Consider the following 144,179-nt stretch of genomic DNA (forward strand, 5'->3'; position numbering starts at 1 on the left):
AACGGAAGAAATTGTCGCTCTTCTCACGGGCCTGGGGCTTCCGAGGCTGCTTTCCCGCTCTTATTTGCAACGTTACGGTTTAGCCAAATAAGTATACTATCAGTGTCGCGCTTTATGCTACGAGGGTAAATGTGGGCAAGAATTTTGTGAGATGACTACCTGCTCTTTGAATTAGTAATTACTATCTTTAACTGGCCAGTTTATTTTTATATTGAAGCAATAACTTTTCAGAGAGATGACGGTAGATGCCTTTGCGCACCCGTTTTCTAAACGAAGTGCTACGCACTCCAAAACGCACTGTTGCTTTGATTCGAAATCCTGTGAGTGATCTTGTTCCTCCACAGTTCACTCTATAGAGAATTGACAGGTGCTTCCACTAGTACTGCAGTTCAGAAAGAGCTCTTGTCCAGTGCAGTCCGCTGTCCGATACTGCCTGATCTTCACCGACATTGTCCAATTTCAATCTGTTCATCTGGATACGTGTGATTTGCGGTACGATCATAATTAAGTCTAGCACTCCTACCCGTTTCGTCATCCATATGTATGTTTTTCGGAATCTCCTAAGAATTTCCAACACACCTCTCCTCATAGCTCCCAGAACGCCTTCAACTTTTGAATAATATTTGATTGAAAAGTCCGTGTCTCGCTGCTGTAGTCAAAACCGTAAAACACAATTTTTCAAAGCTTTCCGCTTCAGACACACAGTAAACTTAGTTTCGGACCATATTTAATTTTTCAACTACAGAACTGGACATTTTTACTCTTTTGTTTATTTCTTTTGCTTTCCATCCAGAGGTCCTCTTCAACTGTCGTGAACATAAAATCTCGTCAACATTTTCTGGTACTTCGTTACCTCAATCTCATTGATTTTCAGCCTTAGCCTCAAAACTGCACTGTTAAAATCTGAGATGTGAGTGTTAGAAAACACACACACACACACACACACACACACACACACACACACACACACACACACACAATGAGACAGACAGAGAGAGACAGAGAGAGATCCGAAAAGCTCACTGTCCACTGCACAAAAGTACCCTCAAAGTACTATAACTTAACAGCCGCAATAAGAATAGTCCCAAACATTTGCTAAATAAACCAGATGAATTAGGATAACATTTCGACGATATTCTCTCAATTTTTAATTTTTGCACTTAGTGAGTACTCTTTTGCCGTTCTTTTAGAAATTTTAGTATCCATAAAAATCAGTTTTCCCTTTGCGTTGCATTGTCACTTATACATTCTGCAGTAACATCGTTCACGGGTTTTTGTCGTGGCACGGCAGTATAAACAGACGCCCTTACTTCCAGACGAAAGTTAACAGTAGCCGATATTTTATGACGATGAGAATTTATGATAAATGCTGGCGTGAAGAAGTCAACTCCGCTGTATTTTAAGGCCCTCCACATACCTGCAGCAACTTTAAGTCGCTGGTAGGTCAGTCATTCTAGGCTGACAAGCCTCTAAACATCGATCACCTTTGCCCCAGCTGGCATAAACATCGAAAGTTGACACCATGGAAACCACACAACTTTTTGGTACCTGTCTTTGCTGTAGCCAACGATACGAGTGACACCCGGCACCATTCATCTTCGCCCCAGCCACTATCGATTTTATTTTCGTCACCGTGGTGACCACACAACAACGTATGTCACACGTCTTTGCTTATGATACCTAAACAAGCGACGTAAATCACGCTTTTCCATATTAATTTTCTTCTGTATTGGAGAATATAAAAGAACTATTCATCAACGTTTTTTAATACTTTTCAAATTATTTTTTCTGTGAGCTTTTTTTATGCTTTACTTGAAGGATATTGGAGAGATATCCATGCTCTGTTACGTTGTTTACTGAACTGTATATTTTATGTATACGCATATCGTTTCGAGCAGTTAATTATTTCCAAGAGAAATTGAGCTGAGGACGCCAGAATAACCGAAAAACGTTCCTATATAAAATAGATCATCAGATAATCCAAATCCTGATCTGTTTGTATTTGTTAAGAGAGAGAGAGAGAGAGAGAGAGAGAGAGAGAGAGAGAGAGAGAAATAACATTATTTGTTGGTTTGAAACACTGCGCAGCAACACTTTAATTCTTGACAAAGCGTATTTTACAAACGCATTTTCCTCATATGGCATCACTGTCTATCCATGATGTTGGATCCTCCACACCAAAAAACTCGCAATCCAATCGCGGCATACGACATTTTATTGCTGGCATAGAGTCCTTCGTTAGGTCCCAGCAGGATCAACTCAGTCTCACTTTTGTTGGTCTTCTGAGGCGACCAACAAGTAACGTAAGCACCATGTATTTTGGAATTCTTGGACTAAGAGTTCACACTCCCAAGGCAGTGAAAAGTACCTGTAAAATAACCTACGACAAAAGGTTTAGCGTTGTCTGCATATTTGCGAGATTGTTTGAGCTTAGAATCAAAGGAAGCCGGAAATGAAAGAATAAATCCTAGCAAAATAAAAAAGTAATTTTACATTAAAATAAAAAGGAAAATAACAGGTACAGTAAAAGCAGTTTCTTTGAAACTGAACGTCTTTGCAAAGTTGTGATATCTGCTGCGGGGTTACATTCAGTATTGTACTGGACTGCTCAGTGCATCTGAACTTTCGTCCTGAGGTCATCTAGCTGTGAGGTGGGTTTCTGCGCCTAAGCACTGTAAGTATCAGCTGGTCTCAGCTGGCTCAGTTGAGGTCACGTCAGCAAATATCACACGTTGTTCCAGTCGACTGAGTCCTCTGTCATCGACAAAGGTGTTCACAAGGTGGGTGCTGTGTGCTCGTGCGTTATCTTCTTGAAAGACGACACATTGCCAAAATGCTGGCTGTAGAGCTGAACGGTGCGTTGAAGGGTCCTGCCCGGATACTACACAGCTCTCAGATTATCCTGAATAGCTATCAGATGCGTCCGAAATCCTACATGAATGAACCCATCCCCTGCTGAACAGTGGGGACCGTATGCCTCAAAATCCACCAGTAACCCCCCCCCCCCCTACCCCCCCACCCCCCACCCTCATCACCACCGAACCTTTAAAGACTCGAACTCCCGTATATAAAACATTTTTCAGCGCCTAATGACTTCACAAATCAGCTAATGTGTTGTTCTTCCGGCACTCCATACGTGAATGGAACGGAAAGAGGCCCAAATAATTGGTACAATGGGAAGTAACCTCTGCTATGCACATAGCAGTTGTTTGCAGATTATGTATGTAGATGCATACGCAGATTTATTAGTAACATCCTAAACTGACATTCCTGCAAGAAACTAGATCACTTTTACCAGCGAGTTTAGGCGGATATCTTCGTGAAATATTAAACTGAGACGAGTTAAATTCAAATTAATACATCGAGAAACCGCTACCGTACCTAACGAATAATATTATCTCATTTTAGTTTCTCTCTCGTCTGGGAAACACTACAAGAAATGGATTTCCATATTTTGAAGAGATTAATTATGTCCTTATTTGTTAAACAAAAGATCACATTTTAATTTAATTTTCCTTATCTTCGGGCTCTGTAATAGCATTAAAATAGCCACTCCCTTTTGGCCTTAAACTATATCATTCTTCTCAAAAGAATTTATTTGTTTGCTCCAGCACCTTCATATGTTTGCAACGTGAATCTCTCACTCACCTCTCCTTTTTGCAACTGACTCTCCTTCGACAGGTGTTCCAGTGTCTATCTTGCGTTTCCCACCTCTTATAGGAATCCTCGGTTAAATGTACTACGCTTGAGTCCTTTTCAAACGGGCCACCGCTATGTCTTACTAAACTATTTTCCCAGCCTAGACTCCACTTTACATTTTTCCTCATACAAAGTAGCGGTCTGGTGATCCAAACAGCCCGCGATAGATTTGTAAAGATACTCTCCGCATACGGCGACATGTTCGTTCGTCGTGAGAAAGAAGTGAAAATACGCTGCCCACTGTTTGTTTCAGAGTATTCTTGATGATCGAAGACTGCGCGGAACATTTCTTTGTCCATTCGTCCTAACTGATTACAACTACCGCACACTATATTCGTGGCGACTCCGCCACAAATTTCTGCGGCAAGATTTCTGAGCATTATCGTCGGAGGAATTCCTTTCAGCGACTCATATACAAAGCACGTTTCGACGACGTATGCAGAGTCGCGGAACCATAGTGTGTTGTGAGAGTATCAATACTAACATCACACTGCCAAATGTGGGTACAACTAATTACATTGTTAACGGTGGAAGACTTGCACGGCTCAAAATAAATTTGAAAATGCGAAGTAGGCAATGACAGTTTCTCACTAAACCAATAAGTTGCGTGCAACGTTTTTCTCTTTAAATTTCTTTGGCAATTTATTATCCTATGGATTGTTTATTTCACAGTCATTAATATTATTAATAAAACCGTCGCCAGCTAACCCTCCGATACCTATAAGTGCGTACCACATCCGAAGGAAATATTGTGAACTATCAATTACGTAACTCCGAATGATTCCCACTACACTGCGTGTCACAGGATGTACTTAAATATACGAGGTGCATTCAAGTTCTAAGGCCTCCGATTTTTTTTTCTCCGGACTGGAAAGAGATAGAAACATGCGAATTGTTTTGAAATGAGGCTGCGTTCATTGTCAATACGTCCCAGAGGTGGCAGCACCGTACGGCAGATGGAATTTTACTACCAGCGGCGAGAATGAGAACTGTTTTAAATACTTAAAATGGCGACGTTTTCCTTACTTGAACAGCGCGCAATCATTCGTTTTCTGAATCTGCGTGGTGTGAAACCAATTGAAATTCATTGACAGTTGAAGGAGACATGTGGTGATGGAGTTATGGATGTGTCGAAAGTGCGTTCATGGGTGCGACAGTTTAATGAAGGCAGAACATCGTGTGACAACAAACCGAAACAAACTCGGGCTCGCACAAGCCGGTCTGACGACAGGATCGAGAAAGTGGTGAGAATTGTTTTGGGGGATCGCTGAATGACTGTTGAACAGATCGCCTCCAGAGTTGGCATTTCTGTGGGTTCTGTGCACACAATCCTGCATGACGACCTGAAAATGCGAAAAGTGTCATCCAGGTGGGTGCCACGAATGCTGACAGACGACCACATGGCTGCCCGCGTGGCATGCTGCCAAGCAATGTTGACGTGCAATGACAGCATGAATGGAACTTTCTTTTCGTTGGTTGTGACAATGGATGAGACGTGGATGCCATTTTTCAATCCAGAAACAAAGCGCCAGTCAGCTCAATGGAAGCACACAGATTCACCGCTACCAAAAAAATTTCGGGTAACCGCCAGTGCTGAAAAAATTATGGTGTCCATGTTCTGGGACAGCGAGGGCGTTATCCTTACCCAGTGCGTTCCAAAGGGCACTACGGTAACAGGTGCATCCTACGAAAATGTTTTGGAGAACAAATTCCTTCCTGCACTGCAACAAAAACGTCTGGGAAGGGCATGTGCTGTTTCACCAAGACAACGCACCCGCACATCGAGCTAACATTACGCAACAGTTTCTTCGTGATAACAACTTTGAAGTGATTCCTCATGCTCCCTGCTCACCTGACCTGGCTCCTAGTGACTTTTGGCTTTTTCCAACAATGAAAGACACTCTCCGTGGCCGCACATTGACCAGCCATGCTGCTATTGCCTCAGCGATTTTCCAGTGGTCAAAACAGACTCCTAAAGAAGCCTTCGCCGCTGCCATGGAATCATGGCGTCAGCGTTGTGAAAAATGTGTACGTCTGCAGGACGATTACGTCGAGAAGTAACGCCAGTTTCTTCGATTTCGGGTGAGTAGTTCAAATGGTTCAAATGGCTCTGAGCACTATGGGACATAACATCTATGGTCATCAGTCCCCTAGAACATAGAACTACTTAAACCTAACTAACCTAAGGACATCACACAACACCCAGTCAACACGAGGCAGAGAAAAGGTGAGTAGTTAATTAGAAAAAAAAATCGGAGGCCTTAGAACTTGAATGCACCTCGTACAACACCTGTATTTGCTTTCGCTGATGTACAGTGACTGCTCTGAATGATCTTCGTAATGCTTGTATAGCACAACCCTTGAAAACTGACGGACTTGGTTTAGAGTCGAAGAACTCACCAAACAGCACGGTTGTGAAAACGTACACTATCTGGCCGTCTGGTGGGATACGTCAGTACAGGAGGTGTCCATCTTTCACCTTTACGGCTGCTGGAATTTCGCTGAGGACACTTTCAGTGAGGTCTGAATGTCTGTGGAGGAATGGCAGCCCCATTTTTGCTCAAGAGCCGAGAGGAGGTAGTGAAGTTGGGCGCTGGGGTCTGAAGCGGACTTTCTGACTCATCCAAAAGGTGTTTCATTGGGTTTAAGTCGGGAATCTAGGTAGGCAAGTCCATTTCAGGTATGTTAATGTTCAAAAACCATTGCCTCACAGATGCTGCTTTATGACAGAGAGCATTGTCAAACTTATACAGAGTGGTCCATTGATCGTGATCGGGACAAATATCTCACGAAATAAGCGTCAAATGAAAAAACTAGAGAACGAAACTTGTCTAGCTTGAAGGGGGAAACCAGATGGCGCTGTGGTTGGCCCGCTAGATGGCGCTGCCATGGGTCAAACGGATATCAACTGCGTTTTTTTAAAAATAGGAACTCCTATTTTTTATTACATATTCGTGTAGTATGTAAAGAAATATAAATGTTTTAGTTCGACCACCTTTGTCGCTTTGTGATAGATGGCGCTGTAATAGTCACAAACATATGGCTCACAATTTTAGACGTACAGTTGGTAACAGGTAGGTTTTTTTAAATTAAAACAGAGAACATAGGTACGGTTGAACATTTTATTTCGGTTGTTCCAACGTAATACATATACCTTTGTGAACTTATCATTTCTGAGAACGCATGCTGTTACAGCATGATTACCTCTAAATACCACATTAATGTAATAAATGCTCAAAATTATGTCCGTCAACCTCAATGCGTTTGGCAATACGCATAACGACATTGCTCTCAACAGCGAGTAGTTCGCCTTCCGTAATGTTCGCACATGCATTGACAATGCTCTGACGCATGTTGTCAGGCGTTGTCGGTGGATCACGATAGTAAATATCCTTCATCTTTCCCCACAGAAAGAAATCCGGGGACGTCAGATCCGGTGATCGTATGGGCCATGGTATGGTGCTTCGACGACCAATGCACCTGGCATGAAATATGCTATTCAGTACCGTTTCAACCGCACGCGAGCTATGTGCCGGACATCCATCATGTTGGAAGTACATCGCCATTCTGTCATGCAGTGGAACATCTTGTAGTAACATCGGTAGGACAATTCGTAGGAAATCAGCGTACATTGCATCATTTGGATTGCCACCGATAAAATGGGGCCGGCCGGCGCAGCCGAGCGGTTCTAGGCGCTACAGTCTGGAACCACGCGTCCGCTACGGTCGCACGTTCGAATCCTGCCTCGGGCATGGATGTGTGATGTCCTTAGGTTAGTTAGGTTTAAGTAGTTCTAAGTTGTAGGGGACTGATGACCTCAGAAATTAAGTCCCATAGTGCTCAGAGCCATTTGAACCATTTTTTTGATAAAATGGGGCCAATTATCCTTCCTCCCATAATGCGCACCATACATTAACCCGTCAAGGTCGCTGATGGTCCACTCGTCGCAGCCATCGTGAATTTTCCGTGCATATTATGCCGGTTTACGTTACCGCTGTTGGTGAATGACGCTTCGTCGCTAAATAGAACGCTTGCAAAAAATCTGTCATCGTCCCGTAATTTCTCTTGTGCCCAGTGGCAGAAGTGTACACGACGTTCAAAGTTGTCGCCATTCAATCCCTCATCCATAGAAATATGGTACGGGTGCAATCTTTGTTGATGTAGCATTCTCAACACCGACGTTTTTGAGATTCCCGATTCCCGCGCAATTTGCCTGCTACTGATGTGCTGATTAGCCGCGACAGTAGCTAAAACACCCACTTGGGCATGATCATTTGTTGCAGGTCGTGGGTGACGTTTCACATGTTGCTGAACACTTCCTGTTTCCTTAAATAACGTAACTATCCGGCGAACGGCCCGAACGCTTGTATGATGTCGTCCAGGATACCGAGCAGCATACATAGCACACGCCCGTTGGGCATTTTGATCACAATAGCCATACATAAACACGATATCGACCTTTTCTGCAATTGGTAAGCGGTCCATTTTAACACGAATATTGTATCAGGAAGCAAATACCGTCCGCACTGGCGGAATGTTACGTGATACCACGTACTTATACGTTTGTGACTATTACAGCGCCATCTGTCACAAAGCGGAAAAGTGGTCCAACTACAACATTCATGTTTCTGTACATACTACACGAATATGTAATAAAAAATGGGGGTTCCTATTTTTAAAAAAACGCAGTTGATATCCGTTTGACCTATGGCAACTGGTTCCCCCTTCAAACTAGATGAGTTTTGTTCTTTATAGTTTTTTCATTTTATCTTATTTCGTGAGATATTTGGCCCGGTCACTATCAATGGACTACCCTGTATAAGTAATCATCCGTACTTCACTTTTGCCGCTACGCACTATAGCAGGCAACGTTCTTCAGCCGTTCGCTAAATCCAAACTCTCACTACGAATTGTCATTGCACTAGCTGGACTGGTGGTAGCAGTTTGGAACTCATGGGTGATTCCTGTCGCTGATTTCCTGTGATTTCTTTACAACCACCCTCAGCAGTACTCGACGGTTCCTGTTCATCAATGCCTGAGGTCCACCTGGTCTTCTTTTAGCTGTAGCTGATTCTTTGCGTTAACATTTCACATTCGTATTACCAACAGTTGACTTAGGCAGCTTTAGAAGAGCTGAAATGTCCCTAATGGAGCTGTTATTCATGTAACACTCAGTGACTAGTCACCGTTCGAAATCACTGTGCTCTGCTGACCGACCTTCCTTGCCTTTACTGCTTCCCTACTGGCAACACAAGACTACGCGCCTGCTTTTATACCGTCGGGTCCGCATCTCGCGACGGCTAGTTTTCACAGGCGTTTCCCGATGCTATTGATTAGGTGGTGTACGGCGTTACCTGGACAACATAGCTGGTGCCATGTCTTCATTTCCTCAGCTGTGTGACTTGGACTCTAACCCAAGTATGGATTATACCGTACAAACATTTTCAAATGGATTCACAGCCGACACAGTGCAGTAATGAAAACAAAATAATGTTTTAAGCCATACAGTGGCAAGTATTGTGATAGAATGTTGTCATTCGGACGATTTGTGTTTGACTGCCTTTGCAACTAAAATACGTAACTTCGGTTGCGAAGGAACAGGGAAGCAAATGTTGCTAGCTAGTTCGCTTAGCTGTTCGCGGAACACGGGGAATTTCTCGCGTAGGGCTATTGATTCGTTTCTTTTTCTTTTTTGTCAACTGCTTTGCATGTTTTGGTAGCAGATACACAAAGAAAGAAGTAGGAACAGGGCAACACGCCGTACTTAATCACGACGTACTTACAGAATGTAGAATCTTGCCACTGAATAAACTTGTTCTCTCTCTCTGTCTCTCTCTCTCCCTCCCTCCCTCTCACCCTCCCTCCCTCTCTCTCTCATACACACACACACACACACACACACACACACACACACACACACACACACACACACAGAGAGAGAGAGAGAGAGAGAGAGAGAGAGAGAGAGATACACTAAATTTTGTCAAATGCAGAAATATTGTTGGTACACTGATCAGTCACTTATATTTTTTTAACACAAGTACCTGTTCTGATGGTCATGTCGCTATTTTCCAGTGGATTAAGACACTTGCACATCGTTTAATTTGGTTCTGACAATGTGATATCTTAAACTACCTCAATAACACAATATTTTTCACATCAATGTATCTGCCTGTGACGTTGATACACTGTTAGTCATGTGAAGATGACGATAGTTTTACATCATTCAATTTGCTTCTGACTTTGTCACATCTTAGTCTGTCTCAAAATGGTGATACTTTTACATCAATGACTTTGCTTTTGACGTAGCCACATCTTAATCTGCTTGAAGGTAACGATACTTTTACATAGTTGAACTTGCTTGTGACATTGTCACGTTTTAATCCACCTAAACATTGATGGTATTGCCACCGAACCGCGTAATGGTGGTAAAAATAAAAATTAAAGAGACTAAAGGAGTGTACCAATAATTGTTTGTATCTTATGTAATCAGTCACAGCCGTTAACAAGCACCTGTTATGGGTGACAATTTACGAACAAATATGCATGTGACCAAAATTTAAGTCATATCGCGCATTAGGTGCGACACTATTCACGAATGATTAGGAGTGCAGAACTGTGCACGAACTCCGACTTTCTGAATTCTGTATGATGTGCAGTACCAACTTTCTCCAGTATGAGCCTGTAAACATATTAGCATTGGGCTGGATATGACTTTTTTATACGTCTATCAAGAACCAACAGGCTTGAAGGACAAGGTGGCATCAACCATGCCCCACATATGTCAGATGGGCGCCGTATCAGTCAGACGCGCGGGCTCGATAAGCACTGGTACCCGCTGTTCCGCTAAAAAGTCTCGCACAGTTCTCGGCATGAATGAGCAGGCTTTATGTGGCTCAAGTATGGCGCGTGCAGTTTCTCGAACGAGGGACAGTAGCTCGGGCTCTAAAGCCTCGGAAATAGAGCTGCTGCTATTCAGATAACCCTCAGGTGTGCCAGAACCAGAAAGAAACAACGGGGTATGTTTAACGATAATCACCGTAAGAAGATTAGAAGACAACCTGCTTTGAATCACCATGTTTGTAGAGTAGAAATCAGCCAAAAATGGAACATTGGACATTTATTCAGGAAGACGAGAATTTTTAATAATTTACATAATTTTTATTTGGACGTTAATGACACACCGTCATGAAACACGTAATGACATATCCATGTTGTATATTAAATGAATTCGCAATTGCGAATATGGATAACCATCAGCTGTAGAATGGAAGGACGACAATAAAAATGACCGAGACCCGAACCCGGACTTACCGCTCATCGCGAGCGGTCACCTTACCATTTGGCTATCTGAACACGGCTCATGGCCAAACCCAAACATGTGTATGACGTCAACCAGTGGTCTGCAACCTATGACACATGAACCGCATATGAAAAGTTGGGTCTGGCCGTGAGTCGCGCTCGGACAACCGAATGGTAAGGCGGCCGCTCGCGATAAACGGGAGATCCGGGTTCGAGTCCCAGTCCGGCACAAATTTTCATTGTCCTCATACCATTGTACAGCTGATATTTGTCCCTATTCGCAGTTGTGACTACATTTAATATACACTCCTGGAAATTGAAATAAGAACACCGTGAATTCATTGTCCCAAGAAGGGGAAACTTTATTGGCACATTCCTGGGGTCAGATACATCACATGATCACACTGACAGAACCACAGGCACATAGACACAGGCAACAGAGCATGCACAATGTCGGCACTAGTACAGTGTATATCCACCTTTCGCAGCAATGCAGGCTGCTATTCTCCCATGGAGACGATCGTAGAGATGCTGGATGTAGTCCTGTGGAACGGCTTGCCATGCCATTTCCACCTGGCGCCTCAGTTGGACCAGCGTTCGTGCTGGACGTGCAGACCGCGTGAGACGACGCTTCATCCAGTCCCAAACATGCTCAATGGGGGACAGATCCGGAGATCTTGCTGGCCAGGGTAGTTGACTTACACCTTCCAGAGCACGTTGGGTGGCACGGGATACATGCGGACATGCATTGTCCTGTTGGACCAGCAAGTTCCCTTGCCGGTCTAGGAATGGTAGAACGATGGGTTCGATGACGGTTTGGATGTACCGTGCACTATTCAGTGTCCCCTCGACGATCACCAGTGGTGTACGGCCAGTGTAGGAGATCGCTCCCCACACCATGATGCCGGGTGTTGGCCCTGTGTGCCTCGGTCGTATGCAGTCCTGATTGTGGCGCTCACCTGCACGGCGCCAAACACGCATACGACCATCATTGGCACCAAGGCAGAAGCGACTCTCATCGCTGAAGACGACACGTCTCCATTCGTCCCTCCATTCACGCCTGTCGCGACACCACTGGAGGCGGGCTGCACGATGTTGGGGCGTGAGCGGAAGACGGCCTAACGGTGTGCGGGACCGTAGCCCAGCTTCATGGAGACGGTTGCGAATGGTCCTCGCCGATACCCCAGGAGCAACAGTGTCCCTAATTTGCTGGGAAGTGGCGGTGCGGTCCCCTACGGCACTGCGTAGGATCCTACGGTCTTGGCGTGCATCAGTGCGTCGCTGCGGTCCGGTCCCAGGTCGACGGGCACGTGCACCTTCCGCCGACCACTGGCGACAACATCGATGTACTGTGGAGACCTCACGCCCCACGTGTTGAGCAATTCGGCGGTACGTCCACTCGGCCTCCCGCATGCCCACTATACGCCCTCCCTCAAAGTCCGTCAACTGCACATACGGTTCACGTCCACGCTGTCGCGGCATGCTACCAGTGTTAAAGACTGAGATGGAGCTCCGTATGCCACGGCAAACTGGCTGACACTGACGGCGGCGGTGCACAAATGCTGCGCAGCTAGCGCCATTCGACGGCCAACGCCGCGGTTCCTGGTGTGTCCGCTGTGCCGTGCGTTTGATCATTGCTTGTACAGCCCTCTCGCAGTGTCCGGAGCAAGTATGGTGAGTCTGACACACCGGTGTCAATGTGTTCTTTTTTCCATTTCCAGGAGTGTATTTCATAACTGCTGTAGTCGCCGCAGTGCCTGTTCCTTTGGACATGGGTGCACGTTCAAAGTAGCTTTGACTATAATCCAGAATAACACAGGTATTGCAATATCGTTTTTATCCATGTTGTTGATAGTGTCGTGGTCTCTGTCCGAAGACTGGTTTCATGCTGCGGTCTACACTAGTCCATTCTCTGCAGGTCTCTTCTTCTTTTTGTTGCGCCATTGTCCCGCATCGACGGAGAATCGGCATGGTTATGAACGGATTTGTCGTGGTTGTTTTAAGGGGTAATCCGATGGCCTTCCTGTCGCCACCCCTTTACTCCCCCCCCCTTCCCCCCCGGGACACGGTACATACACCCCAACGGTCTGCGTGTAGTGTTATTCATTTGAAAGTGAGCGAAAGTGTTTCTAAGTGGATGCGAATCTTGCAACTGAGGCGGGACTTGGATCGCCAGCCCAGTAATCACCTCATGGGATGTGGGAAACCAGAAGTCGCTTCGTCTCTGCACAACTACTGCAATGCAATCTACATCCGTCTGAGCCCGCCTAATGTAGCCAGTCTCTCTTACAATAACCCCTTCTCCCCATCCAGACACTTCCCTTTACTATCAAACTCACTATCCTTTGATGCATAAGGGTGCGTGCTGTCAATCGTGCCTTTCTTTTAATATAGTTTTGCCATAAATATTTTTGTATGGGTATAAACTGAACTGACGAGTGAAAATTTGCACGAAGGCCGGGAGTCGAAGTCGGATCTCCTGTTTACTATGCAGGTGGGTAAGCCACTAAGCCACCTGGCACAGCGGTTCACTCAACTACACGGATTGCCCTGGCACGGCTGGGGCGGCAGTGAGAAGTTGGATCGAGGAGGGAGGCATGACAGGGTAATCCGTGCAGTTGGGTGAACCGCTGTGCCAGGTGGCTCAGTGGCTAACCTACCTGCCTAGTAAACAGGAGACCCGACTTCGATTCCCGGCCTTGGTACAAATTTTCACTCGCCGCTTCAGTCTACATACATAAAATCACATCTGTATGAGACCAATAAAGTCACTGAAATTGTGTCATTTCGTATGTTCAAATTTCTCTTCTCGATAATTCGTTTCATTACCTTCTCATTAGGTGCCCAGTTTATCTGTCTAAACTCCATCATTCACTGATAACACTACATTTCAAAAGATTCCTTCCTCTTTCTTACGCGATCTATTTATCGTTCACCTTCCTCTACCGCATGTACACCTCCGCGGCTACGTGGTCAGCTTAGATGGCTGCCATTGCGGAGGACCCCGGTGCGAATACCTGTAATGCCAAGCACTTTTCCTTGGCGGGCGGATTGGTATAGGGTTGCACTCAGCCTCGTGATACCACAATTGAGGAGTTATTTCATAGAGTAGCAGCGGCTACACTGTCTGGAAGGTCTGCATAACGGCCCGGAAAGCGCTGTGTTGACCACATGCACTTCTACACCGCATCTGCATGACGGATCAAGGCAGAGGATGACGCGGCGGCCGGTAGTCATGCGTTGAGCCTTCACGGCCTGGACGAGAAGCGTGTTTTTTTTTCCTCTCTTCCGTACAAAGGTGCATTCCACACAGCGCTGTGTTGACCACATGCACTTCTACACCGCATCTGCATGACGGATCAAGGCAGAGGATGACGCGGCGGCTGGTAGCCATGCGTTGAGCCTTCACGGCCTGGACGAGAAGCGTGTTTTTTTTCCTCTCTTCCGTACAAAGGTGCATTCCACACATCAAACATGTTCAAATGTGTGTGAAATCTTATCGTACTTAACTGCTAAGGTCATCAGTCCCTAAGCTTACACATTACTTAACCTAAAGTATCCTAAGGACAAACACACACACCCATGCCCGAGGGAGGACTCGAACCTCCGCCAGGACCAGCCGCGCAGTCTATGACTGCAGCGCCCTAGACCGCTCGGCTAATCCCGTGCGGCATCAAACATAATTTCCTAAAATTTAAATTTGTATTCTCTGGTAGCAAAACCATCTTTGCTGTCAGAAATGCCTTTCTTGCTACTGCTTGTGCATTTTATAACTTCTTTGCTTCGGCCATCGTCAGTTACTTTGCTACCGAAATAACAAAACACATGTCTCACCTTTAGTGTTGCATTCTGTAGCTTAATTGCCTCAGTATTAACTGATTTCATTCGACTACATTTTACTGCTCATGTCTTAATCATAGCAATTGCAGGTGCAGAGATTTTAACACTTTCGCTCTGTGTAGCAGTCTCGTTCCAGCAACAAATGTCGCTGACAACAAATGATTGGATGAAAGTGTTATATCCATAAATTATTGAACACATAATACAGAGTAACAAAAGAGGCAGAACGACGATTGTGGGTCATGGAGACTAAGATACTGAGATGGACAAATGGCATCCCTCGCCTGGATCACGTTTCGGATGACACTATCAGTAAACGTTTTGGGGTCGCACCGATCCAAAAGACATTGTGAAAAAGCCGTCTGTGATGGTTTGCAATACGCTTCGCGCAGAGGACGATATCACTGTAAAGACAGCATGTCATGGGAAAGAAAGCCAAGTGACAACGATGGGCCGACATTCCGCAGAACGACCTGAAAGCTATAAATTTTCATCCAGACATTGCCACCGTTCGAACAAAACGGAGACAGTGAATCCATTCAGCGAACCCTGTCACCAGGCGGGACAAACGCTAAAGAAAAAGGAAACAAAGAAACAAATATTGAACCCTGAAATTTCAGAATAACTGTAATAATAATACACCATGAATATTTACTTAATTTTACAGGTAAGGATTAGCGCTCGTGTTGAGTACCTTAGCCATGACCTCTTAGCGGGAACAGCCCTAGAATTAATTTAGAAAGCCACGGAAAATTTAAATGATGATAACGGCATGAGACCTGTATCATCTTTAATTGCTATGTTATTCATTATTTTCAGTTTAGCTACTTACAACACAATGAAACTGATCTGATACGCTCATAGTCGTACAAGAACAGCGTAGTCTATTATCCGATCAGAGCATAACATCTGGTCATATCTGGATAAGTAATAAGTCGTAAACGTCTAGAGCCTAACACGTTGTTTAAATACCTAGATGAATCACTATCGATACTAATGTAACTGAGCACCTCACATCAGTTGTTGGGAATTAGCACGCAGGATTCGCTTTAGGGAGGTCGCTGGTTGAAACTCTCATCCTGACATTCAGATTTTGGTTTTCCCGTAAATCAAATGTTTGGATGGCTCCTTTGGAAAGGACGCTCTCGATTTATTTCCTCCTACCTAAGCTCGTGCTCCAGCTCTAATGATCTAGTCATCGACTCTAAACTGTAAGTTTTTTTTCCTACAGTACTAAGGAAACAGAATGTAGGAACGGTTTTGCTATGGTTCTAAGAGTACTGTTCAGATGTTTGGATGCCGTATCAAAGACGCAAGGAGGAGACGACATTCCTTCAGTATGAGTAAGGTACTTCGGACTGAGTGCCATGACAAAAGTGTTACACCTAGTGCCCAAAAATACATGAGAGAAGATAAATCCGACTCCAAGAAGGACAAGTGCTGACAGTTGTGAATATTACCAAACTATCAATTTAATAAGTCATGCTTGCAAATTATTCACACGAATTATTTACAGAATAGTGGAGAGTCTCGTAGAAATTGATTACGCGGACGACCAGTTTGGGTTTCGGAAAAATGTAAGAACATGTGAGGAGGCAAAATGGCCCTACTTCTTGTCCTAGAAGATACGTTGAAGGAAAACAACCTTTATAGACTTAGACAATGTTGACTGGAATACACTCACAGAAATTCTGAAAGTAGTAGGAATAAAATTTAGGGAACGAAAAGTTATCTACAACTTGTAAACAACCAGACTGCGGTTATAAGAGTCGAAGAGCATCAAAAGGAAGCAGTAGTTGAGCAGGGAGTCTGATAGGATGGTAATCTACCCTCGATGTTACGAAATCTGTATGCTGAGAAAGCAAAAAAGGCAACTAAGTACAGATTTGGAACGTAAATTAAAGTTCAGAGAGAAGAAGTAATAACTTTGAGGTTTGCCGGTAACAGTGTAATTCTGTCAGAGACAGCAAAGGACTGGAAGAGCAGTTGGACAGAATGGAGAGTTTCATGAAATGAGGTTGTAAGATTAACATTAACAAAACTAAAACAAGGATAATGGAATGTAGTTGAATTTAAGTATGCGATGCTAGGGGAACTAGATTAACATTTAGCGTGCTACTCGCGTAATAACACGGTGGTTGAGGGAAATGAGAATGTGCGACGGATGTAACATTACGTCACGCCAGTTGCTATGATTTTCCGCGGTTTCGTAGGTACTTTTACGGCTCCCTAGCTCATCTGTGAGATCTGCAGGTTTCGTAGATGACATTAGCAATATTCACTTGAACAGTTCATTGTTTTTGAAACCTTTTTTATTGTCTCTTGCTTCGTAGGCATTAGATGACGTTAGAGTTCTCTCGGTTTCGTTCGTTTTGCGTGTTGTTCAATGAAGAGGAGAAACGTTTGGAGAAAATGATTCACAAATCGCTTGATGAGTCTACAGACGATGAAAGCGAAGTACTTGATGGTGATTCAGACCACACACCATCGAAAATTCTGTACTTCTTTGCTGCCTATGTTTGTATTACTATTTTCACAGATTATATTTTCATGAAGGACTCTCCTCCAAGTACATCAGGGAATGAATGTGGGCATTAAGAGTCCACTGAATGTGATGTTGGACTGTGTGTCTCCCCATTTTTCAATTTACGTCACAATGTAATGTATCTTTAGATGTAGACTGACAGTAAAAGAAATATAAATAGAAAGAACAAGTGTTCGCTGACATATCTGAATAATAGAATTCCTCTTCAAGATTGTTTCTGTGGTGAGTACTGTAAAACTGAAATTTTATCTGTGTGTTCAACATTTTATACCAGCAGTACGACAATATATGTTCTTAAAGAAAAAGACTTACAAACCGAGAAACGTTTTGAAATTCCATCTACATATTTCAGCCTGGAGCTCATTGACTGGAGTGCTGTCAACTTAAGGGATGAGTCCCGCTTCTGAGTCCCGACGACCAGTGAAGACGGGTCTGCGGTACAGCGACGACATTCTATGTCCCATTTTGCCATCCTGGGCTTATACTTCAGCAAGCTAAGGCCCGCCCGATAACGACGAGTGTTTATACTGTTTGTGTTCACGCTTGTCAAACCCCTCCTTTGGCAGCAAGGTTGCCGCATCTCTCCCCAACTGAGACCGCTTGCATCATTATGGGCAAGCACTCCAACCACCTCGTGATTTTGACGATCTAACCCGCTAGTTGGGCAGAATTTGGCACGATATCCCTCAGGAGGATACTAATAACTCTACCAGTCAATGCTAAATCGAATAACTACCTGCGTAAGGCTCAGAGGTGAACCAACGCGTTGCTGACTTGCTCAGTTGTGAAGGTCTTTCTCTCGAATGAATCATCCAATTTTTATGAAACTGTAATCATTTGCTTGTCCGTGCGTGTGCATCACACCTACCGATTTCCGACCCCTTCGGATAATTCCTTAGTGATGTGTCCTTTTTTTTCTCCTAGTGTATTTGAGGGAGACTGTGTAAGCAATTGTAGTGCCTCCGTTGTACTTCTCACTTAGGGCCTCGAGAATGAAGTGAGTGAGACAGGCGCGAATGCAGACGTACAGGCGGTCATGTCCACACCCAAAGGAAAGAGGACAGTGGATGGATTGCGTTGGTAAAAAGTACCAAAGTACGCTGCTTCATGCACACTTCAATGACTATATGTAGAATTGTAAATGACTATATAAGAATTAGGCGACACTTGGAGAGAAACATGGAGTCACCCAATTGTGGTTGTAAAACGAATATTTATTATTATTACTGTTATTGTTCCATGGCTGAAGACAGGGCGAATTGTTTGAGATCCGTCGCATTTTGAAGCTCATTTCTTTGCAGCCAAATACAGGGCGAGCTCAACGTGGGCCAGATGGGCTTCGCCATTTATCTTCAAATAATGGAACCCTCCTGAAAATATTGGTCGGAACTGGGGGATTGAAGCCATTTTTAGTACTATTCTGCGATAATATGTTGCAGACAAAAAATATGGAGGACTAAAGCTTGTGTTTCATTTTAGCTGTCTGAGAGAATTAGTTACGCTGAACACTGTTATTTATTGCAACACTTTTTCCTGCTACTGGTTAAATGCGGAAACTAAACAAAAACCTTTCAACGTAGTGTGCGACACCCCACACAGCGACTGTTCCGGCAGGAACGCCTCAATTACTCCACATTTTAATGTAAAGTGTACGATCCCACATGGTGGGTGGAAAGTGGAAACTGCCTCGCCACTCTACGCGCCTGCCATCTTCCGGTGGCCGCGTGGAACACTATACCGCGGCGCCTGCTGTTTACGAGGGAAAGGTCATGTCCACACGATGCCTCTTCCCTCATATGTACGGGAACAAAATCGAATGCACAAAAATTAGTAGAACGCATGTACAGTACGAAAGCGCGCTGTCGCGTCCACATATTGCCTCTTTACCCAAACTGTCGGCTATGCACCCGCTTATTTGTTCGGTAATTGTGCTGTGTTAGTTGTAGTGAACAAGTGCACACGAAGAAATCTACGGCATAACGGTAATTGTCTGCAAATTTCAGGAGGAGGTCACAGCGAGATTTTAAGTTTTCTGAATGGCAAAGTCAAAATGATTTATGTATGTATGTAAAAGATAATGTGTGCATTAGCTTATATGCTACATTAGCTATTTATTTCGCATTTCAAAACGCAGCGTTTTAGTGACTATTCCTGAAACTGACAAGTACTTAAGGAAGGCTCTTAACAGTTACACAGTATGAAGGTTAATTAACTTCCAGTACGTCATTTGTATTTCATTTTATAAAAAGTTGTTTACACAAATTCAATCAAACAGAATATATATTGGAGACTTTTTATCGAGTACTTGACGTCAAGGCACCATATCTCAACTTTTTATCCAAATAATCTTTAGAAACGATATTCCACATTACTTCTCTTCATCTGTAATTATCTAAAAACTCAGCGCGTTTTCTTTGCAACATTACTGCACATAAACCACTTCGCAGCAAAACCTCAACACACTACACAAAGAAACACAAATGGTCCCCCACCTGTCACTTGTCTCCTAAACAACGCAAGCGATTCCCACGTATGTCACAAAGCAATGCGCTTTTATGCACACCCTCAAATTCGAAGAAATTACGCATGCGTGCTTGCGCTGTTAGAAATGTATGCGCATGCGTAATGAACAGAAAAAAGACGTCGTACTGAATGAGTTCTGCTAATTGCTAACCGGTTCTTTACACTGAGAACAGCCTCTACGGATTGTCTAATGTCCGCGTCCTCCAACAGGAATGACGTGGGCAAAGCACTGATAATTATCAGAAGCAACTGCGGAAGATCATTATAGAGTCCTCTGATTTTAATGGATTTCCTTGTCCAGGCAAGTACGAGCAGTCTTTGCTACTTGCTGTAAGAAAGCGAATTGTTAAAACCGCTTACGCACCAACCTCGTAATTTTAATTTTTGACCGCAGCATTGAGATAGGCCACGGCTATGGGGAATTTCTTGTGGAAGAGAAATGCATCGGTCATGGAAGACGGTTCCCCGTCCACTAGGCTGCTCTTTGTACGGTCGGCCAAGCCGTTCTGGCTGCGGACACTCTACGGAAAGTGACTCTGACAGCAGAAGCGTAGTTACGTGTCCTTAGTAGGTGGTGTGAGGCAAGTTGGGAACGGAGCCATTACTGCAGGTGTCTGTCTGCCTGGCCGGCGACGCGAAGGCGAGGCGCCAAGCTGCAGTGGTCACCGTGCTCTCTGACTAGTAGAGGGCGCTTGTTGCGCAGCCCGGCTTGCAGCAGCCTCGAGAGCCGGAGCAGAGGAATCACTCTTCTTGGTAGACTATCAGATCCTTTTGGGGTTAAATAGTGACAAGACAAGCGCTCTTTGTAGTTCTTATAATATGTACAGGGTGGTCCATTGATAGTGACCGGGCCGAATATCTCACGAAATAAGCATGAAAAGAAAAAACTACGAAGAACGAAACTCGTCTAGCTTGAAGGGGGAAACCAGATGGCGCTATGGTTGGCCCGCTAGATGGCGCTGCCATAGGTCAAACGGATATCAACTGCGTTTTTTTTTTTAATAGGAACCCTTATTTTTATGACATATTCGTGTAGTACGTAAGGATATTTGCTATCGTGATCGACCGACAACGTCTGACAACATGCGTTAGCGCATTGTCAATGCATGTGCGAACATTACGGAAGGCGAACTACTCGCTGTTCAGAGGAATGTTGTTACACGTATTGACAAATGCACTGAGGTTGACAGACATCATGAGGTTGACAGACATCATTTTGAGCATTTATTGCATTAATGTGGTATTTAGAAGTAATAACGCTGTAACAGCATGCGTTCTCAGAAATGAGAAGTTCACAAAGGTACATGTATCACATTGGAACAACCGAAATAAAATGTTCAACTCTACCTTCATTCTGCATTTTAATTTAAAAAACCTACCTGTTACCAATTGTTCGTCTAAAATTGTGAGCCATATGTTTGTGACTATTACAGCGCCATCTATCACAAAGCGAAAAGAGTGGTCCAACTAAAACATTAATATATATGAAGACAGTAACTGTTCTCGAAAGAACATATACTGTAGATGACCGTGCAGCTTTTCCCTGGAACAAATGATGACTAACTGAAACCCTCAGCTGCCAACAGGTGTTGTTGATATACCTCGATGTGGACAGCTGAAAATGTGTGCCCCGACCGGGACTCGAACCCGGGATCTCCTCTCCGGACTGTTTGGTCCAATGTAGGATGCACTCTGTGGGAAGCAATACGTGGATGGTGGGGAGGTTACTGATGCAGCAAGAAGTTGGCTCCGATGTCTACCAGTATAGTGGTACCTTGCGGACATACAGGTCCTCCTAGTAATGTGGCTTATGGACGTCGCATTGAACGTAGATATGCTAAAAATAGGGTTTTGTAGCCAGAAGAGTGGGGAACAATATGATGCACTGGGGTTCTGGATAAAACAAACCTACTTTCAGAAAAAAATGTGTTGGATTACTTATTGAAAGCTCCTCGTAGAAGGTTTCAAACATCGAGCGCGGAGGGAAGCAGATGCCAGGGTCTGATATCAACAGCCTTCGATCTACTGCTGCAGGACGTTGAACAATTCCTTATGGGTCATACCGCTGACTTCAGAGATGGTCCCGACTTCTTAGTGGTAAACGTTTCTTGGCGACTTGTGTCTTGCGTTCGATTAGGCCCTGTTCACTCTGGGATGCGACTTCTTAGTCAGACCAGTTTTGGTGTTCTCATTAACGTCCTGATTCCTGGTTCGCGAATGGATCACGAATTAACTTCTCTTCTCCCAGTGCTTATTTTTCAGGAAATGCTCATACCAACGTTGGATGCATCCGCAGCTCGTGGTCCTGTGGCTAGCGTTGCTACCTCCGGATCACGGTGTCCCGGGTTCGATTCCCTGCCGGGTTGGAGATTTTCTCTGCCCGGGGACTGGGTGTCTGTGTTGTCCTCATCATTTCATCGTCATCCTCATCGTTGGTGACAGTGGCTAGATTGGACTGTGAAAAAAGAATTGGACTGTGAAAAAATCGGGAGTTTGTACGGGCGCTGATGACCGCGTAGTTGAGCGCCCCACAAATCATCCAGTGTCGGAGGAGTAGCTTTGTTTCTTGCTGGGTGCTTGATTGACCTTCAGATAACCGTAATATGATGATCCATGCAATGTTTCTCGTTATATTTCATTATAAAAGCCTTGGGGCCCAGTTCCTAGCGAGGATACACTTTCAGTACTTTTGCATCATGCACTTTCTCTGTATCCCAGACCCACGAGAGTTTTCTGTGTGGTATTTGCGATCTCATAAGGAGACCAATAATCATTTTGCTCTGTTTTATTAGTATGCCAATTTAACATAACTAGTTTGTCAATTAGAATCCCAGGAGAAACTTTAAATGACCAGAAGTAATATTACTTCATCGTTTCCTTCTTTAGGCAGTACATACTTCTGCCTCATCACTTGACTGTTTTTAACCGCAGCGCTCTTGCAGTTCTACGTACGTTTGGAATATCAGGTCAGTTTCACTACCACCCGCCCAGCACATAGTAAGATGTATGTAACGACATCTCTGGATGTTTCACTTATTATAATCTCTTCCTCATGTTTAACACACATTACATGTTTATCGACCCTGCTATGATATTCATAAGCAGTCCCTGTTCCCCCGAGTTAATACTTATTTTAGTGTGAATGCACCCGGATCGTGGTTCGCAATAGCCGAAGAACTGTGCTAGTTTCTCGACAGAGCAAATACCAATACTGGACGTTGCTTTCCATTAACTTGAGCACGTAACTACTTGCAGCCACTCCTCTGTTGAAAGAAATATAATATGCCTTCTAACATCGCTGTGTGGTATGGAAATTGATTGCAAAGAATGTATTGGTTTGAAGGCTCCTAACGTCATTAACCATGTAGTGCACATGCCCGCACGAGAGGGAAGTGTCAGCTGGAGTGGACTGCATGCATTTGCAGCCTCAGGACTGAATGACAACACCAAAGCAGCGACATTGACAGCTGTCCACTACAGTCGACAAGTGAACCACAGGGTTAAATTTACTGTCAGATGAAAAAAAGAGTATCAGTGCCCTCAGGGAAGGCCGGCCGATGTGGCCGAGCGGTTTTAGGCGCTTCAGTCTGGAACTGCGCTGCTGTTGCGGTCACATGTTCGAATCCTGCCTCGGGCATGGATGTGTGTGATGTCCTTAGGTTAGTTAGGTTTAAGTAGTTCTAAGTTCTAGCGGACTGATGACCTCAGAAGTTAAAACCCATAGTGCTCAGAGCCATTTGAACCATTTTTTTTACATTCCCCCAATATTTCAACGCACTTTGCTACAATCAAAACAAGTTTCATTATAAAAACAATAACTGCGAGGTAAATTCGCGAAACATGCATTAGACTGAAGACAAGACTTCGACGAGTATTTTATGCATATTTTGCACATACCGCTGCACGTGTGTGCATCCAGGGGCTCGCGATCAGGATCCAGTCCCTGATTACTTTCAGTCCTGCCCGGAAAAGAAACTTCTGGTTGAGAGTTGCAGAATTAAAGGTATTGCAAAACATCATAAGTAAAGAAATAGTGTTCACGACACGTAAATAACTGCAAACGTCTGAAGATGGAGTTAACATAAAATGAATGTACTCTCACAAACGCCTGTTTTCAGGCATAACTTGTTGGTGTAGCGTGTTAGAAAGGGGTGCCATTCATATGGAAGCATTACCCCACCAACATTAACGCCACAGATCCGGCAGTTCTGACTTTATGCGCTAGAGGCGCCGCAGTCGTGTCACTTGATCAGGCGGCGCGCGAGCGTGACAAGTGTCTGAATCTGGCCCGACGATCACCAAATGTTGCCCGTGCCTGTACTACTGCGTTCACTGAGTTTTGAAACTGACGCCTGAAGAGTAGGCACCCACGAGAACCTGACTGTCTCACAAGATGCCGCGTAATATGGCGCACACATAATTTTATTTTTTAATGGCGTTTAGGATGAAAGCCATGCGGCCTCGGTTTACACTTAAACAGAACCACATTCTCCCTCAAAACAGTCGCCATTGGCCGCTGTGCACCACCGTCCGTACAGCTGCTGAATGCACCGCTAAAGCATGTAGGCAAGAATGTCCCGGACGCCTTCTCCTGTGGAAGACACGAGCCCTTTGAACGAATGAAATCTACGCCCGCGTAGGAGTGCAGCCTTGCAGCGAACGAGACAGAAACCTGGTACGAGGTCAGGTGAGTACAGAGGGTGTGGCAAAATGGCAGTCTGTTGCCTTGCTAGTTCCCCTTGGACTAGCTGAGAGTGACGTGCAGGGGCATCGTCGCGTGGCAACATCCGTTTCTTCCACGCCAAATCCCAGGATGCTTACGACAATATGAGTCACGTAAACGGCCAAGGGACTCGTTGTAATGGGGTTTTGTTACCGTTACATCACCTGGAATGAATTCCATGAAAACTAACCCATTTGGAAAAAAAAAAGAAGAAGAAGTTTAACCATCACCGTGTCTTTTCACTTGTTTCGTCTCAGTTATCTCTGTCGTGACGATATCGGCGTTTTCCAAGTGGCATACTGTCGCTTCAGTTGCAGATCGTATAGGAAGCAGGTCCAGTTATGTTGCGGTTGAGAAACATCGCATTATCGTCAGGTCCACTGATCAGATTTTCAGAAATCGTCATGCGATGATCACTTTGGTCTTGCATCAGGACGTGTGAAACGACATGCTGGGTAACACATCAGAATTCTGTTGCCCGTACCAAGGGCTATCCTACAGTTGTTGCGAGAACTTAGATCTAGCGTTCGGGACCGCCTGGCATTCACCGACACAGCAAACTCTAACCACAACACTGAAGCTCAGTCCGTCGTCACTGTCCGTCGTCACTTGCTGCGCCATTTGAAATGTTTCGATACGTTTTTGCATCATTTCTGGCAGAACTTGATGTTCGTCCGTTGTTCCAACTGCGACTTACTTGAGTTCCGACACGCCCAGTCAATCCGAAGTCCCAACAACAGCCGAAGTTCTGTTTACAGTGCATACACTCAACTGTCTCCCGCTGGGACGAAAGACTGACGTAGTACCGTACCACGGCGCCACGTACACTATGTGATCAAAAGTATCCGGACACCTGGCTGGAAATGACTTACAAGTTCGTGGCGCCCTCCATCGGTAATGCTGGAATTGAACATGGTGTTGGCCCACACTTAGCGTTGATGAGAGCTTCCACAAGCATACGTTCAGTCAGGTGTTGGAAGACTTCTCGGGGAATGGCAGCCCATTCTTCACGGAGTGCTGCATTGAGGAGAGGTATCGATGTCGGTCCGTGAGGCCTGGAACGAAGTCGGCGTTCCAAATCGTCCCAAAGGTGTTCTATAGGATTCAGGTCAGGTCTCTGCGCAGACCAGTCGATTACAGGGATGTTATTGTCGTGTAACCACTCCGCCACAGGCCGTGCATTAAGACGGGTGCCCGATCATGTTGAAAGATGCAATCGCCATCCCCGAATTGCTCTTCAACAGTGGGAAGTAAGAGGGTGCTTAAAACATCAGTGTAGGCCTGCACTGTGATATTGCTACCCAAAACACAAGTGGTGCAAGCCCCTTCCATGAGAAACACGACCCTACTGTAAGATCCCCGCCTCCGAATTTTACTGTTGGCACTACACACGCTGGCAGACGACGTTCACCGGGCATTCGCCATACCCATACCCTGCCATAGGATCGCCACATCATCTGAAGGTGATTCGTCACTCCACACAACGTTTTTCCACTGTGGAATCGTCCAATGTTTACGCTCCTTACATCAAGCGAGGCGTCGTTTGGAATTTACCGACGCGATGTGTGGCTTATCAGCAGCTGCTCGACCATGAAATCCAAGTTTTCTCACCTCCCGCTTAACTGCCATAGTACTTGCTGTGGATCCTGGTGCAATTTGGAATTCATGTGTGATGGTCTGCATACATGCCTGCTTATTACACTTTACGAGGTTTCAATATAACTGTATGGTCTCAAGTTAGGGTCACCGTCTTATAATGAAATGATATTTTATTCAGCAAATCAACTATTAATCAATATATTTAAAAATTTCCTTAGTTAATTGTTTTTGTTCCCTAGAAGAAAATCCCAATCGAAATTCCTATAATATACTGGTATCCAAAGATTAAGGACGAAAGAATATTTCGCATGAGGTGTCATTGCCAAATGACATAGATCGATTAAACTTGGACCATACGTAGAAAGAACTGTCGCAGTAGGCCTAGTGAGACGAACAGAAATGAAATTTGTATTCAAAGACAGTAAGTACACTGAAGTCACCGTGAATCATGATGGTGCCCTGGACATTACAAAAGGCGGGACATGGTACATACTGATAGGTTGTGTGATCAGCACAGAATACGCTACAGCGTCCTCCCATGCTGGCCGCAAAGTTGGTAAGGAGTTTTTGTTGTAGAGCGTTCCATTCCTTTACCAGACTGTTGACAATTGTTGGATGGCCGTTCGTCCATGTGGACGTGCTGCAATACTACATATGCTCCATGGAATTTAAGCTGGGAAACAAGCAGGCCCGTGCTCGCCAAAAGAGGGCGTAAGGTATCCGTTGTATGCAGATAAGAGCGCTTTTCACTTTATTTCCAGTTTTTCTATTTCGCATACGTGATAGTGAAGTGAATGTATCGGCGCTGCTGGACGCACAGAGGTTAGGAGCGAGCGGTAGGTTCCCATGCTGGTTAGCCACAGGCAGTTCGCCGTCTGGCGCTATCAGAGCCAGCAGGATGAGCTGCCGATGCGGAAATCGCTCGTGACGTCACCAAAGAAGTGGTAGGAAAAGTAAATTTATTCTGGCACGAATCAAGTAATTGTTATTAACAAATATTTGTTAACAGAAGTTGCCTTTTGCCACTCAGACTTAAGGAGGAGTCGATCAGTGATAGATACTATTTTTCAATAATTTTACAGTGCCAAAAAACGTTGATATTAATAAATAAATGAATAACTTTGGCATAGCCAAAAATGTACGATTTATACCAACTATACCGATTGTATGCTATAGTCGGCAGTCTGCATTAGGATGCCTTTCGATCTAGTCATACAGTAGAACATGCTCTCGTAACGCTAATGGTTAGCTTATAATCAATGTGAATAATTTCATTTTACGGTGTTTCTTAAGTAAACACTCCACAATGGCATACGGTGTAAAAACTGTTTGCATAAAAACTGCTTCCCGCTGCATTACATAAGACATAGACAGTAGTACTACATTTTCAGAATCTGACGGCGCTGCTAGGGCTCTGCAACGTGGCATAAAATTATGAGAGCATTTCCATACAACAGCAAGAAAGAATTCATACGCGGCGGCGTACTAAGTCAGTTCAAGGACGGACTGGCTTAATTATCGCAAAACTCGGGTGGGAAAGCGTGGCCAATTATATTGTACCCCCTTATACCACCATCTACGAACTCGCTGGTTATGCTGAGACATTTCTGGAAGTTTAGTACGAGTGGAGGTGCAATGGAACGTCCAGAATCACAACGCAGACTTTGTCCGCTCGCATCCGTGAAGAGCAAGCGACCCCACTCCTCGTTTGTTAAGTCCCTGTGCTGTTGGCACCTTTGCAAAACGCGTCGCTGATTTGCAGGTGTCAACGCAACACAACACTCTGGTCGTCGGACGAAGAGACCACCCACATGCAGTCGCCGTGCCGTTGTAGAGCGTGAGAATGCGTGCCCAGCAGTCCTCTTAAATGTGGTTGCAATTGCACCCGCTGTTTAACGTGAGTCCCTTCTTGTCTGTTGCACAGTGCAGCGGTCACCTACTGCTGTGGCTGACCGCGGTCGACCACGTCCCCTCCTTCGGGCAGCAGTGTTGATGGTTCGGAACACTCCACGTGATCGTGTAACTATGCTGTGAGCGATATCAAACTCCTGAGCTACACTTCCACTTTCTTACAGTTGTCCGATGATTGTTCCTCGTGCGAATTCAGCTGAGTGTTCTTATGAAGAACACCACCACATTGCACCGTAACTACTCGCTGATTGACACACAGCGTCTTTTCCCGCTCCTTCAACGGCTCCGTATTGCGGGGCCAACAAATTTGTTAGTATAGTCACGCTGACCTCAAGCCAGGAGGCGCCCAACTTGCTGTACCGAGGTGTACTATAAAGACAGGCCGCGGGACCGTACGTCACGAGGGTAGGACTGAACTGGCTCGCTCGCTCAGCTCAGCTGACGAAATACGTTTCTAAACCTGTTAACTCGCAACTGGTTGTTATGTGCTAACGAGAACTACATCTTGTTCTCGAATATGCTTTTATGGTGCCTGTTACTAGTACTACAACAAAATACACAACGAGGCAGTATGCTGTAGTTTAAGATCTGTGCTCTACATAAATAGTATGACGGATTGTTTATAGCAGTTGTCCTCCTCTGCTTAACAGTCCTCAGTTCATACGAGATGTAGTGCGTCATGCAACCGATAACCATTTTGGCCTGGTTTTAACTTTATTGTACGTAAAGAACCCTAACAAATTATTAGTAGGCCATCGGACTTCCGATGGTTGTAGGACTAATAAAATATAGGACACCATAATAGCAGATTCCAGTATAAGATGCAATTCTCATTTTTACGGGAATACCCAATTACGAGTCAACAAATGCAGAAACGTAGTTTGTGTGCTGAACTGAGCGAGCGAGCTCCGACCTATCTTACAAGGGGACCCTCCATACTGTAAATCAGGGATTTTGGTGCGCTTCAAATATGTGGCAGAGGCACCTTACCCTGAGTACCTGGCTATCCGGTTTTTTAGCGACGGGCCTTGGTTTTTGGGAAAATCGATTCTGACGTTCATTGCGTGCTTTCTATACCTGTAATATTACACAAATTCCGAGCAAATCAGCGTAGCGCAGCGGTATAGGTTCATGGCTACCGCGCTGGCGGTACCGAGTTCGAAACCTGCTCCCAATATGTCTTTTTATGTATGGAAGAACCGTCCGGAAAATTTGGCACTAACGTTCAAAAACGAGTAGACGAATTAACTGGGAAGTACAGAAATGTAGTCGTGTCCTGCACGAAATCCGGGAAGTTCACGAAACAGGGGTACGAAGAATTTTTGCGTTCTGTAATTCTTCCGTACGTGGGACAGAACGAATGTTTCTACATTATCGATTCGGGGGGAGGGCAAACCGATTAAACTTTATACGATCGTCTATTCACTGATGAAAGGAAAGCGAGCACCTGCACCCTAAAAGTGGTCCCGCCAAAGCGCACTCCTTATTGCCAACCTTGCGGTGTTTATTTTTACCGACAGCTGAAGATCTTCACGAAAATTACTCAGAATGCTCCAACTTGATGAAAGACAATAGAGAGATCGCTTCTTGAGAAGATTCGATAAAATTACATTCGCTAATCCTACATCAATTCAGCGCACCTAATTTGGAAAGCATGATTAGATACGCATGGCTTGCATCGAAATTAGCGGATGAAAGAGAAATCTTTTTGAATGCAAAAGAATTGTGTTTCCCGGTATCACTCATGAAGAAACCGTGCGCCTGCAAGACGGTTCCTTTCACAAAATGCGCGTGGTGCTCCGAAAATTTGTGCTTCGGTTGTTTCTATGATAAGTATTACCCACAATATTGTTCTGGCACATCAAGCAATGTGGACGACGAAAAATAAGATTCTGTAATGTTCCATGACAGAAAAAATTAATAACTGACTATATCTTTATAATTTCACACACCTTACACTTTTTGTTGATATTCTTTGAAATAAAATTGAAAAACTCGGTCGATTTTGAAAAAAAAAAAAAAGGTCCACCAGCAGGATTCGAACACGATACCTCCAGCACGGTAGCCGTGAACCTTTACCGCTGCACTACGCTGACTTACTCGCCATATATGTAATGTTATGGGTATAGAAAGCACACAATGGACTTCAAAATCGATTTTCTCAAAAACAAAGGCCCATCGCTAAAAAACCGGATATCCAGGTACTCAGGTTAAGCGCCTCTACAACATATTTGAAGCACATCAAAATTCGTGATTTACGGAATGGAAGGTTCCCTTGTTAGTGACGTACGCGCCGCAGCCTGTCTTTATCGTGGGTTTCGTTCTGTACACGACTCGGAGTCCTCTTACAGCATGGTCCTGCACTTTCATGCATTGCCATCAAATAGTTAATATGTTACGTTACTTTATCTATCTCCACCTTAAGTTTTTGCAGAGCGGTGTAACTTCCTCAGTGTCACCTGATTTAAATCAATTAAATTCCATTACCTTTGTGTTACTTTTGTTGACGTTCATCTTATGACCTCATTTCAAGACACAATCAACTCCTTTCAGCTCGTCTTCTAAGTCCTTTGCTGTATCTGATGGAATTACAGTGTCATCAGAAAACCTCAATGTTTTATTTCTTCTCATTGACTTTAATTTAATTTCCAAATTTCTCCTTGGTTTTTCCTCTCTGCCTGCTCAATGTGCAGACTGAATAACATCTGGTATAGGCTACCAACCTGTCCCACTCCCTTCTTAACCACTGCTTCTCTTTTATGTCCTTCAACACTAATGACTGCAATCTGGTTTCTATACAAGTTGTAAATAGCCTTTCGCTGCCTATATTTTATTTCTAATACCTTCAGAATTTCAAAGGTTGTGTTAGAGTCAGTATTGTCAAAAGCTCTCTCGAAAGACAGAAGTTCTATAAACATACATTTGCTTTTCTTTAACCTATCTCCTAAGATAAGCCGTAGGGTCAGTGTTACCTCACGTTTTCCTACATTTTTCTGTACCTCTGTCGGCCTCTCTCATTCTTCTGCAAATAATTCGTGTAAGGATTTTTCAGCGAAAACTTACTAAACTAGGTCCCTTGTTGCTAGCTGGGCCGGCCTCGGTGGCCGAGCGGTTCTAAGCGCTTCAGTCTGGAACCGCTACGGTCGCAGGTTCGAATCCTGCCTCGGGCATGGATGTGTGTGATGTCCTTAGGTTAGTTAGGTTTAAGTAGTCCTAAGTCTAGGGGACTGATGGCCTCAGATGTTAAGTCCCATAGTGCTCAGAGACATTTGAACCATTTTTTGCAAGCTAGTTGTTGATCCACTGTTAGCCAGCTAGGGCTATAACAGCTTTACCAGAGCGCTGTTATGCGCCAGTTTTCGGTGTTCCTCCAGATGATTATCATTATTATTATTATTATTATTATTATTATTATGACTTACTAAACTGATATGTAACATTGGCACCTGTCAATGCCTGCCTTTATTGAAACCGGAATTATTGCTTTTTCTTGAAGTCTGAGGTTATTTCACTTTCCCATAAATTTGCGCACCTGGTGGAATAGTTCTGACATGGCTGGCTGGCTCTCCTAAGGATATCAGGAGTTCTGTGAAAATGTCGTCTACTCCAGGGATCCTTGATCCAACTTAGGTATCTCAGATCTCTGCCACATTCTTCTCGCAGTATCACATCTTCCCTCTCATCTTCATTTCATCCTCTTCCCTTTCTAGCTACCGCAAAGGATTTTAGGTGGTTGCTTCAGTACTCAGAGCAATAAAAATATCAGTGTGGCATATGACGACTGCCACTCTTCAGCGCTGATCTTGGTGACGTAGCGCCAACGAGGAAAGGTCTTGAGCACCGTGTGACGCTCCTACGTAAATATTACTGTACAGTCACGCACTCTGGAGCTCAGTCACACACTTACGAAAGTTCAAGTACCTCCTCGGAGACGAAACCGCAAGTTAGTAACAGTACAGTCAGTGTGTACTTTGTGATTGGGAGGTGAGTAGTCTGCGCCAAAATTACCATGGAAACATTCGTGAGTCGTTCGTCAGACGTAACGTACGCGTTACCAGAGTTAGCTGGCTATTGATACAGAACAGCTGTCGGAGCAAACGCAGGCGTATGCAGTACCGAAGGGTTCGTGCGTGAAATGCGGACTCTGTCTCACGCTGGTCTGTTAATGAACAAAATTTAAAAGAAGAAAGTGTAAGTCGAATCGCATGGCAGTGTTGTCCCTGCAGTTGCGATGTACAGCCATTCGAATTGGTGTTCCAGGACTCATTTGCACTCTTTATGGGTTTTCACGCCTAAATTGAAGACATTTCACATTGCGAACTCTTTCTTTCATCATCATCATCATCGTCTTTGTCGTATTCTCCACCCGTTTGTCAGCCATTACTGGATAAAGGCCTCCTCTAGACGTTTCCATGCAGTATAGTTCAAACACGTCTGTAGAGTTTAGCTGTTCGGTTATTACTTGGGCTAACCTGCCCTCAGTTACTAGAATGTTTCTTACTTGATTTGTACTACATGCACTAAACAAGGATCGAATGCGTAAAGAATTGTTATTTTATGAGTAACTGGAGGCACTGGGCGCGTAGCACATGAGTAGCAAACTTTATTATGTGTACTAGCGACCCACCCCGTCTTCGCCCTCGTAAGCCTGTGTGTGTCTACGGACGCACGACTTGTTTACAATACGAGTATACAGGGTGGTCCATTGACAGTGACCGGGCCAAATATCTCCCGAAATAAGCATCAAACGAAAAAACTACAAAGTACGAAACTCGTCTAGCTTGAAGGGGGAAACCAGATGGCACTATGGTTGGCCCGCTAGATGGCGCTGCCATAGGTCAGACGGATATCAACTGCGTTTTTTAAAAATTGGAATCCCCATTTTTATTGCATATTCGTGTAGTGCGTAAAGAAATATGAATATTTTAGTTGGACCACTTTTTTCGCTTTGTAATAGATGGCGCTGTAATAGTCACAAACGTATAAGTACGTGTATCACGTAACATTCCGCCAGTGCGAACGGCATTTGCTTCGTGATACATTACCCGTGTTAAAATGGACCGTTTACCAATTGCGGAAAAGGTCGATATCGTTTGATGTATAGCTATTGTGATCAAAATGACCAACGGGCGTGTGCTATGTATGCTGCTCGGTATCCTGGACGACATCACTCAAGTGTCCGGACCGTTCGCCGGATATTTACGTTGTTTAAGAAAACAGGACGTGTTCAGCAACATGTGAAACGTCAACCACGGCTTGCAACAATTGACGATGCCCAAGTAGGTGTTTTAGCTGCTGTCGCGGTTAATCTGCACATCAGTAGCAGACAAATTGCGCGAGAATCGGGAAACTCAAAAACGTCGGTGTTGAGAATGCTACATCAACATCGATTGCACCCGTACCATATTTCTATGCACCAGGAATTGCATGGCGACGACATTGAACGTCGTGTACAGTTCTGCCACTGGGCACAAGAGAAATTACGGGACGATGACAGATTTTTTGCACGCGTTCTATTTAGCGCCGAAGCGCCATTCACCAACAGCAGTAACGCAAACCGGTTATAATATGCACTATTGGGCAACGGAAAATCCACGATGGCTGCGACAAGTGGAACATCAGCGATCTTGGCGGGTTAATGTATGGTTCGGCATTATGGGAGGAGGGATAATTGGCCCCCATTTTATCGATGGCAATCTAAATGGTGCAATGTATGCTGATTTCGTACGTAATGTTCTACCGATGTTACTACAAGATGTTTCACTGCATGACAGAATGGCGATGTACTTCCAACATGATGGATGTCCGGCACATAGCTCGCTTGCGGTTGAAGCGCTAATGAATAGCATATTTCTTGACAAGTGGATTGCTCGTCAAAGCACCATGCCGTGGCCCGCACGTTCACCGGGGATTTCTTTCTGTGGGGAAAGTTGAAGGATATTTGCTATCGTGATCCACCGACAACGCCTGACAACATGCGTCAGCGCACTGTCAATGCATGTGCGAACATTACGGAAGGCGGACTTCTCGCTGTTGAGAGGAATGTCGTTACACGTATTGCCAAATGCATTAAGGTTGACGGACATCATTTTGAGCATTTATTGGATTAATGTGGTATTTACAGGTAATCGCGCTGTAACAGCAATCGTTCTCATAAATGATAAGTTCACAAAGGTACATGTATCGTATTGGAACAACCGAAATAAAATGTTCAAACGTGCCTACGTTTTGTATTTTAATTTAAAAAACCTACCTGTTACCTACTGTTCGTCTAAAATTGTGAATCATATGTTTGTGACTATTACAGCACCATCTATGACAATGCGAAAGAAGTGGTCCAACTAAAACATTCATATTTCTTTACGCATTACACGAATATGTAATAAAAATTGGGGATACCTATTTAAAAAAGCGCAGTTGATGTCCGTTTGACCCATGGCAGCGCCATCTAGCGGGCCAACCATAGCGCCATCTGGTTTTCCCCTTCAAGTTAGACTAGTTTCGTTCTTTGTACTTTTTCGTTTGACGCCTACTTCGTGAGATATTTGACCCGGTCACGATCAGTGGACCACCCTGTATAGTAATATACACAAACCTTCCTTGTCAACCAGTCTATCTGTTAATGAATAATCTCTATAGTTGCTTCTAAGATTAGTCCGAACATATAGACAGAACAACACGGCAGAGATTTTAATTTGTAGTACGTATAGATTCTGGACAGGCTTCGCTGCTCTCTGGTGTCGCGGCGGCTGTTGTTTTGCTACTTTTCCCACCAGATACCGCCTCCTCTCAGCTGGACAATTCGTAGCTCCCGTCATTGCTACGAGATGTCACTACAAACGATAAGTAAATATGGAAAGCATACAAAATTACACACTCGTCGTTTCTACAAACAACAGACTGTCTGTTAGTGAAAACCGTATCAAAATCTTTACATTATCTGTCTCTACATCTACATCCATACTCTGCAAACCACTGTGAAGTGCATGGAAGAGGATACTTTTCATTCTACAGTTACATTCACACATGGAGCGCGGACCTAACCTTGTCCTCACGATTCCTACCGGAGCGATATGTAAAGGGTGGAGGACTGTTTCTAGAGACATCTTTTAATGATGATTCTTGAAATTTTGTGAGTAGGCTTTCTCTCTATAGTTTACGCCTATCTTCAAGAACCTGCCGGTCTAGTTCTTTCAGCGTTTCTGTGACAGTCTCCCATTCGTGCTGCCCATCTCTGTACACATTGTGTATCTCCTGTCAGATCTATAGTAGTGCTCCCTCACATCTGAGCAATATTCTAGGATGGGTCGCACGAGTGATTTGTAAGCAATCTCCTATGTACACATTTCCCTAGGATTCCACCAGTACACCGAAGACTGCTTACAGCTTTACCCCCACGACTCAGCCTATGTGATGGTTCCATTTCATGTCTCTAGAGAAGTGTTAGATACTGGTATTCGTATGAGATCACCGATTCCAACTGTCACTCGTAGATACTGTAGTCACAGGATACTATGTTTTTTTTCGTTTTGTGAAGTGCTCAAATTTACAATTTTGAAATTTTGTAGCAAGTTCGAAATCTTTGCATCAGTTCGAAATCTTATCAAGATCCGACTGAATACTTCTGCAACTTTTTTCAGACCGTACTTAACTACAGATAACTGTAAGAAAAGACTTCGCCAGCTGAACTCGCATCCTGCTCGCCACACATGCAGACTTACATACTCAGTATGAGTTTTAGATAATGCGTAACATGTCATGGATTCCGGGTAGTAACAAGTGTACTCAGATCCACTTGTCGTGAAATCACAGAACTGTTTCGTCGTTCGCTGCGAAACAACCACGAGCTAACCCTACCCCCCTTGCTCAGACCGTGGGGACACCCTTTTTCTTTCTTTTTTATTCCGAGTAGCCCGTCTAGAGGGTACGACAAATCAACGTCGATTCTAGGGTGATCAGCTGAGATGTGGCGTCGTCTTTTCGCAGCGTTTCAATGAGTTTCGTTCTCATCATTTTCAGACAAAGTGTCGGGATCGTCAAGGCGTCGCATGTTATTGCATGGGAACATAACAGGGCTTTCCCCGTCTGACTTCAGCATGATATTGATGATGATTGAAAATGGCATGTTTTTATCGATCAGAATTATTACGTTTGTGCATGATTGTTATCTGTAACTTGCTGCATCCTGATTTGTCTGGCGAGGGTGGACAGGGGCGCTATATCTGAAGCGCCGGGATGTTGTGTACCTAACTGTTGAATGAGTAGGTGGGTAGAAATGGAAGCCTTCTCAAAGAGGTTTTCTGAGTTCCTTTCCATATTGATGTGTTCTGCTAATGCAGACTTGTTCTTTCCATACAGGTGTACTCTGCTGTTGCAGACTTGTATGTCTGCCCTAGTCGCACGTTTCTGATGCGTTCCGTAGGGAGCGGTGTGATGCATAACTATGTCTGTTCGACGTATTGCATCCTACATTCGCACTCAGTACGGTAAACGCCAACTTTCCGCAGTCCTAGCCGGTCTTTGGTCGCTCGAATAACATCTTTAATTTCCGCGTTGAGCGGAAAATGGTCTTTGTTTAATGTTTCCCCATTATTCTCGCAATGATACTTGTCGGTAGCTCTGCATGTGCCAAGAACGCCTTATACTCGTATTTTGCTGCTTCTTCCTCTGCGTGTCCTCCTTCCTCTTATTGGTCTGTAAGGCTGATGGGTACGATACTCATTGAAACGCTGCGAGAAGACGACGCCACCAATCGGCTGATCACCCGATAAGATTTTATCTTTGAAATACCACGAGAATGACTGCGATCACGTATAAATTAACATTGTTTGTGCTTCTCTGTTTTCAACTGCAAGATTATTTATGCCCACACTTCTTTCATTCTTCGAGAATGTAGCTCCCTCTGTTCTTGAGTCCACTTTCTTTCAATTCTTGATGTTTTGCTGTCCTGAAAGCTCACTTTTTCTGTCGTTTGTTTAAAACGTTTTCTGTTTCTCACTCTGCACATGTTGTCATCCACATTCTCGATATCTCTTCATACTTCTCTCAGCCATGTGATTTTGGATTAGTAACTGTTTAATAATTCAGACGGTTGATTAGTGATTCTGTCATTATTCATCCCGCATATGTTTCCACAGAATTTTGAACTCGCTTTTTCTCGTTAGATCTGTCAGATTCTCTGTATTATATACGTAATCTGTATACGGATATCAATAGGGCCATTGGTCCCACCCGTAAGAAGACTGCCCCACTTACGGAGATCTGTGGAACAGCCGTCACAGATTGTAATCGACAACTGCTGCGATGGATGGAACAATACCCCAACCTGTACTCTCATCCGGTGAACATCGGCCCAAAAGCAAGTGGAGAAATTTCTCAGTTTTCAACTTGAAACCAGTTGGACGCGGTGCCGACAAAAGAGGAGCTTGAGAGAGATACCGCACATCTTAAATGCGGGAAATGGCCTTGTGAAGACAACATCCACGCACAACTTGTCGAACCGTAAGCGCTCCAACTGATGCACTCAAACCGTTTGTTGTAACGTCATGTTGATGGTACTGTGCCGCAGGACATGCGCGATGCCGACATCATCACTCTATAAGAAAGTAGAGCCGATCGCGGTGATAGCAGTTGCTACCATCGAATTTAGCTGATTTTTTATCGTCGAAGAAGCGTTTGCCCTTGTGATGGCAGTCAGACTTGAGAATCTTATGTACCATCCGTCTCACTGTGGCTCTCGAGCTCTGCGGTCTTCTGTTGATATGATCTGCACACTCCTCTTAAATTCAGGCAAAATGCCACCAGCAGAAGATCCCGTTATTCATTGGTTTCATCGACCTAAATACGGCATCTGGCACAGTCAACAGAGAGGGGCTGTGTACTTTACTAGTGAAGACAGGCTGTCCTCCCTAAACTCCTGAAGATGACCAATGCTTTTGACGGCGATATATAGAATGCTGTCACATTTGCGAAGAGGCACATCAGGTCATTCTGTTGTGCGAAGAGGACTTCGCTAGGGCTGTGCAGCTGCTGGCCCCTGCCTCGTTTGTTGCATTCTTCTCGTTATCTCTCAAAGCTTCTTTCAGCGCAACCTGGGCATCCATCTACATACCTGGGCATACGGGAAAGGCTACAATATCTCGCTACTCAGATACAAACACTATCGTGAGCAACCTTTTATTCGCTTAAAATGTAGCATTCGTAGCACATTTTCAAGAAGGCCTTCAGAGAATTACGGACAAATTTGCTCTTGCGTACGAACTCTTCTGTGTATCTGTGAATGTAAAGAAGACTGCGGTTATGGCGAGAGTGTACGCGCATATGCCTGTCACAAGATTGGACGACTCCTTATTGAATGTAATTGAGAAATTCCGCTACCTCAGCTCGCTAGTGTCACAAGATTTTTGTCTGGACTACGAAATAGACGCGAAAACTGACAAAGCGGCGAATACCTTCGGGAAGCTCCCCGCAGGAGTATGGGTCAAGGAACAGTTATGGTGATCACAAAAATACTCGTCGCTCAACGTGTCTGCTGAGCACTCTACGTAGTCTAGGGGTCTCTACTGCTATATTTTCCTTCATGTTGCTTGATGTCCATTCTTCGGGACATTTAAAACAGTGTGGTTTAGGTATTGTGATCTTTTTATTTTAAACTTTTTAGGTGCGTTGCTGTTGTTTGTTCTTTATTATTACATATACTCATCTGGAAACGGACAAATATTTAAACACGATGTAACAGAAATAGATTGACACGTGGAACGTCTCACAGCATTATGATATCTGCTAACCGTATGCACCATAATAACTAGACCTAATATAAAGAATAGCACGAACGTTCATTTTGACTTCAAAGTCTAGGAGCTGCGCCAGTGAAATTAGACTACCAGAATGACCACTTTGAAAGGATAGTCTACTGCATTAGAGTCTTGTCTTCCTTATGATCTTCTTGTTAGGATACCGATGGTTTTTTTCTGCAAGGGCGTATTCAAAAACTAGCACAAACCATCCGCGAAAAATAAGTAACAATCATTATACTGTCTTCAAGTATGCAATCATTCCACCAAAATCTGGACAACTTCATCGTATCACTGATGAGAGCTTAAATCGTGATTCAGAATATAGCCTAGGTACAAACACAAATGTTGACGTCAACGGTGTAGTTTAATTGATAAGTCAGTGTATTGCGTTTTTGCTACACAGTTCACATCCATTACACTTGTAGAAATCCACGCAGATTCACACAAGACAACAAAGCAAAAATAACTTTTATTGTTATCGGAGCTTATACCATAATTAACTTCTTCCTACACATAATAAGATTTTCCAAAAACAGTATATTTACACATCCATTCAGACTGTTATAACTGGTGTTTTGTGTCAGATTCGAAACTCTTTGAAATTATATGACTTCCAACTTCTTCAAAAACTTTCTTCACAACGGTCCGTACATTGTCTCCTTCACCAGAACCTATGCCATTGAGAAAAGGCGCTTAGTATTCTTAAAAGCTTGACAGACTTGAAGGAAATAATGGGGGATGGTAATGAAGGGTTTTCGAACAATAATTTTCAAGAGAGGTACTGTTTCACAAGGAAAATGAAAGAAGATATTTTAACTTCCAAACTTTTTCAGCAGTCTTCGGTATTTAATATCAAATCCGCAGCCCAACAGCGCACTTTTTTGTGGGAACGATGCATAATGCCTTCGTTTTTTTACTACACGCAACTACTGATGCAATGTAAGGAAAATCGATGTAGTAGTCAGAAAGAAAGCATCCTGCGAGGTTAGGTTAATAGGTAAATAATAACAACAACAATAATAATAATAATAGTAATAATATAGGCAACTGCCCCTTATAATATTTGTTAATAATAATAATAACAATAAGTAATAATAATGACTCTCTACAAACTCCGAAAATTTTCGAAATTGCTCAGTCTCCGTAGCGGTGGGCGGCGACGTTCGAGCGTCGTAGCAGCATCCAGCCGGCAGTCGCTTAGCCAGTATGTGCTGCCGCCTGGTGGCAAGATCGGAATGAGTGTCGTGACGTCACTGTGACGTACCGCGGAGGCTCGCCCGCGTTGCGCAAGAGTTCCAAGTTCACGCCGGAGCGACCTCGATACTTAGTCGCTGAGTCACCAGCTCTCTGACGTCACGACTCTCCCTAGTTCGCGATTCCACCGCCACTGTTCGTGGAGGCGCTGCTGCTGCAGCCGTCGGCTGATTTTTGCGGTGGTTGGAAGAGAGTCGCTGACTTTTCGCACGTACTTCAGGCAGGCACAGCCCTGTCAATACCGGGCGGCCATCCAAGCGGATGCCGTGACAGTAGCGCAAGGGGCGTTTCTCATACAAAATTTTGATACATAAGTGTATACCTATTTTGGGTGGAATAACGAGTTGTGATCGCAAGTGAATATAGTTACATACGAAGTCTCTACATCCTAACTGCTGCATTTCGTTCTTCCTATGCAGCATTCTTCATATGTTTCTGCGACTACATCTTGGGCTTTTGTTTCTATTGTTGCCTGCAGTTCTACAATTTTCTCTGAATTTGTTCATAGCTAAGACATAGCCTGTACAAATAATCGATTGCCTACGTCAGAAATACAATACTGAAATATATTCTATTTGAATCATTCAGTTTCATATTTTGACGAGATTACAATTAAATTTAATTTCTTTAAAGGATTTTAAAATCGTATTTTTGAGCATTAAGCACATTTTGACCGCTAAAGACGTATTTTTTGTAGACTTCTGACTCGAAAGGCGAGAGGAAGACCAGTCACGAGTCTCTCTAAAGGACATCTTGACCTGTTATTCCGTATGAGAGACTGTTTTCATCCTTTATCCAGATTTGAGGCAATGCTCTACTCTGGGACTCACTACGTTTTCGTGTGGCGATTTAGTTTTGTCTCCACTCTTGAGCCTTGAAATGCTGTGTTTGCACCTGGAAGACTAAATTTTCCTTGATCCCGCCTAACGTACGTGGAACGATGAATACTGCCATCGTTCCTGGAATACACACAACAAATGAAGCGGTGTAAGGGAAAAGATTATTTGTATACGATCCCGCCTAACGTACGTGGAACGATGAATACTGCCATCGTTCCTGGAATACACACAACAAATGAAGCAGTGTAAGGGAAAAGATTATTTGTATACAGAGCTTTCATATTTCTGGGAATATATAACCTGCATCCCTTAGATTCAATACATTATGACGCTCGCAGAGCCTAGCGATGTAGCGTGAAACGGTAAAACATGTTCAGAATTAGATAAAGGTAATCCAGACATGAGGTATTGAATAGAATAGGGGAGAAGAGGAGTTTGTGGCACAACTTGACAAGAAGAAGGGACCGGTTGGTAGGGCATGTTCTGAAGCATCAAGGGATCACAAATTTAGCATTGGGGGGCAGCGTGGAGGGTAAAATCGTAGAGAGATGAATACACTAAGCAGATTCAGAAGGATGTAGGTTGCAGTAAGTACTGGGAGATGAAAAAACTTGCACAGGATAGAGTAGCCTGGAGAGCTGCATCAAACCAGTCTCAGGACTGAAGACCACAACAACAACAATCCAGACATCAGTAGATTGGTCACGTACTGGGATATCACATTGCGTCTACAATAGAGACTTAGTGGAGAACGCTTGTATCACTACGGCAGAACTTCAGAAATATAGAGAAGAAACAAAGTCTACGTAAAGACAGAAGAAGGATAATTGCACCTCCGTAAGATTTCCGGAAGAGCGACAAGGCAATGGAGAAACAGTGGTAAGGAAGCTCAGTGTAAAGTGGCAAATAACTTACTGAAGTGGTGCCGCTAGGCTCTGCTCCTGTAGCAGTGATGAAGATACTGTGAGGTAGGAGTAATTGAAACTTTCGAGAGTCGCCTAAGCGGGCGGGTGGATACTTCGTAGCCAGCGTCCGAGAATGCAGTTGGAAGGAAATTACATTCAGGATCTCGTAGCGCAGCCTTTGTGGAAGGAGTCAGCCAACAATTCATATTATGTTTACTCGTAACTCAATTCTACATACAGCTGAAAAGTACTGATCATTAACCTGAATCAGAGAAGGGAAACAGTCAAATAAATCAAAGAGAAACAAATACGAATATATATTGTATTGAGACAAGTTACACATTGGTGGACCTTCGCATTTTTCGTGGTTTCTGTGCCATATTTGTATATTATATACACCTAAATACTAATCGGGGACTAGTTTGTTATCTGATGTGAGTTATATCGATTTACCTTACAGTTTGACTTTTTGTAACGAAAAGTGTGTTAAATATGACAATGTGCGTTAGGTTTGAATTCCTAAGGGTCCAAACTGCAGAGGTCATCGGTCCCTAGACTTACACACTACTCTAACTTACGCTAAGACTAACACACACTCATGACCGAGGGAGGATTCAAATCTCTGGTGGGAGGAGCAGCGCAATCCGTGATATGGCGCCTCTAACCTCGCGACCACTCCGCGCTACTGTGCGTTAGGTATGGCGCGCGAACATAAGATATCAGGCAAAGCTACAAATCGATATTTTAGCGCGACATACATTTCGTTTTCACATTCGCTAACTTTGCAAAATCACAAACCATAATGTTACCTTCCAAACTAATCCATTTACCTCAGTCTACGTTATAAATCAGACTGTCACTATAAGCAAGATTTTCAAGCACGGAGGAATGAGGGCACTATCACAATTTACCCGAGATTCTTCGTAAAAAAAATTGCTTTTCTTTCCAGCGAAACAGCTTACTCATACCTAATTGAGTGTTATTGCAAAGATATGACTAGCTTTGGAAAGCAAAGGCCAAATACCTTTTTTTAAAAAAAAGAACGTTTTGGTTGCGGTGAACAAAAGTGATTATTTTGGAACGAAGTTTGTGATCTTTCTCTTCCACCTCAACTTGTTGTGTGGAACCTATGGGCTGATTCCGATTATTTGACATTTCAAATTTAAGGTCCAAAGTTGTGTAGTTGTTGTGACATGTACTGTCGGCAGGTAACACCAGAGCGTACGCCATCTGCGGTGATGGAAAATCTCTTTAAAGTCTACATCGTCATCAAAAATGACGAAAAAATCTGAAATTTACATATGGTACACATGTATAGTGTTTCTGTGGCTATCTAAAGCATGTTCTCATTTTTAATTTGGGTAAGAAGGTGAAATTTTCCCGTCCGGGAAACTGTTTCCTTGTCGTCGTGTCATATCTTTAAAACTCGATGTAATGCTTTTCTTCCTTTATTACCAGAGTACTTCATTCTGCAGTTGCAGTTTTCTCAATGTTCAACTCCTAACGAATATGAAATTTAAATTCTCTATGTATTACGAAAAAAACGTAAATATTCTGAAATTCACATGTGGTAGATATTTCTGTAGCGTCTCCGACAGTTTCAAAAATCTGTTCTTAGAAGCTTCAGGACCGAAGTTACGTCTTTTCTTGCAGTAGGCGAAATCGGTTTTGGGAAAGCTTCCCACTCGTCACCTAGCAGACGCAAATTTTTTGCGCGGAGCAATTGGCATCCCAATAGGAGCCAAGAATTCCAGGCTGCAGTTGATATTATCTGTGGCGGGCACTACCTGTCAAAGGCCAAATAGTTTAACCGTGTCGTGGTTAAGACTCATTTCACACGTATTTGGGAAATAAACAGGTCAAATACTGTTCCTTTGTAATAAATGTTACACCTTCACGATGAGATGGCCGATATTGAAAATGACTGTAATGGACACATGTGTTCCACGAACCACCCAAGGTCCATGCTTCCATTTCAGCCTAGGATTTTCAGAGTTAAATTTTTGTTTGTACATGAACTTTATCAGGAAGCTACATATGGAAAAAAGTATAATACCACTACACTAAAGCCGGTCGGTGTGGCCGTGCGGTTCTAAGCGCTTCAGTTTGGAACCGCGCGACCGCTACTGTCGCAGGTTCGAATACTGCCTCGGGCATGGATGTGTGTGACGTCCTTAGGTTAGTTAGGTTTAAGTAGTTCTAAGTTCTAGGGGACTGATGACCTCAGTAGTTAAGTCCCATAGTGCTCAGAGCCATTTGAACCATTTTTGACTACACTAAAGCAAAACATTTATTCTCATAACAATGAAAAATATGGAATACCACTTACAGGTTTACGACATAAAATTTGAAGATGACTTTGACGTATCACACCAATGTTTTTTGCCTTCTCTGAAGTATGCTAGAACATAAACATTGCACTTACTAAATGCTACATGCTAATCGGCAGAATTACTGCGGAATGTAAAAATGTTTCAAAAGAGAGCCCGTAACATGTAAGGAAACACGATTACTAATTTGAGATACTTTCAGAACAGAGAAGGTGCAGTTCCACTTTAAGTTTCGTAAGACAGACGCACTATGGCAGCCGTAAACACATACTACTTCGCATCATCGCTCACGTCTCTCTATGCATAGAGCCCATGGTCCCTAGTACTTTTATCGAAGATCCATAGCCTCGTTTAGGGTAAGGTTGCGTCTTGAGGAAACACAGCTTTTTCTCTTCTTTACTACCCGTATAGCTTTTGCTGAAGTTATAGCATCACCAGTGCTTTTTTAATTTTTTTTCTGTTAAATAACAGGAACATTGTTCTGCCTGTCTGTAGATAGATAATTTCGGTATTCAGGTAAAGTATTCCGAAATTTGAAAACAGATAAAATAGATGTCTCTTTTCAAATGTGTGAATACTTTTCTTGAAAACAGAAGTTCCGCATGTATAACTAGTGAAGAGCAGTTTTATTGTTATTTAATAGAAAGAAATTACAAAAGCACTGATGATACTGCAATGTAAGCGAAACATGTCGGAGTAGAAAATAAAAGAAAAAAAATTGTTTGCTCAAAGCGGAACCTATCCAAAAACAAATTTGTTTATAAGTAAACAAGGGCACAAGAGTGGGCTTGAACCTGAAGAAGGATACTGCTCAAGTTCTTCGCCAGAAAGCAGCACCAGTCAAATACGGGAAATAGACGTCCCAACGCTCAGAACCGTCATTACTGTAGTGAGGTGTATACGAGAGTGATTGACAGAGACTGCGACTGATTTTTTTTCCTATAGCTTCCGTGATGGTTTCCTATTTACAATGAATATTGGAATAGCCGTCGTTTTTATGTATAATGTCCGTCTTGTATAAGTAGGTTGATAGCAATACTCCATATTGTAAACGCTCTTTTCATTTCACATACCAAACAAAGGAACTGACCCGAGAGGGACGCTACGGCGCAATAAATTCTGTGCTCGTTTAGACCAAACAGCCATTGAAACTTAACGAAAAGCTGTAGAAAGCCGACGGTGAAGATGCTCAGCTAGGCGCAACAGTGTTCAGGTGTTTCAAGGACTTCAGAAAACGCCTACTTGTCTGTGTTTAGCAAGGTGGGCCTGCTGTTTCGGTTTCTGCTGTGTCTGAAATGAACATCCAGACAATTGCAGTGATTGTCTACGAGGATCGGCGAATAACAGTATCTACCGTCAGTGAAGTGTTGAGAACTTCATATGGCATGTCCTTTAGGATTAAGCGTGGTCTTCTTCGAGTGTCACGTGTCTGTGCCAGATGGCTGCCAATATCTGTTAACCCCCGAACAAGAGGCACCGCGAATGGAGAGAACGCGTTTCTGCAATCGATTATCATCGGTGAGGAGTAAGACGGCACCATTATGATTCTTAAGGAAAACGAGCCGCACAGTTAGGAAATCGCCAGGTTCTCAAGTACTAAAAAAGGCCAAAGTTGTTCCCTTTGCAGGGAAACTGATGGTCATTACATTTTTTGACCGTCGAGGAGTGATTTACCAGCATAGATCTCACGCTCACACTACTTTTACAGCAGCATACTACATGTCAGTATTAGCTAAAATGAGGAAACACATTACAGGGAAACGACCAGAACTTTGTAGGACTGGGTGGCGACTTCATCATGACAATGCGCGACCTCACGTCGCAAATAAAGTCATGCAGTTTGTGGCTCAATTCAACATCACCTGTGTACTGCATCCGCCTTATAGCCCCGATCATGCACCCTGTACCCTCTTTTTTTTCACATTACTGAAGGTAAATCTTCGTAGTGTTCGATTTGAGAACTCTGAAGCAGCGATCAAGAAAAGCGAGGCGATTTTCAAGGACCTGATGAAGAATGGCCTGGATCATGTGTTCGGAGACTGGCAGAGATGCTAGAAAAAGTACAGTTAAGTAGGAGGGGAGTACTTTGAAAAAGATCATTTAAATTTTGAACTGGACTAATAAACATATACATGAACATAGTAACTGTTCTCGAAAGAACAGATACCATTGATGACCGTGCAGTTTCTCTAGAATAAAGAGAAGCTGCCCGGTCAGGAATGGTACCTGTTCTTTCGAGAACAGATACTACCTTCATATCTATAGTTAAAGGCTACCCGGCCATTGGCCTTCGTCTGTGCGAATGCGCACAGGTTGCCCGAACTGTTACGGGAGTCGTCACCTTACTGTACGCGAGTAATGAGTGGATGGGTAAATATCTATTAGATTGTGTATAGCTGTGAATGTGGGTCTATTTGTGTGCAGCTGGGAATGTGGGTCTCACGGGAAGCGTGCAAGGGATAAGTCCCTGCAGTCGCACTATTCATCTGGGTCCTCGGTGGCTCAGATGGATAAAGCGTGTGCCATGTAAGCAGGAGATCCTGTGTTCGAGTCTCGGTCGGGGCACACATTTTCAGCTGTCCCCATCGACGTATATCAACAACACCTGTGGGCAGCTGAGGGTTTCAATTAATCATCATTTTTTTGGACTAATGAACATCTGTAAAAATATCGCGCTCAGTCTTTGTTATTCAGTCAAAAATGGTTCAAATGGCTCTGAGCACTATGGGACTTAACATCTGTGGTCATCAGTCCCCTAGAACATAGAACTACTTACAACTAACTAACCTAAGGACATCACACACATCCATGCCCGAGGCAGGATTCGAAACTGCGACCGTAGCAGCCGCGCGGTTCCGGACTGAGCGCCTAGAACCGCATGGCCACCGCAGTCGGCTGTTATTCAGTCCTCGTGTCTTCCATCAGTCACGAAATGGTTCAATATAACTGCAGTAACGATGTGTGGGTTAAGGATGGGGGAGGGGAGGGAGGAGGGATGCTGGTAGAAATGTTTCCTCTGCACACTAATACCGGGTGGTCAAAAAGTCAGTATAAATTTGAAAACTTAATAAACCACGGAATAATGTAGATAGAGAGGTAAAAATTGACACACATGCTTGGAATAACATGGGGTTTTATTAGGACAAAAAAAAGAAAGATCTCTTTTATGCGTCTTTTGGTGATGATCGTGTGCTCAGCCGCCACTTTCATCGTGCTTGGCCTCCCAGGTCCCCAGGCCTCAGTCCGTGCGATTATTGGCTTTGGGGTTACATGAAGTCGCAAGTGTATCGTGATCGACCGACATCTCTAGGGATGCTGAAAGACAACATCCGACGCCAATGCCTCACCATAACTTCGGACATGCTTTACAGTGCTGTTCACAACATTATTCCTCGACTACAGCTATTGTTGAGGAATGATGGTGGACATATTGAGCATTTCCTGTAAAGAACATCATCTCTGCTTTGTCTTACTTTGTAACGCTCATCATCATCATCATCATCATCTTGGACAGTTTCCAGCCACTGGCTGGGTCTGTCGGGAACACAAGCCTCTCCATCGTGTTCTGTCTTTCCGCCATTCCCCCTCTTCCACCTTCGTCCAGTTCTCTCCTCTTCTCGTCACACATTCCTTCACTCCCTTCACCCATCTATCTCTTGGTCTTCCTCTGGGCCTCTTCCCCTCCAGTTGCAGATCAAACATCCTCTTTGGAATTCTTCCCTCATCCATTCTCTTCATGTGTCCATACCACTGCAGTCTTGATTTTTCTATCCTGTCCTGTACTGGTTCCTCCTTTAGTCTTTCCCTCACACACACATTTCGCAATCTGTCTCGTCTTGTTACACCCAACCTGCTCCTCTGGAACTTCATTTCACTAGCCTGTATTCTACTTTTGTCGCTTTTGTGCATTACCCATGTCTCACTTCCGTATGCCAATATGGGGACAAAGTAGGTTCGGTATATAATTTCCTTGGATTTCTGTGGCACCTCCTTGCTCCAAATAAGCCCCCTAATGCATTTGTAGAACTGCCCTGCTTTTCTGCACCTTTCATTTATTTCCATTGCGTTTCCCCCCTTACTTTCAATCACGCTTCCCAGGTACTTGAAGTTCTCTACCAATTGTAGTTTTTCCCCTCCACAAGTTATATCCACATTTGGCCTATTCGTCTTCCTTGTTGTGACAATTATTTCACTTTTCTTTGCAGAGAAATGCATTCCATATTGTGCTGCCGTTGCCTCCCATGCATCTAACTGCTCTTGCACCTCCTTCTCGCAATTTCCGCATAACATCAGGTCATCAGCAAAAAGCACTGCTTTCATTTTATGATCTCCAATTGCATCTGACACTTGCTGTAGGATTTCATCCATAACAATAATAAACAATAAAGGCTAAAGTGCACTTCCCTGTCGCAGCCCATTTTCCAGCTTGAACCATGCAGTACGTTCCCTCCCCACTTTCACACAACTCTCACTTCCCTCATACATTTTTCTGACTTTTCGTGTTATCTCTTCATCTATCCCTTTTGCGTTCAGCACATCCCAGAGCTTGTCCCTACAGATACTGTCATACGCCTTCTCAATATCTAAAAAGGCCATGATTAAGTCCTTCCCGTACTCATAGTGCCTTTCCTGCAGTTGCCTTACCGCAAATATGAGGTCTGTTGTTGATCTTCCCGGTCTGAAACCATACTGCTCCTCTTGCAGTCTACTTTCAATACTGCTTCTTATTCTCTTCTCCAGGATCTTTTCATAGATTTTTCCACAGTGGCATAGCAGGGTGATTCCTCTGTAGTTCTCACATCTCCTTTTATCCCCTTTCTTGAAGATCGGGATATAATTCCTTTCTTCCAATCGTCAGGAATTCTGTTCTCCTTCCACACCACCCTCAGCACTCTGTATAGCCACTGGGTTCCTATTTCTCCTGCTGCTCGTATCATATCCACTGTTACTTCGTCCCAACCTGGTGCCTTGCCCCCTTTCATCCTCTTTATGGCTTCTTCCACTTCATTCCAAGTTAGATCATCAATTTCCCCACTATTATCATCGTCTGCTGCCTTAGGCTCTCCATCGCTGTTAGTTACCCGCTTGGCGGCATTCAACAGATCTTCAAAGTACTCCTTCCAAATCTTTTTGAGCTCATGCATTTCCTCCACAACTCTTCCATTATTATCCATGATCCTCAGGCACTCGCTTCTGTCGTTCCTCTTATTTCTTACCATGGTGTAAAGTACTTTTTTGTTCCCTTCACTGTCCTCTTCTAACATTCTTGTCCATTTTTCCATCCACTTCTTCTTCTCCGCCCTTACTATGGTCTGTGCCGCTTTGTTGCTTTCCTTATATTTTACCCTAGCTTCCTCTGTTCGGGTCTGGAACCATTCTCTGAAGGCTTTGTTCTTTCGAAGTACTGCCTCTTTACATATGTTGTTCCACCATGGGGTTTCCTTACTTCTCCTCTTTGTGCTAGTTCTTCCGCACACAATCTCAGCTGCCTCAACTAGGGCCCTCTTAAAATCTCCCCATTCTTCTTCCACTGTTCTCTGATCTTCCTTTGGCAGCTTCTTCCTGGTCAGTGTCTGGTACTGGGTCTTCCGTTCATCCTCTTTCAGTATCCATGTCTTCAACCTTTTCTCCTGTATATCTGTTGCCCTCCTATCTTTTTTCTCTTCAGGGTGGCTACCAACAGCCGATGGTCACTGTCTAAGGCCTCAGATGGAATGACCTTAACATCTGTGAGGCTGCTCATCATCTGCCTATCCACTAGTACATAGTCTACTACTGAAGTTTGGGACCAGTCCCCACTGTACCAAGTTATTTTGTGACTACTTCTCTTCTTGTACCAGGAATTTGCGATCGTCAGCCCATTCCTCTTGCAGAAATCCAGCAACAATTTTCCTTCTCTATTTCGGTTCCCCCAGCCCTCTGGTCCCATTATCTCCTCGAATCCTTTTTTGTCTGTGCCAACATGTGCATTGAGGTCCCCTATTATAATCTGATTACCTCCATTTAGCTGCTTTTGCATGTCATCTTCAAATTCCTCCTTCTCCTTTTTTGTACACCCCACCTGTGGGGCATATGCTTGGATGATTTCAATGCTTTTTCCTTTCACTCGTACTCTGGCTTTTATCATTCGATCATTGATACCTTCCACCTCCTCCTGCAGACCCTCTCTGACCACTATTGCCACTCCATTTCTTCCCCTCTCATTCTCTATCCAGTACAGTTTACATCCTTTACTTAGTGGTTTTTCACCAACTCCTCTCCACCTAGTCTCAGCAAGTCCCAAGATGTCCAATTTCCTCCTTTCCATCATTTCTACAATTTCTTCTAACTTCCCAGTTAAGAGTCCTTACGTTTAAGGTGCCCAGTCATAAACCATTTCGTAATCCTTTTCCATTGCTTGGTCGGTTTCCTTTAAATCCGTTCCGTGATCCGAGGCATGTTCCCTTTTTAAAAGCAGTTGATTTATCCACTACTGGCTTGCTAGGCCTATCGCAGCTTCACCAGAGCCCCGTTAGCCGTCACGTTTCAGGGTTCCCATAGAGCCTTCTCAGCTACCGTAGCGGTCCTGGGGCACACGAAGTCCCCGCTGTACATCGCCCCTATAGGCAGTCCCCTACTTTGTGCCGTTGCCCATCTCCCACGACTTGGACGAGGGGTTGGACTTTTGGGAGACACTTTGTAACGCTAATTATTGCTATTCTGATCAGATGAATCGCCATCTGTCGGACATTTTTTGAACGTTTGTATTTTTTGGTTCTAATAAAACCCCGTGTCATTCCAAGCATGTGTGTCAATTTGTACCTTTCTATCTACATTATTCCGTGATTTATTCAGTTTTCAAATTTATGCTGACTATTTGATCACCCGGTAGTATGTTCCTTCAGGCGAGAATGGGTAAGATCGGGTAGCCCCTTCTTCACCCCGCACCTCCCGTGTCTACGTGTGTCTCGGCGCATCGCGGACAGCCTGGAGAAAGCAGCTGGCGTCACCCCCAGGGACCAGCTGCAGACTGCATAGTTCCGCCCCCCCTGGGCTGGGCTCCCGCACTGAAGAACGGGGACTCTGCGGCGGCCGTGCGCCGTGTAAACACGCAGGGAGCCCGGCCCGCGTTGCGTCAGGTTGTGTAACTGTGTCACTGCCGGCCGCGGCCGGACCCCGGCAGATCTGATCGCTTTCTCCGGCCTCTGCCGCGCGCCCAGAGAAAGCTGTCCGCCGCCGCCGCCGCCGCCGTGTTTCGCCAGAGGCGCGCTGGCGCGGTCCACGGGTGGCCGTGGCCGCCTCCCCCCACTACGGGGCCTCCACTTTCCTCCCCCACTCCTCGTCCTCCCCCACCTTCTCCCTCCCACTCCATTTCTCCGGCTATCTCTCCCCCGCCCCCCACCCTCCCCCCTCCTACTCGGACTCCACCTGGACGCAGACTTTCCCCCCGGCACCCCGGCCGCTAACGCCAATAGATTCCTGCGCGTCCTGGCGCTGTTTCCTGGCGGATGTTCTTTCTGCACGCTCCCCGCGCCGGTTGCGCAACAGGAAATTCTCCGCTTTACGGTCGGACTTTGTAGCTACCAGTCGCGGAGGGCATTTGCGTTGACACTTGCGTCTGTACGACAGTAATTATCTCCTATACTTTAATACTCCATTCTCTTCTTTTTTTACGAATACATAAAGGTATAACGTAGCACACAGACAGACACTGAAAGGCGCCCACTGAGGTGACTGTCAAGGGATGCCTCCTAATATCCTGTCGGGACTCATTTTGCCCGACGCAGTGCAGCAACTCAACGTGGCATGGACTCAGCAAGTCTTTGGCAACTCTTTGGAAGTCCCCTGCAGGAATATTGAGGCACGCGGCCACTGCCGGCCGGGGTGGCCGTGCGGTTCTAGGCGCTTCAGGCTGGAACCGCGCGACCGCTACAGTCGCAGGTTCGAATCCTGCCTCGGCCATGGATGTGTGTGATGTCCTTAGGTTAGTTAGGTTTAAGTAGTTCTATGTTCTAGGGAACTGATGACCTCAGCTCTTAAGTCCCATAGTGCTCAGAGCCATCTGAACCACGCGGCCACTGTAGCTGTCCATAGTAGCGAAACTGTTGCCAGTGCAGTACTTAGTGCACGAACTGACCTCTCGATTACGTCTCCCAAGTGTTCGATGGAATTCATGGCTCTGAGCACTATGGGACTTGACATCTGAGGTCATCAGTGCCCTAGAACTTAGAACTACTTAACCTAACTAACCTAAGGACATAACACGCATCCATGTCCGAAGCAGGATTCGAACCTGCGACCGTGATATGATTTCAGTGATTATAAAAAACAAACACTCAAACACCGTCCGAACTCACCTTGAAGGTCTAACGGCCGCCATGTCATACTTGCGGATACGGAAGGGTATGAGGGCAGCACACCGCTCTCCTAGCCGTTGTCAAAGTTGATCGGTGTCGTTACTTCTGAGTCAAGTAGTTCGTCAATCAGCCTCTCAAGGGCTGAGTGCACCACGCTTGCCAACAGCACTCGGCAGACCCGGACAGTGACCCATCCAAGTGCTAGCCAAGCCCTACAGTGCTTAACTTCGGTAATCCAACGAGAAGCGGTGTTACCAGTGCGGCACCACGATTATAAAATCGGGTCAAATTTATTAAGAACTTCACAGTATGAGCCGACTTACCAATATTGTGTTGCTTCCACTCTAGCCTCGACGCATCGGTATCACGCTATCTGCCCCCTAACAGATTACTATTGATCACATTTGATCAGGTAGGCCACGTGACTGGTCGTATGTATATCTCAGATTTCGTTAATCATATTTTATTGACATTACCTTCCTTTTACGTACTTCAATAAAATCGTTCGAGTGCTTTGCACATGCCACTGCAGACTTGAAAAACTGCCTGATATATGGGGTGTCTCTCCTAAGAGTCGTCTGGCGGATTTCCTCTGGTGTTTCTGCAGACCTTTGCAGTTTAGTTTTTGCAGTACGTAACTGGAGTCAGTCTAAACAAATGCCGCCCGTCTCGTCTTTCATGTGCCTCCCATTGTCGACGGAAAGCGTCGGTTTGTTTCCCGTTACAAACAAAATATTTTTAAAGTGGAATTTTAAGTTTCCATTCGAATGAACGGCCTCAGATTAGTCTAATGTGATGTTTGTTTCATCGATATGTATCAACAGGAACAGTGAAACTTGAAGAGTAACGAGCACTGCCTTCGCCCGCGCTCAGTGCTACAGCCAAGCATCCTGCGCTACTGACCCGCTGCTGGATTGCTACTGTATGTTTTACTGTTACTGTTAATGCTTACCGCCAAAACGACTGTCGCACTAGACTAATCTGAGACCGCTCTTTCGAATGGGCACGTAAAATCCCGCTTTATATATTTTCGTTTGTTACTGGAAAGAAGCCGACGCTTTCCATCGACAATGGGCGGCGCATGGAAGACGTGATAAGCACTATTTGTGAGGCCTCATTCCAGCTACACAGTGAAAAAATGGAATTCCAAATATCCGTTGAAACACCAGAGAAAATCCGCCTGATGATTCTTAGGAGAGACAACCTGTATATCATCTACTGAAATATATATATATATATATATATATATATATATATATATATATATATATATAAAATAGAGGGAAACATTCCACGTGGGAAAAATTTATCAAAAAACAAAGATGATGTGACTTACCAAACGAAAGCGCTGGCAGGTCGAAAGACACAGAAGCAAACACAAACATACACACAAAATTCAAGCTTTCGTAACAAACTGTTGCCTCATCATGAAAGAGGGAAGGAGAGGGAAAGACGAAAGGATGTGGGTTTTAAGGGAGAGGGTAAGGAGTCATTCCAATCCCGGGAGCGGAAAGACTTACCTTAGGGGGAAAAAAGGACGGGTATACACTCGCACACACACATATCCATCCACACATATACAGACACAAGCAGATCTTTAAATATGTCTGCTTGTGTCTGAATATGTGTGGATGGATGTGTGTGTGTGCGAGTGTATACCCGCCCTTTTTTCCCCCTAAGGTAAGTCTTTCCGCTCCCGGGATTGGAATGACTCCTTACCCTCTCCCTTAAAACCCACATCCTTTCGTCTTTCCCTCTCCTTCCCTCTTTCCTGATGAGGCAACAGTTTGTTGTGAAAGCTTGAATTTTGTGTGTATGTTTGTGTGTCTTTCGACCTGCCAGCACTTTCGTTTGGGAAGTCACATCATCTTTGTTTTTTGATATATATATATATATATATATATATATATATATATATATATAGAGAGAGAGAGAGAGAGAGAGAGAGAGAGAGAGAGAGAGAGAGCGTTCAGGCTCACCCATTAGACCATCTTCTTCTGTGCGGATACACAAACAGTGCCCGAACTCACGGTAGCTCAGCGTGTTCGGTCAGACGGCTAGCTGCACTCTGTAAAAAAAAAAAAAAAAAAAAAAAAAAAGACTGAGTTAATGAATCAACGACGAACTGAAACGGGTGTCTTTCGACGTCCGCCCAGAGCAGATACAACGAACGAAAACGAACGAAATGAGATTAAAAAAAATAATAATAAAAAGAAAGATGGATAGAGCGTCTGCCATGTAAGCAGGAGATCCCGGGTTCGAGTCTCCGTCGGGGCACACATTTTCAACTGTCCCCGTTGACTTATATCAACGCCTGTATGTAGCTAGGGGTATTCATTTCATTGTAATTTCACTGATCTAAATGTCTCCGGCTGTTAATAACCAGAGTAATGCTGACCTATTTTCACGCTATATTGCTCGTCGGTAATTACTATTCTGCTTTTAAACTTCCTCCTAAGTTGCAATGAGAAGCCAACGAGAAGCGTCAATCGACATATTTGCCAAGTTTTGGACTAATTCTAGGAACTGCTGGAACTTCAATTCAGTACCACGTGCATCACTTCCATGCATTTCACTTTTAAGTACAAGCTGAGACACCGAAATTCTTCCTTTGCTACGCCATTTTGCTTACCTTGTCCAAAACAGTGTGTTCTCCATGTAAAATAATCCTCTCTAAATGCCGCGCGGGGTAGCCGCGTGGTCTAGGCTCCTTGTCACGGTTCGCGTGGCTCCCTCCGTCGGGGATTCGAGTCCTCGCTCTGGCATGGATGTGTGTGTGTTGTCCTTAGTGTAAGTTAGTTTAAGTTCGCTTAAGTAGTGCGTAAGCTTAGGGACCGATGACCTCAGCAGTTTGGTCCCATAAGACCTTAGCACAAATTTCCAAAATTTCCTCTCTAAATATCGTTGCTCTCGTTATCTCGTTTTCTGTTCCGTTCCTATTAAACGCTTGTTCACTGACACAAGCAAATGGTAGTGAGCGCTGGGGAGTTGTCTGTGGTTGCCCATTTGCCTGCGTCCGCCTCCAGAGGTGGCTTGTTCATGCGAACACGATTTCGCTCGTCCCGTGCGGGGGCCACGTGGCACGGCCGAATACTCGCCCGTTACTTCCTAGTAACCTCTTACAACCAGTGGTTCCAGGCATACATCAGTATGTGCAGTACCAGTTGAAATGTCACGGCATGACAAACCCATTTTCCGGAGACGGGACGTTAGCCCCCGTTCGATCTGACTCATGTGGCCTCTGACGTCGGTGGCGCACGTTCGCACTGTGTTTCACGATTGCCCTTCTTCCGACGACTCAACTGGCTGCGCCTGTCAGGAGAATGACCTTTGTCATCTCACAAGAGATGGCGCTTCTGCGTGTGCGCACATGTACGGCATATTTCGGGGGATCTTAACCTTTGGCGGGAAGGTAAACTGACTCAGCTACCGAAGTTACTTATTGCTGGTACACTGTTCCTCCGACTTTGGATTAGTTTGGGTCATCGTTGCTCGGTGTTACAGTTATCACATGCGCTAGAGCATGTCATCAGTCTTTGGCCTCCTTTAATGTTGTCCTCTGTTCCTTGTTATCTGTGCACGTCTACCTACCTACTATACCAAGCATCGTCAAGCACATGTTTTTGCATATCGTCCTTTCCTCCTGCGCTACAGTGTCACCACTCTCCTGATCTTTGCAACGTGTAACTCCAACTGGCTGCCGTTGTAGATGTGCCTTCCTTTGGTTAAGGTTGTTAATATACGAGGGGCATTCGGAAAGTAAGATCTGATCGCCCGCGAAATGGAAACCACTGTCAAACTCAAAAATGTTTTATTTGCAACCATTAGCTACAACTTCCAGCTACTTCTCCACATAGTTACCAGTCCGACGTAGACGTTTGTCGTAGAGTTGTACCAACTTTCCAATACCCTCGTTATAGAAGGCAGCCGCCAATGCTTTCCGCCAATTCTCTATGCTGGCCTACAGGTCTGTGCCAAAATGTTGTCTTCATAGCCAGCGGTTCATGTGAGCAGAGACGAAACTCAGAGAGACCTAATTACGGGCTGTATTGTGGATAATCAAACACTTCCACCTGAAAACGCTGCAGGAGCATCTTCATTGCCCCTGCAGAATGCAGCTGAAAATTGTCTTCAAGAAAGGAACGCATGACATTTATGTTATGTGGGCTGCATAGCTTCAGGCGAAATCTCTCACCAGATCCACGTACTTGGCGGGAGACACTGTTGTTTTAGACGTTTCTACGTGATCACTTTGCGCTCTGAACTGAAAAGAGCGATGTGAAGCGATCGACAGGAACACTAAAGACACTGCCCAACACGTCTGTGCAAAGTTCCATCAGATTTTCAGAGTTGTTTCCATTTCGTACCTAATGAGACCTTACTTCCTGAATACGCCTCGTACCTCGACACAGGACTGTGTGTCAGGACTCCTCTACGGTCTTCACCAAGAAGAGCCAGTCTCGACATTATATAAGTGATGTTAGTCATTGTCCACTGGAGCTAGAAAGGCAGAACCGGGCAAGTGGCCATTGAACTTTTTGCCACACACACGCTTCATAATCCAGTCAAATAGTGCAAAGTTTCCATAAATAAATGAACATAAATTGTCGCTAATCAGTATTTCCACCCTTTTTGCTACACCTGTTGCCTGACTCTATTTGGCCCTGTCAGAGACTGTTTTATTGCTGCGTGCAAGCGAGCCTGTCATAGCAGCGACTACTTTCGGTGGTAGAAGTTCCTCTTCCTGCCACATTTACATGTTTGATGCATTTGGTGAATACAACAAAAATAAATCAGTCAAACTTGGTAAATAAGTTTAAATTGTTAAAGCAGCAATGGTGAACACATGTGAAACAACTATAACAAGATACGTAACTTAAATACATTAATTTTTTTAAAGGACCTCATTGTTTATACTCATTGTTTTTGCAGTTAGAAAGACTGCAACGTGACTCTCATGACAGCATATTGTCTGGCAAGAAACACACACACACACACACACACACACACACAAACACGCACGCAATCGCAAACACAAACACAAACACACACGCACACAAAACCACTATACAAGGCTGCTTACTTTTTTCGCAACGTTTTTTTTTTTTCAAGTTCTCTAAAACATTTTTGTCTCCCCTGAACAGGAAAGGCAACTACAAAAAAAATCTACTTTTCACAGCTTTTGTGACCTAAGAAAAAAAAGAACTGCACCTCTTCAGGTGTTGGTGCCCACTATGCATACCGCAAAAAAATCTAACCTATTACAGAGAGCGGGGTAGGAAGCGAAGAGAGCGAGAGAAGAGAACACACAGGGGAATGATAACAATGAAAGGAGTTGTGTAGGGGCTGTTCTTTTTAATTCTTTTATTTTAGGTACCAGAATTCCAGTAGTCGCTCGCGCCTTCGGATGATGGAACATCTAGGTATGTCTTCTCGAACTTTTTATGGAGATTCCGTTTGTAATTCGATCAGATCATCATGTCGGCAAATAAGCATCAGCATCTCATGGTGGGTCATGAAAGGCACCCCATAGAAAACTGGAAAAGAACTTCTTGTGTCCAGGATTGCGAACAAGTTCACAGTGTCCGTAGTTAAGATACGTTCAATAACCCAGTCCCGATTTCTCGGGTAGCGGACCGTACGGTCGCATATCCAATTCATAGTGTTAGTATTCGTTGCGGGGTAATGAATCGCGTCCGGTAATAAAAGCGTGTGGGGAGCTGTCTGCCGGGTAAGGAGAGCCAACATACGTCGTGCGAGCCTTCAGCCGTCATACGGCGGACCGCTTGAGAATCGGTGGGCATCCGTATCGTCCACACCCCACAGCGGTGTGTCAGTCAGGCGGATTCGCAGCGAACGAGACTGGTTGACCTGTTTGCTATCGACGGTGATGTTCCAGGCGAATTGTACGCTGGTGTCGAGAAAGCCTGCACACATCGCTTTCCCCACACAACGCCATATGATCTGGAGATACTTGTGTTCGATGGTTTTAGAGGGACGATGCATTTGTAATGCTTCGTGTACACTCTTTGTCCACAGTATTCGTGGAAATAGTAAGGGGGAGGGCGGGGGAGGGCGGGGGAGGATGTCTGATACCATGACTGGGGCTGACAGACGTATTCCGAGCGCGCGCGTTCAACTGATCAGACTACGCCCGTCCCCGCCAGATGGCTCGCCGAGCAAGTAGGTCTCCGCGCATGCGCAGTGCGCAAGGTCCAGCGCTGACCTCGGCCTTGCTCAGTGCAGGAGCTGAGAGGCAGCAGGCAGGTCGTAGCGGTGGCGGTGAGCCGGTGCGCTAGCGCCTGGTTCGGACCCCGCCTGGTGCGTGCGGCAGGTGCCGTGACGGAAGTCAAACAAACTCCAGGGAATGTTAAAAGAATTCCAGAACAAGATTTCACCTGATGACTCGTCGAAAACCTAAATATGTTTGCTCCGCCGAAACTCCGTCTGAATTTTGCCCTACCACAATTTCAACGTATCTTCATGCTCGTAATTTATTAGACAAGTTGCCATTTTATGTACCAGCAAACAAGATACGTGATTTTTTCAGTTTATCGTAACACTCCCACCCGCTATACTAACAGACGGAATGTAACCGCTACCCATGATGATTACTTGTTCCGTTTCCTTCAGTAATCAGATATTCTCAACTCTAGCTCCTATGATATTCTCACTATGTTTCGTGACATCACTCTAAATAGTCTTCTTTTGATTCGTATGATCTGTGAAATTCGGTCTTCCCATATCGCCTGTCGTGTTTTGTCTGAAACTTTGTTTTCTTTAAGCACATGTTCTTTTCGCAGGGCCATACTTATATTCCTTCTGTACTTAAGTCGTTTAGATCTTCATTATCTAGATTCAAAAACCTATTTGTTGTATTACGCTCTCGACGGACCTCATGAAAACGTGTGGTAAAGAACGTGTCTGGGAAACCAAAAGATCGTAGGATGGAATCCCGCCGGTTGGTATTTTCTTCTTCTTCTTCTTCTTTCTGTTTTTAACCTATCCTTTATCTCTCAATGGCGTGTAGATTTTCCGGGAACGGCACGTGGTTCGGGTTCCACGTTCAGCTGTAGGTCTTCTTTCCCCAGTAGGTTTATCAGGGTAGATTTGAGACACGAAAGTTGCCCAAGTACGGTCCAATGGAAATACCTGCATTCAGGTCATTTGAACCACGCGAAATTATTATTATCTGAGTCAGCCAATCACGAGTTATGATTAATGAGTTCAGTTGTTTCGAAATTTGTCTCTGCTTTCGTTTTACTGTTTTATTAGTCCGTTGTTGGTGGAAATTCTAGATATGTCTAACTTTGACGCTTCCGGAACTATTTCGTTGTTTGGCACGATATAATCAAGCTAATTCCTCATTCCATCTACTCCGTTCCATTTATGTTCTGGTTTTTTTGTCTTACAGAATAAATTTAGAGCAGTAATGTTTTTCTAAGTGGTTTCTAGTTCCGTGGCGATCATATAATTTTTTGTGTCAAACACGAAACACTCTAAGCAAAGCTCTTCGTATTTCTCAGTCCTACCTGCATGAAACTGCGATTTAGCAGTACTGCTCGTATAACTTAACATGCATCCCGCTAGCTTGCAAGACAGGAACATTTGCCTGACCCGGATCGAATCTGATTCACCGGCCAGCATAAGTGTGGTTTTTGGGCAGTTCCCCACGTTTGTTTGGGGAATTGAGCTGACCTGGTCCCCAATCTCCGCCTCCGAAAATACAAGTACGACACACAAAAAGATAGAATATGATGACACACAAATTCATCCAGTGCTTCATTATGAGAGCACTTAGCGACTTGCACAAACTTTTAAGCTTAATTTCAAACATTTCGTAACTTTCTCACGTTTACCTGATTGAAGGCAAATGTTTACCATGTTAACTCATTTGTAAAGTAATCAGATGTTTGAAAGTGTTTTAGCCGGCCGCTGTGACCAAGCGGTTCTAGGCTCTACAATCCGGAAACGCGCTGCTGCTACGGCTGCAGGTTCGAATCCTGTCTCGGGCATGGATGTGTCTGATGTCCTTAGGTTACATGGGTTTAAGTAGTTCGAAGTTCTAGGGGACTGATGACCTCAGATGTTAAGTCCCATAGTGCTTAGAACCATTTGAACCATTTTTGAAAGTGTTTCATTAATGGCAGTTCGATTCGTTAAAGAATTGGGGGTGTACTAGTATAATGCTAACATAGAAATAACAGTACAATCATTTTAATTAATCCACTTTTAAAGACGTATTTTGTTTGTAAAATTTGCACTAGAACCCTCCATGCTTTCTGGTGCATTGACAGTATTGCTTCGTCTTTCTTCAGTTATTCTCCTTCCTCCAAAGTAAGAACCTACCACTCCCAATCAATATTTTGTGTGTGACATGGTAACGTAATTATTTTGTCCTATGACAGGCAATTTATTTTTCGGCAGTCCGAGATGTACTATTAGCGTTGTCGTCTGTAAGACAGCCGAACTACCCCAGACGGACGTTTCCAGGACCCAGTAATGCCATACGATCATTTCACTTCATTTTGTTTAATCCAGTTATAAATATTTCTGACATATCTCACCAATAATCGTTACCAGTATCGCCTCTGGTCGAAATTCGACGAATTCTGTCGACGTCATAAAAACACAACTGCACATAACGAGGCGAAAAACCGTACTTTGAGGCCACCGGACCTGCTGAGTGATAATAAAAATATAGTCTATTGTAGTGTGATACACTCCACGTAAAACTGTGTCTGAAGTTTTAGCCTCAGAAGTGACCCTAGCACATGCTTCATTGTAGCCACGAATATCACTAAAATAGTTTTTTGATTTCTCTGTAATTGTTCTATCATTTGAAGTGAGTCCTTGATACAATGCGTTGAAAAATCAGTTTTGCGTCAAGGGTGGCAAATTAACTGTTTCTTTATGACAACTGAATATGCTTGCCGTTGCGTCGCGTAAAGTAATGTCTGACGAGAAATGTTTCCATTACAAAATCTGTAAATTCATCAAACCGCAATTATAATCGAGGTGGCGCACTGGTTAGCACAAGGGACTCGCATTCGGGAGGACGACGGTTCACTCCCGCATCCGGCCATCCTGATTTAGGTTTCCCGTGATTTCCCTAAATCGCTTCAGGCAAATGCCAGGATGGTTCCTTTGAAAGGGCACGGCCGACTTCCTTCCCCATCCTTCCCTAATCCGATGAGACCGATGACCTCGCAGTTTGGTCTCCTCCCCCAAATCAACCCAACCCCGCTATTATAACTCTCTATATTATTTGGAATTACGTCCAATTCACATTTAAATGTATGTTTCACAACACTGATAGAATTATCATTATGAATGTCCATATTATTTCTGTTACTTTGTCTACACAAAAATTCTGTCTCTCAAGCTCTTTGTCTTTCAGTCCGACCCGTTAGTGTTCTTCTTTGAGGTATAGCCTAAACAAAAGTATTTTCCGGATAATAAGTGAACTAGCAGCTTTTCAAACATGAAAAAATTGGAAATTAGGAATTTACTTCAAATTTTGCGGTAACGGTGGCAAATGAACACAGACTTAGTACTGTTTACACTTAGACAAAAAACGGTACCAATAAACAACGTTAAGCGGCGCCAAACGGTCAATAATACTGGCAACATTTTCCGGATGTGCAATAATATTGACCGTCTAGGAGTGAGACTGTGAGATTGAGCAGTAGTGTTGAGAACATCAAAATCTTTGGAAATAGATTGCGTTGCCTTGAAATATTGTGGTGTGTGGGTTGGACTGTGAATATTCTTGACAGTATCTCGCTTGGTACATAGACCAAAGAGGTCAGATTGGGCTACGCTTTTTTTTTCTTTCTTTTTTTTCGTGTGTGGAAAATGATTTCAGGATAAGACGAAACAGCAATATTATTAAAAGTGAATCGAAGTGTATAAATTATTATCGGCATTGTTGTATGTTAGGGCCGATGAGTACAAAAACGGAAGTGTCAAGACTGATCACTTGCATGATTTGTTGCTTAGAAAACATAGGCAACGACCACAAAGGAAGATGTTTTTAAAAAAAATTATATAATGGAAAGTTACGGATAAAAATATGTATCTCTGTGTATACATAGCTTACCCGAATATTGTCCTTCAGTGCACCTGTTACTGCATGATACGTTTCCGTAAATATGTCTCAGATACTGTGAGGTGAAAACTGCAATTGTAAATTTAAAGTCTTCGGAAGAGTTGCCAGTAGCAAGGAATCGGAATCGTGGCGTAATAGATAAGCGCTGACTCGATGGAACTGCGTCTCTCATTGTAGTATTTTCCTGGGCGATGACTGTGTTATGAGCGTGGTACGTGGGAGACGGGGGAGGGGAGGGGGGGGGGGGGAAGCAAGGAGTTATGTATCGGGTTGTTGCCAATGTATGGGGAGAACCATTTCGAGTAATGTATCAAATGTTTCACCATCACCACACAAAAAATTTATTCGGGAATTAATCTTTTTTTTCGACCTCAATTCCCTCAACAAGTTTTTGTGACTGATTTTTGGCCCTCTTTGAAGCAGTTTTTACCCACCTTTTTTCTATTTGTTACACAGTAGAGCAATTTAATTATCACAGCAGCAGTATCTCTACATTCTAACATCCCAAACCACGGTAGTACCGCACAGTAATATCCATAGTGTAATTGACAGCATTATTGCGCTGTCAAGGGAAAAGTCAACAATATTTCACAATATCAGTGCGCAACATTATTGACTGTTTAGGGGCCGTATTAGGTATAGTCTGTGTTGCACCGGAAGGCTTCGTTGCTATGATATTTTGTTTTCCACTGCTGACAGCATCAACGCCCTACCAGTCGTAGCATTGTAGCTGGCCGGTACGCGTGTGTTGCTGCAAATGAGCTGTCTGCAACATTTAAACCCAAAGGTCTCTAGAATACGATTCCACGAAACTTTGGTGCTTTCATGTGTCATTTCTACCATAGCAGCTCATCAGTACGCGAGGTAGAAGTTCGTAGCAGCGTTAGGGACAAAGGAAAAGTCTGTCGTGTGTGTATGTCTGCTCCCTTTTACCTTTCTTGACGGCTACGTACACACATGATTTTCATGTGCAAATGCATGGCAAAGTGTCTTTCGCATCCAGGGGGAAGTTTAGCATCGCGCATACATGTCGTGTTCCTGATCCACAATTGATTGTTGTGTGGTTGAGCACTTTTATGGATATTGGAAGTGTGCAGAAAAAGAAATCAAGAGCTTCAAGAACCACCAGGACCCAAAAAACTCCGAGAAAGTAAGGCTGGCGATTCTGGATTCCCCCAAGTCATCTGCACGCAAACATGCAGCTGCTCCTGCAATTTCTGATCGCACAGTGAAATGAGTTCTTCATGAAGACTTCAAAAACACAAAATACAAACGGGCAGTGGTGTACACACTTAATCCACGCGACGTCTCTCGAAAAAATGCATGTGAAGCCGTGATCGAAAACCTGCCTCGTGATACACTCATGTTCTTCAGCGACGAGGCACATTCTCATTTTCTGGATGCGTCAATAAACAAAACATGCAGTATCCAAGTGGCACGAACGCCAGAGAACTTCATGAGCTGCCCCTGCATACAGAACGTGTGAGTGATGTGCTATATACAAAATTGGCATTATTAGCCCATGGTCACTGCTGAGCGTTGTGCCCAAATGATTAAGGAGTTTTTGTTTTTTTTTTTTTCCTTTCCGGACTTCAAGATACTGGTGTGTGTGAGGGGAGGTGGGGGGCGGGAGGGGAATGTCTGGTCCCAAAACAAGACGGCGCCACGTCTCACACGGCACGAACGTCAGTGACTCCCTTACGCCATCATTACTGCGACCGTTTCATCTTTTTGAGCGACAGATCTGGCCCCCTATGACATTTTCTTGTGTCGCAATCTTAAATCGTTGGCGTATATCAATCGTCCAGCGACCCTATGTGACCTGCGGAACAATATTCGTGCTGCTATTGCCAATATATACAAAGACATGCTGGACAAAGGGGACCGGAACTTTCGATTTCGACTCTCCAAACGCAATGAGTACAATGGAGGCACCTTCCAGATACTATTTTTAAAATAAAAATGAAATATAGCTTTAAATGTACAATACTGGCCATTAAAATTGCTACACCACGAAGATGACGTGCTACGACGCGAAATCTAACCGACAGAAAGAAGATGCTGTGTTATGCAAATGATTAGCTTTTCAGAGCATTCACACTAGGTTGGCGCCAGTGGCGACACCTACAACGTGCTGACATGAGGAAAGTTTGCAACCGATTTGTCACACACAAACAGCAGTTGACCGGCGTTGCCTGATGAAACGTTGTTGTGATGCCTCGTGTAAGGAGGACAAATGCGTACCATCACGTTTCCGACTTTGATAAAGATCGGATTGTAGCCTATCGCGATTGCGGTTTATCGTATGGCGACATTGCTGCTCGCGTTGGTCGAGATCCAATGACTGTTAACAGAATATGGAATCGGTGGGTTCAGGAGGGTAACACGGAACGCCGTGCTGGATCCTAACGGCCTCGTATCACTAGCAGTCGAGATGACAGGCATCTTATCCGAATGGCTGTAACGGATCATGCAGCCACGTCTCGATCCCTGAATCAACAGATGGGGACGTTTGCAAGACAACAACCATCTGCACGAACAGTTCGACGACGTTTGCAGCAGCATGGACTATCAGCTCGGAGACCATGGCTGCGGTTACCCTTGACGCTGCATCACAGACAGGAGCGCCTGCAATGGTGTACTGAACGACGAACCTGGGTGCACAATGGCATAACGTCATTTTTTCCGGATGAATCCAAGTTCTGTTTACATCATCATCATGATGGTCGCATCCGTGTTTGGCAACATCGCGGTGAACGCTCGTTCGAAGCGTGTATTCGTCATCGCCATACTGGCGTATCACCCGCAGGATGGTGTGGGATGTCATTGGTTACACGTCTCGGTCACCTCTTGTTCGCATTGACGGCACTTTAAACAGTGGACGTTACATTTCAGATTTGTTACGACCCGTGGCTCTACCCTTCATTCGATTCCTGCGAAACCCTACATTTCAGCAGGATAATGTATGACCGCGTGTTGCAGGTCCAGTACGGGCCTTCCTGGATACAGAAAATGTTCGACTGCTGCGCTGGCCAGCACATTCTCCAGATCTCTCACCAATTGAATACGTCTGGTCAATGGTGGCCGAGCAACTGGCTCGTCACAATACGCCAGTCTCTACTCTTGATGAACTCTGTGGTATCGTGTTGAAGCTGCGTGGCCAGCTGTACCTGTACACGCCATCCAAGCTCTGTTTGACTCAATGCCTAGGCGTATCAAGGTCGTTATTACGGGCAGAGGTGGTTATTCTGGGTACTGATTTCTCAGGATCTATGCACCCAAATTGCGTGAAAATGTAATCACATGTCAGTTCTAGTACAATATATTTGTCCAATAAATACCCGTCTATCATCTGCATTTCTTCTTGGTGTAGCAATTTTAATGGCCAGTAGTGTACTTGTGTATAAGAAAAGCGAATTAAATTTATATCGCCAATTCATTCTGTTTTATGATGTCTATAAATACGTGTGTTCCCGCATGTGTTTTATGATGTGTATAAATACGTGTGTTCCCGCACCGCATATAAGTTTCATTGGCGTCCTTGTATAATTAATATTAACAATCGGTACTTCAATTTTTGTTGGCCACGAATTAATATTATGAGGTTCAACGTTAAAAAAGCTGTAGTTGAAGGATATGCTCTGACGTCCACTATCTACCGAATTGTGCAGGTGACGAAGTTATGTCAGAGGCATTTTTGATCTGTTATGATGGCGCTGTTGCGTCCGAAAGCGCAAATTTCGGTTCACCATGCAAATGGCCGATGTAGATGACTGCGTGGTTGTATTGTCGTCATCAGGCGGTAGTTCGGTATAGTCTAACCTCACCCTTTTCGCTTCCGTCTAGCGATTTCTCAAATAGTCCGAAAACACTTGGCCATGGGAGCTGTTTGTCCAGAGTTACGCAGAAGTTTCTGGCGGCGCCGTGAGAAAACCCGTTTCGTCAGGTGAAATTCCCTAGAAGGAATCCGCGCTCCGTGCGGGGGTTGGCCGCCCTGTTCCCCGCCGTCGTTGCAGCGCGCGACGTGACATTGCGAACGCCTGACGTGTCCGCGAAAGCTCGCCTGCCGCCTTGCATCAGCCGCCGCTGACCTATATCGCGCCTCTGGCATTGGACTACGCCCCAATGGCACCCGCTTCCCGGCAGGCAGGCTGGCACTCGGAGGTCCCTGGCCGGCACTTCGGCACACGGACCGTGCTGTCGAACGTTAACGGTGAGCGTGGAAAGTTCAACGTGCTGCTGAACGCTCAGGAACGATGTGACTTGCGCATACGGTACGTGGGCCCCAACGTGGTATACGCGATCGCAACGCACTCCTGCGGCAGTTGAGGGATGTTTCTAGTTCGTAAATCACACCGTTTACTCACCGGGCGCGCGTAAATTTCCCACGTCAGGTCTTTTAAAACGCACGTTTCCTCCATCGTCCACGAAAAGGAAAGTACCATGTCCAATCAATATGGACACAGGCCTATAGAAGTTCCATTACAAACAGTGTGGTACAAATTTGGAATACTTCTCCGCATAAGATAAACATTATTTCATCATTCCCACATTTTAGTAAAACCCCCAGGTCAGTCTTACTTGATCACTGTTCCTACCCAGTAGCAGAATCTTTGCAACATGTGAATTACGAAGCGTAAAAGAAAAAGGAGCAAAATATCTTTATGCAAGTAGCGCAAGTTGTCCTGTAGATTATGCCAATCGAACATAGTCAACCCTCAGAAAAAGGTGAACTTATATTTACATAACATCAAATATTATAGTATATACTTATATTAAACTAATAATAAAGTATCAGAACCTAATAAAAACGCGAATGTTAGGAAAAAATTTGAGAGTGTTACGACGCGAACCACCGCCCCAACAAACACTTGCATACGGTACAGTAAAGCTACTCATTACGCTAAACTAACTGCATACACATGGTTACTAATAATTTATTTTACTTGTTGCTGAAAACCTTAATCGTAGATATGTTACTAATTGAAATTTAATTATAACAAGTTGTAACAAGAACAATGCGTTTTGGGTGCATCTTCAGTGTGTCGCTGCCTTCAAATAGGCTACTCTCATAATACGCAAGTTAAAATAATTCTTTTGCCACGAATATGTTGTTTCTCATTATTTTATTGGAACGAATCACACAGTTAACAACGGGTTTTCCAGTGATTCTCAATTTGCTGGTGCTCAGAAACGGCATATATACATATAGGCTTGAAATGACGCCTCCGTAGAAATGTTGGAACACGTGAGGCAATACTGACCTTACGACATATCTTAGAAGAAAGATTAAGGAAATGCAAACCTGCGTTTCTAGCATTTGTAGACTTAGAGAAAGCCTTTGACAATGTTCACTGGAATACACTCTTTCAAATTCTAAAGGTGGCAGGGGTAAAATACAGGTAGCGAAAGGCTATTTACAATTTGTACAGGAACCAGATGGCAGTTATAAGAGTCGAGGGACATGAAAGGGAACCAGTGGTTGGGAAGGGAGTAAGACAGGGTTGTAGCCTGTCCCCGATGTTATTCAATCTGTATATTGAGCAAGCAGTAAAGGAAACAAAAGAAAAATTCGGAGTAGGTATTAAAATCCATGGAGAAGAAATAAAAACTTTGAGGTTCACCGATGACATTGTAATTCTATCAGAGATAGCAAAGGACTTGGAAGAGTAGTTGAACGGAATGGATGGTGTCTTGAAGGGAGGATATAAGATGAACATCAACAAAAGCAAAACGAGGATAATGGAATGTAGTCGAATGAAGTCGGGTGATGTTGAGGGTATTAGATTAGGAAATGAGACACTTAAAGTAGTAAAGGAGTTTTGCTATTTGGGGAGCAAAATAACTGATGATGGTCGAAGTAGAGAGGATATAAAATGTAGACTGGCAATGACAAGGAAAGCGTTTCTGAAGAGAGAAATTTGCTAACATCAAGTATAGATTTAAGTGTCAGGAAGTCGTTTCTGAAAGTATTTGTATGGAGTGTAGGCATGTATGGAAGTGAAACATGGATGGTAAATAGTTTGGACAAGAAGAGAATAGAAGCTTTCGAAATGTGGTGCTACAGAAGAATGCTGAAGATTAGATGGGTAGACTACATAACTAATGAGGAAGTATTGAATAGGATTGGGGAGAAGAGAAGTTTGTGGCACAACTTGACCAGAAGAAGGGATCGGTTGGTAGGACATGTTCTGAGGCATCAAGGGATCACCAATTTAGTATTGGAGGGCAGCGTGGAGGGCAAAAATCGTAGGGGGAGACCAAGAGATTACTACACTAAGCAGATTCAGAAGGATGTAGGCTGCAGTAGGTACTGGGAGATGAAGAATCTTGCACAGTATAGAATAGCATGGAGAGCTGCATCAAACCAGTCTCAGGACTGAAGACCACAACAACAACAATGGCGCCTCACAACTCTGTACTGAAGGGAGACGGCGTGCGTGTGACGTAGGTGGCGTTGTGCCATCTCATTGGTCAAAGCTCAGACGCACGCTCAGAAAATCTGACATGCCAGATGTTGCTCTGCACGTTCGGAAAGACTCCCGAACGTGGTACTCCACGCTATGACGTCAGAAAGTCTGCACGCTCAACGTTCGGATGCACGGTCCGTGTGCCGACGGCTTTAGGCAAAAGGAGTCGGAGAGAAGCGAACGTAGGCAGACGTCGCTACAGAGGAGCACTTTTTACTGCAGCCTCGTCTAAACGGCAACGGAAGGAGCAACGGCGCTCTGCACCTTCGTTCGCCATTCAGAAATTGTTATTTTTGAGTATCCACAAATAAGTAGTCTACGTACCAAGCTTTGTTGTCATCTCTCCAGAGGTTTATGAAGAACTTTTTGCCCCAAAGAACTGCAAAGGCTACCGGCGCAGACATGAGCGAACTTGGTGCAGCGTAAAACAAATCTCGTATTACCTTCGTTATGTTTTCATGACACTACAGTTTCTTTCGTTCGTCCCTTCATCTTAAAGAGAAGTATTCATCCTTTTTATTTTCTTCCGCGATTTGAGGCTCCTATCGACCACGCCAATAACTTCTTCTGATTTAATTCCTTGTTTTTTCATTAATGTTTCTTTCGACCACAATAGTGTTGCTTCCCAAGTTGTCACCACTTCGCTCCAGTTCCGTTTTTCGGTTTTCTCAGGAGATGAGAATGTACAACCTTGTTTCGAAACGTATCTTTCTTCGAAATTTCATGTTCTTCACTCTTCATATTGAGCAAGCAATAAAGGAAACAAAAGAAAAGTTCGGAGTAGGTATTAAAATCCATGGAGAAGAAATAAAAACTTTGAGGTTCACCGATGACATTGTAATTCTGTCAGAGACAGCAAAGGACTTGGAAAAGCACTTGAACGGAATGGACAGTGTCTTGAAAGGAGGGTATAAGATTAACATCAACAAAAGCCAAACGAGGATAATGGAATGTAGTCGAATTAAGTCGGGTGACGCTGAGGGAATTAGATTAGGAAGTGAGACACTTAAAGTAATAAAGGAGTTTTGCTATTTGGGGAGAAAAATAACTGATGATGGTCGAAGTAGAGAGGATATAAAATGTAGACTGGCAATGGCAAGGAAAGCGTTTCTGAAGAAGAGAAATTTGTTAACATCGAGTATAGATTGAAGTGTCAGGAAGTCGTTTCTGAAAGTATTAGTATGGAGTGTAGCCATGTATGGAAGTGAAACGTGGACGATAAATAATTTAGTCAAGAAGAGAATAGAAGCTTCCGAAATGTGGTGCTACAGAAGTATGCTGAAGATTAGATGGGTAGATCACATAACTAATGAGGAGGTATTGAATAGAACTGGGGAGAAGAGGAGTTTGTGGCACAACTTGACTAGAAGAAGGGACCAGTCCGTAGGGCATGTTCGGAAGCACCAAGGGATCACAAATTTAGCATTGGAGGGCAGCGTGGAGGGTAAAAATCGTAGAGAGAGACCAAGAGATGAGTACACTAACAAGGGAACCTCCCCATCGCACCCCCCTCAGATTTAGTTATAAGTTGGGACAGTGGATAGGCCTCGAAAAACTGAACACAGATCAATTGAGAAAACAAGAAGAAGTTTTGTGGAACTGTGAAAAAATAAGCAAAATATACAAACTGAGTAGTTCATGGGAAGATATGCAATATCAAGGACATCATGTACGCAGGAGCGCTGTGGTCTCGTGGTAACGTGAGCAGCTGCGGAAGGAAAGGCCCTTGGTTCAAATCTTTCATCGAGTGAAAATTTTAATTTTTTATTTTCAGTTTATGTGACAAACTCTTATGTTTTCATCACTTTTTTGGGAGTGATTATCACATCCACAAGAAAACCTAAATCGGGCAAGGTAGAAGAATCTTTTTACCCATTCGCCAAGTGTACAAGTTAGGTGGGTCGACAACATATTCCTGTCATGTGACGCACATGCCGTCACCAGTGTCGTATAGAATATATCAGACATGTTTTCCTGTGGAGGAATCGGTTGACCTATGACCTTGCGATCAAATGTTTTCGGTTCCCATTGGAGAGGCACGTCCTTTCGTCTACTAATCGCACGGTTTTGCGATGCGGTCGCAAAACAAAAACACTCAACTTATTACAGTGAACAGAGACGTCAGTGAACGAACGGACAGATAATAACTATGCAAAAATAAAGAAAGTAAAATTTTCACTCGAGGGAAGACTTGAACCAAGGACCTCTCGTTCTGCAGCTGCTCACGCTACCACTGGACCACACCGCTCCTGAGCTCACGCTGTCATGATGATGCCTATGTGTTCCATGGACTACTCAGTTTGTATATTTTGCTTATTTTTTCACAGTTCCACACAACTTCTTCCTGTTTTCTCAATTGATCTGTGTTCAGTTTATCAAGGCCTATCCACTGTGCCAACTTATAACTAAATCTGAGGGGGGTGCGATGGGGAGGTTCCCTTGTAAGCAGATTCAGAAGGATGTAGGCTGCAGTAGGTACTGGGAGATGAGGAAGCTTGCACAGGATAGAGTGGCATGGAGAGCTGCATCAAACCAGTCTCAGGACTGAAGACCACAACAACAATTCTTCATCGCTTCATATCCGACAACAAACAACTCTGATTTAGTAGAAAACGTCAGGAGCTGCATAAGGCTGTTGGCAGATGATGCCGTTATTTACAAGAAGGTAGCAACGCCAGAAGAGTGTGTAGCGATTTGCAGGAGGAGCTGTAGAGGACTGTTCAGTGTTTCAGGGACATGAAGCTGACCCTGAACGTAATTAAACGTAACATATTTGCGCATACATAGTAAAATAAACCCATTACTCTACAGCTGCTTTACTGATGACAGACTGCTGGAAAAAGTAACCACCGTAAAATACACGTACTTCTATTGGATATAGGTTTGCCTTTTATTCGAAAATACTGGTTTTTTTTTTCTTATCACTCAAACATGTTTCGGCACCTCTGTGACATCATCAGTGGGTTTTGTGCATCGAAAATTGTAAAAAATGAACATATTTTAGGTTGTAACAGATCTAACAAAATGAGGCCTGAGGAATAAATGCAAAGGCGTTTGAAAAACCGAAATTATACAAAGTACGTTAATGAAATGAAATGAAATGTCGTGTGACGAGGGCCTCCCGTCGGGTAGACCGCTCGCCTGCTGCAAGTCTTTCGATCTGACGCCACTTCGCCGACTTGCGTGTCGATGGGGATGAAATGATGATGATTAGGACAACACAACACCCAGTTCCCGAGCGGAGAAAATCTCCGACCCAGCCGGGAATCGAACCCGGGCCATTTGGATTGACAGTCTGTCGCGCTGACCACTCAGCTACCGGGGGCGGACAGTACGTTAATACATGTGTGCAGTGCCCTCAGAATCCAGTATAAGAATGATCAGTCACAACAAAACGTGAGTAATAACAACTATATACTCAAAACATTTCGGCACACCAAAATCACGTTTTTAAAAATTAAGGGATGTATTAACTCGCTGATGAAATTTACATTTACATCGTTTGGTCTGCAGATGACAAGCTATGAGTACAGGACACCATATACATGGTCCTGCAAAGCCCTATAATATACAATCATGGTAATAACAGAGACGAAAAAAAAGTTTCCTTTAGGCCTCATTTTATTAGACCAGCTACAACCGAAGTTCGTTGACTTTTCACAATGTTCAATTAACAAAACCCACTGAATATGACACAGAGGTGGCAAAATATGCTTGGGTAACGAGAAAAAAAAGTGTTTTCGCGCAAAAGGCTGAACCTATATCCGACAATTCTAACTGCAAACACAGAAAAAATACAAAAGCTGCAAATCCAAAAGATGACTAAATCTATACTTCATTCATTATAAGAATAAGACTGATGTAAACAAACACAAATGGTATGATTCCAACAGCAGCAGCACACGTACATTGGCGCTATTGTGGTTTCGGAAATAGGTCCTATTTATGAATTAGATATGTTATTACTGTGTTCCTGTAAATGAAAGTTTAAGATATTGTAATATGTTACTAGCTGTCAACGTTTTTCTTAATCATACTCGAAACATGTAGTTTTTATTTCATAAATATCGTACATTCTTTGTAAACGCTAGTTGTGCTCTGATTGCTGCTCTGTTAATATATACTGTGACAATGGCCTAGGCCGCTTTCCCCTGCTCCTTAGTGAAACACGCGCGTGGAACACCGCTAAAGAATAGCAAGAAACAGGTTGTACTTAATGTTTTCCAGAAGTATACAGGGTAAATCGGCTTTGTAGTTTTCCGACTAACTTTAGTGCTCAAAGTCAAGGTTCCTTTTTTTTTTTTTTTTTTTTTTTTAAAAAAAAACAAGCTGCGTGGCTTAGTCGGTAGCGTTTAAACTGACAACATAACACTGTGAATTGCAGACAAACGAAATTATCAACACAATTTTTCAAACTATGTAAAAGTGTAGTATTTTCAAATCTGATATATTAAGAGAAATATATAGATTGCTGAATCCTCTCCATTTATTTTGTGATCATGATGTAGTTTTTCTTATTATGTTACTTGAATTTTAAATGCACCATACGATCCTGAAATAGGAGACAGGTATTAAACAGAAAATATTCTGCGAAGAAGGAGAAGAAATTTACTAAAGGAAAGTAACATTGCAGAAGGGTGATATGGTATTGTGTGCATCGCTGTTTCGAACCTCGCTTTGGTCTTTTCCTTTTTCTGTTAAATTCGAGTACCCACATCATTTAGACATAACTATTCATCAAATGTATGATAATTAACACATATTCAATCAGCCTAATTATATATGACATGAAAAATACCAGTATTCATTGCATATATAAACTCTTAGTTATCATTATTTTATAAAAGAATGCATAATTAAGAAAAAGATTACAAATTACTTTTTTGTGATAAAAAAGGAAAATTAGATACTTTTATTTGGACTATGTCCATCGGTTAATACCACAGATTTGGTTTCATACGAGCCAGAATGATGAGCGTCGTAGAAAAATGGAAAACGATAATTTTCACTGTATCGAGCACACTGCACAGATGCTGCTTTGTTACAGTTGCAACCGTACCACTGCAATCTGAACCCAACGGAACTGATACGGACCCGAGTTAACAGATTTGTTGCAAGAAATAAAGAGACATTTAAGCTGCAGAGGTACTGGAACTAATGCACGAAGCCTTATTACACGTCCGCGCGGAATTAGCCGAGCGGTCTGAGGCGCTGCAGTCATGGACTGTGCGGCTGGTCCCGGCGGAGGTTCGAGTCCTCCCTCGGGCAAGGGTGTGTGTGTTTGTCCTTATGATAATTTAGGTTATGTAGTGTGTAAGCTTAGGGACTGATGACCTTAGCAGTTAAGTCCCATAAGATTTCACAAGCACTTGAACATATCACACGTCCCTACCGATCGCTGGAGGGATGCAGAACAGCATGTCATACAAGAGAAAGTGAGACGCTTATATTGCCTCATGGAGTCTCTTATTGATCGCTTCGTTGTCAACGTAGCAGACGATAGTTCCAGCACTGAAACGTATTCTTCGGGTTCGGATGTCGAAGGACTTCAGAAATTACCAGACGACTGACTATAAGTAATCCGGTACTTTCTGTGGTTTCAGTACGGTATATAATTATGTTGTGAAATCCCTGCGGTACGCTTTTGCGTCACACAAGTCACGCAAAAAAATTATCATATATGTAAGTAAGCAATTTTCGTCACTCTTGTTTTTAATTAAAATACGACGTTAGCTGTGTGGTCCCCTAACGAGAGTATTGCCGGAGTTTTGCTGTATATAATTTCATTCTATTTACAAATTAAATGACATTCGACGCTATGTTGTTTCTCTGCTCGTCTCTTTTTACGTCTTGACTGCATCTGCTCACATCACTGCAGGTTAGCTGGATCAGCTAGCTGGCCAGTGCTGTCCTATATAAATGCGCCAGTAAAGCTGTTGTTCCGTATTATCCCTGAGTCGATTTGAGCGTAATTCACAGCATGGAGCTTATCGTTATTATCACACTTCACTCTACTCGCGAGAGCTTGTTTTCCGCTCCACGTGAAACGGAATCCAATGAAATTTCTGCAGACACGGAAGAATACACAGTGTAATATAGACATCATTTTCACTCTTACGGCGAACGCTTTATGGGAGTAACTATCCAAAGCGATCTTAAGTGGAGTGACCACATAAAACAAATAGCAGGATAAGCAGATGTCAGATTGTTTGACCATTTCTTGAGTATTGTTCATCAATATGGGATCCTTATCAGGCAGTGTTAATAGGGAGAGAGAGAGAGAAATAGAGAGAGAAGATCCAACGAAGAGCGGCGCCTTCCGTCACGGGGAGAACTTTCCGTGAAGAATCGGACGACATATTATTTCTTCCCACATACGTCACGCGAGATGAACACAGCGAGAAAATTCGAGAAATTACAATTAACACAGAAGTTTACCGACAATCGTTCTTTCCAAGCGCCGTTTGCGAATGGAACAGGGAAAGGGGGATCAGCTAGTGGTACCAGAAGTACTCTCTACCACACAGCGTCAGGCCGGTCGCAGAGTATTGATATAGATGATGTAGACGGTAAGAGAATGGTAGAAATGCCGCTGTAACCCTCAACTTCCCTTACGCAAGTACTGCAATCCCCAGAAAACAGATAGACTGAAATACAGAACACACCATCAAAGTTCGGCAACAAACTCATGAAATCAAATATCAACTCTGATCAGGCTTGGCATGAAGAAAGGCTCTCTTCAAATCCCGACCACCTCTGTTTAATCAATAACCCATGCAGAGATCCGTCTGGTTTCAGTTTACAAAAAATGGAACGTATGTCTTTAGATGGAATTAGAACAAAACATGTAAGAGGTAAATTCTGCCTTCACGAGTGGGGAAAAGCTAAAACTCATTCTGGGACTGTGACAATGTGCCACAGACCATCCAGAAGGTGAATACGGAGTTTAAAAGATGGAGATGTGAAACAATACACAAGAAGGAGTACACAGTGTCCGATGATGTCCTGAAGTGGCTGAAAATATTGGGTTTTGTATTTTAACTTACCAAAACGCTACCTACACCATGCTTTGTTAATATGGTATACAAGCCTTTGTAAGACACTCATATTTCCAGTGTACCTCATTTTGCCATTATATATATATATATATATATATATATATATATATATATATATATATATATATATATATATGTGTGTGTGTGTGTGTGTGTGTGTGTGTGTGTGTGTGTGTGTGTTATTTCTAATTTCTTGGAGCCACTTGCACTAGGGAGATCATTTTTGCGGTCACGTGATCGAAACCAGGTGGTCGTACGTGTTCTGATGGTTACACCAAGTTGTTCGTTTTTGTTGTACAGATCTTTGGTTTTCTTTTACAGATCTTCATTACTCCTGTTCCTGTATTCACAGTTGTGTTTTATTGGCCCCAATATGTTTCTCAGGGTTTTCCTCTCTTTTTTTATTTCCATCTTTTCTATTTCTTTCGTCTTAATCAAATACAGGCAATCGGTTGCGTTTAAAAATTGTTTGTATTAATGTAGTGCTGTGATTTTGCTTGAAAGCAGATAAATTTCTTATAGTACACAGATGTAGTCAACTGAAATACCATTTCTATGTTCCTTGCACTGATTTTATGAGCCTCTCCCTGAAGGTGGTTCTTCTGTATTGCCTCATCAAGATATTTAAATATATTGACTCGTAAGTTTTCCGTACACACTGTCCATTGAGCAGCTTTCATATTTGCCATATATTCCGTTTTCATGTAAGATATTTGAATACATCTTTTTTTTGCAATCCTTTTTATACACGTAGATTTTTCTTGTTGCCGTTGCTATATCTACAGATAGTATTACAATATCGACATCAGAAGCTAAACACTAAATTCTAAGAGTAATCTTTTTATAGCCCAGTTGCACCTGGTTATTTATTCCACACTTCTTTGAGTTCTACTTCCCATTATCGGTTGACACTTACAAGCGCGCAACTAAACATAATAGGGGATTGAACATCTCCTTGTCTAACACCAGTTCGCATCTCGAAAGCATCAGATATCTCTCCTAAAAATTTAACTTTTGTGTTTATTAGTTTCAGTCGAATTGTGTTCATAGTTTAACATACAATACTCATGTATCTTACACGTTTTTCTCTTAAATTTCTGACTGGAAATAGTAATGTTATTTTGTTTGTTGTTACTACGTACAGATTCAGATCGTACGCAACTTTAATGACCGTCGATTTTTTTTTTTTTTTTTTGGTTCATTATACAGCTGTTTCGTCTCAGTGGCATGTAATTCATTATTTTCATTACAAGACATCAATTTATACATCATTTTCTGCATAACTTGTTAGTAACTTACAAGCGAGCTGGAGCACAGAACTACTGTGTGTAAGAGGTCGTGACGTGATAGCAACTCATGAGTTCTATCAAGAACCACAGAACAGTTGTACTTTAAGAACTGCGCAGGGCACGCAAAAAATAAGCAGATCTCAAGTTCCAAACAGCGTGCAGAAACACGAGTTATTTCGAGGGAACCACTTAACTGGATAGAAGTACTGTTGAATTTGACAATTCGTGCGGAAATTGGTGACAACTTCATACATATCGAGTTCGATTATTTTAGCATTAGTTGACAATAACCGTCCAACTTCCACAATAGTATAATTTCCATTTGCTCAAATGAGGTTCAAAATAGCAACTATTCGCTGACTGCAGAAACATGTCTACTTCACATCGTCTCTTCCCGCTACGCGCGAAAGATTAGAGATTACAATTTCTAACAAAGAGTTTATCATTTACATTGCTGGCATCAAAAGGATTTAAACTCATTTTATGTGTTTTTTTCACACAATTATTAGAAAATTTAATGAAAACACTGCTGTAAATAACTTTATAACATTTGCATAGTTTTGTTTCTTGTTAATTAACTTCATAATTATTTTAGTAATATTGATTGACAGCAGCAGTTCTCGAAGTACATTGTTTACGTAGAAATAGATTTACATATCGTATTTTTATAATGAAGTAATCGATACCCACCATAATCAGAGGGTTTGTGATATGTATTAGGTTTGATAACCGCACGCACTGACCCCTGTACTGAAGAGTCAAGAGCCTCATTAACCGTCCTCTATAAGGCTCACCGGCCGGATGATATTTTCCTGTGAGAAATACGTACTTTCTCAATTCATTCCGGTGGAGTGAACACCACAGACTGTTTGCAATTGGCTGAAAAACGATGCATGAGGAACGAAACAACTTACGTTTTCGTGTGACAAGCACTTCCATTCTCCGCATCATTGCACACGAAAACGTAAGTAAAAACGAATATAGGCGCGAAAACATCGCGACAAACTAAATTACATTCTAGAAGATAGGTTAACTCCCAGCAAAAAACTTTCTCATCAACATCGTTTGGTTGCAGATGACAAGCTACCTGTAGTAATCAACACACAAGTGATCCAGAAAATTCATGCACACCAAATGTAAAGGTATCTACAAAAACAAACGATCTGTTGTTTGAACTAAAGATGCACATAATTTTATAATCATTAAACAAAAATGTTCACATTACAGAATAAATAAAAACGAAAATCCACTGATGATGGAACAGTGGTGCCGAAACATGTTTCGGTATTGAGAGAAAACGGTGTTTTGCATAACTGGCTGACCTTACATCCAACAACTTTAACTGCAGACACGGCCAACACAAGGAGTTGCAAATCAAAATGATGAATATTTTAACTTATTATTTACTACTAAGTCTGTTAGCAACACAGTTTCCAGACGGCACCCATATACTCGCACATCACTGAATGTACTTGCAAAATCACTGTATGATAAACAGTTCAGAGCCCGCATCTCGTGGTCGTGCGGTAGCGTTCTCGCTTCCCACGCCCGGGTTCCCGGGTTCGATTCCCGGCGGGGTCAGGGATTTTCTCTGCCTCGTGATGGCTGGGTGTTGTGTGCTGTCCTTAGGTTAGTTAGGTTTAAGTAGTTCTAAGTTCTAGGGTACTTATGACCACAGCAGTTGAGTCCCATAGTGCTCAGAGCCATTTGAACCAAACAGTTCAGAAGATGTGGCGTCATTAACATTGAGATGCGTGGAAAATCAAACGTTTGATCTTGTTTTATGCATGAGAGTTGGAATCTTTGAAGTATCGTGGGCGAAGGGGAGGGAGGTTTGTTACTGACGGCTCTCTAAAGGCACAAATTTCTCAAAAATCTCCTTGTGACTACTTTCCGTTTCTTCCGCTCAAGTTTCGTCCACATGCACCTGCACACTTTGAAACTGTTCACAGGTAATTAATACCCGCTGATGGTCGACGACCAAGGACCTCACAGCTACCCCGTATCAACTTCGTATTAAACGTGAAATGATGACAAATCTGCTCTGCATTGTATTTTCATTCGCTCCAGCGCAGTACCATCCTTGCCACAGATATTCTTGGAACTTAAAAAGTTTCCCTTGACGAAGCCTTACTGCGCCACGGTTGTTCCGTGAAGGAGTTGCAAGCCGCAGTAGACAGGAGGATAATTCAAAGATATTTGACAGCTAAGACAGCGAGCCACGGCTCTCCTCTTGGGAAGCCCACGGGGCTATCTCGGCGAGGCATCGGGACGTGCCTCGCGTTCAGATCTCTCGAAGAAGCGACGTGCTGGTTCCCGCGTTGCTCTGAAACCCCCACGAAACTATTAGTTTAGCAGCTTCCAAATTGGAAAAAACTCTTCCCATGGGATAGAATAAAATTTCCCAGGGAAAAAAATAAGAAGGGTTTGGTTAAGTTTGAATCATGACAGAACTATTTTTACGAGTACTTTATTACAACCATTACCATATTCGTCGTAAGAATCATCGTTTTGTCATCCACTGCCGGATGAAATTTTCTTCTAGACCTTCTGTGATACTCGTACTAATTGCTCCTGCATATTTTCTAATGTGATGTATGTATAAGTAAAGTAATGCCATATTCAGGGAATAAATGTAGGGGAGCAGATGCAGGAATAAATTTAGACCAAATTGTCCGTGGAGGGCAGCGATTTGGTGTTATACTTACGTTAAAACGACAGTCGAGATTGCAGTAACATTTGTTTATTATAACCGGTTTCGCTTAGGTTAAAGCCATCCTCAGACCATTTTGTTGTTCTCTTTGGGGGTCCCTGCATGGGCAGGAACAGCGAAGTTACAAACAGTAGTGCTACATACGGCGTTAAAAGAAAATAGAGAAATGTTGTAACGTTTACAGGATGGCTGGTGTCTGCGACTCCTCGATTTTTCACGTGATGCCACGATCGTACACTGTGACTGATTGCTGGGGAGCCACGGATTAAATAATGTGAAATTCCCGACCCGTGGCTCCACAGCCCGCAGTCACAGTGTACGATTGTGGCATCACGTGAAAAATCGAGGAGTCGCAGACACCAGCCATAGGGTAAACGCTACAACATTTCTCTATTTTCTTTTAACGCCATATGTAGTACTACTGTTTGTAACTTCGCTGTTCCTATCCTTGAAGGTCCCCCCCCCCCCCCCCAAAAAAAGAAAAAGAAAATGAGGATGGCGTTAACATAAGCCGAAACAGATAATAATAAACAAGCTTTATTGCGATCTGGACTGTTGTTTTAATCTAAAAATGCAGGAATCCTTACATCGGTATTCTGGTATTATGAAGTGTCAAGAGTGTATCTGTGTAGTGTAGATGGTATGATGAGTGCCTGTGCAGTTTAGTATTGGGTTTGTGTAGTTATGTATGAATAGAAGGGTGTGAGTGACACCTGGCGCCAGCTCATAGCCTACTCGTATCGAATAGCACCGACTTCATGAGATTCTGCGGAGAGATCTGGAATTTAATTGAGGGCATGGCGCAGAGACTGGCAGTGAGGAACTTTACGCCCCACCCCAACCCCCATTGCCAGCCAAACACTGGTGGTGGAAATTTTCCGCCACTAGGATCGAACCAGCTTACCTCCGAGTCGAGTCCGACAGCACAGGAGTGCGTTGGTTAACTCGGCTACAGAGGTAGATGATGTATGTATAGGGTAGACAAAATAAGACTTGCAAGGAAAATATTTCATGCACCTTCAAATAGCCAACGCGGTTTACATCGTTTGCACCCGCAGCGTTGCCTACCTTACGGTGAATGAAATACTTTCCGGATTAGTCTTATTTTGTCCACCCTGTACTTTAATGTAGATAGTCATAACCTTACTGTTTTATCTACTGAAATCGGTCAAAGAGCAGCTATCGACCGTCTAGCCGTCTCTTCGGCTGAATATATGAACTGTACATTTGCAGTCCATTTTAGTTACACTCATAATTGTGTTCTATACTCCAATTATTTCTCTGACACTTAGTCCATTTTTCTGTCATTCCTAGTAATATTTACCATTCATCACGTTTTTGAAAGGTTAGAACTAGGATGTGCAGTGTTGGCAAATCAGTGATGCTGTTTCAGCTTCACGATCGACGCCTAAAAGTCTATGGCCGATCATCGATATTTTAAACATCGATTATAAGAGTCAGGCTTCTGACTAGTTGGGCGTGTTTCGCCCGAATTCCTCTCCTGTGGCCCCATTCTTCATTTGATAGTAGCACTTGCAGCTTGCATCTTTAGTATTCCAATCTCTGTCTTTCCTGCAATTTTTACTCCCTGCAGGTACCTACAGTACCACGGAAGCTATTCGTCGATGTCTTACCACGTGTCCCACCTTCTGTTCTTGTCAGTGTTTCTCTCATTTGTCTCTCCTGGCCATTTCTGCTGAGAACTATCTCGTTTCTTACGTTATCAGCCCACCTAGTTTTCCAACATCCTTCTATAGCACCACACTTCAGACCGATTCTCTTTTTTCCTGTTTTCCCAAAGTCCATGATTCACTTCTACAGCGGTCTCGAAGATAAGACTAGAAATTACACACCAATAACGCCTTTAAAACTGGAGTTCTCGTACGATGGATAGTCACAAAGGTTTCATTATCATTTCGAAAATTTAAAGTTACAAAATTAAATTTTGTTTCAACTGTATGCCTGGAGCCCTGGTACACACGGAAATCACAGAGCCATAATACTGTAATACGCAGAGAGAGTTTAAGAACAAAGAGCAGCATGAGCAAGAGAACTGTTACCTACATAGTGGCAGATGCGAAGTCAAAAAAAGTATTCTGCTGATTCTTCGTAGACATTTTTCCGACATTTCATTACATAAAGAGCTGCAAGTTAGTGGCTTTCCAATTTTGAGTACCAACAAGGTAATTTTTGGTGAATCATGTGGGATAAATTAGATTCAGCATCTCTCGCAGCAACCTCTATATCCGTTCTCACTGATTCGCTGCATTTCATTCAACTGCACCCAAGGACAACACAAATCCGGTTAAGAATCCCTTACCTCTGACACGACCTAGCAAGGCGCCATAGCATTTGATATAATTTTATGAAGCATGTACAATCAAGAGCGATGTTCTACAATTATGGATTAAAGTTAAGTATTACAGCAACTGCGTCCGTTTTTCTAAGTTCTCATTTCCTTGTAATGTTCCAGACCTCACGCCAGCCTGCGTGAGCTTAAACGCGTGCCTTTCGGCTTCCTCTCATAGTGACTTGGCTGTCTGGCCAAGTCACAACACAACCATTGACACGCGATCGACGTGCGCGACCGTTTTACCCATGCTGACGCGATAAGCTTGCTCGTGCTGCCCCTGTGTGGGCTATCACTCAGATTCTTATTTCAAGGTTACACACCTTAACAATGGAATCCCTGTCAGATTCAGTATTGACTTTTCGGCTGATTTAGCCCCTTCTGGAGCTATAATCTATCATACGAGGGCAGTTCAATAAGTAATGCAACACACTTTTTTTCTGAAACAGGGGTTGTTTTATTCAGCATTGAAATACACCAGGTTATTCCCCAATCTTTTAGCTACACAACACTATTTTTCAACGTAATCTCCATTCAATGCTACGGTCTTACGCCACCTTGAAATGAGGGCCTGTATGCCTGCACGGTACCATTCCACTGGTCCATGTCGGAGCCAACGTCGTACTGCATCAATAACTTCTTCATCATCCGCGTAGTGCCTCCCACGGATTGCGTCCTTCATTGGGCCAAACATATGGAAATCCGACGGTGCAAGATCGGGGCTGTAGGGTGCATGAGGAAGAACAGTCCACTGAAGTTTTGTGAGCTCCTCTCGGGTGCGAAGACTTGTGTGAGGTCTTGCGTTGTCATGAAGAAGGAGAAATTCGTTCAGATTTTTGTGCCTACGAACACGCTGAAGTCGTTTCTTCAATTTCTGAAGAGTAGCACAATACACTTCAGAGTTGATCGTTTGACCATGGGGAAGGACATCGAACAGAATAACCCCTTCAGCGTCCCAGAAGACTGTAACCATGACTTTACCAGCTGAGGGTATGGCTTTAAACTTTTTCTTGGTAGGGGAGTGGGTGTGGCGCCACTCCATTGATTGCCGTTTTGTTTCAGGTTCGAAGTGATGAACCCATGTTTCATCGCCTGTAACAATCTTTGACAAGAAATTGTCACCCTCAGCCACATGACGAGCAAGAAATTCCGCACAGATAGTTCTCCTTTGGTCTTTATGGTGTTCGGTTAGACAACGAGGGACCCAGCGGGAACAAACCTTTGAATATCCCAACTGGTGAACAATTGTGACAGCACTACCAACAGAGATGTCAAGTTGAGCACTGAGTTGTTTGATGGTGATCCGTCGATCATCTCGAACGAGTGTGTTCGCACGCTCCGCCATTGCAGGAGTCACAGCTGTGCACGGCCAGCCGGCACGCGGGAGATCAGACAGTCTTGCTTGACCTTGCGGCGATGATGACACACGCTTTGCCCAACGACTCACCGTGCTTTTGTCCACTGCCAGATCACCGTAGACATTCTGCAAGCGCCTATGGATATCTGAGATGCCCTGGTTTTCCGCCAAAAGAAACTCGATCACTGCCCGTTGTTTCCAACGCACATCCGTTACAGACGCCATTTTAACAGCTCCGTTCAGCGCTGCCACCTGTCGGAAGTCAATGAAACTATACGAGACGAAGCGGGAATGTTTGAAAATATTCCACAAGAAATTTCCGGTTTTTTCAACCAAAATTGGCCGAGAAAAAAAATGTGTTGCATTACTTATTGAACTGCCCTCGTAGATTCCTAGGACAAAATCCCGTGCCCAGTAGTTGACAGTAGGCACAGGTCACATCCGTTTACAAGGAGGATAGTAGATGTAATCTACAAAACTGCTGTCCAGCTTCCTTGACATCGATTGGTTGTAGAATCGTAGAACATATTCTGAGTTCAAATATAACGAGGTTTCTCGAACAGAATTATCTCCTACATGATAACTAGTGTGGATTCCGAAAGCATCGATCTTGCGAAACCCAACTCGAACTTTTTGTGATTCCTGCAGCTTTGGAATGTGCGGACACTGTCATTCAAGGTGATCGACAGATCACAGTCAGGCACCTCGCTGCAGAACTGGACTTCGCTGTCGGTAGTGCTTACACACTCGTCCAATAGTTGGGGTACACGAAGGTGTGCGCCTGCTGAGTTCCTCGCCGCCTAACAGAAGACCATAAAGAGCAACGAAGGACCACGTGTGAGGAAGTCCTTCCGCGTCACAACGCTGACGGTGATAATTTTTTGTCGAATATCGTCTCAGGCGAGTAAACGTAGGTTCATCACTTCGAACCGGAAACAAAACGGCCATGCATAGAGGGAGTTCTTCTCCGGAGAAACAGTTAAAACCCGCACGCTCTGCCGGCAAAGTCATGGCGAAGGTCCTCTGGTTCTCTGAAGGGGTTATTCTGTTTGATGTCCTCCCTCGCGGTGCAACGATTAACTCTGAAGTGTACTGCGCTACCCTTAGGAAGCTGAAGAAACGATTTCACCGTGTTCATCGCCTCAAAAATGCAAGTGAACTTCTCCTTCTCCTTGACAGCGCAGGGCCTCACTCAAGTCTGCGCACCCGAGAGGAGCTCACAAAAATTTATTGGACTGGTCTTCCTCATCCCCCCGTTCAGCCCACATCTCGCACCTTCCGACTTCCATCTGTTTGGCTCAGTGTGTGTGTGTGTGCTTTCCCTGAGAAGCAGTACGCGTGGATAATGGATAGCTTACTGATGCAGTATGACGTTGGCTCCGACGTCGACCAGTAGACTGGTACAATGCCTGATGATACGCTCTACCATTAAGGTAGGGATAATGTTGAAAACTAGGGTTTTGTAGCCAAAGGAGTGGGGAATAATACGGTGTAGTGGGATCCTGAATAAAGCTAACAAGAACCGGAATGACATTTTCACGCTGCAACGGAGTGTGCGCTGATACGAAACTTTCTGGCAGATTAAAACTGTGTGCCGGGCCGAGACTCGAACTCGGGACCTTTGCCTTTCGCGATCAAGGGCTCTACCAACTGAGTTACCCAAGCACGACTCACGCCTCGTCCTCACAGCTTTACTTCTACCAGGTCGAGTCTCGGTCCGGCACACAGTTTTAATCTGCCAGGAAGTTTCATATCAGCGCACACTCCGCTGCAGAATGAAAATCTCATTCTGGTTACGTGCTCTTCTCCGTACCTTTAGGACTAGTGCGCACGGGTGATTTTTGTCACCGTGACAAAAAATTTCCGTAACTGACACGTCACGTCAGCGAAGTGGAGTGCGTTAACGAAAGATGACAGTCAATAAACTTTTTTTAAATCCAAGTCGCATTTGTCGATACGGATTTTGAAGAGATGCTCATTATTTGCTATCTCACGAGACGTAAAAGAAAATTTCGTAAAAATGTATAGAGGGTACACACACTTTCGAGTGACAGGCTAACTAGTGGAAAGTTTTACATAATGTTTCATAAACTTTTCGAATGAATGTTGAAATTATTGATGAATCACTTCGTATTTTACCTGCATTAACATAGAATATGTTGTATCCTCCCCACTCGTCAAATATAGGAAGCCTAAAGAACCTGTTTCTCGGATAGCTAGACAACAATTCAAGCAAATCGTATTAAAGAGTTTTATTGCGGAATTAAATGACAATAGTTAACTTTGAGAAATATATATACACTGCTGGAAATTGAAATAAGAACACCGTGAATTCATTGTCCCAGGAAGGGGAAACTTTATTGACACATTCCTGGGGTCAGATACATCACATGATCACACTGACAGAACCACAGGCACATAGACACAGGCAACAGAGCATGCACAATGTCGGCACTAGTATAGTGTATATCCACCTTTCGCAGCAATGCAGGCTGCTATTCTCCCATGGAGACGATCGTAGAGATGCTGGATGTAGTCCTGTGGAACGGCTTGCCATGCCATTTCCACCTGGCGCCTCAGTTGGACCAGAGTTCGTGCTGGACGTGCAGACCGCGTGAGACGACGCTTCATCCAGTCCCAAACATGCTCAATGGGGGACAGATCCGGAGATCTTGCTGGCCAGGGTAGTTGACTTACACCTTCTAGAGCACGTTGGGTGGCACGGGATACATGCGGACGTGCATTGTCCTGTTGGAACAGCAAGTTCCCTTGCCGGTCTAGGAATGGTAGAAGGATGGGTTCGATGACGGTTTGGATGTACCGTGCACTATTCAGTGTCCCCTCGACGAGCACCAGTGGTGTACGGCCAGTGTAGGAGATCGCTCCCCACACCATGATGCCGGGTGTTGGCCCTGTGTGCCTCGGTCGTATGCAGTCCTGATTGTGGCGCTCACCTGCACGGCGCCAAACACGCATACGACCATCATTGGCACCAAGGCAGAAGCGACTCTCATCGCTGAAGACGACACGTCTCCATTCGTCCCTCCATTCACGCCTGTCGCGACACCACTGGAGGCGGGCTGCACGATGTTGGGGCGTGAGCGGAAGACGGCCTAACGGTGTGCGGGACCGTAGCCCAGCTTCATGGAGACGGTTGCGAATGGTCCTCGCCGATACCCCAGGAGCAACAGTGTCCCTAATTTGCTGGGAAGTGGCGGTGCGGTCCCCTACGGCACTGCGTAGGATCCTACGGTCTTGGCGTGCATCCGTGCGTCGCTGCGGTCCGGTCCCAGGTCGACGGGCACGTGCACCTTCCGCCGACCACTGGCGACAACATCTATGTACTGTGGAGACCTCACGCCCCACGTGTTGAGCAATTCGGCAGTACGTCCACCCGGCCTCCCGCATGCCCACTATACGCCCTCGCTCAAAGTCCGTCAACTGCACATGCGGTTCACGTCCACGCTGTCGCGGCATGCTACCAGTGTTAAAGACTGCGATGGAGCTCCGTATGCCACGGCAAACTGGCTGACACTGACGGCGGCGGTGCACAAATGCTGCGCAGCTAGCGCCATTCGACGGCCAACACCGCGGTTCCTGGTGTGTCCGCTGTGCCGTGCGTGTGATCATTGCTTGTACAGCCCTCTCGCAGTGTCAGGAGCAAGTATGGTGGGTCTGACACACCGGTGTCAATGTGTTCTTTTTTCCATTTCCAGGAGTGTATGTGTCGCAAGCAAAGGGCGTCATGCAATATAAGCAATGTCTTTCAGTATAACGATTCCAATACAAGTGAGGGGATACGGTGAATGCTTCCATCCAGGCCGCTGGTCGTGACAGTTCTGTAGAACTCGTAGAACAGGGCGCGGCCAGTCGGGTGCAGCGCTTATCTTCTCTTCGCGTAGAGGGCTCTGCCGTCGCATTGTCGTCCTGGAGAGGGGTCTGTCAGCGTGCAACTGGCTGACGTCTTCTTCACAGCCCTGTCTGCTCTAACGTTCCCGACTTTACGCCGGAACACAAAAGATACTGAACACACATTGTCCCAAGCACTGGAAATTGTTATTCGACTGACTTCTTCCGATCCTTTAAATTTCGTATTTATTTCTGAATAATCCTTCAAATTTTTGTCGAAAAGGGCTGGTCCTTTTTTCCACTTCTTTATAAGAATATCATTATCGATATCGTCTTTACATACAGTCATGTTGTGTGAAAACGTTGATGCCATGTTTGCGTGTCACTGCATCGATAGTCGGAAAGCAAAGGGGGAGCGGAGTATGCACAGAAAGTGACAGTTTTGTCACTCGAGCGCGCGCGACTATCAAGACCTAGCGGCGCAGTGACAGCTTCCTCACGGGGTTGTCCACAGGTCGGCAGACAAAAGTATCACTCGGCTGTCAAGTCGTAACGCGCGTGCGCGTACGGTATATAGCCAGAGACAAGAGTGACGAAACGGCCACGGTGGCAATAATCACCTGTGCGTGCTAGCACTTACTTGCCGAACACCTCGTTGCAACATCTTGAACGGTTTACGAAATAAAAGCCGTGTTACGTCTTAGGCAACTGATCTCGTACACAGGGTGGTCAGAAACTGTCTAAAAAGCTTGTAAGGTCGTTGCAGGGTAGGTTGTTAAGAAAAAAATTCGATACGTTGCGCCGTTTTCGGGTTAATTGAAACTGAAGTCAGCCATTCAGGACGTTTTTCGCGCAAATTCCAGCTGGCCGCCGGTGACTGTGTAGCAAAAGTGTCCTTCGTCGGTTTCCTATAGCCGAGCAAGAGAGCGATACAAAAATGGGATACTGGACGTTGGTAAGGATTGAACCCGAACCAAATGCTGAGCAATCTCGTGTGCTATCGCCTACGCTTTGAGAACAGCTGATAATAATTGTATCTGGTGGTCTGCGGGTATTTGCTCGCACAACTGCCGCATTGGGTAACTTCAAAGCTAATCTACTCGGAAACGGCCAACGTATCGACTTTTTTTTCTTAACAATTACATCTCAGCACAACCCACCCTGAAGCACCCCTATAAGCTTCATACAGTGTTTCTAACCACCCTGAATCTGTGTGTAATACTGTCAGATCCCGGTCCGCCTGACCTTTTTACTTCCACATAAAGTTTCAAACATCACACATTCCACAGCAAAATGAAATATTCATTATGAAAACAGTGAAGTTAATCAGGCAATCGTGGCAATCTACGGGGAAAAAACCGACCTCAACGTGGTTTTCCGCTGCACAGTACTTCGTCTCGCAGGTGATTCATTCTCCGTGTTCAGCCACAGCAAGCTAGAAGGTATTTGATCCATTGTTCCGTGCTATCACGAACATCCTGCTCGGGAGTCATGGAAACTTCGCAGATGATCGATCCTTCGTTTGGCGCCGAACCTCAGTTAGCGCTTGCTGACGTCACGGGGTGGGCGTTTCCCTCGACGCCGCCCCAGATTCCGGGACTCTGTGAGCTGGTGAGTTTGACGCAAGGTGTTTCCGTCGAAGCAGTACGCAGGCGTCCCAATGCCGCGCGCGTCCGGCATCTGCCCGCTACGCCCACGCGCCATCGATCAGCAGTGATGTTGATACGGATGAAGCACTCTCCGCCTCCGACCGCCCCAAACCACTTCCATACTTGTGTTCCTCAGATTTTCGGTGAATGATTTGTCCTCAGTCAAATACCAGGTGCGCCATCCAGAAGGGTTGCTCAACTGGCAATGCTGTTTGTTCAAACAGTCACTAATTTTTACAAGGATTAAACAACAAAACAGCTCTGGATGGTATTTTCTGTGACCTGTTAAAGACATCTGATACGGGAGTTTCCAACATTTGCGTTCAAAAACTGAGGTTTGGCGATTAGTAGATGACTCACGTCATAATCAACAAAAGGAATACACACAGTTTTACTGTAACATTAGCTGTAGGCGGTTGTGACTAGTAGCAAAAATCATTAATGGAGCTTCTGCTGTTTTTCACGCATGGTAACGAACTTTCATGTAACACACATCAACCAGGATTGGAATTTGTTGCAATTGTTACAGATGTTACAATCAATCCCAGTAGATAAGAAGCAGCAGACCAAACTGCAAGCATTGTGTTTAGAGGTATTACAGTCCGTCCCGATAGCTGAGTGATCAGTGCGACGGACTGTGATGCCAAGGGGCCCGGGTTCGATTCCCGGCTGGGTCGGAGAATTTCTGCGCTGGGTGTTGTGTTGTCATCATCTCATCCCCATCGACACACAAGTCGCCGAAGTGGCGTCAACTCGAAAGACTTGCACCAGGCAACCAGTCTACCCGACGGGAGGTCCTAGCCACACAACATTTCCATTGATGAGTGTTCTACAAATGGCCTCTTTCTTAATTTTAAGAAAAAGGATCATGCTCAATTGTGCACTTCAAAGGATACAACACCAGTGACAAATTTAAACCGTGAGTTAGTAAGCGAGACAAAAATCTTCAAAAATTTTACGTATAAGGGGTATAAGGGATTTAAGATTGATTCCATATTCCTGGATTTCCAGAAGGCTTTTGACATTGTACCTCACAAGAGGCGTGCTTATGGAATATCGTCTGTTATGCGACTGGATTCGTGATTTCCTGTCACAGTTCGAAGTAACTGACGAAATGTCATTGAGTATAACAGAAGTGATTTCTGGCGTTCCCCAACATAGTGTTATAGAACCTCTGGTGCCCCTTATCTACATAAAAGATTTAGGGGACCATCTGAGCAGCTGTTTTAGGTCATTTGCAGATGATGCTGTCGTTTATCGTGCAGTAAAGTCATCAGAATATCAAACAAATTGCAAAAAGATTTAGGAAAGATATCTGTATGTGGCGAAAATTGGCAGTTGCCCCTAAACAACGAAAGCTGTGAGGCCTTCCACATAAGTGCGAAAAGGGATTCAATCGAATCTAAAGGCCATAAGTTCAACTAATTACCTATGAATTACAGTTACGAAGAACTTAAATTGGATTGCAAAAACAGAAAATTTTGTGGGGAAGGTGAACCAACGACTGCGTTTTATTGGCAGACCACCTAGAAGATGCAACATATCTATTAACTTTGACTGCCTACACTACACTTGTCCGTCCTTATTTAGAGCACTGCTGCGAGGTCTGGGATCCTTACCATATAGGATAGATGGTGAACATCGAGAAAGTTCAAAGAAGAGCAGCACGTTTTGTATTATCGAGAAATAGGGGAGAGACTGTCACGGACACTTAGTCCCCCTTAAACATCCCCTAACTGTCACGGACACGATACAGGATTTGGGATGGACACCATTAAAACAAAGGCGTTTGTCGTTGCGGTGAGATCTCGCCAAACTACAACCACCAGCTTTCTCTTCCGAATGTGAAAATATTTTGTTGGCACCGACCTACGTAGAGAGAAACGATCGTCAAAATAAAGGAAATCACAGCTCGCACAAAAAGACATAAATGTTCTGTTTTCCCGCGCGCTGTTCGAGAGTGGAGTAATAGAGAATCGTTTTGATAGTTTAGCTCCCGTGAGGATCCACAGCGTCTAAGTGCTTAATAAAAGGACACATTGTCCGTTGTACGCTGTATTGTGCTTTATTAGACCGTGCTCTTAGATAATGTTGGTCGTGAGCCGTTATCAAGCAGTTTGCTATGTCCTGTATTACATATTGTGGTCATCACATTGTTTTATGCCACATACATAAAAACCAGAAGTTTTACTCCATCGTAAACGCACTCCATCGTGACATACTCGTAAGTGCTGCAGCCTGACAGTAATGGCTCACAGTCGAATTCAGCTAGGAGTACGATTTTAATACATCACTATACAGCCTACAACGGACAATGTTTTCTTTCATTGTGAAGGTGTTCCGATGAACCCTCTGCCAGGCACTTAACAGTGATTTCCAGAGTATCCGTGTAGATGTAGACGTAGATACGTGTTGATGAGAATTTAACTTGGAAAAAAATATATATTAGGGATTCTTAAGCAATTCAGTTCTGTTAGTGTGGCTATTCGTGTTATTGAAAGCCTTGGAGAGAGACAAATCATTAAGGTAATATATTTTGCTAATCCGTTCAGTAATGTCATATGGAATTATATTTGAAATTAACTTGTCTTTAAGAAAGAAAGCTCTCATTACACAAAACCTTGCCATAAGAATAATACAGAGATCTCACCCTCGATCAACTTGTACACAACTGTGAAAGGAGTTAGGTACTTTAATTACAGCATCACAGTACAGATTTTCTCTCATTAAATTTGTTGCACACAGTAAGAACAACTAACGGCATCCATAACTAAACGAGCTTCATTGATCTCCATTAAAGCTGCGCTTAGCTAAGAAAGGAGTGAATAATGCTTTCAAAAAATCTTAAATCGCGTACCCACTGATAAATTTCTCAAAGATAACAAAGCTAAATTTGAAAGTAAGCTGAAAAAATTGTCATGGTCAATCCCTTCCATTCCACAGAAAAACTTTTCAATGCTTGTATCCTTTTTAACATAAAAATGTTACATACTACTTTTGTTATTAAACAAGACTATAGGAACGCAGCCATCGTCTGACTGTTTGTCTTTACTAAATATTGTATTCTGTTACGTAAACTCATTTGTATAATGGTCAGCATGAAACCATAATCAAACATCATGTAAGGGGTGAAACCACGTTAGGAGGCTGTTTGATACTGATATTTGGTACTTTTTTTGGTGTGAAGAATTAATTAGACTTTAATCAAATTTTTACATCCTTTCATTCATATTTCTAATAGTTTTTGTGAATTTTTTTTAATAATTTCAGCCAAAAATAACAAAGTTACGCGGTGATGTCCGCTGAAGGTTGTGAGTATAGTCCTCTAATTGCGTGCAGTGTAACCATTCCGATTTTCATCTGAAATCAAAAAGGTTTTGATTTCACATTAATAACTTATATTCTAAGAACACGAACCGCAGGTGAAAATAATGGCAATTACAAATTTTGCGCGGCCCCTCCCGCCAGAGGTTCGAGTCCTCCATCGGGCATGTGTGTGTGTGTTGTTCTTAACGTAAATTAGTTTAAGTAGTGTGTAAGTCTAGGAACCGATGACCTCAGCAGTTTGGTCCCTTAGGAATTCACACATTTGCACTTGCAGCAGTGCTTTTCGAGCTTTCCGACATTCCTTCGATTCCAGTGAACTACGTCGATTCTGCCGACTCCCACGCTGATTATCCATTTGTTCGGCATAACTGAAGCTTTGCGTGCCTATTACAGTTCCTGCCTCGTTCATGACCATTAGAAGGGATGAATTTCCTTCACTGAATAAGACCGCTGCTAAATACGATGCCAATTCAACGACTTTTAGTCCGGAGTGCAAGTGTTTAGGAGCTAATCTCCAAACAGTGGAATTAAAACTTTCATTCGCATTTTGTGTGTGGCCACCTAATTATCTCTCCAGTAATTCATCTGCGCTCGGGCCTGTACATGATGTGCAATCGGTTCTGTGTTCATAAAATCTAAACGAAATAGAATTTTGCTTTGAAATTTTGACAGCGTTTTCTTGGATAGCAAGGCTAACGATGAAAAAATCGGATTTTTTGAACCTCGTAATGTGGCCTTCCCCTTGAGTGAATATTCCGTAAACTGACCCGTTCCATAGCATTACGATATACTGCGCAAAGTGACTCAAGCAGCATGTAACTAAGTAACTGCCTGAAGTTCATAGTGGAAATAACAATGAAAGCAGATATTTTCAATCACAAGCCGCTTTCCTGGACGTAGTCCTCCACCATATATTCACCACACGAAGTGACATACACGGTCCAGTCACGTTAATGTGACCATCGCCTATGTTATACTTTGTATGGATATGGTATCTGTTCTTTCGGACATGTCCATTGATGACCTGCAGCCGTCTAGAACGAAATTAGAATTATGTATTAATACCTTCAGCTGCTGAAGGGCGTTGATATAATTCATACTACGAATGTAGTGTGTGGATATATAAGGAGAGAATGTGGGTCTTGCTGGAGGCGTGCGCGAGATGGTCCCTGCAGTCGCGCTATTCTCTGTGCCTTAGGTGACCCAGATGGATAGAGCATCTCCCATGTAAGCAGGAGATCCCGGGTTCGAGTCCCGGTCGGGGCACACATTTTCACCTGTCCCCGTTGATATATATCAACGCCCATCAGCAGCTGAAGGTATTAATACATAATTCTAACCGCCTATGTTTGTCGTCAACGTGCGGTAACTACTTCCAGACGGCAGGTGGCAGCACCAGCAGTGGAGGATATGTAAAGTGTGGCGGGGGACGCGGAAAACAGTGCAGTCGTTGTCGTGATGCGGAAACGGTGCTATTTATCGGACGTCCAAAATGGCAGGAGCATTGTCTTCGCGCTAAGGGTGAAAGCATTTCCGAAACGGCTGGGTTTGTAAATTGTTCGCTTGCCGCTGTGGTTAAACTATAGCATGCATGGCAAAATGGTGTTATTCAAAACCGGCACCGACGCAACTGTGGTCTATTAAGGGCCATAGATGACAGGAGTGAAGATGGCTGCGGAGATGTGCACGGGCGCACAGACGTACAACCGTTGAGCAAGTGACCGCGCAGATGAGCCATGGGGCTACCAACAGTGTCTCGTCAACGACCGCTCAGCGAACATTGCTCCGCAACAAGCGCGTGTCTCATGCCTCCATGCTGACTGCTGCTCATCGGCGGCGAAAGCCGAAATTTGCACGCCAGTACCGTAACGAACCTCCACCGAGTGGCGACAGGTGCCATTTTGGAATGAATCACGTTCTATGCTCCATCGCACACATGGCCGCTGAGGTCTACGGTGTGAATCGTGTGCAAACACAAAGACCCTGCAACAATCGTCGGAAGGATGCAAGCCACAAAAGAGAGTGTTACGGTCTTCAGAATGTTTTAGTAGCATTTCCTTGGTGATATCGTCATTCTACAAGTCACACCGAAACAACACAAGCATGCTCCTATCCTCAGGGACCATGTCCACTCCTAGGTGCAGTTTGTTTTTTATCGGTACGATGGCATCTACCAGCAGGACAGTACAATGTGTGACACAGCTCGCAGTTTACGTGTGTGGTTCGAATAGCACCAGGACGCGTTTACCGTAAACACCTGCCCGTCAAACTCACAGGATATAAACCCAATCCAGAATCTGTGGGACCACCTCGTTCGGGATGTGCACTTCATGGATCCTCAGCTGAGAAACCAAGCAGAGCTGTCTACATCTACATACATACTCCGCAATCCACCATACGGTGGGTGGCGGAGGGTACCTCGTACCATAACTAGCATCTTCTCTCCCTGTTCCACTCCCAAACAGAACGAGGGAAAAATGACTGCCTATATGCCTCTGTACGAGCCCTAAACTCTCTTATCTTATCTTTGTAGTCTTTCCTCGAAATGTAAGTTGGCGGCAGTAAAATTGTACTGCAGTCAGCCTCAAATGCTGGTTCTCTAAATTTCCTCAGTAGCGATTCACGAAAAGAACTCCTCCTTTCCTCTAGAGGCTCCCACCCGAGTTCCTGAAGCATTTCCGTAACACTCGCGTGGTGGTCAAACCTACCAGTAACAAATCTAGCAGCCCGCCTCTGAATTGCTTCTATGTCCTCCCTCAATCCGACCTGATAGGGATCCCAAATGCTCCAGGAGTACTCAAGAATAGGTCGTATTAGTGTTTTATAAGCGGTCTCCTTTACAGATGAACCACATCTTCCCAAAATTCTACCAATGAACTGAAGACGACTATCCGCCTTCCCCACAACTGCCATTACATGCTTGTCCCACTTCATATCACTCTGCAATGCTACGCCCAAATATTTAATCGACGTGACTGTGTCAAGCGCTACACTACTAATGGAGTATTCAAACATTACGGGATTCTTTTTCCTATTCATCTGCATTAATTTACATTTATCTATATTTAGAGTTAGCTGCCATTCTTTACACCAATCACAAATCCTGTCCAAGTCGTCTTGTATCCTCCTACAGTCACTCAACGACGACACCTTCCAGTACACCACAGTGTCATCAGCAAACAGCCCGCACATTGGTATCCACCCTATTCAAAAGACCATTTATGTAGATAGAAAACAACAGATGATACCCTCACCTCCGATGAACACTCACCATCGAGGACAACGACAATGGAGTCGGCATGCCTGCACATCCCTGACGCTACCTTCCAGAACCACACTGACTCTCCTCCTGCACATATCGCAGCGGTCCATGCTGCAAAAGGTTTGTGAAAGGTCACATTAATGTGACTGGAGAGTGTAGTTACGTAACTGAAAGGTTGTTGCACACGGAATCAACTTTCATGCCATTGTGAAATAAGTGAATAAACCAACGAATAGAAAATTTGTGGTAAGTTGTATGGGACCAACCTGCTGAGGTCGTTGGTCCCTAGTCTTACACTCTACTTAATCTAACTTAAGCTAACTTACACTAAGGTCAACACACACACACACACCCTTGTCCAAGGGAGGACTCGAACCTCCGACGGGGAGAACTGCGCGAACCGTGGCAAGGCGCCTTACACCGCATGGCTACCGAATAGATAACTGCCTGACTGATTGGGGGAAAACATAATGAACGACTCACCAGACAACTGCTGCTCTCGTAACATCGATCGATGGTGGTGGAACGACATGATGACAGTAGTTCAGACAGTACGCAACTTTTCTGACTGCCACGCCAGCCGTACGTGCCTAATGTCAGCAGGGTGTTTACACACGAAAACTGACAGCCGTTAGTCGAGAAAGCTGGTCTTGCAGGAAAGGGCAGGTTGCAGGAGCAGGTTCCTTTTGCATGTGGAGAGTGTTGAAGATCCTGCTGAACAGGGATGATAGGAAGTTCCCTGAATACTGTAGAGTTGGCTGGTGTCTGAGGTGCGGAACTCGTTCTGCAGCGTTCGCCAAGCTCGTTCCTTCACTGCCGCATCATAGACAGCCCGCAACACTTTTCGAATTGATTGTATTAGCGCAGAGTAGCAAAAATGAAACTAAGTAAAAAAATATCTCATGCACTTTAAAATAGGCGGTCCAGCTAACATCATCCGCACCCGGGGCTGATGTCATTTCGGTTACCTGTTTGAAGGTGCATGAAATGTTTTTCGACCCATTTTTGTTTTCTTGATGCAATAATTTACCAACAGCTGCATGTATCGCAGAAATATATTTTATGAACTTCTTATGTGCTACTAGTCTCGGCATTACATTGAAGACATGTTCAGGTCCCACAAGTCATAGTCGTAAAAAAATCGCTATACACGGAAGGAGCCATATAATTGGATCCGTGAAGCAAATCGCTATGCTACTTGATCCTCTGCTGCCTTCGCTATTTCATTATTCAAAGCTACTCATTCTTCTTCTACTGCATTGTTTTCCCTCGTTCTTGTCAATCGTTCCCTAATTATCTCTCTGAAACTCTCTACAACCTCTGGTTCTTTCAGTTTATCCATGTCGCATCTCCTTAAATTCCCACCTTTTTGCAGTGTCTTCAGTTTTAATGTACAGTTCATAAACAACAGATTGTGGTCAGAGTCCCCATCTGACCCTCGTAATGTCTTACAACCTAAAACCTAGTTCCTAAATCTCTGTCTCACCGTTATAAATCTATCGGAAATCTTCCAGTGTCCCCAGGCCTCTTTCACGTGTACAAGTTTCTTTCATGATTCACAAACCAGTTGTTAGTTATGATTAAATTATGCTCTGTACAGAGTTCTATCAGGCGGCTTCCTCTTTCATTCCTTGCCCTCATTCCATATTCACCTACTGCTGTTCCTTCTCTTCCTTTTCCTACTATCGAATTCCAGTCTCATGGACTGTGCGGCTGGTCCCAGCGGAGGTTCGAGTCTTTCCTCGGGCATGGGTGTGTGTGTTTGTCCTTAGGATAATACAGGTTAAGTAGTGTGTAAGCCTAGGGACGGATGACCTTAGCAGTTAAGTCCCATAAGATTTGACACACATTTGAACATTTTTGAGTTTCCAGTCCCCCATGACTATTAAATTTTCGTCCCCCTTCACTGTCTGAATAATTTCTTTTATCTCATCATACATATCTTCAATCTCTTCGTCATCTGCGGAGCTAGTTGGCATATAAACTTGTAGCACTGTAGTAGGTGTGGGCTTCGTGTCTATCTTGGCCACAATAATGCGTTCACTATGCTGTTCGTAGTAGCTTACCAGCGCTCCTATTTTTTATTCATTATTAAACCTACTCCTGCATTACCCCTATTTGATTTTGTATTTATAATCGTGTATTCACTTGACCAGAAGTCTTGTTCCTCTTGTCACTCAACTTCACCAATTCCTACCATATCTAGCTTTAACCTATCCATTTCCCTTTTTAAATTTTCTAACCTACCTGCCCGATTAAGGGATCTGACATTCCACGCTCCGATCCGTAGAACGCCATTCTATTTCTCCTTATGAATACAACCTCCTGAGCAGTCCCCGCCCGGAGATCCGAATGGGTGACTATTTTATCTCCGGAATATTTTACCCAAGAGGACGCCATCACCATTTAACAACACAGTAAAGCTGAATGCCCTCGCGAAAAATTACGGCTGTAGTTTCCCCTTGCTTTCAACCGTTCGCAGTACCAGCACACCTGGGCATTTTTGGTCAATGTTACAAGGCCAGATCAGTCAATCATCCAGACTGTTGTCCCTGCAACCACAGAAAAGGCTGCTGCCCCTCTTCAGAAACCACACGTTTGTCTGGCCTCTCAACAGAGACCCCTCCGTTGTGGTTGCACCTACGGTACGGCTATCTGTATCGTTGAGGCACGCAAACCTCCCCACCAACGGCAAGGTCCATGGTTCATGGGAGGAAGCCTATATGCGGTATCTTTTACATATGAACCACACATTCCCAAAATTATCTCAAGAAACTGTAGCCGACCATTCGCCTTCGCTACCACAATCCTCACACGCTCGTTCCTTCTCATATCGGTTTGCTACGTTACTCCCAGATACTTAAACGACGACACCAGTAATGATGTACTCTAGCATTTCTACATTTTCAGCTACCTGTTATTCATCACAGCAAACCAGAAATTTTGACTGTCATCTTGTCACTTATCTTCGACAGCTTCCCGTACAACACAGCATCATCGGCAAACAACCCCAGATGGCTGCCCACCCAGTCCATGAGAAAATTTATGTATACAGAAAACAACAGCAGTCTGATCACACTTACTTGGACGCTCCTGGAGATACCTTGTCTCTGATAAACACTCGCCGTCGAAGACAATATTCTGGGTTCTGTTACCTAAGAAAACTTCGAGTCACTCTCGTATCTGGAAACCAATTCCGTATGCTCGTGCGTTAGTTAACTGTGTGCAGTGGGTACCGTGTCAAATCCTTTTCGGAAGTCCAGGGATGTGGACCCTCCTGTTGCCCTTCATCCATGGTACGCAGGATATCACGTGAGAAAAGGGCAAGCTGAGTTTGGCACGATCGACTCTTTCTAAAACCGTGCTTTTCGGTCTCCAGGAAACTCGTTGTATTCGATCTCAGAATATGTTCTAGAACTCTGCAGGAAACTGATGTTAAGAATATTGGTCTGTTATGTTGCTGGTCCGTTCTTTTATCTTTGTTATATAGAGGAGATTTTTTTTCCATTGGGTTCAGACTTGACGCTGGCGAGAGATTCGCAATAAATGCAAGCTAAATAAGTGGCCAATGCCGTAGAGTACTCTTTGTAAAATCGCATTGGGATTGCATCAGGACCTAGCGAATTATTTGTTTTCATTTTTTTTTCAGTTGTTTCTCTACGCCAGGGATGTTTACTACTATGTCTTCCGTATGGGACTCTGTGCGATGTTCGGACGACGTCTCCCTCTTGTTCCAGTTTTGTTGGCCGGAAGTGTACATTGAGGAGATCGCGAATTTTCTTTTAACGGATTGCTATACGATGGGGGACCCAAAAGAAACCGGATTGTTGTCATAAAAGGTTTATTGATGAACCGTTTTACAAAATTACTTCAGTCACCTTCAAAATACTCTCCATTACATGCGATGCACTTGTCAAGTCTCTTTTCCCACTGTTGGAATTATGTTTGGAACTCTTCAAGTTTGATATCGTCCAGTGCCCTTTGCGAAGCTGTTTTTACCGCCTCCACATCTTCATAATGCTCCCCTTTTAGCGTTTTTTTTTATTTGTGGAAGTAGGAAAAAGTCGCTCGGGGCTAGGTCCGGAGAGTACGGAGCGTGGGGGACGACAGACCACCTCTGAGATGCCAAATAGTGGGTCACTCGTAAGGCCGTGTGTGCTGGAGCGTTGCCGTGATGCAGAAACCAGTCACCTGATCGCCAAAGTTCCGGGCCTTTCCTCCTCACATCCTCTCGCAGACGCCTTAAACATCTAAGTAAAAGTGCTGGTTAACAGCCTGGCTAGGGGGTACGAATTCCCGATGCACAGTTCCACGAACATCAAAAAAGACAATGATCATCGTCTTCACATTTGACCTCACTTCCCTTGCTTTTTTTGGTCTGGGAGAGCTGGGAGTCCTCCACTGGCTTGGCGCTTGCTTGGTTTATGGGTCATAGCCGTACCACCAACTCTCATCCCCTGTAATGACTTTGTTCAAGAAGTTTGGTTGACGTGCAGTCTCTGTTTTCAAGTCCTGACACACATTCATGCGGACGGTTTTTTGCTCCTGTGTGAGAAGCCGCAGAACAGATTTAGCAGCAACACGTCTCATGTGCAAATCCTCACTCAAAATCCGCTGGCACGAGCTCCAACTGATTCCTGTTTCTGATGAAATTTGGTCGATCGTTTGGCGACGATCCTCGTTGATCTTTTGGCGGATCTTTTCAATGTTCTCCTCATTTTGCGATGTTGAAGGGCGTCCAGAACGAGCTTGGTCTTCAACACACATCTCACCACGTTTAAAGCGTCCAAACCACTCGAAAACCTGTGTGCGGCTCATAGCGTCCTCCTGGAAAGCTTCCTGAAGCATTTGGTGTGTCTCCGTTGCAGTTTTTTTAAGCAGGAAACAATATTTCACACACACTCTTTGTTCTTTTAAAGTTGCCATAACGACTTCGCAGAGGTAACCCGCCAACAGTCAGAGAAACACAATACCACACTTGCACGTTCAGCTCTACACTGACGCCGTCTGCGCAGCTCTTTCATGAAGGTCTCTACTAACACCATCTGGCGTGAGAGCCCTGCACTACGTCTACGAGTGGCAGCGCCCTCGGAGTCCGGTTTCTTTTGGGTCCCCCCTCGTAAGTGAGCGGATGCATCGCATCCCTCCGGCAGGATGTGCTCAGCCATCTCGCGTGGTCTACTTGGCGCTGCCGGACAGGTACCGGGGTGCCCTACAGCTAGTCGGAGTTTCGCAGTGTCCGAGTTCCAAAACGCCAACGTCACACAAGCACTGCGTAGGCCGGCCCTGTGCTGGACCTATCTGGGAAGTATTGGGTGTGCCGCAAAGTGCCGCAAAGTGCCGCATTATCTGGCACCAAGGTCGCCTCGGTCGGGAGGAGGTGTCGAGTGGGGCCCGGCGACGGATATAGGCATACTTTTTGAGACTGGAGCCGTGGCTATTCCGGGCCGCGGATTGGCCGCGCCGGTGACGTCACGGCAGGCCCTTAGGCACGGCGGCGGCGGCGGCGGCGGCGAGCGCGTGGGCGGCAGGAAGTGACGGCGTCGCCCACGCGCCCGGCAGTCGTCCCCTTCCGGCTGACTAAGGGCGCACACATCCTCGGCTCCGCCGGCAGGGGCAACCGGCGTGTGGGATTCCCGGTTACACAACGCGGCGCCGGCCAGCACGCGCCGCGCCGACACCTTCTGGGAAGGCGGCAGCCAATGACGCGCTGGACGACGTCTGCTCGCGGCCCACCTGTCGGCCGCGCAGCCTCCATATTTCATTACGCGCTTCCGACGCCTGACTCCGTCCACGTCTGCATTCAGACCACCCGACTGAGTGCGCCGGAGGGCGCATCCTCCTCACTCGCCTCCCCTGTGTACCGAGGGTTGGAACTTTTAACAGCGGCAATTACGAGGGTCGTTCCGATAGTAAAGAACGTTCGAATACGAAATACCAGTGCCTGTGTTATTAAGAAGTACGATGCAATATTCCTCCACGCGCACTGCTGTTTTATACTTATTCGCCAATACCAGACCATCGACTCTCAACATGTCCATTTCGGACGGGAATATACGTGCCGGCCTGGGTGGACGAGCGGTTCTAGGCGCTACCTACGGTCGCAAGTTCAAATCCTGCCTCGGGCATGGATGTGTGTGATGTCCTTAGGTTAGTTAGGTTTAAGTAGTTCTAAGTTCTAGGAGACTGATGACCACAAAAGTTAAGTTCCATAGTGCTCAGAGCCATTTGAACCATTTTTGAATATACGTAATGTAAAAGCGCAGGTTCTGATATCAGACCCTCAGCTCTCAATGTGTCCGGTTTGGACAGGAATATATGTAAGGGGCGGGTGCAGGTTCTGACACATGGACGAAGATATATGGATGTAAAAGTGCAGCTTCTGATATCAGACCCTCAGTTCTCAACGTGTCCGTTTTGGACAGGAATATATGCAAGGTGCGGGTGCAGGTGCTGAAACATGGACTAAGATATATGGAAGTTTGGGTGTGGCCGCGATTCGTGCACGGATGGCCGAAGCGGCTAAGGCGACGGCTCGCGTAAAGCGGGAAATCCGGGTTCTGGTCCCAGTCCGGCACAAATTTTCATTGTCCTCGTTCCAATATGCATCCGATGGTAGCTCATCTTTGCAGTAGCGAATACATTTCTTGTAAAGAACATTCGTTTCTATGCACACTTTTATTGAAGATAAAGAAAGGAAACTTATAATACACAGTGGTACCTTAACTTTGGTTCTTTGTAGTTGCCGTTCACTTTTAAACATTGGACGTAACGCTCCACAAGCTTTCCTTCACCTTCTGCGTACTAAATTATCGCTAAGTTATTAAACCAGTTACTGACGCCTTCCTTTACTTCTGTATCAGTTTTTCCAGTTGTTTCTCTACGCCAGGGATGCCGTTCACATTTAAACATTTGACGTAGCGCTCCACAAGCTTTCCTACACCTTCTGCATACTAAATTACCGCTAAGTAATTAAACCAGTTACTAACGTCTTCCTTTACTTCTTTAGTAGTTTAGTAGTGCTTACCGGCCAAAAACTTCATTCAGATTGTGAAGAAGATAGTAATCACTCGAAGCTAGCCGACCGATGTAGCCGAGTGGTTCTAGGCGCCTCAGTCCGTAACCGCGCTGCTGGTACGATCGCAGGTTCGAATCCTGCCTCGGGCATGGATTTGTGTGATGTCCTTAGGTTAGTTGTGTTTAAGTAGTTGTAAGTTCTAGGGGACTGATGACCTCAGATGTTAAGGCCCATAGTGCTCAGAGCCATTTGAATTGAACTCGAGGCTAAGTCCAGCCATGTAAGGAGGATGTTCAAAATCTTTTCGCGTAAACTGCCGAAGCAAATCCTTCGTCAACACAGCGGAATGCGGAAGAGCGTTTTCCTGAGGAAGACACCAATCCGCAGCGCTGTAGGTGTGGGCGCTCGGGTTAACGCCGTTTCCTCGACTTACGGAATGCATTTGACGCTGTCCCGCAATGACGCGTAGTGAAAAACTGCGCGCTTGCCGAATATCGGACCAGATTTGAGATTGGATTCAAAACTTCCTTGCAGACAGAACTCGACAAGTCGCTCTTAACACAACAAAATCACAGATGTAAAAATAATTGACAGAGTACTCCAAGGAAGTGGGATAGGACCGTTACTGTTTGCATTTATATGTTGATGGTGTAGTAGAATGTGTCGAAGCTCTTTAAAACTGTCCGCAGATGAAGTGGTGGCCTATAAGCAAGTAGCAACGTTAGAAGACGTTTTCAGTGCTTAAAATTTTTTTACTTGTTTTCTGTTATTGATGATCGTGAATGATAGACGCTTCATTTCTGGACTTTTATGCAAAGGTCAGGTCTTGCCCACAGTAACACAGTGGTTCTAAAACTCCTCCTCATTCTTGTCGTAAAATCAGTGAAGCGCCCATTCGTTGTTTTTATGTTCGTCTGTTAAGAGTTGAGGAACCTGCGTGGCATGCAATCTTCTATAGCCCAGGTCGACACACAATTCGATAAAGAACTGATATGCAGTTTCAGGAAAGCCCACGTTCCCTTGTCAGTCCATGAACACTGAAGCCTCTGTCCTACTGAACTTTTCTCTCAATTCTAGATTCCAGTTTGTCAGTTACAACCGAAGCTCGGAGTATTCATTCTTCATCACGAATATTTCTTCATCTGTAAAACCTGATGCACGTTTTCGAACTCACGCTTCATTCATCACATCTCCATAAACTTCGCTCATCTGTCAGTAAATTTCGATAGGGTGAACTATTTTTACGTTCAAAAACCGTATTGCACTTGCAACCACACACTTAATGGAATCGTTAATACAGTCACACATTTTAAAATCGCACAAATAAACAGTAAACGACCATTTCTGCTCGCTGTAAGCGCCACATTGACATCAGCGAATAGGAAGGTGTATGAGAAGCTTGCCTAATCACCAGTATAGTGTGTAGCTTGGTGCCAGCTACGTGAAAATCGTATAATACCTTTAGCAGCAGTGATTGTTAAATGGCAGACGATCTGTACTTGGTAAGGTGCAGGGTCCAGTAGACATCTTAGTATGCTGCCACGATCTGACTTCCGATTCTACGACCACCAGGTCCTCGATGTCATCACCCACAGAAATCTTGTCTGCCTTGTGTAACAGCTTCCACCTCAAGGTCAGTCCCCCGGGTCTGTTCCGGACAATTGCGCCAGACATGTCATCGCTGCTGGAGCAGGACTATGTACTCGACGTCGTCAGTGTATTCCAAAGGTTTCAGTTTCTCTCTACACACTAGTTGAATCATTGATTTCTCTAGGTGCGCCTACGTTAGGAAAACTTCTCTGAAAACGTTTAGGTTTGTGCGAGCACAGTGGGAAATTTCCATTTTGAAGTTTACTTGTGGGATTTGGTAAAATATCTGGAGAGATCAGTTTTGTTAGTTGGAGGAAGGCAAGGGCTTACCATTCCCAATAGCAGCGTGGCTAGTAAAACATTCTGATGTTGAAACCAAACTTCAGATTGAGGATAAGCAGTGCATAACACTTTTTACGTTCCACAACCAATAGATTTCTCCACTGCTGGCAAGAGCATACAGATTTTGACGCACCGTGTAATGGAACAGCGACAGCGCTCAAACAACGCACAAATGAATTAATGAATTAATTTTCGAATTTTTACTTCAAATTGCCTTAACATTCAGACTGAGTGAAAAAAATACCCTGTTAAAAGTAACGCTTAAGTGTTTCAGAATTGAATGTAGTGAAATGTTGCCACTACTTGTGTCGAAAATTTCAAATTATTGTAATGTGACGACATACTCTTGACTCTCTTTCTTCCCCAAAGAGTTAATTGCTGAATGCAAGTAAGCTCTTATCTGGTCTGGCTGTAGTCTTGACTTCAATTATTACGAACTCACGCAAAAACACTCAAAAATCGTAAATATTATCTTCTCCAAAGAATGCACACAAAAACATAGGAAACAAATTTTGTAAAACGCTTTCCATAAAAATATATTTGAAATGAGCACAAGTCCTTGCAAAGCCGATCCATAACGTCCACTCACTCACAACATAGCGCTATCACAGCAAATGAAAAGTGGCAGAAACATATTCATTCTTACGTTCGTGTCAGCACAATCACACTGTATCCGTATGCTCGCAACCGTATCATGCTGATGACAAATAGTGAAAACAATTCCATCTACGTTGAATGCAATGTAGTGACAAAAAATAAATTCTAATGCTACTGTACAAGTTGCCAGATAATCACCGTAACTTTTTCACATTATTTCGAGCCAGTAATTATGTCGATGGATTTTGAATAATTCTTCAAGCGATTAATTACTGAAACAACAATTACTCGTGTTTCTAGTTATTATAGAGGATACCAGATCAGATCTTAGTCCGGCATACAACGTTCCATAACGACAAAAATACCGCTAAAGATCAGTTCAAGCACTATATTTTCATATGTTATGCGTGTGAAATTGCTCAGGCGGCACTCTACAAAACTGAATGGGACCTAACATAGGTATAGCATTTCTCCAGCTTCTCACTGTAGGAAGTACTGCAACCAGCTACAAGGTTTTTTGAAATGATGTTGTCGAACCATTACTAGTTTCGGGCCTGAGCTCATCGTCAGATAGTAGCGTTGACTTTTTTACAAGTTTTTTAGGTTTTTCATTTGTGTCCTAAAATATAACAAAGTTCTTTGATTCCATAGTTTTACATTTATATATGCTCTATAGACGGTACTTACTTCCTGAAAGTATGGAGCATATATAAGTGTAAAACTATGTTATCAAAAAACTTTGTTACCTTTTAGGACACAAATGTAAAACATTCTGTAGACTATACAATCACAAAGCTTTGTTATATTTGAGGACACAGACGCAAAACTTGTAAAGAAGTCAACACTACTATCTGACGGTGGGCTCAGGCCCAAACTGGTAATGATGAAATAAAATCATTTCAAAAAAAGCTTTTGGCTGGTTCAGTATTTACTACAGTGTAATTTACGAAAACAGCTGCGATGTTCTCTAACAAAAATAGGTAAAATAATTTCTTCCGGCCGGCCGGTGTGGCCGAGCGGTTCTAGGCGCTTCAGTCTGGAATCTACGGTCGCAGGTTCGAATCCTGCCTCGGGAATGGATGTGTGTGATGTCCTTAGGTTAGTTGGGTTTAAGTAGTTCTAAGTTCTAGGCGACTGATGACTTCAGAAGTTAAGTCACATAGTGTTGAGAGCAATTTGAACCAATTTCTTCAGCTTGTTACTATAGCTATTAACACGTAGAAAGATGTTGCCACCGCCTCCAGCTTCGTCAGTGAGCAAACCCATACTCGCTTAATCGCATTGCACCTCCTCAAGTAACGGTGCGGTGCGATAATCCACTGGCTATCGCCCGCTTACAGAGGCTCAACACTCCATCACAGCTCCGCTCTTATTCCTGGCAGGCCACCTTCCTACTCTAACGTGTCCAGCTATTGCTTACTCGCTACAAGCAGTTCAACAAAAGTGACACAATACCGTACTGATTACTCCCAAAACCAGTGTTGCTTGCAAAGGTTAGCAAAGATAAAAGCTTTTATTACGTTCCTATTGTTTCACGACAAGTGATTCCACATGTGTAAACATCAAACCAAATTTGCTATGATAATTTACAAAAATAAATAAATTAACTAAACTTATTTATTTTAACGAGTTAAATGAACGGCCAGTAAATGGCACCGCAGCCCTGTCACTTAGCTCGAATGGAAAGTTAACATAGAAAATGTAACTCGGGGAAAAGCAAAATATACACGATTATAGCCGAAGTGTTACATGTGCACTGACTGTGTTAAGACGTGAATAGAATTCGCTGTAAGCGGGTTTATATCCCTCGTTTGATCGTTACCGTTATTTTTCCTCGAATTTCCTAAATCGCTTAAGGAGAATGTCAGACTGATGTCTGACACTAACATGCATAGTGCACGCTGAATTGGCGACTCGTTAGGAACGCGAATTCATCCTTCCATGGGTTCTTTCCCGCAGCTCTTTTAGTCACCAGTCGGCAACACTGTGGTAAATCAAAAACAATAAACACTTCATTACAAGATGAAAACTATGTGCCAGACCAAGGCTCGAACTCGTAACGTTGCCTTTCCGGAGGCATGCTTTTACCGGCTGAGCGATCTAATCACGTGTCAGCACTCCCCCCCCCCCCCCCCCCCCCCCCTATCAGCTTCAGAGCTGCCAGTACCTCTCTCCTGCAGAGCGTGCCGTGTTTTGAAATTTCCAGGCAGATTAACTATGGAAACAGATCCCTAGGATGTGGCCAAGTCTTTACATCGCAGTATCCTTTCTTCTAGGGACTCTAGTCCATCAAGTTATGCAGCAGAATTTCAACTAAATTTGAAAAATAGAAGATAGTTCTGGCTTAATTAAAGATGTGAGATAGGGTCGTGAGGCAAGCACGGATAGCTCATTCGGTAAGGGCACTGCCCGCAAAAGGAAATTTTCTGGGTTAACACCTCGTCTGACACGCCAGTGCCGGCCGGAGTGGCCGTGCGGTTCTAGGCGCTACAGTCTCGAACCGAGCGACCGCTACGGTCGCGGGTTCGAATCCTGCCTCGGGCATGGATGTGTGTGATGTCCTTAGGTTAGTTAGATTTAAGTAGTTCTAAGTTCTAGGCGACTGGTGATCTCAGAAGTTAAGTCGCACAGTGCTCAGAGCCATTTGAACCATTTGACACGCCAGTAGTGGATGAAACAACAAGTTTACTGTTACAAGTCACAGTTCGTAAGAGCAGTCGCATAGAAACCGAACACGTGCCACAACGGGACCATGGAATAAAAGCGGTCACCATACGCGTTAAGACATTTATCCCACTGGGAGACGAGACGACTGATTCCTGTTTCATAGAACGCAGTCGGCCGCTGACGGATCCGCAACCGTTCCCACTCTTACACTTACACGTTCGACAGAAACCGACGTCCACGAACGCCCTTTTTGAGGCAGCCAAAAATGTGAAAATCACACGGCGGTAGGTCCGTGCTGTACGGAGAATGCTGTAGTGTTTCACAACCAAATCTTGAGGCGTAGCCTTCGTGCCATTGGCAGTGTAGGGGAGGGCGTTATGGTTCAACACAGAATGATTTCGTCCGACAATATTCCTGGACGTTTCGACTTTATAGCGCGTCGCAGTTGTTTTCATAGCACAGCGCTTTGGTTGTGGTTCTCCGCGCGCGGAACCGGACGAGCAGAGGGCCCTTGCAGGCGAAGAAGAAGGTGGTCATAACCTTACCGGAACTTGTCTGAACAGCTTTACATTTTTTTGGCTGGGAAGATGTGGGACGTTTCTACTGTCGGTTTCGTCGCTTGGCCTCGTGTTGTTGGAATGCTGTCGGACGGTATCATCCTGTTGCACTATAACGCCCGCCCGCACATTGCCAATTGGACGAATCCTACGCTTCAGCGATATGGTTGGAAAATGGCAAAATGCTCCATACAGTCCGAAACTTTCATCGCATGCTTTTCACATCTTCGGCGACCTAAAGGAAGACACCCGTGAGTGTCGATTTCAGCTGGGCGAGGAAGTGCAAGAATGAGTGCGGCTGTACAACCGCCAGCGGCCGACCGCGTTGTACGAAAGAGGAACTGACCACTCATCTCCCAGCAGGATAAATGTCTTACGCTTGTGGTAACTACTTTTGGATGGAACCATTCCGTGGTCCCGTTGTGGCGGGCTTTCTGTTTCAGTTTGACTGTCCCTCATACTTATTTCCGCGAAGCGTTTCACAGGTTTAATTTCCATCATCGGGTTGATTGATATAGATCAGAACTATCCGGAAACTGCTATGTAATGCGAAATTGAGTACTGGATGTCACGAGAGGTGTACCAGACAGGACCAGTAACAGCAGAGTGGATCGGTCAGGATTGTTCTGTGCCTTCGAGCGTGGACTTGTAGCTATATGTCACCTGTGCAACAAATCCATCAGGGGCCTTTCATCCTTTCTAAACTTTCCCTAGTCGAATGTCGATGATGTCGTGGTAAGAGGAAACACGAAGAAACACCCACAGCTAAACCACGACCAGGCAGAACTCATGTACTGACGAACAGCGATCGTCGAGATTTTCGGAGGGTGGCTGTAAAAACGGCATGAAATAAGAGGAAGGAATCACTTGCGACTTCCAAAATGCTACCAGCAGTCCAGCTAGCACAGTGGATGTGGGCAGGGAGTTGAAAATAATGGGGCGCAGTAGTCGAGCAGATCGTAGTAAGCCATGCATTTCTGGAGTCAATGTTAAGTGATGCCTGAGGTGGTGTGAAGAGTGACGCGACTGGGCAGTGGACGACTAAAAACCAGTTACTTTGAGTGATGAATCACGCTATATCCTGTGCAAATCCGATGGAAGGGCTTGGTTTGGCGAATACATGTAGAACGCTACCTGCCATCATTGTGTTGTGCCAACAGTGAACTACGGAGGATATGGTGTTACGATATGGGGGTGTGCTTAAGACGACGCTAAATGCAGAAAGATTCAGTAAGGAAACAGATCCGAGACAATGTTTGTTTCTATCAACATGACAAAGTGCCCTGTCACAAAGCATCGGCAGTCAGGTGACGGCTTGTGGACAGTAACATTCCTGAAATGGACTGGTTTGCTCAGAGTCCTGACCTGGACGCAACGGAACACCTTTCGGGTGAGTTAGAAAGTCGATTAATTTCCACACCCCAGCGACCAACACCACTGCCTCCTATGGTTTCGTATCTTGAAGAATCAGCTACCATTCCTCCACAGACATTCAGACACCTCATCGAATGTGTCACCAGAAGAGTTCAAGACATCAGAACGGCTGTGGGTGTACACTCCCCTTATTAATGTCCTTTTATAAGCATCCAGATACTGATGATCTGATAGTGGATGTGTTGCGCTACGACTCTGGGGTAACCTGTTCCACTGTCTCCAGTGGTCACAGGCATATTTTTATGTCGTGTTAAATCGCATACACCATCACACTTTGTAAACATCGGAGTGATTACGAAGTGTGATGGTGTCACAGGTTACGTCTAAGTCATAATACAACACATACATCTCACATTAGTCCACATAAAGCCAGCTGATAGAGGGTTACACCTCTCAAATGCTCGTGGAAATTAATAAATAGCAACTGATAACAATAAATATGTTCTTTCATCCGATACCATTAACAGTCACGGTAAATTTTAAGCAGATATATTCGCGTTTAAAGTTAACAGAACACTGAAAGACCTAAGTCGAAACAAGGTCCCGGGAGTAGACAACATTCCATTAGAACTGCTGACAGCCTTGGGAGAGCTAGTCATGACAAAACGTTTCCATCTGGTGGGCAAGATGTATGAGACAGGCGAAATACCTCAGAATCCAAGAAGAATGTCATAATCCCAATCCCAAAGAAAGGAGGCGTTGGCAGATGTGAAAATCACCGAACAATCAGTTTAATATGACACGGTTACAAAATACTAACACCAATTCTTTACAGACGATTGGAAAAACTGGTAGAAGCCGATCTCGGGGAAGATCAGTTTGGATTCCGTAGAAATGTTGGAACGCGCGAGGCACTACTGACCCTACGACTTATCTTAGAAGATAGATTAAGGGAAGGCAAAGCTACGCTTCTAGCATTTGTAGACTTAGAGAAAGCTTTTGTCAATGTTGACTGAAATACTCTCCTTCAAATTCTGAACATGGCAGGAGTAAAATACAGGGAGTGGAGGCTACTTACAATTTGTACAGAAATCAGATGGCAGTTATAAGAGTCGAGGGACATGATAGGGAAGCAGTATTTGAAAAGGGAGTGAGGCAGGATTGTAGCCTCTCCCCGATGTTATTCAATCCGTAAATTCAGCAAGCAGTAAAGGAAACAAAAGAAAAATTTGGAGTAGGAATTAAAATCCATGGAGAGTAAATAAAAACTTTGAGTTTTGACGATAACATTGTAATTCTGTCAGAGACAGCAAAGGACCTGGAAGAGCAGTTGAAAGGAATGGACAGGATACAAAATGTAGATTGGCAATGACAAGAAAAGCGTTTCTGAAGAAGAGAAATTTCTTAACATCGAGTACAAATTCAAGTGTCAGGAAGTCTTTTCTGAAAGCATTTCTATGGAGTGTAGGCATGTATGGCAGTGAAACATGGACGATAAATAGTTTAGACAAGAAGAGAATAGAAGCTTTCGAAATGTGGTGCTACAGAAGAATGCTGAAGATTAGATGGGTAGATCACATAACTAATGAGGAGGTACTGAATAGAAATGGGCAGAAGAGGAATTTGTGGCACAACTTGAGAAGAAGAAGAGATCGGTTGCTAGGACACCTTCTGAGGCATCAACGGATCACCAGTTTAATACTGGAGGGAAGCGTAGAGAGTAGGAATGGTAGAGAGAGACCAAGAAATGAATACACTAAGCAGATTTAGAAGAATATAAGTTGCAGTAGTTATTCGGAGATGAAGAGGCTTGCACAGGATAGGGTAGCATGGAGAGCTGCATGAAACCTGTCTCTGGACCGAAGACCACAATAGCAACAGAGCTGTAATTTGAGGAGTCCATTGTGAACAGACTACAATACAATGATGCCCTGTACTGCCTGTGTTAAGTGCGGTGTAGACAGCAGGAGAATCGAAGTATAGCGGCAGAGCATGTCTTGTCTCCTGTAGAACAATCGCGTCCGCTACAGCGAAGAGAATGTTCCGAGAGTGGCAGTGACGTCGGAGTGAATCGCCTCGGATTTACCAGACTCAGTTCACCGTAGCCAAAGATTTGCTCTGAGATTACTAGCCCTTCCTAGCCAGTCTTAAGAATGGTGATGCTGAAAATGGAAGACATAATTTCGTTCAAAAATGGCTCTGAGCACTACGGGACTTAACATCTGAGGTCATCAGTCCCCTACACTTAGAACTACTTAAACCTAACTAACCTAAGGATATCACACACATCCATGCCCGAGGCAGGATTCGAACCTGCGACTGTAGCAGCAGCGCAGTTCCGGACGGAAGCGCCTAGAACCGCTCGGCCACAACTGCCGGCCATAATTTTGTTATTGGCTGTTTTATTTTCTAAGTAATGGGAATCATCTTTTACAAAAGATTGCGGAATGCATTGTATAAGGCCAGTAGTCCCCCAGTGGTTTCCTAAAGAGACGACTGTATTCCGGTTTCCTGTGCAGGAACAGTACGTATTTGACTGCTACCTTACACTATTCTGACAGTTTTTTCAGCATATATACTGCTTACATACGGTATATGTACACCGATGTTTTCATTAGCGATCTTTTCTGAACACTGTGAATGGTAACTGGCGGAATAAGAGTATGATTTACCTCTCTTACGACGAAAGAAACATAATTTCGTTTAAGAAGGAAGATGAATTGTTTACCACGTGTTTGCCACTATTCTCCTGAGTTCTTTGTCGTTCCACACTGGGAAGGAATTATCTGAAATAATCGTACGTAGTGGAAAACGCATAATCTTCACCGTGCGTTAGTCATATTAAGTATTCCTTATTTCAAGCTGTTGGTCGGGATCTTAGTCGCAATATCGCTGGCCAGGTGACATACTTGGTTGCTCGGCGGCAAGACAATATGTACGCAACACTGATTGAAACTCAGTGAAACTTTCTGAAAAGGTAGAGAGGTTTCAACTAGCAATTTTCATGCTGCAAACCTCAGTTATTCTTTCGAGATACATATTCAGGGAGAGTAACAACGTAATTGATAATACAGCTCCTCTTCAATTCTGAAGAGAATCCGAAGTACAACAAATGTGTGGAGGACTCGACATAGTGGACTAAAGGTTTAATTTAATTCACTTGTTATGCCCTTCATATTTTACAAAAGAGGAACGTATTTCAGTGCTTCGACTATATCCCCCGTATGCACTACTAATGCAACGCATGGTCAAGCACGGGGCTGTGGCAACACGAAGAAAGAAAAGTGCAGTGCGCAGACTGCGACGAAATGCCGTGACAGCGCTAAACGACGGCTCACCACCTGAAGAAACGCATTCTGAGTACAGCTCGGAGGCAGATTTCTTCGCTACGAACAGCATTCTTCTTTTTTTCTGTTGCTGTGGGTAACCCTTCAGATCAGGAAAAATGGAAAATGTGTGTTCAAACATGAAAGCAGGAACAACTTAAAATAACAGACACCTAACTTATCGGAAGGTTAATAAACATTTGGTATGAAAATGGATTGAAACTTTTGTGCACCAAAATGCGGAAATGGTGCAACCCGTACTACTAATCTGGTAGCTAAAATCTTGCAGTCACATACACATACACACATCGCATACGCGTCTGTTACGCAACAGGGACATTTTTAGCGTCACTTATGGTTTCTAAATCTCGGCCAAAACTTTCAGCAAATAAGCACACGTACAATAAGATACAAGATGATAATAATCAGAACATACAAAAAAATGGTTTAGATGACTCTAAGCACTATGGCACTTAACATCTGAGGTCATCAGTCCCCTAGAACTTAGAACTACTTAAACCTAAGGACATCACACACATCCATGCCCGAGGCAGAATCGAACCTGCGACCGTAGCAGCAGCGCGGTTCCGGACTGAAGCGCCTAGAACCGCTCGGCCACAGCGGCCGGCAGAACGTATCACTTCTTCCGTGTAGCAGAAGATTGCAATCCAAAGACAAATAAAGTAATAGCTGCAATCAGCGAGTTCTCAGAACGAACTATTCTTAATTTTTTTTGTAATTGCTGTATTTTCTTAAAATTTTCGGAATATAATCCCCTTACCCTGTTTTAAGGATTCTGTACCTCAGTCGATGAAAACGGAACCCTGTCCGTTCGTATGTTAATACCCCTTTTCCTAAGGGAGGAGCAGAGGTGTCAAGTCGAAATTTATGTCAAATACTAAGGTCTACGGTCCCTTGGAGGTGTAGGATTTTAAGCCTCTATATCAATGCATCAAAAGATGTGACCACTTACCTGCATAAAAAAAAATGTAAATGTTCGTTTGTTCAAAATCGTTACTCTCCGAAAGTTCTTGACCGGTTGCTCTGAAATTCTTACGCAATGTTGTATTCTAATTCAGGCGTGTTTTTGGGTATCTATTTCTTCAATATATAATATATAATGCGCTTATATGTAACTTTTTGAGATTTTCTGAAATAAAGAGAGACTTTCCGATCGCGAAATGCGGATTCTCAGTTACCCAAATGCGTCAGTTTTGCTTATTGACGAACTCATCCTAATGAAAGTGGGATTCGTCGCTAAACCAAACAACAATGCTCATACTAATTCCCATCATGCCCCGCGGCCAACTGTGCAGTTTGAACGTCCTCACGCAGACCGTTAAGAAGTTATGACGTTTGCACCTGATTTGCAGAGTATGCATGTAGATGTATTTCATATAGTTCAATAATTGTCGCCTTGTATCTATGTAATATATCAAGGGTTTGGCTCTAGGCCAGGGCTTAACAACTGGCCGGTTTTGAGCGCGAGTACTCGCGTCTGCTCAGGCACGTGCTCGCGAGCAGGTGCAAGGTCGCTGAGGAGGGTGGGTAGGGAGGGAGGGGAAATGCGCGCGCACGTTTGAATGGGAGCGCAGCGTGCCTATTGAATTCGCGCCGACTGTGTAACTAAGTTTAAAGTACTACTATCAGCTCTAACAGTCACTTCGCTGGTTAAGAATCATGTCAAGTCGCCGTTGTGTAACCCCAACCATGCTTTCGCAGTTCAACCTCCATTGGGAGGAATTGTATCTGTTTACAGAAAAAGATGGTGTTGCAAAATGTTTAGTATGTCACAAAACACTGAATTCTTTTAGGAAATTTAATTTGCACCGACATTATATGTCGTACCACGCGAAAGACTACGGAAGTGGAAAATGTGATGGACCAGATCGTGCACAGCAAGTTATTAAACTTAAAAGGAAGCTATCCGAAGAATATCTGGACGACGAAGAAAAATCAACTGAGGCAGCTCTCAGAGTGAGTTACAAAATTGCTTTGCTTTTAGCAAAATCCCTGCGCCTCTTCACTGATGGCGATTTAATAAGAGAATGTTTGGTAGTTGCAGCGGAACATTTGTGTTCATCTCAAGTTGAACAGTTTCGGATTGTGCCATTATCTAACATGACCATTATGCGTTGCATACAGGACATGGCAGACGACGTCCAGAGCCAGCTTGCAAATATCTGTAAAGATTTTGTGGCGTATGGGCTCTGAGCACTATGGGACTCAACTGCTGAGGTCATTAGTCCCCTAGAACTTAGAACGAGTTAAACCTAACTAACCTAAGGACATCACAAACATCCATGCCCGAGGCAGGATTCGAACCTGCGACCGTAGCGGTCTTGCGGTTCCAGACTGCAGCGCCTTTAACCGCACGGCCACTTCGGCCGGCTTGTGGCGTATTCTCTAGCTCTGGACGAAAGTGTTGATATCACTGGAACAGAGCAGCTTGCCATATTTATTAGAGGTGTTAGTAGAGATCTTCAGGTGAGGGAGTAGCTCATCGATGTAGTAGCCATGAAGAACACTACAACCGGAGGTGATATTTTAAGTAGTGTTGAAGAAAGTGTTGAAAATATAGGATTGTCGTGGAATTCTTTAGTTTCAGTGTCTACAGAGGGTGCACCAGCGATGACAGGGAAAAAATCAGGTTTCGTTGCGCTGTTGAAGGAGAAAATGCAAAAACTGACCGTGCCGAATGAAATAAGGGGCGTTCACTGTGTGATACACCAGGAAAACTTACGTGCAAAGAGTATCACTAAAAAATGTGATGAGTGTTGTTGTTCGTACAACCAATTACTTAAGGAAGCATGGGCTACAACCCAGGCAATTTAAAAGCTTTCTTGAGGATGTAGAAAGCCAGTATGGTAGCCTGCCTTATTACAGCGAGGTCCGCTGGCTTAGTCGTGGCTAATTATTAAATCGATTTTTTTGGCTATTAGGTGAGTTCATGGAAATAAATAACATGTGTGTTTCTGAATTGAAAGAGCCTTCATGGAAATGTGATCTCGCGTTCTTAGCAGATTTAACTAGCCATCTGAATGCTTTGAACATTTCACTACAAGGTAAAGATCTGCTAATTACTCATTTCATAGATCGAATACGAGCTTTTAAAATGAAATTGACACTTTGGGTGAGTCAGCTGGAAACAAGAAATCTAGCTCATTTTCCTAAATTATCATCCATGCAAGATGTTCACAAAGACTGTGAACATTATTCACATAGTTTAGTTGTCCTTAAGGAAGAATTTGATCAACACTTTCAAGATCTGACAGCACTAGACAGTGATTTTGATCTGTTCTCCTCTCCATATTCAGCGAATATTGAAGAAATTCGTCCTGAGCTGCAACTAGAAATTATTGATCTGCAGTGTGACAGAAAATACAGAGACAAATTTCAGAACAAGAAAGACGTTTTGGAATTCTACAGACACTTCCCTCAGGATAGATTTCCTCGTTTGCACAAACTGGCGGCTACAATAATATCAATGTTCGGTTCCACGTATGTTTGTGAACGACTGTTCTCTGCAATGAAATGTAACAAGACGCGCCTGAGAAACGTATTGTCTGATCAAAATTAGTTTAAATTTTGATCAGACAATGCGTTTCTCAGGCGCTTCTCAGGCTGCGCCTACAGTGCACGAGAACAATTACTCCAAACATAGACGCAATTGTAAAGGGCAAAAAGTAGAAGATAACCGAGAATCCCACGCTTCAGTGACACCTTTTATTGTGTAACAGTTCACAAATTAATACGAATGTAGAGGCATACACTAAGCTAATAAAATTATGTGGCACGTGTAGATTCTCCTTTATTTGTTTCATTTGTCGCAGTAATAATTCGTGAGTGATATGCCTGCAGGTGGCCGCGAATTTACATTGACTGGGGGCAGCTATTATGTGCCCCACGTGACTCTCCCCACTCTCCGCTCTGGTCCGGTAGTGGGGGTAGGGTGCTCGCGCTGCTCTGTGCTCTTGCCTTGCTGCTCACAGCTTGCTCCGCGAGCACGTATGTTGTGAAGCCCTGCTCTAGGCACTATGGGACTTAACTTCTGAGGTCATCAGTCCCCTAGAACTTAGAACTACTTAAACCTAACTAACCTAAGGACATCACACACATCTATGCCCGAGGCAGGATTCGAACCTGCGACTGTAGCGGTCGCGCGGTTCCAGAATGAAGCGCCTAGAACCGCTCGGCCACAACGGCCGGCAATATATTAAGGGAAAACATTATTACCAAAGATCTCACAATCTGCCTTTCTGATTTACATCAAAATTTTTCTCATTGCTGGCTATTAAAATTGCTACACCAAGAAGAAATGCAGATGATAAACGGGTATTCATTGTACAAATATATTAACTAGAACTGACATGTGATTGCATTTTCACGCAATTTGGGTGCATAAATCCTGAGAAATCAGTACCCAGAACAACCACAGCTGGCTGTAATAACGGCCTTGATCCGCCTGGGCATTGAGTCAAAAAGAGCTTGGATGGCGTGTACAGGTACAGCTGCCCTTGCAGCTTCAACACGATACCACAGTTCATCAAGAGTAGTGACTGGCGTATTGTGACGAGCCAGTTGCTCGGCCACCATTGACCAGACGTTTTCAGTTCGTGAGAGATCTGGAGAATGTGCTGGCCAGGGCAGCAGTAGAACATCTTCTTTATCCAGAAAGGCCCGTACAGGACCTGTAACATGCGGTCGTGCATTATCCTGCTGAAATGTAGGGTTTCGCTGGGATCGAATGAAGGGTAGAGCCTCGGGTCCTAACACATCTGAAATGTAACTTCCACTGTTCAAAGTGCCATCAATGCGAACAAGAGGTGACCGATACGTGTAACCAATGGAACCCCATACCATCACGCCGGGTGATGCGTAAGTATGGCGATACGAATACATGCTTCCAATGTTCGTTCACCGCGATGTCGCCAAACACGGATGCGACCATACTGATGTTGTAAACAGAACCTGAATTCATCCGAAAAAATGACGTTTTGCCATTCGTGCACCCAGGTTCGTCGTTGAGTACACCATCGCAGGCGCTCGTGTGAGTGATGCAGCGTCAAGGGTAACCGCAGCCATGGTCTCCGAGCTGATAGTCCATGCTGCTGCAAACGTCGTCTAACTGTTCGTGCAGATAGTTGTTGTCTTGCAAACGTCCCCATCTGTTGACTCAGCGATCGAGACGTGGCTGCACGATCCGTTACAGCCATGCGGACAAGATGCCTGTCATCTCGACTGCTAGTGATACGAGGCCGTTGCCATCCAGCACGGCGTTCCGTATTACCCTCCTGAACCCAACGATTCCATGTTCTGCTAACAGTCATTGGATCTCGACCAACGCGAGCAGAAATGTCGCGATACGTTAAACTGCACTCTCGATAGGCTGCAATCCGACCTTTATCAAAGTCGGATACGTGATGGTACGCATTTCTCCTCCTTACACGAGGCATCACAACAACGTTTCACCAGGCAACGCCGGTCAACTGCTGTTTGTGTATGAGAAATCGGTTGGAAACTTTTCTCATGTCGGCACGTTCTAGACGTCGCCACCGGTGCCAACCTTGTGTGAATGCTCTGAAAAGCTAATCATTTGCATATCACAGCATCTTCTTCCTGTCGGTTAAATTTCACGTCTGTAGCACGTCATCTTCGTGGTGTAGCAATTTTAATGGCCAGTAGTGTATTTTTAAGATATAGATATATACATAAAATACACAGTAGCGAAACATTGTTAGCTAACATATTGGTTTATGATTGGAATACAACTGAATTTCCAATAATAATAAACAAGGGTCAAGGTCAGAGAGAGAGAGAGAGAGAGAGACGGGGGGGGGGGGGGGGGAGAGGAAACGGACAGAGGGATAGGAAGACTTGGACATAGAAAACGGGAAGGAGGAGATGGAGAGAGGGAGGGAGATGAAAATGGACAGGGAAAGGGGGAAGAGGTGATGGACAGAGAGGGAAGGAGGAGAAGATGGACAAAGAAAGGAGGCGTGGGAGGTGGACAGAGACAGAGGAGAGAAGGAGATTTGGACGTATACCCAGTTCCCATACATAACAAATGGTTCAAATGGCTCTGAGCACTATGGGACTTAACAGCTGAGATCATCAGTCCCCTTGAACTTAGAAATACTCAAACCTAACTAACCTAAGGACGTCACACACATCCATGCCCGAGGCAGGATTCGAACCTGCGACCGTAGCGGTCATACATAACAGAAACGTGTGCTAATTCTTTACTTTCTTATCCCCTTAAGCAGACTCGCCCCAGCAAAGCGTGGCCGGTTACAGCTAGTGGCACATCTACTCCCAAACTCACTCATGAAAATCTGTCTATGAACTATTTACTTAAATAATTAAGTTTTACACGGAACTCTCAGAGAGAGAGGGTCGCGCTAGCACTTGTTCAGTTTTTTCTTTAAGATACAGCTCTGCTCTCCGCCGAAGAGTCCCAACAACCAAACAAACGTTCGTCCTTATCTCTCCTGCACACATTCCTCTCACAGACCCCAAAAAATTTCTTCTTTCTTCTTGCCAGATTAATATTTTCTACTTTTTGTTTCTTTTCGTGAGCTGTCTGAGTAAAGAAAATTCTCTCGTCTTTTAGAACAGACTAATTTTTGTCGTCCTAATTACATATGTTATTACAGTGTGCTCATTAATATTTTCTTTCAATGAAAAGGGGAACGTCAGTAATAAATGCTTAATTTCAATTACACATTCTACGTTAGTATGAACTGAAACATGAGAAACAAGTGTCTACGGGCCTCAGAACGGTGGAACTGCACAAATCCACATTTAAAATTATGTCCACTACAGGTAAAGTCGAAAAATATTCTCGGTCTTCCTAACTAGGATTTTTACTCATACTGCTACACATACAAGTCATTTAACAAATACAGTATCTTTTTCTGTATAGTTACAATATATGACCTTCAATTCATTACAAATATTTTCTTTCACAATGAAACAGTATCTCACAATAATTGAAACACTTTATTTGTACGGTTTTTTTATCGAATGAGCGCAGTTCCCTTAAAAATTTGCTTTGGGCGGATATACTGGGGTCGCTTTCTGACAACGCGCAAACTAACATGCTTTCACGACTCTTGTTGTGATAGAACGATATCTCCGTCAGTATTGAGAGGGTCCATTTCTCCCGCGTGCGTCACATAAAAGGAACAACAGAAAACAAGGTTTCAGTAGAATGTTATCTTACATGCTATTTTGTAGTGGAAACAGAAAGTAAAGGAAGTTAACATATTTAGGGTGTCCAGCTATATTATTCATCAATTTCACAACATTTCATTTCGTTGCATACTGTCAAACTGCAGAAAACCTCGTGTCTGAGTTCAACAGTTGTACTTACAAGGGTCATGTAGGAAACGGTGTCTTGCATCTGTTCCAAAATGTCAGGAAGTCCTAATATACCTGCCTCGTGATTCAGCGATACAGCATTCAGTTTTTTTTTTTTTTTTTTACCACACGCACAAGCTCTTTTAGAAAGATAGTGTGATAGCCCGTAACCACTCACGAGGTAAGTAACTTGCCACGTGTGATGTGATTGCTGCACCTTTGCTCAACATAAGCGTTTCCATTGCGCAAAGAAGGTTCAAATGGCTCTGAGCACTATGGGACTTAACATCTATGGTCATCAGTCCCCTAGAACTTAGAACTACTTAAACCTAACTAACCTAAGGACAGCACACAACACCCAGTCATCACGAGGCAGAGAAAATCCCTGACCCCGCCGGGATTCGAACCCGGGAACCCGGGCGTGGGAAGCGAGAACGCTACCGCACGACCACGAGCTGCGGACGCGCAAAGAAGGAAATGACAGTAAGGCACACACACACACACACACACACACACACACACACACACACACACACACACAAAGCGACACATTTTACAGTAGTGCTGCCAAATTCGAATTCGAGAGGGCAGCGGTTCGAACCCCTTTCGCCTCTACTGATACAGGTTTTCCCCAAACCACTCAAGGGAAATGGCGGGGTAGTTCCTTTTAGAAGGACACGTCAGTTTTCCGTCCGCATCCCTCGTGCCACGTGGACTTGTGCTCCGTCTCTAATGACCTAGTCGTCGACGGGACGTCATATGCTAATCATCTTCCTTACTTCCAGATACAAAGCTGAATAACGACATTATCTCGGTCACAGCTTTTTCTGTCATTGCTGGAAGTCTTGGAGCACAGCACTAAAAATATCGAACAATGTCTGACGTCAGAAGCTCCTTTCAGCAACGCCGCATCAATTTTAGAACATCTTGAGCTACTCGTGAGGGATAAGGGCGTGGGCGGAAGAGAGGCGTTGGCTCCCCCGGACAAAGCGTGAGCACAGGCAAGGTGCAGAAAGCGGCCTCTTACAGGGCCTCTGATGGGAACGTCATTGCAGCAACTGCGGATGAAGTAGTTTGCCGTGGACATTTTCTGCGTGCGATCGTGTGGCTACTGTGCAACAGGTTTATGTTTGACTTTCCCGGCCTGCCTGTATCACGATACAGCAGCGAGTAGGTGTGGTATTCATCACTACCGAAACCACACGCCACCGTTGAGCTTCATTAACGTTTCCAATATGTACTAATCACGGCTGCCGACTAGATCATCAATCGTCTTTCACAGAAGTCGTGATAGTTTCTTTCACTCGATGTGTTTATTTCATCATCTCTCACGTGACACCCACTGTTTGCCTCTTCTAGAGTGATGCTGTTATGCCCTGAGGAAACTAGGAGGCCTATCCGTAAAATAAGATCAGCTATGGCGCGACATGGAAATCACAGTGAAAATCCGATGAAGCTTTGCACAGATGTGGTGGGCAGTGTCTCTAGTATATAGATAGCGTCACGCTGCTCTTTTTTCAGTTCTGAGAGCACAGTGAACTAGTAAAGATGCCTAGAGAGTAGTGTCTCACGCCAAATGTGAGGTCTGGTGGTAAATTTCGCCTGATGTCATGCAGCCCAGATAACGTAACAGTCGTGTGTTTCCTTCTTCATGACGATTCTCGACCGCACTCTGCAGGGACAATGAAGATTCTCCTCCGATGGGAACTATTTGATTATTCACCATACAGGCTGTAACAGGCTCCCCCCTGAGTTTCATCTCTGCTCACATGAACCCCTGGCTATGAAGACAACATGTTGGCACGGATAACGAACTGTAGACCAGCGTAGAAAATTGGCGGAAAGCACAGGCAGCTGCCTACTATGACGAGGATATGGGAAAGTTAGTACAATGCTATGGCATATGCCTAAGCAGGAGCGGCGAATATGTAGAGAACTAGCTGGGAGATGTTGCTAACTGTTGCAAATAAAATGATTTTGATTTTCACATTGGTTTATTTTCAGAATAGCCCTCCTACAATTATCCAGTACAACTGTGCGTTCTTTGATCGCTCTGGAAGATGGCGGCGTGGAACTACAACATATGAAATATTTGTTCACTTTATTAAAATAATGGTAAAATGATGTACTTAGCTGTATACAACGCATTGCGAAAGGCATGTGCTGAATATTTACAACTGTCTGTGAACATTAAAGCATCAGTTGTGCACACAATTACTAAACTCTTCTCTTGAAGTACAAAGTTCATAACCCAGTTCAATCTAAGACATGAGTAATACATGTGTCCTAACGAGTCTGCTCGATCAGAGCCTTCCTGTACTCAGCTGTATATTGGCCTCCGTGCGATGACGCTGTGGCGCTGGGGGAGAGGGCGTAGCTTTGCCAGCGCCTCCCACTCGTCGCTGCGGAACGCAGCGACACATCGTTAACTCCTGGGTATCGATGCGAAGTCCCGACTTAGTTACGCCACTGCAGTTTTTGGATGATACCAAAGATAATTTCATAGTGCTCAAGAATAGTTCAGCATCACCTGCATATGTGTGAACATCTGAGGACTTAACGGGAACACGGAACAAAAGAATAAACTTTACACATACATGTAAACACGACTCAGTTTAGGCCTGTTTCTACAAGGCATTATGAGGAGTAATGTATGCTCGTGGGACCATGATCAGCATGTCACCAATCTCTGCAGCTGTTACTGCCGGGAGATGAATCCTGGTGACTCTGCTGCTTCTTTAGCCAAGTTGCTCCGCCTTTGGCCTCAAGAGGGTTAGTGAACCCTGTTCCAAACTCACCTACGTCAGAAAAATCCGATGAAATACCGGGAATCGAACCTGGGTTCTTCCGCACTGAAGGCAGCCATGCTAACCATTCGGCTACGGAAGCGGTCAAGGACAAAGTTAGAAAACTAAAAAATAATTTCACTACTAAATAAAAACGTTAACCATAACATAGCCGCTCTGTTTGAAAGTTCATATAGTTGAACATATGTAAAATGGAAAATCGGCTGCTGCGTAACATTCAGTGCTGTGTTGCTCTGCCCCTGCTTAGATCCTCCTTAGCTCTCAACAAGGTAGCTGGGCCGTCGCTGATGCTCTCTTCGACGACAGACCGTGTCAATGACGAGGATTACCGTATTGATGATCTTTAGTTTCAGCCTATCCCAGATATGCTCTGTTGAGTCAATATCAGCAAACAGCCCAGCTATTCCATTTGGTTGATTTCTGCCTCCGTGACGAAGCAGACTGTTAGGTCATATTTTGATCTGACTTGCGTAATGACTGCATGTTCTTTTCTCTTTCCTTTCATTCCACTTCTTACCATATGTTTGATCATCACATTTATGGATACTAAGGATTTGGTGGGTTCTAAGACAGAAAGCAACATTCTTTTACATAACTTGAATGATAGCAAGTCCACAGTACAATCCAAAGAGATGCTGTTTGACAGGCCAGCGTGATATCCACCGTAACCACAGAGACTGAATGACAATGGTTCCACCCGGGTTCGATTCCCGGCGGGGTCAGGGATTTTCTCTGCTTCGTGATGGCTGGGTGTTGTGTGCTGTCCTTAGGTTAGTTAGGTTTAAGTAGTTCTAAGTTCTAGGGGACTGATGACCATAGATGTTAAGTCCCATAGTGCTCAGAGCCGCCACAATGGTTCCACTACACAGGCACAACTGAACTAACGGACAGACTAACCTCACTGGTGTGGCAAGTTCGCACAATGGTGATGCTGGTTGCACGGGCTGAATAGGATGTGTCTCGGAGCCGGCAGCAGATTGGCGCTGAAATCGCGTGGGTTACTGCCAACTTCTAGACATGGACTGGCGCGCCGAGGTGTTGATAGCGCAGGATATCATATTCCCCCTCCCTCCCCCTCCCGCCTGGATAAACTCCCCCCCCCCCAACTGTCGTGTACTGGTGCTGCAAGAAACAATGGCAGGTGGGGAGAGAAAGACCTGGGAGCGGGGTGCCACCGCGGACGCGGGAGCCGTAACTTGAACTGGCAGCCTGCACCTCGACTTCTAAATAGCTGGAAATATCGGCCGTAAAACCAGCCGCAAGGTGCACACTGACGCCCAGCGACATAGCATTATCATTACCGATGGAGGTGCACTGGCGACTGGAAGGTCCATAAAGGCCCACCGGGAGGTGGCAGGGCGAAGTGCGGCCGCCTCACATTGCTGGGGCTACTGGTGCAGAATTGATGGCGACGTTGCTGCGTCGACGTCCATTCACTCCTCACCTGGCACCGGCAGGATGGGAGCCAAGGGAGGCAAAGGCACCAGATGCTGCAGGGACCTCCTGGGCATGGAATCTGCAAATGATAATCCATGGTAGGACCATGGAACCCACACAATTGAAGCAGGTTTTGGTGGCATTTCTGCAGCCCGGAGGGACGTTGTACAGTACGGAAAAAACAGCCCAAGGCTTTTCTGATAACTCGTTTTCCCAGCACCTGTGTCTGGCAAAAGCTCTGACAAAGACTAAAGCATGCATATTAAACTTAGAGCACTGTGGAGAATGGGTCAAGTGCTGTGGATGATGCAGCAGCTGAAGCAGTTGTAAGTAGGCTGTTTAGGTTTTTTTATTGGTAACGCCACGTAGCGCTCTATATGACAATCACTGACTGTGCTGTGTGCAGTATGTGGCTGGTTGGCATTGTTGTAAAATATGCTATTGTAGTGTTGGGCGGTTTGCTGTTAACAGCGCGTAGCGTTGCGCAGTTGGAGGTGAGCCGCCAGCAGTGGTGGATGTGGGGAGAGAGATGGCGGAGTTTTGAGAGCGGATGATCTGGACGTGTGTCCATCAGAGGCAGTAAAATTGTAAGACTGGATGTCATGAACTGATATATATATATATTATGACTTTTGAACACTATTAAGGTAAATACATTGTCTGTTCTCTATCAAAATCTTTCATTTGCTAACTATGCCTATCAGTAGTTAGTGCCTTCAGTATTTAGAATCTTTTATTCAGCTGGCAGTATTGGCGCACGCTGTATTGCAGTAGTTTGAGTAACGAAGATTTTTGTGAGGTAAGTGATTCATGAAAGGTATAGGTTATTGTTAGTCAGGGCCATTCTTTTGTAGGGATTATTAAAAGTCAGATTGCGTTGCGCTAAAAGTATTGTGTGTCAATTTAGTGATGATCAGAATAAGTAAAGTGAGAAATGTTTGAGTACGTTCAGTTTTGCTCAGCTGTTTGAAAAGCAAATAATGTAAGAGGTTTATCAGCACAGTCATTCATAAATTTTTCAAAGGGGACGTTTCACAGTGTCCTATGTCAATGTCCATGCAACAGGTCTGCTGACGATTTGCCGTTGCATGTCTGGGAACGGTAGGACACGAGAAAGAGCACTAAAGCTTGCTCCCGCATATGGGAGGCATGTATTTGTTCATCTGTTGATTGAAATTTCTGACGAAACAGTCCGCTTATCCATTACATTGAGGGTGGAACATTGCAGCTGCCATATGCTTGATGTCATTGGTATCACAAAACTGCCAGAGCAATCTGGGATTCATTGCCTGAAAGCAACACTTCTGCTAGACCTTCAATGCGAAAGATTCACGTCAGAGTCTTGATAGTACTAGCTGTTGTGGTGGAGTACATGGGCAGACAAAAGGAAACTCGCTAAAGGCGTGTTCCGTAATAAGCCAACTGGTATTCCAGTAGGGAGTGGTGAAGTCGGTATGAAAACGTTGCTGACGGGCACTGGGTTTAGCACAGTCAAAAAACTTCTGTGGCATAGTAGCCTGGTGTTCCGCACGAGTCACTGTGAAGTCAGTTGTTCTACCTGAGCATCCAACTTGCAAACACCTTTAATAATCCCACTGATGATGCGTTAAAGTGAAAAAGACAAAAAGCATCTGGGAGAAACAAAATACACTGCCCCAAAGGCAGTTTTTATTTCCAAAAAAAATATTTTGAATTTTTTTGGGGGCGAAGCAAATAAAACGGTAAATATCTTCGTTTCCTCTCCTGTTCTTCCGATGTCGACGAGTATTGTGTACAGTTATTTAAATTGTTCTGAACAACCGTCAGGCGTACTGCCTATAAAAACAGTTCCGTTTTCAAACAGGCTTTTCTCTGTTTCTTCAGAACTAAACACCAAGGTTATTCTGTCAGGAACAGGCCCACCGTCAATTAAAAAAAAAAAAAGAACCTGCTATCTTTAATTAATTTCAAAATGTCTTCTCTCAGTTGAGTCTCCGAACTAGGGTGTGGGTTCTTGGTCGTGCCAATAGCCCCTCTTCTTGCTCTACACATTCCAATCTCATAGTTCTCGTAACTGGACATATCAGTGACAAAATCTAAACCTTTGTCTTTCAGATCTTGAAATTCCTCTTTAAAAATTTAGAAAACTGGCAACAGTCTGTTCTTCGCAGAATATTTTCCTGGGGTTATGCATTCGTTGTTTAATCTGCACATCCGTTTCGCCAGGTGGGCAAAAAGGTAGCTGTTCAACAATTATTCTGCCATTTGTCATGTTTAAGCTGCATCGGGGCACTTAATCCTTTCGAAATTCACGCACAGCTATTTGGTATACTCGACAGCTTTTCCGTGCACCCGGTAGCGATGACAATCCCTCAGACAGGGCTTTCCTTTCGTTGTAATTACAGTACTTCCACTACTCGCGGCGTAGAGATCTCAGGTAACGTAACCAGAACCGAATGTTATCGGCGCGGGCACTGCCTGACTGGCAGCACATCTGCTGTTGGTGTACGACTGGTGTAACTCAATACTGGGGGAGGCTCTTATTATAAATACGACGGTGCAAAACCGGAATCTCGCCACGGTACCTACGGTATGGGCGGAAACTCCATGGTCGGAAGATCGACATAGCTCTGAAAAGTATCCTGCGTTAAGTGTAGCGTGTCATTTATAGAACTCCTTACCATTTTCGAGACTCTTAGTTGGTGGTTGTACTTAAACTCTCGCTACGTGAGAGGGACGTCGTGAGAAATGAGTGATCGTAGGCCGTTGAAGCGTTCTGGAGACATTTGTAAGGACATACAGAAGAGAAGTAAGGAATAAAGCATTGAGAGAACCACATTTTGATTTCCACAGAGGGGTAACATTTTTTAATGCCGTACCACGTTCACGGTCCATGTTACAAACGTTGCTCAGTGTGGCGACGTCTGCATGCAGGACAGCCTGAAACCGCTGCTCTCTGTTGCTGCCCGAAACTTGTCAGGTGGGATGTTAGTTAGGTCCCTAGCTACGCCCATCTTCAACCTCCAACGTTCGTTAATGTCAAAACCTGCTCATCAGGTAACTCCACAGCCAGAAATCAACGGAGTTCAGATGGTGATCTTGGTGGTCACGTAGTTTGGAGCGATCGGCCAATGATTCGATTTTCTCCAGATGTGTTACCGAGTAACCGACTCAACTCACCAGCAATGTGAAGGGGAGCAAAGTAGTGCATAAAAACATCTGAATCCAAAGCAAATCTCTCCCGCAGGTTCCCAAATGCGACAACTGTGAGTGTTCACAGCCCCAATGAAACAAAAACGTTCCAAGGGCACATGTCCTCAAGCTCAGCCCTTGCAAGAAACGTAAGAGCAAAGTCTGCTCGAATGTGTGCTTGACGCGGTACAAATTGATGAGTAAACTGAAGATAGTACGGATACCACTTCACAGTTGTTCGCAGCACATTTCGAACAGTGGAGCATGGCAGGTTCAGTTATTTTGACACAGCTCGGGCACTGCTTGAAAATCGCACATTGCACCCCGCAGTCTCATCCATGGCAACAGTAACTTCTTCAACAATTTTTGGCACGGTTGACAGTCGCCTCTCCCAGGAGCAATTCCCAAATCGCCAGTTGATTCGAGCTTCCGAGTAATGTACCTCAGCCCCGGTGCAGAAACAGGACCTATCCGTAATTCCTTTAAGGCGTCGATATTCGCGAAGAGCAGCAGCACTACAGCTGTTTTGATAGAACAGTATTACGAGTAAAGCCCTGTTCACTTGTTCACATCCATGTCGGCTGTCTGCAACTGTAATGTACACTGATGCTTGTGTTTCAACCCTGTGTCGCCGTACCAGCAAATCGTGAAACTAACTCTACTAACAACGTAAATCCTGCAGCGCATTGTCTGAAGATCATTCCTGTAAAGTTGGGTACCCACAGGGTAAATAGTTTCTTGTCTGCTCTGGATGAAGTAGCGAAACTTCAGCTATAATCACCGTGTTACGGCAAGTCGAAAAAGAGAGGGAGATACATAAGTGCGTACGATAAACCCCTTCCCTCAAAAATACCTCGTCTACGTTACCACAGATGACGCGTCACTGATCTCATTTCTACTAAGATTGCAGTAAACGCGAAGTGCCCATTTGCTTCCACCGCCCTGAGCGGATGCGCAAGTTCTAATACAATTTCAGCAACCTGCAGTCTTCTATAGTTTTGTTCCCTGCGCAGCAAACAGCAAGTAGGTCGTGAATCCGCTAGGCTGTAATAAACTTGTAGAGTAGTATTGATATTGTATGAATAGCAAACTTTTCAATTAATTAGTTATGCGGGATGCCACTCGCTTTTTGTTAGCAGGATTAGCACAACTATATTTCCGTTGATGAATCACAACTAATTTCAATTCTTAACACGCCCATAAAAATAAACAAAACAATGAATGCCTGTTTGCATAGTTACCATCAAATTGTTCTGTTACATGCCCAAATAACAAGACACAGCTTATTAAGTCCTTAATCAGTACCGACCAAGGCAGACCACTTGTCTATCTTTAGAGACCGCCCAACGAGCTCTCACATTTACAAACGAGAGAGTGTTAGTAAAGTCTTAACTGACACCGATCGCGGCAGACAACTTGTCTGTTCTTCGAAACTGTCGGACCAGCTCTGATCTTACAGCCGAAGCGCTTCGCCCGACATCCAGGTCAGGCGCGATTCGAAGATCACCAAAGTGATTCGTCTGCCTTTTAGTTTAGCAGTAATTTATTATTCTGCTGGTTATTAATACTCGTAAAATAAAGGAATGATAGCCTGCTATTGAGAGATGCTTTTAAATGAAATGTAGATAAACACACTTTTTAGTTTTTCTAATATTAATAACAGAAGATTTTTATTTTGACGCGCAACTTCCAAACGCAGCAGCCAATCGCGGAGAACTTCAGGCGGTCTTTCTCACGATACCCATACCGTACAAACCATCTGTCATCGGTACCTCGCACCACATTACGTCATCTTGTCATTGCGCCTTCTCAACTGCCTTAATAAGAGCTTCTTGTTGCTGGATTTGAGGGAAACGTTGTACTGGCATGTGTTTTGGGGGCGTCATGAGATCCCATGGCCACCCATGACCCCCCCCCCCCTTCACCCTACCCCCCATAGCCCGCTCGTTGGATCCGTCCTTGCTTCACGGTTGTCTGTATTTTTTTTTTCATCATGAATTGCTATTTTTCGTACTGACGTGTCGTGCGTGTTGGTCGCCATAACCACGAAATACTAGCGGCGTCGTGTCACGGGTAAATGTGTGACGGGAGCGGCATGTGCAGCGGAACATGACGTGACGGGCGCGCGGCGTGTCGGGTGGCGCAAGCGGCGGCTGGTGCAACACCTCGGGGTGGGCGCCGCGGGCCGTGGGCCGTTCTGGTCGTGGGCTCAGCGGTCGTTCACCGCCGCGTCTTCCCTTTAGCCCGTGCCTCTCCCCACCAAACAGGACGGTAGGTAGTGATGCGTCCCGCAGGGACGCCTGTACCACGGACTGTCTGTGCAATTGCTGTGCACACCACTGTCAGGGACATCGGAGAGGGTGTTTCACCAGTTGGTTTATTCGTTTAACTTGAAACAAAACAAAAAAAAACATATTGTCAAAGAGCAAAATGTTGGCGTATTAAGATCTAAGTATTCGTCATGAAAATACCTAGTTATTCAGCTACAAATTTACTTTCAGTCCCTTTATTCACAGGGTACCGTTACCGGTTTCGAATCGTTGTGATTCATCCTCATAGAACATCATCGTCAAATGTATCATAGCATCTGTGATACTCATATGTTTGTAAGCTCTTTGTATGTATCAAAACATGTGGTGCGTGGTAGAAATCTTCTCAGTGACAAATATAAAGTGCTCAGTGAGAACAATTTACGTGTGCAACAATAAGAACATCTATTGGACGAATGTTATGGAAACAAACACTCCAAACCGACGTTTCACGTAAGTCACATGCAACGAAAATCTGTAACGCAACCATCTGTGTGTAGAGTGTTTATAATTATGTATTTTTTATATTTTAGGACAATTAATCTGTAAAAAAAACCACCACATGTCAAAAAGAAAGCGTGTAAACCGTCTGAGGATGAATCACAACGATTCGAAACTGGTAACGGTACCCTTTGAATAAAGGAACTGAAAGTAAATTTGTGGCTGGTTGCTGTCCTGACACCGTCAACATTTGTCTTCAAACAACAGCCACGGTCTCCATCATGTCTTCATATGACAATATTGCACCTAGTTGCTCTCTGCCTTGAGTTGCTTAATAGCCCCTCACAAACATTTTTGTACACCCGCCAATAAATGTGGGCCAGCCAACATGACTGTGCAGTCGACTGGAGTAGAAACAAAATCCGATTCCTCCTTCTTGAGCAGCTGTCCACACTGGTGCGTATGAGCGAGCCGCACGTGTCGCTTTCAACCCTAGAGCTGCCGCAGTTGGCCGTTTGCATTCGCCTCAGCGCATGAGCAGTTCAAAACTGAGTTATTTTGCTGTTTGTAAAACGCTAATTTGTAGTGCAGTTGCCGGCCGGTGTGGCCGAGCGGTTCTAGGCGCTTCAGTCTGGAACCGCGCTTCTGCTACGGTCGCAGGTTCGAATCCTGCCTCAGGCATGGATGTGTGTGATGTCCTTGGGTTACTTAGGTTTAAGTAGTTCTAAATTCTAGGGGACTGATGATCCCAGATGTTAAGTCCCATAGTGCTCGGAGCCATTTTTTTGTAGTGCAGTTGCTCGTCTCCTTTGTAATGTATTCGTTTACCAAAATGATAAATCGTGAAAGGAACAACTCCAGTGAGGAGAGATGATTGTTCTTTAGAACTTGAAACCTTGTTTGTGGAAATGAAAAAAGAGAGGAGTATCACGCAATGTTAGAAAAAAACTAGACAAGTACGACCCAAACGGCGACAAGGAAATCGCGAAGCAATAAACACAGAGAGAACACTTCATACATATTACAAAAACGGATTGATTTCAACCAAACTTGGTGCACATATTCCTTACTTTCAGTCAAAATGGCTCTCAGCACTATGGTACTTAACATCTTAGGTCATCAGTCCCCTAGAACTTAGAACTACTTAAACCTAACTAACCTAAGGACATCACACACATCCATGCCCGAGGCAGGATTCGAACCTGCGACCGTAGCAGTCGCGCGGTTCCGGACTGAGCGCCTAGAACCGCTAGACCACCGCGGCCGGCTACTTTCAGTCAACAATCGCTCTGAGGGTGAGAACTACATGAGTTGATAAACATGAGACATGAGTTGATAAACAACGAGATACGCGAAAAACTGCCGCATCGAGCATGAATTTTAAATTAATTACTTCTGTGCTACTTTTCTGTTTGCAATAAATTTCGCAGTCAGCATACACACATGCCGCTGAATGTGGCTACACAAATATAATACTGTACGACACATAGTTCAAAGATATTACGTCATATGCATTGATATGACTGAAAACAATGCCGCATCACCCTTGGAGTTTTAATGTAGTTATTGTTCACTACTAAGATATTACTACAGGCAAGTTAATTTATGGAAATCTCGGACATCTGGCCGCGATTTTGACAGCTTTCAACTTCAAAGCGCTGACGGCTGTAGGCAAAAACAGTGGCCGTCTTAAGAGCTATGGAGAGGCGTTCTGATAGAGACTTTTACAAAATCGCGGTGTAGACACAGGCAGCAGGTGCGCCCAGTCTACGGAAACTGTCCGAGGTCATCTCACATCGAGTCTACTGCAGGAGAACTTTTTAGGTTCCGTTTCTAATACAATATTGGCAAAATGGATGCTTGGGGAAATGCTGGGTTTGTCAGCTACTTTTTTAAATAAAAACGCTTTCTAATATAACACGTTTTCAAAACTGTCTAAGAACTTTAAAACAATTTCTCCTACGTCCATACAGATTTCTAACCTCATACTGATAGTCCTGAAAATTTGTGCTCGTGAATTTTTAATAGCCATGACGGCACTTATAAAATTTAAAACGAAAACGTGGAGCGCATGCAATAGATGATAGTAAGAGGGTAATAGTAAGTGCAGAGGGTAGTTGCCGTTGAGAATAACAACACAGCGATTCATATCATTTGCAGTGCAATAAAATTATTAGTGACTTAAGTGAACTATTCGTGCATCAGTTTTCTGTTGCGCTTCACGTATTTCATTTTAAATTTATCAAGTACTGTCATAACTATCAAAAAATCAACAAACTCAAATTTTCAGGACTATCTGTATGGGATTACGAGAAATTATTTTATGCTTTTTAGGCAGCTTTAGAGGCGTGTTTTATTAAAAAGTTTTATATTTTAATAATTATGTTCTGCTTTTTAGTCATGTGCATGTGAAATTTTTCAGACTATTTCAAACATTTTGGTCTGATTACAGCAGATATGTGGTAAACTTTAGGTTTATTCCAGTTTCATTCCACCTGAATCGATCAAAAAAGTGGCCGGCCGGTGTGGCCGAGCGGTTCTAGGCGCTTCAGTCTGGAACCACGTGACCGCCACAGTCGCAGGTTCGAATCCTGCCTCGGGCATCGATGTGTTTGATGTCCATAGGTTAGTTAGGTTTAAGTTGTTCTAAGTTCTAGGGGACTGATGGAAATGGTTCAAATGGCTCTGAGGACTATGGGACTTCACTGCTGAGGTCATCAGTCCCCTAGAACTTAGAACTACTCAAACCTAACTAACCTAAGGACATCACACACATCCATGCCCGAGGCAGGATTCGAACCTGCGACCGTAGCGGTTGCGCGGCTCCAGACTGTAGCGCCTAGAACCGCTCGGCCACTCCGGCGGCGGGACTGATGACCTCAGATGTTAAGTCCCATAGTGGTCAGAGCCATTTGAACCATTTGAATCAATAAAGTGTTTCCTCCTATGTTTATCTGACAAAACGGCCGCTGAGGTAAAAATTGAGAGACTCAGGCTAACTCGGAGGCTTACCAGCATAGGTTCTTGTCGCGAAACATCCGCGACCGAAACCTGAATAATTATTTTAAATAAAACAATTTAATGTAACTGGTTTTTAAAACTTACTAAAATGTATACAATGATTTCTCCTAGCCCCATACAGAACCTTAACCCCATATAGAGAGTCCTGAAAATTCATGCTTTTGAATTTTTAATAGCTATGGCAGTGCTTGTAAAATCTGAAGCGAAAAACGCGAGGTACATGCAATAGGAAACATTAAGAAAGTGATGTACTCGTGCATCAATTATGTATTGCATGTTCCCCATGGTTATCGTTCTGAACCTTACAATTATTGTCATAGCTATAAGAAATTCACGAGCACAAATTTTTAGGATTATCTGTGTGAGGTCAGGAATCTTTACCGGGCTAGAGAAATTATTTCAGACTCTTTAGTTCCTTTTAAAAAGTTTTTTATTTCAAAAATTATTTTCTGCTTTTTAGTCTTCTGTGTGTCAAATTTTTTGATCTATTTCAAACATTTTGAGGAGATTACAACAGAGACATGTGGTAAATTTCAGATTTGTTGCAGTTTCTCTTCACCTGAGTCAATCAGTACATTGCTTCCTCCCACGTTTATGTCGCGAAAAGAACGCGAATGTAAAAATTGAAAGCATCGAGGTAATACGGAGGCTTACCAGCTATGGTTCTTACCACGATACACAACTCGAACATGAAAAGAGGAAATTCTGGTGCTAGACAAATTACCCTCTCCCACACACCAGACACGAAAGCGGTTGCATTGTCATCCAGTTCTGAGCTATGTTAAATGCTTGAAGTCTCTAGCCCATCGAAAAATGATGGTGGTAATTGAAGTACAGTCCACCACATACCATACAAGAAAGCGAGTTAATATCACATTGTCATCCCGTTCTCAGCTATGTTGAAAGTTTCAAGTCTCTAACTCACAGGAAAACTATAGTGGTAATAAACGTACCCTTAGTCGCACACCAGACACGACAGGCAGTTGATATTGCGTTGCCATCTATTTCTGGTCTATGGTGACAGTTTCAACTCTTTAGCTAGTCGGGAATTAGTTTAAAATGAACTGCAAAATTCGTATTGAACGGACAGAAAAGAAAGCGACCTAATGAAAACGTGTTAAAAAGGGAAAATAAAAATGGTACGCGAAGTACCTTCCGTCGCACACCAGGCAAGAAAGCAAGTTAATTTTGCAACGTCATCCAGTTCTTCCCTGTGTTTAAAATTTCAAGCCTCTCGCCCATCGAGAAGTTAGTTTAAAATCAATTACAAAATCTGTAACGAATAGAGAGACAGACAAGAAAGCTACCTAATAAAAATATGTTGAAAAAACAAGACGTTTCGGTAAAATCTCGGACACATCTTAATGATATTCACGAGCTGTCATTATGGTATTTCGGATGCCTGATACTCTGAGCCAAGGAAGAAGCATACTATGGCCAACGCATTTTATTTACTCGCAATTCAACTCAATTTGAAAACTTCTCAGATTCATCCCATCGCGTAAATGTGTGTGTGTGTGTGTGTGTGTGTGTGTGTTTGTGTGTATGTGTGAGAGCGTGTGGACCTCATTTGTGCTGGCAGTCCTGTGCATCTAAAACTGCACAAGTTCGAAATGGTTCAAATGGCTCTGAGCATTATGGGACTTAACATCTGAGATCATCAGTCCACTAGACTTAGAACTACTTAAACGTAACTAACCTAAGGACATCACACACATCCATTCCCGAGACAGGATTCGAACCTGCGACCGTAGCAGCACGCGGTTCCGGACTGAAGCGCCTAGAACCGCTCGGTCACAGCGGCCGGTTACACAAGTACACCTGGCAGTTACACTATAACGTACTTGGAGTTCTGTAAATCGTGATTTGCTGCTTGGGTAATCACGTTGGGTTAGTAATCATTGTAGGTATCACAAGACGTTGCCAACGGCTAAAGCTCATTTGCTGCATAACTTCTACGTAGATCGTACTTTGGAACCGGGCGGTTCTGAAGGTGCTTACCGAGTTCAGGCAGCACATGAGCACTGAGTGGTGTCGAAGCAAGTGCTTATTGTTCCGGTTTTCACAACAGGGGCCTGCAGGTTCATCGGCCGATCCTTGTACTGAAGAGAGCAACCATGGCGAATGTCAAGGCGATAGCAACACAAATTGGGAGCATTGTTCCACTCTTCAGTGACACGTAGTATCATCAATTGGAAGGGGGGGACTGGCTGTCGTAAACAGCAAAGACTGCTTGTGGAATACAGCTATACGAAGCCACAATCTTCTACGACTCCGGTTGCGACTCATTAATCCAGCACTGAAAGGCCGCAAAATTTAAAGTTTTCGCGGACTATACTACTATCTCTGGCTTATCCGCTGGTGTGCTAACTTTAAAGCAGGTTTATATTTTGTCAATCTTTGACTCGGTTCGAATCTCGATCTAGCACACAAATTCGGCTTGTCAGACGAACGTCTGGAATCACACAGTGGAATAGATACGCGTGGAAGAATTGTTGAGTAATTAATATTAGAGGAACTAGAACGATCCAGTGTTGCAGTTGAATTTGACATTTATGTTATAACCTGTGGGGGCCCGGTTCATACACGTAACGGCATCGTGTTGTGGCATGGATAAGTCGAAAGCAAATTGTGAGCCATCCTGATTCGTAGTGCTCAACTGCCATTCGCAGCTGGTGGAGGTACTATTGGCGGTTCAGTCGCGCGATTTGACTCTGTGCAGCCGTTTGAACCGTGGCACGGGTGCTTGCACGAGACAGTTGCACGGTGGGTTTTGGCACTGAACTGTTGGTTGTTGCTGTTCTGCTGAAACCAAAAGACAGACGCCAACGATATCACGGAAACATTGGATTCATCCAGTGCTAACAACTGTTGAAGAAGACAGACTTGAAAATAATTATAAGCAATTACTGGAAACGCCTACCTAAAATTTTTTAACTATTTGAATGTGCCAGTGTCATTTATTGATGATATATTGATGATATATACGTTTTTTATACATAGCATTTCCCAAGCATTGTGTTTCTCGATTTTATTGTTGCAGTACTTATTTCTTGAATCCCTTTCAGTAATGAAAAGTTTTAAATCGAAAGGCATTCTACCGCTGAAAAGAAAAAGCCCTTACTAAAACGATGTTGGAAACGCATGAGTCCAACAACCAAATATGCTACGTGTGGTTTGGAGGAAAGCTAACGAAGTTGTCCATGTTCTCGGGGCAAATGACAATTGAAATTTTCAACACAATCTTCCGCAATCTTATCTTCTGTAAGTCACAAAAGAATACGAGTCAACGATCATAGTAGACTAATTAATACAGTGTTCGCTCTTGACCACTTTCTATTTGCACACTCATAAGTTACGCGTTTCGGCCTCAGTCACCATCACAGTCGTATTTGACGGGGCAGCATACGCAGTATTTCTTCAAGTTTCTGTGCACCGGTGATATTTTAAATGTGATTTTCCTGACAACATTGACCGAAACGCGGCTAGTCGTACGTAAATAAACAGCAATCAACAGAGAACACTGTGTTAATTAATGCAATATTTACGAATAATGATTAAAGGATTATAATCAGACTGTACATCAATTCCGTTGTTCCTCCGTGATCTTGGAGATAGGTGGTTCGAATCTTGGCGGTGGAAGGAACGTAAAGCCCCAGGTTTTAGCCGGAAAGACGAGGGGAAGTTGTGGCGTGAAGTTACTGATTACCAGATTTGCGCCAACGTTCAGGACTAAGTTCCAGACCCGTAGTCTCTCACGAAGTGAGGGCATGTGACACTATTGCTGGTGATCCATCCGTCTGATGGGGAAGTTAAGCTTGTTTGTGCACCTCGAGACCTCGTGAGATATTCCGCTGTAACGACAGATATCTAAGAATTCAGCACGAAGAATTCATTCATTATATCGTAAAAGGAGATGTACATCCCCTCCGCCCAGCAGTATCCTGTTAATGTCACGAAGAGTTACCATCTGTGACCCACAGGTAAATCGTCTTGTCAAAAGTAATTTATGAATTTACTGTGCGTTCATAAACTGCACCTGAAGGTAAGTAATGTGAAAACAATTAACGTGAACATATTCTCATATGATTCCGATACTCGAATTCAAACACACAATGCTATCACCTGAACTACTTAGTGTTTAATTTAAACTTGCTACCTTAACCGTGTACTTTATGCAAGTGCGTAGACTGAAGATTGTTGTTTGACCAAGGAGAGAATACCAATAAACACTGAATCAGTTGCCCGCATCTCGTGGTCGTGCGGTAGCGTTCTCGCTTCCCACGCCCGGGTTCCCGGGTTCGATTCCCGGCGGGGTCAGGGATTTTCTCTGCCTCGTGATGGCTGGGTGTTGTGTGCTGTCCTTAGGTTAGTTAGGTTTAAGTAGTTGTAAGTTCTAGGGGACTGATGACCATAGATGTTAAGTCCCATAGAGCTCAGAGCCATTTGAACCATTTTGAACTGAATCAGTTAAATCGGAGCGAGCTACGGTATGCACTTGGCTGCACCATGGTAAAGCCCCGCTTGCATGGGCCCACTTGCCTGAGCCGTGTGGAGGCTGCACGCACAGTGACTTCAGAGTCGTACGACTTGCACTCGCTCATTCGTCGGAATACAGCATATCTAAGAGGCAGCCTAATGGACAGGTACCACCACGGCGTCGCACGATCCAACTATAGGTTTGCAAATGTAGATGTGGTAGTATACACAGGGTGAGTCACCTAACGTTACCGCTGGATATATTTCCTAACCCACATCAAATACTGACGAACCGATTCCACAGACCGAACGTGAGGAGAGGGGCTAGTGTAATTGTTTAATACAAACCATACAAAAATGCACGGAAGTATGTTTTTTAGCACAAACCTACGTTTTTTTTAAATGGAACCACGTTAGTTTTGTTAGCACATCTGAACATATAAACAAATACGTAATCAGTGCCGTTTGTTGCATTGTAAAATGTTAATTACATCCGGAGATATTGTAACCTAAAGTTGACGCTTGAAACCTCCGACGTTCAGTTGCGTGTTGTAACAAACACGGGCCACGGTTAGCGAGCAGCATCTGCAGGGACATGTTTACGATGACGACCGTGTTTTACGAGTGTGGCTGTAGTGCACTGTTGTGGTTTGGTCTAGCTGTCGCAGTGTCCGCATTGCTGCTATTATTATTCTGCATTCGTCTCCGCACGCAGACCAACTGTAGTACACCGTGTTACCAGACGTCTGTGATAGTGTAGTGTTGTAGGAACTCTGACCATGGTGTATTCTAACTCTGAAAAGGCGGAGATGATACTCATCTATGGCGAGTGTCGATGAAATGCAGCTGAAGCCTGCAGGGTGTATGCAGAACGGTACCCGGGCAGAGAGCATCCAACATGCCGCACATTGCAAAACATCTACCGCCAACTGTATGCAACAGGTATGGTCGTAGCACGAAAACGGGTCCGTAACAGGCCCGTCACAGGAGAAGCGGGTGAAGTTGGTGTGTTAGCTGCTGTTGCCATGAACCCACACATGAGTACACGGGACGTTGCGAGAGCCGGTGGACTGAGTCAAAGTAGTGTCATCGTCACCGCTTTCACCCGTTTCATGTGTCGCTACATCAGCAATTACATGGTGATGACTTTAATCATCGAGTGCAATTCTGTCATTGGGCATTAACAGAGAATGCGTTGCAGTTCTACCTGTTTACCGATGAAGCGGGTTTCACAAACCACGGGGCAGTGAATCTACGGAACATGCATTACTGGTCCGTGGACAATCCTCGCTGGAGGTGGCTTACAAAACACTCGTTCGACCTATACTTGAGTATTGCTCATCAGTGTGGGATCCGTACCAGGTCGGTTTGACGGAGGAGATAGAGAAGATCCAAAGAAGAGCGGCGCGTTTCGTCACAGGGTTATTTGGTAACCGTGATAGCGTTACGGAGATGTTTAATAAACTCAAGTGGCAGACTCTGCAAGAGAGGCGCTCTGCATTGCGGTGTAGATTGCTCGCCAGGTTTCGAGAGGGTGCGTTTCTGGATGAGGTATCGAATATATTGCTTCCCCCTACTTATACCTCCCGAGGAGATCACGAATGTAAAATTAGAGAGATTAGAGCGCGTACGGAGGCTTTCAGACAGTCGTTCTTCCCGCGAACCATACGCGACTGGAACAGGAAAGGGAGGTAATGACAGTGGCACGTAAAGTGCCCTCCGCCACACACCGTTGGGTGGCTTGCGGAGTATAAATGTAGATGTAGATGTAGATGTTGACAGGTAGAGCGACAGCGACCGTGGACTGTAAATGTATGGTGCGGAATCATTGGCGACCACCTCATTGATCCCCATTTCATTGCAGGGGCCCAAACAGCTGCAACATACATCGCGTTTCTACAGAATGATCTGCCAACGTTGCTCGAAAATGTCCCACCGGAAACGCGTCGACATATGTGGTATCAGCATGATGGTGCACCTGCACATTCCGCAATTAACACTAGGCTGACCCTTGACAGGATGTTCGACGGGCGTTTTATGGAGGACGCATAAACTGGCCAGCACGTTCTCCTGATCTTACACCTCTGGACTTCTTTCTGTGGGGTACATTAAAGGAGAATGCGTACCGTCATGTGCCTACAACCCCAGAGGATATGAAACAACGTATTGTGGCAGCCTGCGGCGACATTACACCAGATGTACTGCGGCGTGTACGACATTCATTACGCCAGAGATTGCAATTGTGTGCAGCAAATGATGGCCACCACATTGAACATCTATTGGCCTGACATGTCGGGACACACTCTATTCCACTCCGTAATTGAAAACGGAAACCACGTGTCACGTGTACCTCACCCTTCATGGTAATGTACACGTGCGTCAGTGAAAAAGACCAATAAAAAGGTGTTAGCATGTGGACGTAATGTGCTGTTCCAGTCTCTTCTGTACCTAAGGTCCGTCACCGTTCCCTTTGGATCCCTACGTAATTCGGTGCTCTCCGATGCACACGATCGAACAGCGGAGGAGTGGTACTCAAGCGTCAACTTTAGGTGACAATATCTCCGGATTTAATTAACATTTTACAATGCAACAAAGGGCACTGATTACGTATTTGTTTATATGTACAGATGTACTAACAAAACCAACGGGATTCCATTTAAAAAACGTACGTTTGTGTTAAAAAACATACTTCCGTGCATTTTTTTATGGTTTGTATTAACCAATCGCACTAGCCCCTCTCCTCACGTTCGGTCTGTGGAATCGATTCGTCAGTATTTGATGTGGTTTACGAAATATATTCAGCGGTAATCTTAGGTGACTCACCCTGTATAAAGAATAGCGACAGTGGAATAATTCCTCATTCTAATACATCACGAATACTGGATAACGAGTTTCTAAATTTTATACAGAGAAATTCTTAAAAATATAATGTAATTTTCCTCTTGTGTTCCTTTGGGATGAAGTTTGTATTTTATAACCTTATTTGATACATCCATACCCACATAGGAGTCCATTTCCGAAAAACCGGTCGATAAAGCAGTCCAAAACTACTCCAGCAAAACTCCTGTTGTGTAGGACAGCCTGCAAATCGGGGGAATGAAAACTTTTTCTCCACCTGACATATAGGTGTGCCCTACAAAGCAGGCCAATAAGGCAGGTCGATAGTACTCCAATACAACACGCCTGCCATGCAGTGAAGCTGGCATGTTAGGTCTAGAAAACCATTCTTTGCCCTGAAGTGTAGCCTATCCTGTAAAGCAGGTTGATAAGGCAGGCCTACACTACTCCCACACAACATCCCTGTTGTGCAGGGTAACCCACATGTCTGGGGTTGATTAACTGTTTTTCACCTATATCCTTGCTCCTATGGGAGTCAGGAGGTTCTAAACCCCACAGTGCTGATACTCTTGAAGCGTACTGTTTGTATGCCAGATTTGGTTAAAATCAATTCAGCTTTTGGAAGGTGATGCCTGACAGACATACACATATACTACTTTATATATTAATATGTACTAGCCTTTTCCATACAAAATCTGAGTACATGTACATCACACATAATGCACATGTTTCTTGGTTCATCTCCTGCTCCCCCTCTCTGTCCATCACCTTCCTATATCTCATATCCTCCACCTACCACTCAGCCCACATCCATGATAATCCCCCTTTTTCGTTCAATTCCTTCTCACCATCTCTCTCTCTGTCTACCTCCCCCTTGGTCTCTGTCTCTATTTCCTCACAGCCCCCTACCTCTCTACCCAACCACTCCTGCCGCCTCTCTCCCTGCCCATCCCTTTGTTATATTACTGGTTTCACAGCCATCATATTCAGGTTCAAGAAGCTCTTCTTAGAGCAGTTGAGAAGGCAGAAGTGACAAGAGGCACTGATGACAGATGGTTTGTTTGGGAGAGACTGCCTAAGTTGTGGTCTTTCTCCATCATTGGCTGCTGCATTAGGAAGTTGCGCGCCAAAATGATAATCTTCTGTTATTAATATTAGACACACTTAACGGTATATTTACTTGCTTTTCAAATTAAAGCATCTCTCAATAGCGTCCTATCATTTCATTGTTTCACAGGTATTAATACACAGCAGAATAATAAACTACTGTTAAACGAAAAGGCAGATGATGCACTTTGGTGATCTTTAGATCGTACCTAACTTGGCTGGAGGGTGAAGTGGTTCGGCTGTAAGATCAGAGCTGGTATGGCAGTATAGGAGGACAGACATGTTGTCTGCCGCAGTATCAGATAAGACTTAATTTACAATGTCTCTGAATTGTAAATATGAGAGCTGGTTGGGAATCCTCGGAAGACAGACAGATTGTCTGCCGCAGTCTGTATTAAGACTTTATTAGCAAACTCTGATTATTTGGAACGTGTAGTTGAGAACAGTAGCAACGGAAATACACGGTTTATTAATTTGTTGAAGAATAGAAATTATTTGTGGCTCTAAAGTGGACTGTAATTGTGCAGTTTCTAGCGTTCTGCTAGTAAAAAGCAAGTAGCATCCCGTATAAACAAACTGGTTGGAAATTTAATTTTTTCTGATATAACAGTTCCTCGCTGAGCGTTTCTTACAGCCTCAAGATAACGGATTCACGACCTACGTGCTGTTTTCTACACAGGGGACAACAACAATAGATGACTGTTGGTTGGTGAATATTTGTTAGAACTTACCCATTCCAATCACGGTGGTAGAAGCAAATAAGCGACTCTCGTACACTGCAATCTTAGTCCAAATGAGGTCAGTGACACGTTATTTGTGGTAACACGGAGGAGGTATCAAGAAGATAAATATGTTTGAAACAAGGTGTTTGTCATACGCACGTATATATCACCCTCTCTCTCTCTCTCTCTCTCTCTCTCTCTCTCTCTCTCTCTCTCTCTCTCTCTCTCTCTCTCTCTAAACTCTCTTTTTCAACTTGTCGCACCCTTCTGCTCCCTCTCTCTCTTGCATCTCCTACTCTGTCTATCTCAAACTTCCCCATCCGCCAAAGCAGATCAATAAGGCAAGTCGATACTGTTCCCACACTACACACCTCTTATGCAGGCAATCTATAGGTCAGGGACTTAAAAGCATTCATGACTGTATCTCCTTAAATATTAGAGCTAGAACATTGTAAAAACCTGTGGTGTCACCGCCAGACACCACACTTGCTAGGTGGTAGCCTTTAAACCGGCCGCGGTCCGTTGGTATACGTCGGACCCGCGTGTCGCCACTACCAATGATTGCAGACCGAGCGCCGCCACACGGCAGGTCCAGAGAGACTTCCTAGCACTCGCCCCAGTTGTACAGCCGACTTTGCTAGCAATGGTTGACTGTCTACATACGCTCTCATTTGCAGAGACGACAGTTTAGCATAGCCTTCAGCTACGTCATTTGCTAGCAAGGCGCCATATTCAGTTACTATTCTGAACAGATAATATTGTGAATCATGTACCGTCGAGAGCGACGTTCATCATTAATGGATTAAAGTTAAGTATGAAACTAATTCCGTCCGCTTTCTGAATTGTAATTCCTTGTCATGTTCCAGACCTCACTCACGTCAGTATAGTCCTTCCCTCCTCACGCCAGCCTGCGTGAGCTAAAACGCATGCATTTCGGCCTCCTCTAGTAACACGGTGTTGGCTCTTCTGCCAACACT

This window comes from Schistocerca americana, chromosome 4 (assembly GCF_021461395.2).
Source record: "Schistocerca americana isolate TAMUIC-IGC-003095 chromosome 4, iqSchAmer2.1, whole genome shotgun sequence".
Taxonomy (NCBI): Eukaryota; Metazoa; Arthropoda; class Insecta; order Orthoptera; family Acrididae; genus Schistocerca; species Schistocerca americana.